The 125,857-nt window shown below is 41.1% G+C and overlaps 1 protein-coding gene and 1 long non-coding RNA gene across 3 annotated transcripts; one reads left to right on the top strand and one right to left on the bottom strand.

Annotated features, from left to right (window-relative positions):
* The first annotated feature begins 4,316 nt into the window (after positions 1 to 4,316).
* Positions 4,317 to 68,271, top strand: SPAG6 (sperm associated antigen 6). Of its 2 annotated transcripts, XM_077772456.1 has the most exons (11): positions 4,317 to 4,408; positions 21,541 to 21,712; positions 23,206 to 23,221; positions 25,655 to 25,838; positions 44,971 to 45,176; positions 46,130 to 46,303; positions 47,412 to 47,564; positions 50,611 to 50,802; positions 59,448 to 59,564; positions 62,907 to 63,052; positions 68,036 to 68,271. In XM_077772456.1, exons 1-11 carry the CDS (start codon positions 4,354 to 4,356, stop codon positions 68,103 to 68,105), a joined length of 1,485 nt encoding a protein of 494 aa, XP_077628582.1. In that variant the 5' UTR covers positions 4,317 to 4,353; the 3' UTR covers positions 68,106 to 68,271. The 2 variants fall into 2 exon arrangements, with proteins under 2 accessions (XP_077628582.1, XP_077628583.1); XM_077772457.1 differs by lacking the exon at positions 62,907 to 63,052.
* LOC144238610 (uncharacterized) lies at positions 45,937 to 89,005 on the bottom strand. The gene is made up of 3 exons (XR_013337166.1): positions 88,928 to 89,005; positions 47,367 to 47,470; positions 45,937 to 46,228 (listed from the first exon to the last, which is right to left on the bottom strand). It is a non-coding gene; the product is annotated as an uncharacterized LOC144238610 (long non-coding RNA).
* Between the last annotated feature and the right edge of the window lie 36,852 nt (positions 89,006 to 125,857).

The following is a 125,857-nucleotide window of genomic DNA, read 5'->3' as shown; positions in this document are numbered from 1 at the left end:
CCCTCCTGGGTTTCAGATCCAAACTGCCGCCTGACCCCAGCCCCAACCGACTCCCGGCGCCCCCTCCCTCGTTGGAAAGTGCGCGGAGGTGCTCGTTGGAGTCTGAAAGTGTGGACTAAAGGCAAAGCTGAGGACGTCCGGGGGTGCTGCCTTCTTCCCCTCGCCTCGGGCCCCAACACCCCCGTCCGCACTGAGCACAGCTGCCGGCCGGGGGCAGCGCCGTCGAGCCGCCGGGAACCCGGTGTCCAGCCTTGCGGAGCCGGCCAAGGACTTGGGGCCCGGAGTTGGCGGAGCCCGGGCGCAGGTGTGGCTGGACCCGCACCTGAGTCGTGCGCGGGGCCGCGTCCTCCCAGGTCTTGGACCGGATGCACACGTGCTGGGCCTCCGGGGTCGTTTCCTATGTGACATCTTCCCTTCCATTTTTGTCTCTCGTATTCTGTACTAATAAAAAGATGGGAAAGGAACAGTACCTCCCTTCCCTGAGACAAGTCCAACAGCGTCAAGGTTTTAAAGAGGTGGGGGGGGGGGGCCTGGGAAGTGTTGAGAGAGAGAGAGTGGTTGACATCTATGTCAGGTCGCTCAGAGATTTCTATCTGGTGATGCGGGGTTTGGGTACAGTTTTTAAGGAAAACTCCCTTTAAAAAGAGAATTCACACACACCACACTTTTATGCATGTCCCAGCGCCTGCGTCAGACGTCTACATCCATTTTTAGTATCAATTATATTGTGCTATATGCTGCTTTTGGAAGCGAAATTATTCGTGTGTGGAATCCCCCTAACCACGGTTTACTTTTGGGGGTGGAAAAGATGAGTTCAGTCTCTGCATCCACTGAATTACTGGAAAAGAAAGACATGTACAGGTGTATCCTTAGAACTTTGGGCAAGTTCGACCACTGTCATCGTAATATTTTACTGACCTTAACCCTGAAACGTAAACACTTTAAAGTTGCAAGTGTAAAGAATTGACTTTAAAAGGCTTGAAAAGCAAAGAATAGGAAATAAGACAAATACAGCACAAGCATAGAAATGTTAATAATCTTCCCCCTCCTGGACAGGAGTGACCGAGTCTCTTTTGCACTGCTGACAAACCTGATGGCCCAAATGTAAGGTCTGTTGAGACCTGTGTGTAAAATCCTGACGTTTTCCCCCAAAAGAGTGCCAGAGAAACATTTAAGAGTCGTATGTTTGCTTTCATCATTATAGATAATACTTTGAGTCCACTAATTTGGTTATGGGGTATGGAGTGCTTTTATTTTCAAGTATGCAAATATGGAGTTATTTCAGTAATTTTAGATTTGTTGTTGGGAAAATGATTATTGTATCCTATAACTTGAACGATTACATGCAATTGCCAAGTGAATGCCTACTTCAATTGGTAACAGTGTTTTAATTCTTTGAGGGAGGAGAGGAGGAGGGAGATTTCCTATCTAGATAAAACCCAGCTAATTTTTCTTAAAGAAGTCTTTTATTATTTAAGTGATGTAGCTATTCTCATTTCTTCACCTAGGCTACCCTAAGTCCCTTGTCATTGCTGCCAAAGTACTTATATGGCTTAGAGCAATTACTGCTCTTAAAACAGGGGCAGGCTGCAATGTATACTTGTTGAATGAATTAATACTTTGTTTATGTGTCTTTCTCCCCCTGGATTTCATGTGCTGGAAGACAGGCACATTCAGTTATTTGCAAATTGTCTGGCACACATTGATACTTAATATTTGTTTGGCTTGGTAGAGGAATACACACACATACACTTGATTCACCTCAACAATTTTTCAAATATGGATGTTAATATCTACTTAGCACATAAAAAGCCTTAACTTTTAAAATTCAGTTAGGAGCTGAAGGAAAAAAAATGTATGTATGCTAAAATTAGCAAAATTTCTCTTAGGCGTGTGTGGAATATCTTCCCATGATAATGGGATTTTTCTGGATTCCCAAAGCAGATTTTTAGAGAAGTAGAACAGGATTTTTAAACTGACTTTATAATGTTGTCTTTTAAAGTCTAATTTTCTTAAGTAAAAATATTAACTGCAAAAGTGATTTTAAAGTTACACATGACTAGCTTAGGCTTCCAAACAAATCTTTCATAGAAACATTTTTGCAATTTCTTCAGATAATATGTTTCATCCTCATTCAAATGTATAGTGTAACAGGTCAAGTACAGTGTATGTCTGCATTTAAAGTCAGCTGGTACTTTAAGAACAGTAATCTTAAATAGCACTTTTTTAAAAGCTGAACTATCCCTTTGAAGTTTTCTTTCTCGTTATTCAACTGTTACAGGTGTGTATGTGACCATGGGGTGTTCGATTAGCTTTGAAAAGCAGAAGGTATTTTATTTTGAAGTCAGTAAGTTGAAAAGTGGGTCAGAAAATATAGATTGGCTTTCTTGTCAGTAAAGGTTACCTGCTGCCATATTTTATATTTGAATTGCTGATAAGAATATTCATTTATATGCATATTATAATCATTCTGTTGCATTTCTCCATTTAATTTTAAAGACTTTGTTTTCAAAAAAAGCTAGAACAAAGAGGCAAAGATCTGCTTCTTTAATGTGTCCAGTTTCAGATATACAGTAGGAATCTTATGTTTTATCAGAAACAATAAAATTTAACCCACAGACATTGTTAATGACAGATACTCAGGACCTATAGTTAAAAATAATTTATGTACCATTGGAACTTAAGCTTTTAAACTTGGTAGCATTCCATAAGTAGACTTGTATAAGTAGCATGTTTATAAGGTTTAGACACTGTTTTCACTATTGAGTTCCTAGCTCAACACTTTTAGAGTAGAAATCATAGTAAAACAATTACTAAAAATGGCAGCTGTGGTAGCTTAGGAGTTTGAATTATTTAAGGACTGAAACCAAATATGGAACCTTTTAGTTTTAAGGGGATTTTTTTTCACAATGCAACAAGGAACTGAAAACAAAATTACAGTGAAGGTTTTATTTGCCATTTCAATTATTTGCTCAATCTGTTTTCCCCCACATCTCTAAATGGGACCATACAAAAACTTCAATTTTAAAAGACCTGTTTCCTGAGAGAAATTGGAGATCATAGTGAAACTTATGACTTTGGAGTTAGGTGAAGTCATTGTGAGTATCACTGGCTTCTGAACTTGCAGAGCAAACGACAAGCACCTGCTCTGGGCATAGCAGGGACCTGACTGCACACACTTACTCTTTGTTATTGCTGGTCTATTCCCTAGCCTTCTGGGGCTCCACAGAATACCAGGACTTCATCAGAGAGCTCAAGTCAAGGTGAGAGCTTAAAGATTATGATACAGGACTCACCCCAAATATGAGAACCAGCCTACGCCCTTCTATGGATGAGATATCAAGAAGTTTCCTGTCTTGGCACTACTCAGCAACAGCTGTGGCTATCTATTCCATTGACACCTGGTGAAATTGTAGTTGCTGATGGAGAAACATTTCAAATTGACACCTGTCATTGAAACATGTCCTGCACAGTTTTCAGGCAAGCTAGAAACCAGTGACAAGACTAAGTGCTTAATTTTTGTTAAAAGAAACCGGGTAAAATAATAATTAATAATAATAATAAAGTTCTACAAGCTAGAGAAGTCTGGTTAAGATAATTAGAATCAAGACTTCCCAGGGAAAGAGTCTCTCTCCCTTTCTTTTGGAAATGTCATGTAGCAAGAAAATGAAGCCTAAATCTGAAAGACAAAAAGAAATGTTTAAAAGTCACAGAAGTGAGGAAACAGCAAAGTTAGTCGTAATGAGGAGAAAGTCACGGAAGGCAGGACATTTACCATCCTGTTTTCCCCGTCTACTTTTCTCATTGATTCTCTAGGGGTTGCTTATCACATACTCTTAAAGCAGTATAATTAAGTTATGGACATGGTTGGTCTGGACTCTCCAGGAATCCTGAAGCCAGAAATGCCAGGTAGTATGAAAGCTGGATTAAAGAGGAAAACCATGTGGCTTTAAGGCTGCATTGACAGTGTATGTATCAGATTACACAAGGTCACATGTGAGAAGTCTCTTGACCGTCTAAGCCAAGGCGACTCCACTGATGCAGTTTTCTGGTCTCGCCGCGCTTGGACTCTCGCGGTTCCCTCGGGGTTCTCTCGGGGGCTCCCCGCAACCTTCCCCTTCCCGTCCCCACCCCCCCAGCCAGGACCGAGTAGGTGCCGCGGTCGGGAAGCTTTGCGGCTGTGGGTTCGGTGTGCACGGAACCTCGCGCTTCTGGCGGACGCCCGGGGCCCGCGGCACAGCGACGTCCACGGTGCACGGTCCCCGCGGCGGCGGGGNGCACCGTGTCTCCCCTCCCCCCCCTCCCCCCGCAGTGTTCGAGCAGTACCAGAAAGCCCGGACCCAGTTCGTGCAGATGGTGGCGGAGCTGGCGACCAGACCCCAAAACATCGAGACGCTGCAGAACGCGGGTGAGCCGGCGCCCTGACCGCGCGTCGCTGCGCGCCCCCGGCCTCGCCCCTGCACCTCGAGGTGCTCGTCGCCCCTGATGCTCAGCCGGCCCTCGCCCCCTTACTTCCTTCCCCTCACCCGGTCTCCCGGGCCCCTAGTCTGCCTGGGTCCCTGGCCCCCTGCCTCAACCTCATTCGGGCGCCCCCCGTCGTCCTGCTCCCCCGCCGGCTGAGCTTTTGGAGAAGAGCAGGGTGGGGGCGGGAGGGCGGCGCCCCTAAATTCCTCCAATCCACCGCGGACGCCGTCGGGTAGAAGCGTTCGTTCTGCTGAGCGGGCCTTTCTGGGTGTGAGGCCGAGAGGGCGAAGCCTCCAGATGGGTGCGAGAGGGGCCCGGCGTCCCCATTTCCATCTTTCTCACAGCCAGGCAAGTGTCAGGTTGAAAGTCAAGGCCGTACGAATTGCCTGGAAGTCATTTTACATGAGTGGGAATCCACCTTAATCAGACCCATTTTATGCGGGTGCCGTTGCCTGTCACCCTGCCTTTGATCACCTTCGACTTCCTCACACCAAAGGAATTCCAGAGCGGTGGACACACTATTTCTCGTCTTGGCGTCAGTGAAAGAGCAGAGATTTGCTTGAATAATTTCCAAGACATTCAAAGTAGGTAAAGTGTTAGCTTTGAGACGTCCTTATGGTGCTGTCATTCCGCCCCCTCAGTCCGAACTCAAGCAAACTCTAGAAAGAGGAAGAGAGGGAGAGGGGGGAAAGGGAGGCAGGGAAAGAGAGGTTTGCTTCTTATCAACTAACATAAACAGATGGAGAAGATAATGGTGGATTCAGGATGATTCTACCACCATCTGAACTCAAAGTCAGGTAGCACTTTATGACTATTGTGTTATCAGTGTTCAGTTTATAGGATGTGATCTTTAAAACTCATTCAAATTAACACGGAATTAAAAGAAATTTAAGAACATATTGACAAGGCAAGAATGTTTAAAAATAATGTTTACTGTGGCTTCTTTGAGCAGAATTACTATTGTACCCAGATGGCGATTTCTTCTGTCACTGAGAGGGATTTGGGTGTTCATTCCTTGTATGTTTTTATTGGGGGAGGGGTTGTATTCGGAATAGAGAAAGTATAGTTGGTAATCATGTTTTAAAACTCCTTTTGGGAGGATAATTGTGGATTTACATGCAGCTGTAGGAAATAATACAGAGATCCGCTGTCCCTCAAAACTGTGGTATGATATGACACCTGGGATGTCGACAGTGACAAAAATCCATCAGTTTTATTCAGGTTTTCCCAGTTTTGCTTGTACTTACATGTGTGTGTGTACGAGTGTAAGTTTAGTTCTATACAGTTTTATCCCGTGTGTAGCCATCATTACTATAGTCAGATACAAAAACACTTTCTCACTGCAAGGATCGCTTATGTTGCTCTGTTAGAAAGAACCACACCCACCTTATTCTTGTTCCTAACCCTGGACAGCCACTAATCTGTTCTCCTTTTGAAAATGTCAAAGTTGCTAATCTTTTGTTCTGCATTTGTTTCAAGTGGATTAATCTTCTTTCTTCTGCGTGTGCGTGTGTGTGTGTGTGTGTGTGTGCTTATGAGCAAGAGTATATACTTCTCAAAGTACCCAGAACAGTGTTGGACACAGTGTATCATATATAGAGACTAATATAAGTTTATAAGAGCATATTTTTAAATGCACTTAAGTTTTAGGTTTTTTCTCCCCTCAGTCCTACTCCATGGCTTTTGCGAATGGACACTTACTATTTACAAATATGTAATTTCTGAACTACATGTGTACTATGTTTTAGCTAAACTAAAACATTTTTTAAAAGGGAAAATGATTGGCATTGTTTTAAAAATTTGATACTGAAACACAGGGGTATAAATCACACTTAAGATACAGAATATCACATTTTAGAATGATAGTGGCAGGTTATCTCTTCCTGTAAGTGTACAGTGTAGAATATATTACGGAATTTAATCATTAGGCTAAATGATCACTGAAGTATAAGTGACTTAGATATGGCATCTTAAATAGCCACCTATTTCCACTTGTGGTCTGGCTTATGAAGGAATGGAATATAACAATGTTGTGAAGTTGTTTGCATTTGACCATTGTTGATGGAATGCTAAGATTTTTTTTTCTTGAGGAAAAACATTTTTAACATATTTTTGCTACCTAGATTCAATTTAAGCACTTCTTTAATAATTTTAAATTGAGGCAGCTAATGGATATTCCAATATACTTATTCTTTTAATTAAGATAATCTGTAAGCTTTGTTAATGAACACATAATAGTCTATAACCACTCAAATGGTTTGTTCTTTTAAAAGAATCACCATGGATTTTAAAATACTTTTGAATGAGCCACAATATATATATGCATCATTTATAAGCTTTTTTTTTTTTTTCAGTCAAGTGACTTCATTTTGGTAGAATAAAATATCAATGCATTTTATTCCTGACTTTGACAGACTCTTTACATACCTGGGAAGGTTTTGTTTTGTTTTGTCTTCTCACTTTTCTTCTCCAATGAACTGCTTAAATAAATATGTATCATGGATCCAAGATAAGGTGAAAAATATTTTCCATATAGGCATCATGATAAATCAGTATTAATTCACTAGTTAAAGAGTTTTGAATACATTCACTGTGGAAAGAACCTTAAAGGTAAAGCTTCTCAATGGAGTTTTATTTCATTTAAATCTCTGATCTTTTTCATTATACTTCTGATGTGCTGATAAGAAGATTTACTTTGTTAAATATGTCCCAAGTAATTACTAGAGCAAACAAAGTGCTACAAGATTTGGACAAAAATGAGTTTGATTTCGAAACAAAATTGTTGCTAGGAAGAATGGTATACAATGTGTCTCCAACCTAGAGTTATTTTTTTCTTACTGAGATTTTGCTCCTTCTAAAATACATACATGAAAACATGAAAAAGTTTAATGTTTGTCATAAAATCTCTTGATGCACCCTCCAACTCTGTACATTAGAACAAATACATCTTGCAGCTACTTATAAATGAATTTTGATACTTCCCCTCTTTGAGTACACAGTAACACGTGTAACACATTGTAAATACTAGAGATAATACACTGCTACTTCTACCAATGGTTGAATTTCAGCAAAACAGAGGTGATTGTTTAGTTATAAAATATAAGGAATATGTCTTGTAGCATATTGGAGTATCAGGCCACTCTTAGGTTGTTTAGAAAGTCTTTTATAATAAGCTACTATAAAACCTCCAAAGAAAATTCTTTTTAAACTGTTTAACTATATCAACTATTTCTGAGGCAGCTATTTATGTAAGAAAATTGGGGTAATTTTTAAAGTAATACTTTGTAATATTTAACATGTAACCTATTGCAAAACAACAAACATTCCTAATCCGGAGTTATGCACATTTTTCAGAAGAGCAGGAATGGAGAAGGCTGCTTAACACTTTAAATATGCATCTGCATGAAGCTAATTTGCAATTTTAGGCAATTTAATGGGTTTAGAATTCAAGGAAATAAGTCATATACATTGACACAAAATGATTTTAAATTTCATATGTCTGGGGCAGGGTGAAAATGTTCAGATTAATGATTTAGCACCTCAATTTGCCAAGAAGGATAAGCTGGTAGTAAGCATTTATAATGTGTTTAAAACAGCCTTGTTAGGTACGTCCTATGATTCTCTGTTCCCAAGGATATTGAAACTGAAAAGATAATGAGTAGAGCAACTTAAAAAAAAAAACAAAAAAAAAACCCCTTAACCAATCATGCTATTTAAATTTCATGAATATAAAAGGAGTCTTAGAAATGTGAATGCATAATAATTAAAGCACTGATCTTTTCTTCAAAGATAGGCATAGTGGGTTTTTTGTGTTTTGTTTGTTTGTTTGCTTAAGTGGAAAACATATCAGGGAATTATAAAAATTCTGAACTTGTATGCACTTAATATGTGTTAATAAGATGTGGTTTACCTATACCATGGAATACTACATGGCAATGAGAAAGAATGAAATCTGGCCATTTGTAGCAACAGGGATGGAACTTGAGGGTGTTATGCTGAGCGAAATAAGTCAGGCAGAGAAGGACAGCTACCATATGTTTTCACTCATAGGTGGATCAGGAGAAACTTAACAGAGGACCATGGGGGAGGAGAAGGGAAAAAATAGTTGGGGAGAGGGAAGGAGGCAAACCATGAGAGACTCTTGAATGCTGAGAACAAACTGAGGACTGATGGGTGTGGGGGGGAAAGGGGGTGATGGGCATGGAGGAGGGCACTTGTGGGGATGAGCACTGGGTGTTATAAGGAAACCAACTTGACAATAAACTATGAAAGAAAAAATATTAAAAAAATAATATGCATTAATAATACACAATAATATCCTAAAAACAAGATTATTCCAAATTTTGTTCTGTGTTCCAAACCCTTGTTCCTACATGGACATTTATCTGCTTTGTTATCTAACCATTGATACATAAGTGAAAAATAATATAACCATTGGTACATAAGTGAAAAATAATATAACCAGGGCTAGGATCTCATTGTATTCCTAGGGGAAACTGGATGATTAAAAAAAAAAAAAAAATCCAAGCTACGGATGATCCTATAAGAGTGGGGCTTAGAAGCAGCAAGTTTGTGTGGATTAAATTTTATGTGACAAATTAATGTTTTTGAAAAGTTATTTAAGTATTTCCGAACTCCTCTTTACATTTCAATGTTTTTTTTCTTGGCTTTTGATCCTCTGACTTTTATAGAACCTTTACCTATAGGTTCCTTGCCTAATTAATTTCTACTCATTCTTTATGGCTCTGCTTAGATGTTGATTCCTCAGGGAAACCTTCCTTGAGCTCTCACAGTAAGTTAAGTCTCTTGATTTATGCTTTCCTTGCTCCTAATATTTCTCTTTCGTGATACTCATCACAATTGCAATGATTTAGTTTCCTCTTTCTCCACAAACTCTAAATTCCATGTCTAGCATAATGTTTAGCATAGAACAGAGGTTCAACATATTTAAATAGAATGAAAGAAGGAATATTATTTTTCAAAGTGTTTTCATATCTCTTAAAAAGCTCATGTAACAGTTCAGGTAGGTAGGGTACAAATCTTCAGTGTAGATACTTAAGCCCCAAAATGCTCAGATAATTGCCCTTATCACAACGAAAGTCAGTCTTGGCCAAACTGAGACTAGAAGATGTTTCTTAAAAAGTTTTTACATTTATTTATTTTTGAGAGATGGAGCACAAGTGGGGGAGAGGCAGAGAGAGAATGAGACACAGAATCCAAAGCAGGCTCCAGGCTCCACACTGTTAGCACAGAGCCCGATGTGGGGCTTGAACTCACAAACTGAGATCATGACCTGAGCCAAAGTCAGACACTTAACCGACTGAGCCATCCAGGTGCCCCAGAACATGTTTCTTAACTGCTGCCTGACATTGTGCTCTTTTGGTTTAGGCCTTTAGATACCAATACTGTCTAGTAATTGTGTGTAATTGGCTTTGAGGTCTCCTTTGAAGACCATGATGGAGCTTGACTGGAGGCCTGATGCAGAGGACTAACTTTAATTGAGAAGTACCTGGAAGTTGGAGGGAGTGGGAGCCATAGTTCGAGCTCACACTGGACTCAGAACGCTAGAGGACCATTCGGCTTCCTCAGGCTTCTAAGGAAAGCCTTATCAAGCCAGCAGCTCTTTAAAAGCCCCCCAGGAAAAGTGTGTAATCCACTGGAAGTTGCAAACTGAGATAGTACTTCAGAGCTGTCAGCTGAGTGAGTCCCTGCTGGGATTGGGGAGGAGACTAGAGCAGGGCCCAGGTGGTCATCCGCCTCTGACTGCCTGCTCTCCTGGGCCTTTGACAACATGGGAGGTAGAGCACAATGAAGAGGGAGGCACTCGGTACTTGGTCAGTTCATCAATGCGAGCATATATTTAACACTTCCCTTTGTTTTTTATTTGATGGTGCTCGGTGTGGAGGACTTGGACTCCATGTTCACTGAGGTCAGAACTTTGGGATCTCTATTGAGATCTCTCTTTGGCTCTAGGAGAAACCCAGGGCCACACCTTGAGAAAAATTTGGTCTTACATTGTGGTGGGTGGGAGCGGCCCCTCTGAACATGTCAGACTTCCCTAATTTTAAAGTGAAATATTGGCTTTGCCATATACCCCATTTTCTATCATCAGGGTGTCTCAATTTTAAAGTTATTACTTATTCAAGTTCTAAGTCCAGGTGAAAACCAGCGATATTGGTGCTTGTATATATGCATACGTGTGTCTTCAAAGGAAATGATCTCTGTCCATTGTTCTGTATATTCTAAGTTCCTCTTTGTGTCATTAGAATCACCATTAGTTTATATACATAGACTAGCGTACATTAGTTTTCCCTAGAAATGGCTTTGTAGAATTATTCTAATAATATGCTTTTTTTTTGAGGGCTTATTTAAACATAGATACTTAGAGTTCCCACTGCCTCTTTTCATCTAAATCCCATTGAAGACATTGTCCATTTTGTTGTTAAATGTTTTTTTTAATGCAAAAATACACTCTTTTATTCAACCGATCTTTATTAACATTATGTATCAAGCTAGGCCTACGTATAAAATTTCAGGAAAAAACTTTGTTCCTGCTTCATTTTACAAAGTAGTTCCAGGAAACCCATGGTATATTTAGAGCTCAGTTGCAGCAGCTATTCTTAACCTATATTTCTGATTTCTGATAAGTAGTTCCCATCTCTCTGCATGGCTCTTAATTGTTATCTTTGTATCTACATCTTTTAGAGTAAACTATCTCAAAAAGTTTCCAAGTAAGTGGAGTATGAATAAAACACAACAGTTTATCTAAAGATAGGCTTCTGAGCTGATTACCTTCCAAAAGAGCCCTCTCTAAATATTACCCATGAAACCTCTTGGAACAGACAATTCTCTTATAACTATCCTATTTATGCTCTCCTGACCCCATTCATGCACATTGGAATTTTCTGCAGCCTGCTGAGTATCAAAGGTACAAACTGTAAGAGAGGAAACACGTTGACAAAAGAAGATAGGACTAAGTCAATGTTTGCAAGACTCCAGAAGACTTTCAAATTAAAATAGAATTATATCTATATGAAGTGATGTGGGCTGAGGGAACAGTTTAAATGACCCATATACTTAAAAACAAACTATGAACACGGGGCTCCTGGGTGGCTCAGTCGGTTGAGCATCTCACTCTTGATTTAGGCTCAGGTCACGATCTCACAGTTCGTAGGTTTGAGCCCCACCTCAGGCTCCACTCTAACAGTACAGAGTCTGCTCAGAATTCTCTCCCTCCCTCTCTCTCTGCCTCTCCCCTGCTGACCTGCACACACTTTCTCTCTCTAAATAAATAAATAAACTTAAAAAAAACTATGAACATATATTATCCATTTTTTATTTTTAAAAAATTTCTAAAAATCATTTTATTGGGCTACAATTTATACACCATACAATTCACCCATTTAAGTGTAAAATTCAGTGGTTTTTGGTACATTGTTAATTTCTTAAAAGTTTTTTATTTAAGTAATCTCTATACCTACTGTGGGGCTTAAACTTACAACCTTGAGATCAAGAGTCGTATGCTGCCAACCTGGCACCCCAGTACATTGTTAATTTTTAAAAATTGTGGTAAAACATAGCAAACTTTGCCATTTTAACCATACAATTCAGTGACATTAATTACATTCCTAATGTTATGTGACCATCACCACTATTATCTCCTTTTTCATGTAATTATAAACATGTAAGTTCCAATCATTTTATCTCAAGTATTAGGTAAATTGAACTTGCCATAACTTTTATCTCTGGGCACTTACGCAGTTCAGATCTCACATACAGACAATGGTGGCCGTGACCTACTTAAGAGTCAAAGAGTTGCCCTGGAAGAATGAATGAGATTTCAGTTTAATACAGTCATCAGGGAAGAGAGCTACAGTAATGTGAATGGTAGAATTAACAGATTATAGCCTTTGGTATGCATTCAAAGCCTGGCACATATAGGCCAATTTTCATTGCTAAATGGGCTGTGATTGATATTGGGGAGGAGAAACAGGAGAGCATAGACACTAGAGCTATAAAATAGTGTCTGACCCATAGAATTGTAATGAGGACTGATGGGTTAATAATTTTTAAATAAAAAAAAAATGTATTCATTTTGGAGAGGCAGAGAATGTGTGGGGGAGGGGTAGAGAGGAAGACACAGTATCTGAAGCCGACTCCAGACTCTGAGCTGTTAGCACAGAGCCCGACGTGGGGCTCAAACTCACAGTTGTTGAGATCATGATGTGAGGTGAAGTCGAACGCTTAACCAACTGAGCCACCCAGGTGCCCCGATGGGTTAATATTTGTAAATTTCTTAGGGGAGTCCCTGGCACATGGTCAAGGGTGCTTTGTTCCCTCTTGGAAGGGCTGTTAGTTGCCAGGGGGAGTCAGGGGCCTTGGACCTAGCTGCTTCTTACCCTTCCCCATTTAACAGTGACATACCAGATGTGGGAGCCCTTCCCTCACAAACACCTGAATTAACAGTGACTCGCTCAACAAAATTCAGAGGATACTAGAGTCAATGAGAATACATTTAAAATAAGAAAATAGAGTTTTCTTGAATTATTTATCATTACAATTGAATTCTGTGCAAAAAGACTATCCATGCATTTCACAATTCATTCTGACCCTTTAAATAAATTAGAGGACTCTCTGTGTGTTGTAAGGGATATAACATTTAAAATCATAATTGTTTTTATAGTTATAGCAACAAAGAAGTATTTCACAGAAAACAGGGCAAAGAGATATGATACTGAAATTTATTATTTCTTTATTTAACGTTTATTTTTTGANCCTGAGCCAAAGTTGGACGCTTAACCGGCTGAGCCACCCAGGCGCCTCTGAAATTTATGATTTCTTACTCAAATGAAGGAATAGTAGTTCGTGGAATGTAATCATAGAGACTGGGAGAAACCAAATCAAGGCCTGAAAATTCTTGATTCTAAAAAAAAATAAAGGGAGGAACACTTATTTTCAAGTAAAAAATGACCAGTGAAGGGAAATGAGAACATGTTATAAAGTTCATCAATGTCATGGAACTTGCTTCAGTAAAAATATAGTCATGTACATGTAATAACTTGCAGAAATAAAAACATGTAAAATTGCTAAAGTTGGTAAGTGTAATTGGAGCTGAGATAGGAGAGTAGGTAATGCTTAGTGTGGTAAGAATGTGGTAGAGCCAAGACTACGAGTGCTTCAGTAAGAGTCGGTTGTCCATTCAGAACTGTGCTAGGTGATTTGATAAATAGAAAAGAAGTATAAAACAAACCCTGCCCTAGAGATGTTCATTATTTTACTGAGAAGATAAGACATTTTTTCACACAAAACAAATGAGAGAACCACGGAACATGTCACATCAAGGAGGACGGCTGCGCTTTGCACAACTTTAGAAGTGCCATTTATATCATGATTTATGTGAATGGCATCCCCTGGACTTGTGCAGTACACAGAATGCCCAGCTATCCATGTTGGACCTTGGAATTATTCAGTCTTCATTCTCATTTATTTGCTTCCCTCAGAGTGAGTGGTGTACACAATAAGCTCCCGATGGCTTTCCACTTAGAATAACATCACACCATCTTAATTTGATCTATAGCCAAGTTTGACCTGGCTCCACCCAAGTTTTCCAGCTTTGTCTCTTGCTGCATCAGCCCTCCCAACTCTACGTCTCAGGCCAGTGTGAACTTATCATAGCCTCTTCAACAGTCTGCGACAATCATGCCTCCTTTGTCCAAGCCAGAAACCTGGAAGTATCACTGATTCCTGCCTCTTTGCCACGGTAATCAGTTTGTCTGGTTAATATCTCTTCAGAGCTTTCACTTTCCTCTTTCCCTTTGCCATTAGTATTCTTCAGGCTATCTTCACATCTGGCCTCGGCTCTTAGAATAGCTTCCTAAGTGGTCTTCCTGCCTCCCATCTTGTTCCTTTCATGTTTTCTCCCCAGTGTAATCAGCGATCCTTCTTTACAAAGTACAAAAACACTGACACTCACGTTCAGATTAAATCCAAAATACTTAAAATAGTTTATTGGGCTCTTAAGTACTTTTGTCTCTGTTAATCTCTTAGGCTTCTTTTCCCACCCCGTTCTTTGTTGCCCTCTTATATGATAGGCATACTGCATTCTCAGTTTTGTCAACATATCAAACTCTTGGTTCTTTTTAAAAAATGTGCGCTTATTTTTGAGAGAGAGAAAGAGCAAGTGAGCATGGGGGAGGGGTAGAGAGAGAGGGAGACAGAATCTGAAGCAGGCTCCAGGCTCTGAGCTGTCAGCACAGAGCCCAATGCAGGGCTTGAACCCACAGACCATGAGATCATGACCTGAGCCAAAGTCGGATGCCTAGTCAACTGAGCCACTCAGGTGTCCCAGCACTTTAGAATTTTTAACTCATTGTAATTCTCACAACAACTTTTTGAAGTAGTCCTAGAATTTGTCACCAGTTTACATATGAGGGAACTGCAGCAGAGATGTTAAGTAACCTTGTTGAGGGCTGAGAAGTGGCAGAACTCAAATTTGAACCCAAACAATCTCCCTCTAGATACATGCTTTTAACTACCCGGCTCGACATAGGCAGTCATGTATAGCAGGGCAAGAGAGTCCTATTTCTAAAGCACGTCATTTCTTCTCTATTCCTACTGGCCCCCAAACAGAAGGCCCCAGTCAGAGGCTAACACTGGCAGTCTAAGGTGAATGCTTTCCTGTATATTGATTAACTGTATGCAGAAATCACTTCTTCCAAAACCTAAATGAACCACGGTAGCAGTTTCATAGTAAATGAAGGTCATGTAGGAAGATGTTTTATTTAAAAAAAAAACATAACACTTTTTTTTAATGTTTTATTTATTTCTGAGAGAGAGAGAAAGAGAGAGAGAGAGAGACAGCGTGAGCAGGGGAAGGTCAGAGAGAAAAGGAGATACAGAATCAGAAGCAGGCTCCAGGCTCTGAGCTAGGCCCGACGCGGGGCACCAACCCATGAACCGTGAGATCGTGACCTGAGCTGAAGTCGGCCGCTTAACCAACTGAGCCACCCAGGCGCCCCAGAAGATGTTTTAGATTACTGTTGGAATTTAAAGTTTTAAAGCTTTGTAAAATTTAGGGGCGCCTGGGTGGCCCAGTCGGTTGAGCATCCAACTTCAGCTCAGGTCATGATCTCATCGCTCATGAGTTCAAGCCTTGCGTCGGGCTCTGTGCTGACAGCTCAGAGCCTGGAGCCTGCTTCAGATACTGTGTCTCCCCCTTTCTCTACCCCTCCCATGCTTATGCTCTGTCTCTCTCTGTTTCTCAATAATAAATAAATGTTAACAAAATTTTTTAAGCTTTGTAAAATTTATAATATTTAACATTTTATATAATAATTTTGAGTAACATTGAAAAGTAAAGAATATGTATGGTAGAAATCATTTCACTTTAAGTCTAAAAATACAAGGGCATCAAAGTATACTATCAAGAGAGTGAAGAGAATTCACAGAATGGTAGAAAATGCTTACAAAGCATATATCTGATAAGAGATTAATATTCGCAATCTATAAAGAACTACAACTTGGAGTACCTGGGTGGCTCAGCCGGTTATGCATCCAACTTCAGCTCAGGTCATGATCTCACAGTTAGTGAGGTCAAGCCCTACATCAGGCTCTGTGCTGACATCTGAGAGCCTGCAGCCTGCTTTAGATTCTGTGTCTCCCTCTCTCTCTCTCTTTGCCTCTCCCCTGCTTGTACTCTGTCTGTCTCTCAAAAATAAACATTAAAAAATTAAAAAAAAAGAACTACAACTTAATAATAATAAAAGAAATTGGGGCGCCTGGGTGGCTTAGTCGGTTAAACGTCCGACTTTCGCTTGGGTCATGATCTCGCGGTTCGTGGGTTCGAGCCCCGCGTCAGGCTCTGTGCTGACTACCAGCTCAGAGCCTGAAGCCTGTGTCAGTCTGTGACTCCCTCTCTTTCTGACCCTCCCCTGCTCACGCTCGCTCTCTCTCCTAGAAATGAATAAAAACATTTAAAAAATTTTAAAAAAATAATAAAAGAAATCCACTTAAAATGGGTAAAAGACTTACATAGATTACATTTCTCCAAAGAAGACCTACAAATGGACAATAAGCGCATGAAAAGATGCTGAACATCACTATCCATTTGGGAAATAACATGTCCAACCACAGCAAGTTACCATTTCATGTCCATTAGGATGGTTATTATAAACAACAATAGTAACAAATATCAAGTGTTGGTGAGAATGTGGAAAACTGGAACTCTTTGCTGGTAGGAATATAAAATGGTGCACGGAAAGTCACCATGGAAAACAGTTGGTAGTCCCTCAAAAAGTGAAACATAGAGTTGCCACTTGGTCCAGCAATTGTACATATATATGTATATATATATGTAGATGTACAGAAATATACACATATACTTATATGTGTATATGTACACACACACGTGCATATATACACACAAACATATGTAAAAGAATTGAGAGTGGAGTCAAATGGAAACCTGTACATCAATGTTCATGGGAGCATTGTTCACAAAAACCAAAAGGTGGAAGCAACCCAAGTGTCTGTCATCAGATGAACAGATAAACAAAATGAGGTATATACATCCAATGGACCATTACTCAGTCTTAAAAAGGAAAGAAATTCTGAAACATGGGACAACATGGAGAAACTTGAAAGCATTATGCTATGTGAAAAAAGCCAGACCAAAAAAGGACAAATATTGTAGGGTTCCACTTATATGAGCTACCTAAAATAGGCCAAATCAGAGACAGAAAATAGCATAGAGGTTACCAGGAACCTAGGGGTAGGGGGAAAGGGGAAGTTATATAGAGTGTTCGCTAGGGGATGATAAAATGTTCTGGAAATAATACTGATGATGGTTGCGCAGTTGTACTTAATCCACCCTTAATTGTACACCTAAGAATGGTTGAAATCAGTTTTTTATGTATATCTTCTCACAATAAAAAAATAAAAATTAAAAAAATTGCGAAGCAGAACAAAGAAGGTGAGAGGTAACTAGGGTGAGCAGAAATCTTCACTAGGGCTTAACAATGGACCCAAAGGCCCGTTTTACAGGTGCTTGTTTTTAAAGGAACAAAGCTGAGATGTGAAATATCTTTATAAGGCACAGCAGATACGTATATCAATTATATACATTTAATATGAGAATGGCATTCTTTTTGGTCTGACATTTCCTTCCTGGTTTACATCTGTAATTGGTGTGCAAAATCAAAGTAATTAGGCCTGTGTTGTGTTAAAAGGAATAAAAAAAAAAGAGTTGTGATTACTTTGAGGCTAGTTTACCATGTGCTCACCTAGATTAATACTTCCTTGAGAGGAGGAGTGTTCCTTGCTCATATGTATGATCCCAGTGCTTGCCGGCTGGTAAACCCTGGTCCATGTTTCGAACGATCAACAAAGTTGTTTTTGTTGTTTTCGCCTACCTGGAATTGCACCGTAGGGATTAGAAGCAATGTCTTCAGTGTGGCACTGGGAAGAAAAATAGAAAAGAAACTAAAAGCGATAAAGTTGAGAAGGGAAAGAGTGTAAAGATTTCTCCTATACGTTTTAGTGACACTTCACACCGTTTAATCAGTTTTTATAGAGGAGACAGAATTGTTTTATAGATATTCGGGTACAATACGTGAATTATTTTTAATATTAGATCATACCTGCTGGGTCCTCAGTACAGGCCTCAGCGAGGTCATTAGCTGTCACGAGAGACCTTGCTTATCAGATAATGTGGCAACTCTCCAAACTGCTGTAATTTATGGATTCTAAATTTTCATGCTTTCATTCACCAAGGATCAATCACCATGGATTCCTAAGGGAAAGGAAGGTAAGGAAAAATTTCTTTTCGTGTTATATCTGCTTCTTTTCTCCTTTCTCCCTCCCTTATTATCTTCCTTAGTTCCTCTTGCATGACTATTTGTGTTTTTAGGACAGACTTGTAATTAGAATAACAAAGTCTTCATGCTCAATCTGCGTAAGGGATAAAAACATGGCCCTGGGGACTGATGATTATGAAGCACTAAGAGCCAATTCAAGGACTAGAAGTTTGGGGCAATATTTTCTCTAATAAAAATGACCTTATTCAAACAAAGATATTCAAACTTTTATAGGTGTATAAATTTAAACATTTTCAAAAGTCCCATTGTGCTACTGTCTGAGCCAAGGAACAGAGGAAAAGAATGATAGAGCAGAGGCATCCGCATAGAAGCCTAACTTTGATATTAAATACAGGGATAGAAGGAAAGAAATGGCGTGTCATTTGTATTGATCTTATTTTTCCTGGGTCAGATGTGGCATAAGGATGGAGGAGAAAATACACAAAGCCAAAAATTCCTTTGAATATATGGACAGGTGACATACCTGTATGGGGATAAAATATTTTACTGCTACAACTACAAACTGAAAATTTCCAAAATTGGGAGACTTACTGTACAGTAGCTAAATACTGTAATTAATAATAAACACAACTAAGTTCAATATTATAGGCCCAGATAGGTGAATTCATTCTTTAATTTTTTAACATAAGAGTTCAAAGTTCTCTAGATTTAATTCAAAATATCTAGGATGAATAACCCAGTATAGATTAATTTTCCAATTATATTTCTTATTTATTTTTGATTTTCCAATTATATTTCAAAAGACAATAAGCCCCTGCCTTCACACACACACACACACACACACATATATATATATATCCAATGAGGAGGAAAAAAGGAAATACCAGAACCATCAGGAAAAAAATAACATGAAACATCATTGTGATTCTTTTAAAACTATTCTAAGCATACTTACACTTTATCTTTTTTGGTACTGTTAATGTATTTATTATGAAACTCAAATATATGTTCACAAATTTAGCTCTTGTTTTTATAGAGTATTGCCTTTCAGTGTATTTACTGAAAATCATGCATATTTGTTATTAAAAAGTCAAGTTATATTCAACAACTACAACCAGCCCAATTTAAAAATGGGCACATGACTTGAATAGACATTTTGACAAAGAACATGTACAAATGACACGTAAGTACAAAAAAAGATATTCGCCATCATCAGTGCTAGGGAAACGGAAATCAAAACCACAGTGAAGCAACACTTCATACCTATTAGGATGGCTCTTATTTAAAATCAAACAATAAGAAATAACCAGTATAGGTAAGGATGTGGAGAAATTTGAATCCTTGTGCTTTGCTGGTGGGAATGTACAGTGATGCAGCTTCTGTGGAGAACAGCCTGGGAGTCCCTAGTCAGTGGCGATGATTACACTAAACTGTGCCCTACGGAATGGTTAATGTGATCATTTTTATTGTACATATATTTTACCACAATTAAAAAACTAAAGAGGGGCGNCAGTAAAGGAACTACAAAGAAGAGATCAGCAAACTGTTTTAAATCCAACTTTCTAGAAAGAGCCCATGTTAACATTTGGTAGTCACTCTAATACTTCTCTTGCACTTTAAACTTTTCGTTGTGAGAGAGTTCAGAAATTATCTCTATAGAAAGTATAGATAGTAGTATTAGCAACACTTACGAGCATAGACACGTTGATTTGGTGACCATGAGCTATGACCCAGGCATGAGCAGACGTGCTGTGTGCCTGCAAGGCTAACCAGCCCGAGTAGGACTCAAACTTGCGACTGTGGGCTCGTCTAGGACGATCTCACCAAGCCACCCTAGCCGTAAAAACTATCACTAAATGAAACTGGAAAGGGTGAAAAGCCATGGATTACATTGTTACATGTATCAGTGATGAGTGTCGTCATTCTCTCCTTATGCTATTAGGTAACTATTTATCTTAATTTGGCCTAACCCTAGGTGTTGTTGGGAATGCTTTCCTTTTATTCTATCTCACGTGTTTCTGGATATAACATAAAAGAATCTTGATAATATTTGCTTTTCTAGATCACTGTGGTGGTATGTTTTTAAACAAAAGATGTAACACCCTCAAGTTAAATCGCCTGCTGCAAATTAAGTAAAGTTTACGAAGTCAGGGGGCATTTTATTCCAGTTTGAACTCTGTCATCACCTTCCTTGTAACCTTAGACAAACACAACATCATTAGAGCCCAAATAGCAGTTAACTATTTGGGGTATTTCACAGTAAGGCAAAGCTAATGTAAAGAGTTGGAATAGCCAATCAAATGACCAAAATGCAATTATGTTTTATGTGTCTTTCTCCACCTCCTCAACTTGCAGAGGACATTTATCCAGCAGTTATCAATGAAGAATGCCTGAATTTCTAAGCTTGCTCCACCATTCATTAGATGTGTGATGATTTCTTAGCCTTTCCCAGCCTCCATTTGCTCATCTGTAAAATAGACATACTAATAGGGCCGACTTCATAGTCTTTTTATGACAGTCCAATGAATAGAAAACAGTCCTGAAAACAATGTGTACATATGATAAGTGCTGTAATACAAAGGACTTCCTTTTTTTCAAAGAATTTGTCTCTTTGGAGTAATATCAGAAATCTGATTTTGCATCCTTTCATAGTATGAGGCCCCCACCAAATAGCCCTCCGAGCTCCCCTGGCTCTGAGATAGATCCTGATAAAATTTCTGAAATACACTCTTTAGTTGAAATCACAGAAAAGACCCAACAGTTGGAATCAGGGGAGATTAAAAAAAAAAAAAAAAGGAAAACTCCATAGAAATGACAGGGCCTGAACTGAGCCCTGAAAGATAGAATTTACAGTGGCTGGGGGGACACCTCCTGCCCTTCCCCCACCCCCCTCCATTCCCCGCCATGGGCTAGGTGGGCATCAGACTCCATGCTCCACAGTCTCTCCACATTTCTCACAACAGCACTACCATGTCACGTGGATACTATTCGCCAGATCAGGGATTCAAACTCTTCCCTTAACTCCGAAGCCCTTCTTGCTTTCATGCTGTGCTGCCCCTTTGGCAATTACAGGTTGTATTATTCTCTGTCTTGGCCAGTTAGAGGCCTCTGAATGTCCCATTCATTTTTTAGTGAAAAAATTTTTGCGTGTTTTTACAGATTCTTTCCCCCCATCATTTTCTTACCTGCACAAATGCTGAATCGTGTATTTGCTTTTTCATTTCAGTTTTGCTGACCTCTGTTCTTTCACAACTTAACTCAGGTGTGATGTCTTTGCTGAGGCCTCTTCTTCTGGACGTGGTCCCAACAATTCAACAGACGGCTGCGTTGGCTCTTGGGAGACTGGCTAATTATAATGATGACCTAGCAGAAGCAGTTGTGAAGGGCGACATTCTTCCACAGCTTNAAAAAAAAAAAAAAAAAAAGTTATACTTGTATTTTTTAGATTAAAAAAATCTACTAGTTTGGGTAGAGTGGCAAACTGTAGGCGTTAGAATTTTAGGATGTTCATACAGCCTTTATCTTTTTGAACTCCACATAAATAGTATCTTTAGGGTATTTTACTTTGGAAGTGAAAGGCAGCTTTTTACCCATTACTGTTAACATAAGAAAACAGATTACACAGTTTTTATTTTTTATTTTATTAAAAAAAGTTTTTTAAAATTTATTTGGAGATACAGAATCTGAATCAGGCTCCAGGCTCTGAGCTGTCAGCTCGAACCTATGAACGTGAGATCATGCCCTGAGCTGAAGTCAGAGGGTTAACCGACTAAGCCACCCAGGCGCCCCCGATTACACAGTTTTTAATGAATTATATATAAGGCAATATTTCTGCGTATGGGAGTCTTAAATTTGTAGGATCAGTCTTAGAGAGGTGCATGGATCCCTAGGCAAATAAAGCATTGTTTTCAGCAATCTGTACATGCAGGTCAAATCTGGTGAGTGGACACTGTAAGAGACAGCTTGGAAGCAAGAGGGGAGGGAAGCATACAAAAGGAAGGGGAATGTGTGTCATGGAAGGTTTGAGAAGGCATTTTATACAAGTGTGTAAGCATGACAGTCATTTCAGGGTCATCTACGAGTGCCACAATTTTTTTCTCTCCTATGTTCTGTACTCTGTTTCTGTACACTGCCACCTAATAATGGTTAAGGACCTTTCTATAGGTAGGGCCTTGGTCTATTTATTCCATTTTGTTGATTTAATATAACCTAAGGACATATACTTTTTTAAGTTTGTTTATTTTGAGAGAGAGAGAAAGAACATGGGGGGAGAGAGAGAGGGAGAGAGGGAGAGAGAGAGAGAGAGAGAGAGAGAAGAGAGAAGAGAGAATCCCAAGCAGGCTCCGTGCTGTCAGTGTAGAGCCCAATGCAGGGCTCGAACTCATGAATTGTGAGATCATGACCTGAGCCAAAATCCAGAGTCAGACACTTAATGGACTGAGCCACCCAGTTGCCCCAGGATATGTATTCCTTGACACATTTTTAAAATTAAATTCCTTTTTGTGTAACCAGAAGACAAACTATCCAATTTGAAGATGGGCAAAAGACTTTAACAGACATCTATCCAAAGAAGATATACACGTAGCCAACCAACGTGAAAGGATGCTCAATGGCTTGAGTCATTAGGAAATGCAAATCAGAACCACGGCAAGAGATCACTTTACCTATGAGGATGGCCATAATAAAAAACAAGAGAAAAGAACAAGCGTTAGTGAAGATTTGGAGAAATTGGAACCCTCGCACTTCCTGATAGGAGTATAAACCGGTGCAGCTGCTGTAGAGAACAGGCTGGCAGTCCAGTTAAACCTAATTACCACATGACCCAGCGATTCTACTCCTAGTTAGGGTTCCAAAAAAATTGAAAACAGGTGTTCAAACAAAACTTGTACAAAAATGTTTATAGCAGCATTGTTCACTAGAACAAAAGAATGGATAAACAAAATGTTGTACATCCACATAATGGAATATTATCAGTCATAAAAAGGGATGAGATACTGATACAGGCTACAACATGGATAAACTTTGAAAAACACCACTGTAAGAGACGGAAGCCAGACAAAAAAGGCTACATAGTGCATGACTCCATTTATAGGAAGTATCCAGAATATGCAAATCCATAGAGACAGAAGCAGATTAGCAGGTTGCCAGGGGGCTGGGGGGAGGGGGGAATGAGGAGTGGCTCCCTAACATGTATGAGCTTTCCTGTTGCGCTGAGGAAAACATTCTGGAACTAGACGGTGACGTTTGCACAACACTGTGACTGTGCTAAATGCCACTGAGTTGGACACTTTAAAATGGTTCAAATGGTAAATATTATGTGTATCTTACCACAGCAAAAAATAAATCCCAATTCTTCAAAGTTTTGCCTGATTTTCAGAGATTGGAGAGTCATTTCCTGCCTGTCTTATCTCTACAAGGAGCCTCAGAAATTTTATTTTTCTTGCAGGTGTTCCTTCTGTCATCAAACACTGTTAGTTAGACTTTGTTCTTCCTGGACTCTTAACTCCTTCTTGTGAGGGCAGGGTCTGTGGTTCGGACTCCCACAAAGAAGGTCCTCAGTAGAAGTTTTCTAGATGTGGATGAGTGTGCGCTGGTTGTAAAGAGACAAAAAAAGTGCCAGGGCAGAAGTGAGGAGAAAGTGAGAATGTGAAGCAGTATTCACTTCACTCAACAGCCCTTCAGCTCATTTCTCACAGGATTTAATCTCTTCTTTATGAGGTACAAAGTCCTCTGGTGTGGCTTTTTCTTTTCTTTCTTTTTTTCTCTCTCTTTTTTTTTAAGGCAATTCTTTTGGTGAGGAATGGGAGAGAAGAGAGAGGAATTTCGAGAAGCGGAAATTAGGAGAAAGGGGGAAATGAGATCAGAAGGTGTGAATTATAGGCACTGTAGTTAGCAGTGACTATCAATGCTCCCTGCAAATTGCGAATCTGAAAATTCCACCATATAAAACATCACATTAGCTTAAGCCGATGACAGGAAATGTATCACCCTTATTTTTCACAATTATAAGTAAGTAGCTACTTTGAAACTCTATTCTAAGCTTTGTGATCAGTTACTGACATAAAGTTGGACTTTATAACATATTTTAATATCTATATATGTTAATATTTAAGAAACTAAAGAAATATATAAAATCAAAACATCATTAAAAGCANCTCAGCACTCAAGAGGCTCTCATGGTTTGTCTCCCTCCCTCTCCCCCACTATTTTTCCCCTCCCCCCCAGTCCTCTGTTAAGTTTCTCTTGATCCACCTATACATGCAAACATATAACATAGCATATTATATCATCAACATAGGCCAATTTTTGAAATATAATATGTTAAAATATACTTGATATATTTTCTCTCCTATAATTTTTTGTTTTATCTTCATCTTTTAGCCTAAGTAAATAGCATGCTTTCAAAACAGGTGCTGTAGTCACCTAGTCACTTTCAGTAGTCACCGTAAGGAAATAGAAACTTGGAATCTAAAATAGGGGATTACCTGGGTTCTATTAATAAAAGAAAGAGACCGTCAATGTGTCGTTATGCTAACCATGAAACAACAGTGAGTGTTATAGCCAAATACTTCCCATACATTTCATTTTTTATGCTATGTGAAGAAAAACATGTCAGCCTTGTGTTTCAGTTTTACTTTATTATTTCTTAACCTGGTAAAATTTTATGCAGAAAGTCTTACAAATATGAAGCATAACTTAAAATTCACATAATACTAAGTCATTTGTATTTATCATTACATTCTTTTTTTTTCTCAGAGGAGATAAGTCACATATCCCCTTGTTTGGCTAGTTTATTTACCAGGGTAAGTTTTAAAAATGTATCATGCATGTTTCACCTTCATGTTTATCCGATGTTTGGTACGTGCATCTCGGAATGCGGTTGTTATTTCAGGATAACTTGGGACACCAGAAAGATTAGCAGAGGTCATGAAAGGCCTACCTTGCTTACAGACTGAGGGCAAGTAGAGGAAATGAATTTGTCAGTGGATGGTTTCGTTGCACATGCTAACAATCTCAGAGTTCCCCTGGGTCAAACAAGTACTTTTCAGTGTAATGCAGATACAGAAAATCCCGTGATTTTAGGCATTTGTAGGAAATACAACATTTACGTTTTCTTTTACATAATTTCCAAACGCACGCTTCAGAAGAAAACATTTGAAATGCAATTGACGACTGAATGCTGTTTCAGTTTAGCACTGAACAAAAAGCCATAGGGGGACGCCGAAACTTGACTTTGCAGGGTGTTTTCCATCTGTTGTCTTTAAGAGCTGGTGAGCTTTATTTAATGTCATTTCTCTGTTGGCTTTGGTCTGTTTTAACTTTTGGTTTGATGAGCGCTTCATTCACTTTGAGTTTTATCTGTTCCATCATTGTAGCGGTTTTACAAGAAAGCAGCGGCCTTTGTGTTACGAGCAGTGGGTAAGCACTCCCCTCAGCTGGCTCAGGCGATCGTGGATTGTGGAGCCCTGGATACACTGGTGATATGCCTGGAAGATTTTGACCCCGGAGTCAAGGAGGCCGCAGCGTGGGCACTGGGATACATTGCAAGACATAATGCAGGTAACGGAGCATATTTGCAAACAGGATAATTAACATTTCGATTTGTTACGGAAATCTGGTTTTGCGGTCTTCATGATGTTTCCATGCATTATGGGAGAGAAGTTTTGAACGATGGCCAAGCTGTTTGGATCATAAATTCCCCAAAAACCTACCCACTTCGGTCTTTACATTAGTCAGCAGAAATTTGAAGACAGAAAGCGGGAGTGGGGAATGAGGAGAGTGAGAGATAGATAGATTCTCAAAGACCTTGGTAAATCGGTTCAGTGAAAAAATTTTGGTTTGTCACTGTTCAGGGCATTTTGGATCTTGGATCTTATCTCTGTGAAGATAGGGGTGTTTCAAACCAGGCAGGAGAACAGTGTATGAATGATTAATGTTGAAAGGATATGGGCATGATAACTTTCTAGAATATATGTGTATTGAGCCCATATTGGGCAGGAAGGAGGGGAAAGAGAAGTACTTTCTCTTATAAACTGAGAGCTTAATGACATCATCAAGAAGGGGCCTGGTCCTCTTGTGTTAATTTTACGCTGACAGACCCGATGGGTAAAGATTCTATGGGGAGTAAAGTTGCCCCGCCACTTTATAGAAGATGCTAAATAATATGAACAAATAATACAACAAAAAAATACAGTCTTAAACATATATAAAAATGATCAGCTTCGCTAGTATTCAAAGAACTGCATATTAAAACATCAGTGAAAATGTCTTTTCTCAGTTATTATTTAGGGAGGGAAAAAGAGTAAATCAGAAATACAACTAAATGGTTAAGAGCACTGTGGCATTTGAGAGATCTGTGTTTGAGTCCAACTTCTACCATTTAGTTTCTGCATGACCTTGGACATGGCTTTTAAATTTTCTGAACCTTAACTTCCTCATCTGCAAAAGAAGGTACCTAAAAGTAGGCACTTCAGAGATCTGTTGTGAGCACAATGAGAAAATATATGCAAAGTCCTTGGGCTAGTACTTGGCACATGGTAATTATTCAATAAACATAAAATATTAATATTAATACTGAAGGTTGGAGAGGATATGATGTTTATGCCCATTGGTGGAAGCACCACAAACTGTATAAACCTGTGCAAAGCAGTTTGGCAAAATTCATGTAAGTCATGAAAGAGTTTGTGGTTACTCTAAAAAGCCTGCTTTGGGAATCCATCCTAAGGAAAGAATTCCACAGGATGAAAAAGTCATATTCCTGTTAATGTTATTGTAGTATTATTGGTAATATCAAAAAACCTCAAATATCTGGCAGGACTTTAGTAGTTAAATTATGGAAGTTTACTTAATGGAATTTCATTTGGCAAATTAAAAAGGTAATTATGAATCCTACATGGTATCAGGGAAACATGATTGTAATGTAAAAAAAATACAAAATTACATATTACAGTTATAATAATGTAAAAATAAGTTTTTATGTCGACATAAATTCCAGAGAAATACACGTTTGGGTTACTAGGGTGATAGAATTAAGGATATATTTTCTTTGTTTTCCAGATTTTTCAATGTGTATGTATGCATAAAATAATAGTTGCCACTTATTGAGTAATTACTGTGTGCTGTTCACTTCAGATATATTATCTCCTTCTGATTATAGTGACCCGTAGGGTAGGTATTACTTTCCCTGTTAAACAGAGGAAGAAAGAATGACTTAGAGAGGATACCTACCTGAAGTGTGTTAGTTGTGGAACCAGAATCTGAGTCTAACTCTGTCTGATTACAAAGCCCATATTAACCACCGCACATAACCGCATCACTAAATATTTCTTAAAAAAGTGCTGAGAGAAGAAATTCACAACAGAAACAGGAAGAGGCTCTCCCATGGTTATGTGTAGTTTGGTTCTTAAAATGGTCACACCATTCGAGACAAAAAGGAAAGAAAATTATACAAAAATAGATCGAGAAAGAAAACAAGCTATTGTCATGCTTAAAATGGTTCTAAAGTAATATATTAAAATTCTTTCCTTCACACATGGATTTTGGTTTTCCAAATAGATTCACCTTAGGACTATTCTTTCATGTAGGTTGATTTTTTTATTTTTTATTTTTATTTATTTTTAATTTTTAAAAATTTTTTAATTTTTAAAATTTTTAATTTTTTAAATTTCTTTTTTTTTCTTTTTTGATATTTTTTACAAACAGTTTATTGTCATGTTGGTTTCCATATAGCACCCAGTGCTCATCCCCACAAGTGCCCTCCTCCGTCCCCATCTCTTCCCACCCCCAGCAGTCCTCAGTTTGTTCTCAGCATTCAAGAGTCTCTCATGGTTTGCCTCTCTCCCCCTCCCCCACTATTTCCCCCCTTCTTCTCCCCCACGGTCCTCCATTAAGTTCTTCCTAATCCTCCTATACGTGCAAACATATGATATTTGTCCTTCTCTGCCTGACTTATTTCGCTCCTCATAACACTCTCAAGGTCCATCCATGTTGCTACACATGGCCAGATTTCTTTCTTTCTCATACTAAGGCAGTGTTTTAAATCAGAAGCTGGTTATCATGGGAAAAGTATATGAATATATTTAGTTTTAGGTTTTTGTTTTGTTATGTTGTGTTTTTTTTGGTTTTGGGGTTTGGGGGTTTTTTTGTTTTTTGTTTTGTTTTGTTTTGGTCAGAGCAACTTAGGGCAAACAGATTGTAACAAGGGTATTTGAAAAGGTGATACAACGGAGCTTTGAGGGACAGCCGGACAGATACACTGTCAGGAAGGTGCCTAGAGACAACCTTTTCATATCTCCCTTTTGTTGAGTCTGAGGCTAAATGATTATAGTTCATAAATAGGATCTGTCTTAGGGATTCCATTCCAATTTCTTGCTCTAATCTGGCTCCCACATGGAATTCCCACTATAATTTCAGTATTTCACAGTAGTTAGGGGCCTGGGACCCAGAAGCTCCCAGAAGAGATTATTGGGTAGATTTCTCAGAAGGAAGGGGAGTTGTTACCCAGTAGGCAATACAATAAGTCATGATTCACATCCTGAATCAGTGAAAATAGACGGTTTACCTCTAAATAACCTGATTTCTTTTTCAATGATTTCCTAAAAATAGAATATGTTAGATTGATTGGAGGACATTCATTCAGTGTTTTCATCTTAGAATTAGCAGTAAAATGTTTTATTAGACAGTTCAGGAAATATAAACCTTAAATGGTGATGCAAAATAAATAAAGGGTAACTTTAAGGGCAATAGAAGGAAAACACTTTGTGTCTAGGAAACAAAAATAAAGTAAGCACACAATTAGTCGAAGAGAGAAACCAGTAGGCATCATCTGACTTTTTCCTATGGAAAAATACAATTTCTGAAAGCAACTTCTATATGTAGATTTTAAAGCATTTTACAGATAGTTCAAAGGAGCTGGGGACAAACAACCTGAAATGGTGTGGGTTGTTTTTTTTTTTAATTCTGTATAAATCCTGTCATTAAATTTCTGTGGTTGAATCACCAGTTATTGAAAACACTTGATACATGTACCTCTCACTTTGAAGATAAATGAGTTATTTCTTTATATTCTTTCCTGCTTTCTAGTAAGAGCTGAGGTAACTTCTTCTCAGATTTGTTCTTTCTTCTTCCTCCTGCTAGATTCTCCCCGCCTGCAGCATTATCCCATTAGCATATTTACCTCATCAGTGTCCACCTCTCACTGTTCCCAAGGAGTGAGGCACAAAGCCTGTGTGGACGGGGGTGTGAGGGGTGAGGAAGGAGGAGCCACAGGCCTCTGCAGGCACAGGACTTCAACACGGAAGGGCCCAGAAGGGCACTTAGCCATGCTCCAGGCAGGCCCCCAGGCAGGCCCCGCTCCCCTGCCCTGCCCTGGCCGCCTCCCTCTGGCCTCCTTACTGCCCAGCAGCTCTGTGGTCGAGCGCTTCCGGGGGACCTTGTGCCAAGGGCGTGGCAGCAGGGAGGGCGGCACGTGGGACTGAGGTGACAGCAATAGCCAGGCTGCCAGTGTGAGGGGGGAGGAGCCATGCAAGCATTTTATAGGGATGATTTCCCTCACTTGGGCTCGAAAACAAGTTTTAAGTGTTTATTTTGGGAGCTTTAGATACATATGCTGTCTCCTGACAGCTGTTGCTGTCTCAGAGTAACCTCTCTTCTCAAGCCTGGCCAAGAGGAATACAACACATCGGATTCGGTGTTCTAAAGCACCTGACTTATTCATAGGGTTCCTAACGATATAGATGAGGAAACTGAAGTAGAGAGGTGAAGGACTTATCCTGGCCAGACCGCAACTGATGATGGGACTGCTTGGCAATTCCTCAAAACCTTTCAGAGATTCTTCCTTTTTATTGTGTGAGGAAGCGTATGAGAGCTCATCATTCTTCATTTTAAGCTCCTTGTTGTATCTGAAAGTCTTGCCAGATACCTCTGTTTTTAATCGTCGATGGCTGGTTTCCACATGTGTGACTCTTCTTTCTCCTATAGACTTGATTGATGTCTGTAGGGCTAAATCAGATGGGAGACTTCCATTCCAGCTCAGCGTGGCCCTTAGGGGAGGGGACTGCGGCAGCCACGATGAGCGGTGCTGTCAGGAACTGGCTGGTTTGGACACTGCAGAAACATTCGGCAGATTCTACCCTATTTGCTAAGCAGATAATGTGAAGAAGGAATCCAGACCAAGCTGGCCAGCCTGATTCTTTTCTATCTTGTAGAGAATGACCAAATGCTCAAGAGAGAAAAGAATTTTAAAAATTCACAACTTTGACAAATATTCTTCTCATGCCCCTCGTATCACCGTCTATAAATACTGACAGGCTCAATCCTGTGGAACAGGCTTAGGAAGCAGTGATTTACTTTTGGAACATCCACGTCAGTGACAAATCTCTGAGATAACAAGGGACTTTGTGCTATGAGGGCGGTGGGGCGAAGGGGACGAAAGCCTGGTAACTGAAAATTATTTTATGTTCATCTGTCCAGTTTCTTAAATTCCACATATGAATGAATCATGTGATATTTGTCTTTCTCTGACTGACTTATTAAGAAACACAACAGATGACCATAGATAAAGGAAGAAAAAAATAAGATAAAAACAGAGGGAGGCAAACCATAAGAGACTCTTAAATACAGAGAACACACTGAGGGCTGATGGCAGGGTATTGGGTGGGGGGATGGGCTTCTTGCATGATGGACATTAAGGAGGGCCCTTGTTGGGATGAGCGCTGGGGGTTACATTTAAGTGATGGATCACTAAATTCTCCTGAAACCATTATTACACTGTATAAAGTAACTTGGATTTAAATTTTTAGAAATTAGGGGCACCTGTGTGGCTCAGTGGGTTAAACATCCGACTTAGGCTCAGGTCATGATCTCACAGTTCGTGGGTTCAAGCCCCACGTCAGGCTCTGTGCTGACAGCTAGCTCAGAGCCTGGAGCCTGTTTCAGATTCTGTATCTCTTTCTCTTTCTGCCCCTCCCCTGCTCACGCTGTCTCTCTCTTAGAAATAAAAAAAATTTTTTAAATAAATTTTAAGAAATTATTTTAAAAGCCCTAAAGACAGCTGTCTTTGCTGATGCCTGTAGATAATAATGTTGATTTCTGTACTTTTTTTACAACGTATTTTGTCTTTGAGGCATTGAGGAACACATAAGCATGGAAGCAAGTGACATATATGGGATTATCTGTATTACTTGTTAAACTATTTTGATCTTAACACTGATTTCCCTTTTTTTTTTTAAATATATGTTTTATTTATTTCTGGGAGAGAGAGAGAGACAGCGTGAGCAGGGGAGGGTCAGAGAGAGAGGGAGACACAGAATCTGAAACAGGCTCCAGGCTCTGAGCTAGCTGTCAGCACAGAGCCCAACGTGGACCGTGAGATCATGACCCGAGCCAAAGTCAGATGCTTAACCTACTGAGCCACCCAGGCGCCCCTACACTGATTTCCACAAATAACTTTTCCATTTATTTAAGCGTCGGTAAAAAAAAGATAAAGCAAAAGTAATGTCTTGAGCAGGTTCTTTTGGTTTGGAGGCCAAATGTGTTAAAGTAACACTTCAGTTATAACTTTACTCAGTAGTTACCTAATTTGTTAGTCATTTTTAGGGTTAGTGTGTGTGCTAGTAAAGGAAAAAATAGGTTGTGAATTCTTCTGCACTTTTATTTATTGTAATGTTTAAAGTTATATACACTCTTGGTTGATAAAACCTGAGATTTTTTTTGTGCATTTTTTAAAAAGAATTCAGGGTATAGAACAATACCATATAATTCTGTAATCTCAGATTCCTAGGTCACTGAGACCTATAACTTCATATATATGAGGCTAGCAAACACTTCTTCATCACTAGCCTCATCAAAAAGTATCTGAGTCACTTATATGGAAGGTTAGCACATCTTCTTTACAAAGTAAAGTAAGTCAGCTAATATCTTACCTCTAGGAGTTTACAATCTAATATAGAAATATTGAAACAGATGATCATAAAGGTCATCCAGACAGCTGGGTACATGGACAGAAATGTACAATACTGCCTTAAGAGTACATATAATACAGTGGGTGATTCTAAGTTGGACCAAGTAAAAGAATTATGAGTTGTGCTTTATGTGCCGTTGCAGAAAGGGCAATGTTTATATTCTTCTTAAGAACATTGAATATCCAGATAACCACTGGACAGACTTTGGACATAGAAATAAAAAAAGGTGATATTGATAGTGCAGTTCCAGGAGAAAGGAAAGCCCTCTACCCACCAAAATACTTCCTTTACCTGATGCCACCTAATATCCTTTTGGTCTGAGGCTCTGTTTTCTACTGGTTGCAAATATCTGCACCAGAAATGTCATGAAAGTATGTGCTAAGCAGATAAAGAGAGGGGTATTTGTATCCTACCATTTTGAACAGTATATCATAACTTATATTTTGGGTTTGAAGAAAATTGTTTTTTGAACTTGATTTATTTTCCAATCACTAGTGTATAAAACCTTCTAACAATTTTTAGATACTGAGGGTAGAAACCTCTTATTTACATTTGAATTTCTAGAGGTACATTAGTCATAGTGTATTTGATATTTGAAAGTACTGCAATTAAGCATTTCACAAACATCTATAAGAGTTTACTTATTAAAAGCTTAGGACTTTGTTAGTATATAGTATATAGTATATAGTTAGTAATAAGAATTGTTAGTATAAGATGTACTTTGAGGGGCATCTGGGTGGCTCATCAGTTAAGCATCCAATCCTTGATCTCAGGGTGGTGAGTTCAAGCCCCACATTCAGCTCTGTATTAGATGTGAAACCTACTTAAAAAAATTGTACTTTGAAATAAGTCATGTTCATCATCTTACTTTACCATAACTTTTAAATCTGTTGTCTACAGGGAAAATAGTTACTGTAGAATTACCACATTGTCTGGCTGATTTTGCACAGTTAACTTTTTGGCCCACTTTGTTCTCATCTGTAGCTTTAGATAAATGAAACAGTTTACTCTAAAAATGTAGTATAAGTTAATTGCATCAAAGCATTTTGCTCAAGATAGGACCTCTGGCCTCAGAAAGGTTTTAACTGTAGTTGTTTAGCTATTTGTGTGATAATTCTATTACTGGTCATTTCTCTATAGCTCCTTTGATTTTATTTGATTTTATTTTTAAGTTTATTTGAGAGAGAGTGAGAAAGAGGGAGGGTGGGGGGGGAGAGAGAGAGAGAGAGAGTGTGTGTGTGTGTGTGTGTGTGTGAGAGAGAGAGAGGGAGAGAGAGAGAGAGAGAGTGGGGGCGAGGAGCAGAGAGAGAGGGAGAGAGAATTCCAAGTAGGCTCCATGCTGTCAGCACAGAGCCCAATGCAGGGCTCGAACTCCCAAACCAGGAGATCATGACCTGAGCCAAAGTCAGATGCTTAATTGACTGAGCCAGCCAGGTGCCCCATCCTTTGATTTTAAACTAACAGTTTTACCAATATGGTAGTGCACTAGTCACATGCTACTACTGCGTACTTGAATTGTGGTTAGGGCATCTGAGGAACTAAATTTTTATCTACTTCTAATTAATATAAATTTAAAAGTTGATAACCAGTTCTATTACTGGAAATAGTTTAGGCATGACTGAAACAACTTGGATATGTGAATCTACTTCTTCAGCTATAAACTTTTTGAAGTCTAAATACAGATCGAGTATTTTTATTGAAAATTTAGTAGTTGAACTGAGATGTATCATAAATGCAAAATACATACTAGGTTTCCAAGACTTGATATTAAAAAAAAGAACGTGAAATATCTCATTAAAATTTTAAAATACGTATCACATGTTCAAGTTATAATATTTTGTATATATTGGGTTAAATAATCCATTTCATTAAAATTAATGTCACCTATTTCTTTTTGCTTTTTAAATGTGGCTACTAGGAAATTTTATTTTATTTTTAAAAATGTTTATTTATTTTTGAGACAGAGAGAGACAGAGCTGGAGGCTGGGAGGGGCAGAGAGAGAGGGAGACACAGAATCTGAAGCAGGCCCCAGGCTCAGAACTGTCAGCACAGAGCCCGACGCGAGGCTCGAACCCACAAACTGTGAGATCATGACCTGAGCCGAAGTCGGATGCTTAACCGACTCAGCCACTCAGGCGCCCCTACTAGGAAATTGTAAATTATATACATGGCTCTCATTCCTATTGGACAGTGCTGGCTTAGAATTAGCGTACCTCTGCTTTGTGCTCGTTACAAGGCAATATAGCGGTAATGCTGCAGTCTTAAAAAGTAATATGTCATATTCATGTTTTTTAAATCAGTGTAACTAAACTGTAGTATGCAGTAAGTTAGGAATTTGGATCTAAAAGTACCAGTTGGGGATAAGTAAATGATGATTTAACTTTGAGCACCATATACTCGATGTAACGACCACAATGTACTTCACAAAATGAGTGGCCAGACTGCCAATCTCCCACATGGCGAGACATGGTAGTGGAGACATATACCTGTAAGCCACACAAGATTGCAGTGCATTCGAGGTCGGCATGTATTAGGTTGACCTGTATGAAATTGCCTATATTCGATTGGTTTTGACTTAACAAAAACAGCAGTTTCGTGTGGTTTAACCCCAAAATATCAAGAACCTGAAAAAAATGTCCACACTCCTCCCCTCAGTAATGGTGCCCCTGGGCCACTACCGTACGTAAATACGCACATGAATGCATATACCTACACATGCATGTTGTTTGTGTTGCCTGTGGAGTTCTGGATGTATGTGTGACCGGCGGCAGCCAGCCTCCTACATGCCCCTCAGAGGTCCCGTGTCCTGGTGTTCACACCCGTGTACAGTTCTCTCCCACATCATACTGGAATTGGTCTGTGTGGCCACTGGAGTATGGCGGAAGTGACGGTAGATTCCTTCTGAGAACAGGTGACCAGCTAGAAAAGATTGAGGCTTCTGTCGTGGGGGTCTCTCGCTTTCTGTGTCCCATCCCTTGTCCTGGGGAAAGCCAGCTGCTATGACACAGAGACACTCGGACAGCCTAGGGAAAGGCCCACGTGGGGAGGAGCTGAGGTCTCCAAAAACCGGCCAGAAGCTGGAGCTCCCCAACAGCCACACTCAGCAGAGTGAGCTTCGAAGTGGATCCTCCCCGAGCTGTGCCCTCAAATGACTGCGACCCCAGCTGACAGAGTGGCAGCAGCTTCCTGAGTAACTCGGAGCCCTGACCGCTCAGTGAGGCTGCTTCTGGACTCCTGACCCACAGAGCATGGACATAATAGATGATGATGTTTGAAGCTGTTGAGTTTGGGTCATTTGTTACGTAGCAGAATAGGGGTTAATGTTAGTGCACAGAGGGGCTCAGCACAGCGTACTGTATATAATGGCCCAAACCCAAACCAAAATCAAGCAAAACAAATGTCCTAAGGTGGGGGGATGGCTAAGTAAATTGTGGCATGTGTTTCCTCAGTGGGCTATTACGCAATTATTAAAAATGCTGGGCCGCATCGATCCTCAGGAATAAAAGTGGGCAGTGGGCGCCCACGGGCAGCTTCTAGAAGCCACTCAGGGAACCGCACCAAGAGCTGCAGACCAGGGACCACTTTTGCAAAAGCACCCAGGAAACCTTCTTAATCAGCCTGAGCTCCTTGAAGGCAGGCGCGCTTACCAAAAACGGGGCTGGAGCACAGAAAGGAGGCCAGTGAAGTCTGGAAAAGAAGATGCATGCGTTTCATGTCAATTGTCTTTCTGTGCAGCGGAACGCAAAATTGCAGGCAGGGTGAAACTCCAACCAGGGCTGCAATATTCGGTACCCATCTAGCAGTTGGGAAACAAATGAATCCATTTCTAGATACAAAAAGTATATTTTGTAAAAGATCGAAGTAATTTATTATCAGGCTCTTCATGGACAGAGCACTACAAACCCTCTCTGTGGTTTCTGCCTTCTTCCACTCAGCTTAGTCTTAGCTGTGAAGTAGTTATAAGTCAAACACTAAAAATTGCCAGAATGGGGGTTTTAGAAATCGCTTTAGATCTTATGTTACCTATTAACTTCCAAGGCCATTCCCAAGTCTTTCTTTTTTCTCACGTTCTCTTTCTCTTGTCTCCAGTCCTTTTCCTTACGGAATTTTGAAGCTGCTGGTTATACTTGAGCCCTGTAAGTGTGCCGTCTGTCCCAGCTGATTGTAATTTCTTACCCCGGCACCATTAACTCTAGATCAATGGCTTATTTGACTCACTTGACTTTTTAAAGGAGCCAGAATTATTTAACCTTCAAAGCATATGTATGTATGTTAACCCTTCATCTCTCAAACACTCAACTCATGTGTACAGCGTAGACCAGTGGCTCTGAAGATTGGAGAGAAGTGGCGTGGGAATAATGAGAGAAGGAAAAGTATCATTGGGGCGGTGGGGCAGATAAATAAAAATCACATATTAGACTCTTTCATAATAATATGCAAAATCCCTCTGCAATTGGAGATGTCTGTCTCTCAGCTCAGAATCATAGTTATCACAGGGCGCCTGGGTGGCTCAGTGGGTTAAGCGCCCACCTTCGGCTCAGGTCACGATCTCATGGTTCACAAGCTCAAGCCCTGCCTCGGGCTCCGTGCTGGCAGCTCAGAGCCTGGACCCTGCTTCAGATTCTGTGTCTCCCTCTCTCTCTGTCCCTTCCCTGCTCGCGCTCTGTCTTTCTCTGTCTTTCAAAAGTGAATAAACATTAAAAAATGTTTTCTTAGAATCATAGTTATCATGAGCCTTGTTACTTATGGACGGTTGTCATCTCTCCCGGATGCATTGATGAAAAATAAAGCCAGCCTCCGTGATGCTGCCTCCCCCAGCCCCAGTGATGCCCACCCCTTCCTGCTCACGTCCCTGTCTACTCTCCTCCCACATTTTGCCGGTGAGTGATAGCAGAAGTGATGGTTGGATCATGAGAAGCTCCAGTCTTTGTCTTGGCTTCTCTCTTTTGGACCATTTACTCCGGGAGAGGCCTCCTCATAAGCAGCCTATGGAAAGTCCCCAGAAATGGGGAGGAACTGATGAAGGCTTCTTCCACCCTTCCCATGAGTGTGCTTAGAAACAGGTCCGCTGGCCCCAGTCAAGCCCGGGACAACAGCCCTCACTGACATCTTGACTGCAGCCTGGGAGGGGCCCCAGCCTGAACCGCCCAGCTAGGCCGCTCCCAGATTCCTGACCTACAGAAACGATGACACAGTAAATGCTTCCTGCTTTAAGCGGCTAAGCTGGTGTGATTTGCTACATAGCAGTAGATAAGAACATAAGCAGTGGATTCGCTGCTTAGACCAAAAACAGGACACATTTCTTCTGCTTTGGAAGTGACATTCCTAAAATCACACTGGAGCATAGTCACAGTGGATAGCCCGCTTTGGCAATCATTACATCGTATTTGCTTTTACTATAATTTTACCAAATCATGAAAAACTTGGTCGAATGGGGTGACTGATTATTATAACAGAAGATTAACATGAGTGGTAGCCACATTTTAAATGCCTTTTTAACCTGCTGCATTTCAAAAAAGGTTCTGAAGTGATAGTGATATATTTTAGAGCCAGATGCAAAACCCATCCTGTCTTTAAATGGATAAACAGGGCCATCTAAGTGCAAAGAAATGACGGTTCATGACTTTCTTTTGTTTTTTAATGAAACAAAATATAACTTTTTGTAGGGCTTAGAAACAGGGAGTGAAAAGTGGTGTTTGAAAAGTAATTTAAAAAGCAACAAAGTTAAAAGAAATGAGAGTTCCTGAGGTGTTTGATTTGCCTAATTATTTCTGAATTAGTGTGTTGAATAAATACATGTATTTTTTCCTTCTGGAGTGTCTCTACATTTTGAGTCATTTATATGAGTTCGTATGGTAGAACACTTAATATTGCTCAAAGTCTTCCCTCCTACATCTCCATTAAGAGCAGAAAATTAGTTAAGTATCATATTATATATTTAGATTAATTCTTTTTTTGCAGGCCAATATTTAGGTTTTCATCAATTTCTTGGAAATGGCATCTAAAATTTTCATTTCATTTTATTTCATTTTGTTTCATTTCTAGTGGTTCTTTTATGACTCCAAGATATGAATTTAAGAAGCAAAGGGAGAAAGAACATTATCTTTTCATACCCAGAAAGCCCCCCACAGGTTGTTTTAGAAGGTGTAAAGTTGAGGGGCGCCTGGGCGGCTCAGTCGGTTAAACGTCCGACTTGGGCTCAGGTCATGATCTCACAGTTCGCGGGTTCGAGCCCCGTGTTGGGCTCTGTGCTGACAGCTAGCTCAGAGCCTGGAGCCTGTTTCAGATTCTGTGTCTCCCTCTCTCTCTGACCCTCCCCTGCTCACACTGTCTTTCTCTCTCTCAGAAACAAAACAAAACAAAACAAAACAAAACATTTGAAGGTGTAAAGTTGAAGCTCAGGGTTGTGAAATGATGCTTGTAGGCTGTGGCTGGCCCACGGATGCATGTGTTTTATTTGGCCTGCACCGTACTGTCTCACAGAGTGTTCTTTAAATTAAAAAAAAAGTTGCCAACACTTAAAAGCCAGGCGGTTTCACATTAACAATCAGATTTCTGGCTTCTCTTGGAAACTCCTAAGATCTGGAGGCCTCTCAGGAGGCCTGTTCTCTGCGTGGCGTCCCTGAGCGGAGGCTGAGGAACCACCGCTGCTTGCAGTCGGTGCAGACTCCCTCAGCTTTCCTCCTGCTTCCCCACACGGTGTTCCTCTTATCCCTCTGACTTCATTTACTTTAGTTACCTGCGTGGGCCCTGTGGCCATCGGAGTTTACCACTCCAGATCTAAACAGACCTCCAGCCACCACAATTGAGAGAAAAGGTTGAGGCCACTGTGAGCTCTTCTCCCCGATTTCCCTATTTGACCGGTTACAGCCACGCCTGTTACATACACTGACGGGCGTGCCCATCCTTCTCTGGCCGACATCAGATATTTCTTTTCTTTTCTTTTTTTTGTTTTAAATATTTTATTTATTTTTGAGAGAGAGATAGAGACAGCATGAGCAGGGGAGGATCAGAGAGAGAGGGATACACAGAATCTGAAATAGGCTCCCGGCTCTGAGCTAGCTGTCAGCACAGAGCCCGATGCGGGGCTCGAACCCACGAACCGTGAGATCGTGACCTGAGCCGAAGTCGGACGCTCAACCGACTGAGCCACCCAGGCACCCCTAACATCAGCCATTTCTAGTATTCCATGCAGCCAGCTCCAGATAGTACTAATTTTATGAATGCTGGCAGCCTTAAAAGCCCTCCCTTTATGCTGTGCCTTTTTGTTTTAAAATTAAAGTGTACTAAGCTTTTTTGATTAAAGATTAAAGATATTGATCCAGGGGCACCTGGGTGGCTCAGTCGGTGAAGCATCCAACTTCAGCTCAGGTCATGATCTCGCAGTTTATGAGTTCAAGCCCCACATTGGGCTCTGTGCTGGAGACTGGAGCCTGCTTCGGATGATGTGTCTCTTTCACTCTCTGCTGCTCCCCTGCTTATGCTCTCTCTTAGAAACAATAAATGAATAAATTTAAGAAAATAAAAGATTTTGATCCATTTGTAACACTTCACGCTTGTCAGTGAGAGAGGACTTCAAGTTCAGCCTTTATTTTGTTAGGAAAAAGAAAAACAAAACAAAACCCCAGAAAAAAAGCCAGATCCAAAGAACAGCCCCAAATAAAATTCTTAAGAAAAAGTAACTGTGTGAGAAGCAAGGCATTCTCACCCAAAATTTTCACGTTATTCATATTCAAAGAATTGTATGCACATAAGCCATATAGATGTTACTAGAAATGATCACAAGGGGTGCCTAGGCAGCTCAGTCGGTTAAGCGTCTGACTCTTGTTTCAGTTCTGGTCATGATCTCATGGGATCAAGCTTGGCTTAAGGCCCCACACTGCCGGTGTGGCTCACTCTTCACACTCTGCCTTTCTCAAGTTTTCCATGATCTTTTTTTTTTTTTTAAGTTTATCTTTTGAGAGAGAGAATATTTATAAGTTGAGGAGGGGCAGTGAGGGGGGTAGAGAGAGAAGAGAGAGAGAGATAGAATTCCAAGCAGGCTTCACTCTAGCAATGCAGAGCCTGACACAGGGCTCAATTCCACAAACTGTGAGATCATGATCTGAGCCAAAACCGAGAGTCAGATGCTTAACCAACTGAGCAACCCAGACACCCCTCTGCATTTTTCTTTGTATAACTACCTCTAATCTTGCTTGTTACCTAACATTAATGATTATGGCGAATGCTATTGCCTAATAGACAATTTCTCTTTTAAAAACTAATTTTTGAAGATTTAGTTAAAATTTAAAATGAGGCTACTCTCAGGCACCAAGATAAATTTCTTGGCTCACTGCTTTTCTCTGGTCAAAATTTAATGAGCACCTGAGTCTATCTGTATCGATCTTTGATTTTGTAAGTAGGATAATTAATTGAACCAAAACTCATTTTCAAATTAAAGTTAAAAATGAACTCCGTGACATTACTCCTATGGGAAGTAATTTTTAAATGTTCCAGAATTCACTGTGCTTTGGTTACAAAGGCTTTTTTTCAGAGCAGAAAAGCAGAGGACAAAAGAAACGGGGAGAAGGAAGTAATGAGGGACGTGCCTGGGACCCCGCCGTGTACATTTTCCCCAGCCACTCCACAGACTTGACTCTCAGCTCTATACTTGCAGTGGTCTGTTTGCGCCTTCACCCTGCGCTCACTCGGCTAGAACAGAACAGTGGTTTTACTCTATTCTGCTTCACCAAGATCCAGCCAAGTTCCTCTCACTCACTGAGCACTTAATGAACACCTGATGACTAGGGGAAGAGAAGAAAATATGTACATATACCGAGCAGGAGAGAGGACAGGATTATGCCAGGATGTTTTTGGCTCTGAGCTACAGAATATCAGTACAAATGGCTTAACCAATATGAACATTTTTTATTTTACGTGACACCCAAGTTCAGAGTCAGGGCAGTTCCAAGGTCGGTTATGCAGCTGAACAGTGTCATGGAGGACCCAGATGTTTTTCATTTTTATACTCAGCCATCCTCAGATTATTGGTGATTTCTTCCATTATAGTTGCAAGGTGGATGGAGGAGTCCCAGATGTCACTTGACCATGTCCAGCAAAGCGTCGGTGTTTCCTCCTTGTGTGTATCTATTTATGACAGAGAAAAAACTTTCACCGGTGCTTCTCGTTCACTTCTACTCATGCGCTGGCTGACAAAGGCTACTGGGTAGACACCAACAGTGACTGGCACAAAAGTGCCAGAGAGCAAAAGTAGGGAAAGAGAAAGATATGCCTTAGGAAAAAGACTAGTGACAGGCAAGATGAAACAGTCGGTACTATGTAGAATATAGTAGAGTGTGCATTCTCCAAGCCTACTGGATTTTTAAAAATATTTGTTTGAGACAGAGAGTGAACAGGGAAGGGACAGAGAGACAGAGGTAGAGAGAGTCCCAAGCCAGCTCTGTGCCGCCAGCGCAAAGCCTGAAGCGGGGCTCGAACTCACGAACTGACTGAGCCACCCAGGCGCCCTTCGGCCTACTGCATTCTTACCTGTATATACACTGCCTTATCCCTTGTATATGTATGAAGGTAGTAGAATGATATCATTCACAAATAACAATGTGTTTCTGATCCCAACTTTTACAGAAACTATACATTTGGAGATATGACATATCTGAAGTCTCAAGTATAAAATTGGTCGGCCCCATCCATGTGCTGGGAAGCTTATTACCTTCACAGGGAATCTTTCTCCAGTGCCATCCCTAGCCTTCCTCACATTTAACATCACTACTCTGCACAGAATAGAGAATAGCTTCAGGGGCACCTGGGTGGCTCAGTTGGTTAATCATCTGACTTTGGCTCAGGTCATGATCTCACAGTTGGTGAGTTTGAGCCCCGCGTCGGGCTCTCAGGTGTCAGCGCAGAGCCCACTTCAGATCCTCTGTCCCCCATCATCTCTCTCGTCCCCTCTCCAATTCATGCCCTCTCTCTCTCTTTCTCAGAAATAAAAAAAATAAACTTAAAAAAAAAAGGAAATGGCTTTGGATGGAATTGGGTAACAATTCAGAAGAACAGAGTTTTATTTTTAACATTGTGGAGTTTTATTTATCATTATTATTAACATTTATTATTAACATTATAGAGTTCAGGAAAAGGAGGATATGGCACTCAAGAAAAGGATAAATGAATGAGAATTACAAAGATAATTGATTTTTTTAAAAAAAGAACCTTAGTTTTTATTAATAGTTTACCACATATTCTTACTCTTAGAAAATATAAATAAAAGTGAACATACAGAGATGAACTAATCTTTATATTCTCTCAAAATAAAACGTGCAGCCCATTACAGATCTTCTTCAACTTATGACAAGGTTATGTCCTGGTAAATCCACTGTAAACTGAAAATGTTCTAGGTTGAAAATGCGTTTGAGGGGCGCCTGGGTGGCTCAGTCGGTAAAGCGTCCGACTTCAGCTCAGGTCATTATCTCACATTTCGTGGGTTTGAGCCCCTCGTCGGGCTCTGTGCTGACAGCCAGCTCAGAGCCTGGAGCCTGTTTCAGATTCTGTGTTTCCCTCTCTCTCTGCCCCTCCCCCACTCATGCTCTCTCTCTCTCTCTCTCTCTCTCTCTCAAAAATAAACTTAAAAAAAAACTCCATTAATACTTTAAAAAAAACCCAACGTGCTCAGAACACTTTCATTAGCTTACAGTTGGGCAAAATCATCAAACACAGAGACTCTAAATCATCAAACACAGAGGCTCTTTTATTACGAAGTGCCATCTCCTGTAATTAATTGAATACATCACTGAAAGTGAACAACAGAATGGTCGTGTGGGTGCAGATGGGCCTCGTGATGGGGCGGCTGCGGGGGAGCTGAGGTTCGTGGCCCCTGCCCAGCATCACAGGAGGGGCTTGCCCCTGTGCATGTACCGAGGACCTGGAAAAAGATCCAAACTCAGAATTCAAAGTACAGTTTCTGCTGAATGTATATTGCTTTTGCACCGTCATCAAGTTGAAAAACCTTAAGCCAAATTGTCCTAAGTCAGGACTGTGTATATATTCCAGGTGCTCTTAGATGTGTACACATACAGTTGATATTACCATACAGCACCTGGATAATTTGGACTGAATTGAATTAAGTAACATGTTACTAATTAGCAAAATATGAAAATTCTATACATAAATTACATATAGTATCACATTTTATGGTTTCTTTCAATTTCCCTTGGGTGCTACAGATAACAGTAAATCACCTATTTCACTGACTACCTTATTGGTCTTCAGGAAATTGTAGTAGAATCCCAGAGAAGATTCTGAGGAATCCTTTATATTGGGAGGTTGATATTCCAATCGGTTGCTGTGGTCTTTTTCTTTTTTTTTTTTTTTTTTAAACCATTTTCCTCTTATCTGCCTCTTGTTCTTGAGATTACATATTACCTTCCCATTGTATTTCATATTTCATGTTAGATTTTTTAAACTGAAACATATTTGCTAATCAGTGTAGTGTTAATTTGTAGAAGTGTGTCAAGCACACCAGAGTTGAATGAATCTGGCACATAATAACCTTCCATTGGTACTTGTTTAATGAAAGAATGAATGAATCATTCATATAATATTGGAACTTCTAGGATAATTATAATAATTGAAGGGAAACAAATATTGGACACTATAACCTGTATTTTCTAACATGATTTCTTTTTAGAAAATGTGATATTACCAATCTTCTGAAAAATTAAACACTGTGTTGTTTTTTTAATTAAAGACTTTAAGTGATATGCTAAATAGATATCTTAGCTTGGCTATTAAGACAAAAATTGCCGAGGCACTATAAATCGGGGAAAATGAGAACATAATTTGAAAGGAAGAGATTATAGAAATGGGCATATGTGATTCAGTAAGAGAGGCCACGAATACAATGAGAGGAGAATTCGTAACTACTTACGGTGTTTTATGTTTCTCAAAAGAAATTTTTTTTACATACATATTATATATTATATGAGTCTGCCTGCTTGTTTCCCACACTCTATACTTTAAAAGGGCTGTTTTTATAGCTGCTTTTCTTGGACACACAAGTAAATCAGCACGTATATTCAAAAGGTTTTATTCCTGACATGCAAAATGGTTAAGAGAAATGTATTCCTTTACGCAAACATTAACATTTCTCTATTAAAGTAGGTTGTACCGTTGTAAATCTCATTTTATACGTACAATGAAAATTCCTCTTTTAATTTTCAATAAGCTAAAAAAATCTTTTAAAAGTACTATAAGATGAAAGGAATTTAAAAATTGACATTATTGGCACAAGATTCATGTTAATGTTTACTCATGTAAATAGCACAAAATACTGCCTAATTAGTGTGGTTGGTAAATTTTTGGTACTTTAATTTTCTCTGTTATTGTAAACCATGCATAAAATGCTTGCCTATTGAGAAGTGCAGAATTGTCAGAGCTTAAACAGCTGACATCTGCTTACTCTCTTAAAAAAAAAAAAAAAAGAATAACAAGCCATTTCAGCCTAATCTACCTCAAATGTGTTCATGTAAATGGAGGTCCATCTATTGACCTGTATTCTTTTCAGCTCGGGATTGGTCCACATGGTTTATGAAACCGGGAAGGCTGATTTGAAATGCAGATGTCGACACAGTGAAGTACACCCTCCCCTTTTTTCTTTGCTGTATCTGTCAGGGTGAAAAATGGCTTGCACAAGGGTCAGTCACCCATCCTCACTTAATTACTTTTCTCGGACCCACAGAACTGTCACAAGCTGTGGTGGACGCGGGAGCAGTTCCTCTGTTAGTACTCTGTATCCAGGAGCCAGAAATTGCTTTGAAAAGGATTGCTGCTTCAGCCCTCAGTGATATTTCAAAGCATTCTCCAGAGTTAGCCCAGACCGTGGTGGACGCGGGGGCTATTGCTCACTTAGCCCAGATGATCCTGAACCCCGATTCCAAATTAAAGGTATTTAAAAAGAAAGTCAACAAGCAAACAAACAAATCAGGCTCTGATTACCTAAGAAAATGGAAGTGGGTGTAGCTTCATGTTATACGTGTAAAAATAACTAGAAAATTATCATTGAAACAGATATGGACTTGTCGTGTATTTGGTCTTTTAATATGTGGAACTTATGCTGTAAGGATTAGACGACAGACATATCTGGTTAAAATATGTGCAATGCCGAAGACTGCAAATCGCATCAGTATGAGCATTAATCCTTAAATAAGGAATTACAGAGTGCCTGAATCTCAGGGTGGGCCTGAGATGGTGGCCCTGAGAACCCACCCAAAGGTTCTCTAGCCCACCACTATTTTATTTAACTTTCTTAGGACAGTAGCCGNTGCGTTTTTTTTTTTTTTTTTTTTTAGTTTCCTTCACTGTATCAAGATTGATTTACGGTTTTTTTTAGCTTTCTAAAATCTGATTTTCAGTTAATAGTCACTAGCTATACTTTCAGATTCTAGTAGTTATATTCTATAAGATTTTAAAATCTTAGCTAACGTTAACTAAGTCATGGAAAGTTCTTTGAAACATTATCAGCATGGCGCCAAAAATAAGATGTTACTTCTGCTTGATGGTTTTTGTACTATACTACCGCCTCCGTCATAAATTAGCAATGTGAGTATTAATTAAGAAATATCCAAAGGTCATATTCTTCGATCATCTGCATAGATGAAGAGACTTAAATAGCCCACAGAAGAACGAAGACATTTAATCTGGAGATTAGGGGATTTAAGAAATGGAGTGTTTAGGGATAAGACTAGGAATTGATTGTCCCAAGACTCCTAAATCTGAGGTTATGTTAGAAATGTAGTTGTTTTTTTCCTTTCTGTCAAGGAGTTTGAATGTAAATTAGACCGGGACTCGGCAGCATGCCCTGTGTCACGTTTCGTTTTATTTTGGGTTTCGCTCAACAGCGTCAGATCCTTTCAGCGCTCAGTCAGATCGCGAAGCACTCCGTGGACCTGGCGGAGATGGTGGTCGAGGCAGAGATTTTCCCAGTTGTTCTCACCTGCCTGAAGGACAAAGACGACTACGTGAAGAAGAATGCTTCTACTTTAATTAGGGAGATTGCAAAACATACACCTGAGGTAAAAAGAAAAACAACTTCTTTAGGGTTTGAAGCTACAGGAATACGGAGCTGGTTTTTATGTAAAACCTGAGTGTGTTTACAGGCTGAAGGCGGTGCCACAGGACCTGGTTAGGTGAGGGATTCTGTCCTCGGCGCTCTGGACCCTTTGGACTGGGTGACTGTTGTGGGGGCCTGGCCTGCACACCGTACGATGGGTGTTTAGCAGCTGTCCCGGCCTCTTCTTACTAGATGCCGGTAGTACCCCGACCCCCATCATGGCAAAAAAGTCTCCAGAGATTGCCAGCTGTTTCCTAGGGGACAAAAAAGTGCCCCTAGGTGAGAGCCACCGGGCTCTAGCAATGGGGTTTGAATCTGAAATCTCAGTTTGTAGTGATTTCCTGCTTCCCATTTCTAAGTTGTGGGGGCCGCGGGCTTTTGTCCTATCTGTCATTCTAGGTNTGCACAGCCTCACATCAGCCCTCCACTAACTGCTTGAGTTCTCAGGTGCGGAAGGAGTAGAGACAAGAAAGTCTGGGTGGATTCCGAACCTGTATCTTTCCCTGTGTATGTTTTGACTGATCAATTTCATTTCACTGAACTTTAAAGCCCTCATTCTTTATGTCACCTAATGTCTTCATTTGGTTGAGATTTTTCAAGATTGAAGACTGGCAGTCAGCCAGTCATCATTGCTAGCAAAGAGGGGGATCATTAGGCTGGAAGATTTCAAGTCTGACATTGCCTTTTAGCATTCAGTGATTAATGTGCCCCATGCTCACGCATTGTGATTGGGAGTTTCAGTAGTCAGCTAGTTATGAACTAGCCCTAGGCTTAGTGTCTAGGTGAGGAATTTTGACATCCATTAAAATAAGGATGAAAGTTGTGCTATCGATGCATGAAAAATGGAAACCACAGGGCGGCTCCTCACAGCGAGTCGATCTGCACATTCGAAACTGCGGGATTCTTATATTTGTACGCTTCCTTAACGAATACAATAATCCCACCGAACGTTTCAAATTTCATGAGCTGTTTTTAGGTCCTACATAAAAAAATTTGGCCAGACCAAAGTCATATTTAAAGATCACCTCGCGCGTCACAGTCACGATGATCTGGCTCTCCTTCTCTCCTAGCTTTCCCAGCTGATAGTGAACGCGGGAGGAGTGGCGGCCGTGACCGACTGCATCGGGTCCTGCAAAGGAAACATAAGGCTGCCTGGCATCATGATGCTGGGCTATGTGGCGGCTCATTCCGAGAACCTGGCGATGGCAGTGATCATTTCCAAGGTCTGCGCTTGTTCCATTCCCTTAGTTGCCGCAGTGACGTGTTCTAACAGGGAACCAGACACACATACTCCCCCACACACTATAAAGTATAACTGACTGGAGTGAGAGAATTACCTGAAATGTTTTCAAGGCTTATGAGTCAGTTTCCCAAAGCAATGCTGGAAATAAGGTTTACCTTGCACAAGTTTAAAATTGTAGCCTGTGTTTAGTATCAACAAGCCATCGACGCCTCTGAGTATTAGTATTATGTGCGTTTAAATATTACGTGTAGTGGGGCGCCTGGGTGGCTCAGTCGGTTAAGCGTTTGACTCTTGGTTTTGGCTCAGGTCATGATCTCATGGTCTGTGAGTTCGAGCCCCTGAGCTGACAGTGCGGCGCCTGCCAGGGATTCTCTCTCTCTCTGCCCCTCCCCTGCTCTCTCTTTCTCTCTCAAAAATAAATAAGCTTAAAAAAAAATTAAGTGTATTTATATCTTGAAGGATCGACTACATATTTACAGACACATACAGCACACTTTGATTTACGTAGGAAACAACTGTTATAAATGACATATCTGGTGGTAGTCTTCATTATTCTCTGAGGTCTGTACATTGTCCTCTCCCCTGTCATTTGGGTAGGAGATGACAAGACTAGGTCTTCCCTTCTTTATCCACCTTCTCTTCGTCAGCTTTCATGAACTAATTTCTCTTCTCAGAGGTAGGCAAATCAGAGCACACATCAGACGTTTTTGTTTCCTTGCTCTAGGGACTTGGCCCTATCTCAACTTGGTCTTAACCCATCATGGAGTGAAGTCTCGGCACGTAGTAGGTGCTCAAAAAGTATTTCTTGAACGAATAAATATTGATCTCCCAAAGAATGCTGCAAAAGCCGTGCGCTCACAGTGTCTTTGGCAACTCCCTGGGGTGTGGGCTTCTTATCAGCATAGAAAACCTGCAGCTCTATGGTCAACAGAAGTGTGCATTTTTTTTCTTATCCCTTGCTAATCCTCTGAATAAAGAGGAACCTCAGATCTTTATTTTCTACCTATTCCTTGGTAATTCTTTGCTCCACTCCCTTTTTATCCTGCGCCTTTCCTTTTGTTCTTCTATTACCAAAGACTGTGGTAGCGACTAGAGGGGCAGTGCAGCTTTCCGCAGGGTCACCACGGGGACAGTATTGGGAGTTTTGATTTGCAGTTCTTTGCGCACAGGCAGAAAGCCCACACGTAGGAAGAAGGATGAAAGAAGCGATTACTTTTGCTCCCTGTGTTTCTTCCCCAAAAGGACCAGGAGGCCCTCCCCTCCTTTGGTCTAGGGCTGCTGCTGGCCTCTCCCACCCAGTTTGCCCTTCAGTCAGTGAAGCTGAGGTGGAGGCAGCAGCAGTTTGAGGCAGACCTCACAGGGCCGATTTGTTCTTCCTTCTTCCTACGCAGCACCACAAGGACCAGTAAGAACCTGCGTTCAAATAGCACTTTATAATTTTCAAAGCATGTTCGAAACAACTGAGGCCAGTAAGTCAGAATCTGGGGGGATGGGCAGAAGGTGTCTTCTCTCCCTCTTGCTTCTTCATTCTTGATGTATCCCAGAAGTAGGGGGTCTCTGGAAAGTTTCCTCCTTCTGCAGACCGATCTGACCTTTATCGTATTGGCGGACGCCCATGTTTCATTGTAAGAAAGAAGCCAGTGAAGAGACATGGCAGGTTTCTTCAGGAAATTGGTCTTACTTACAGCGAAATTTAAAGGCAGACGAGGGGCGCCTGGATGGCTCAGTTGTGTAGGCATCTGGTTCTTGGTTTCAGCTCAGATCGTGATTTGTGAGTTCAAGCCCTGCATCGGGCTCTGTGCTGATAGTGCAGAGCCTGCTTGGGATTCTCTGTCCTTTCCCTGCTCGTATGCTCATTCTCTCTCTCTCAAAATACATAAAGAAACTTAAAAAAATAAAGGCAGACAAAAAGAAAGTATACATGATCATTTGGCCTTTGCCTTGGTAGCCTGACCATGTGATGATATTGGCTTTTATGATACTGAATTTAAGGTGATAATCACTCTTTTTTTATTATTAAAATTTTTTCAAGTTTTATTTATTTATTTTGAGAGAGAGAGAGAGAGAGCACACATCAGCAGGAGAGGGGCAGAGAGAGGGAGACAGAATCCCAAGCAGGATCCACACTTGTCAGTGCAGGCCCCATGTGTGGCTCGAACCCATGAACTGTGAGATCATGACCTGAGCCAACATCAAGATTTCAGATACTTAGCCGACTGAACCACCCAGGCGCCCTGAGGTGGTAATTATTATAGTCTCAAATTCGTTAGGAAACTATGCCTATACAGAATTTGGAATTATAAATTGATTTGGGTTTATACACTATGGTGCATTTGAGACCCTTTAGTTAATTCTGTTTTGAGTACTAAGATAAAACTGAAGCCTGTGTGAAGTATAAGCACATGCTATCTGTGTAACAAAAATAATCATTTCTATTTTGCCATTTAATCATATTAAAATGGGAAAAACTACCATTTAAAAGTTGGCCAAAATAAATGAAAATCATTTAGTGATCAGGAAAGTTGTTAGTGAATGTATTTCATCGAAATGTTACTTAAATAGAATTCTGGTTGGCTCGTAGAATTTTGGTTATTTTGCTGTCAGATCTATTATACTTGGTGAAAGGCGATTTTTTTTAAAGCATTCTAAATTAACTTTTAAAACAAAGGCCAATAAAAGGTTTTAAAACCCTAAGCACTTTTTTGTCACAGCAGAATCTGGTTTTGCCTGTAATGTCCGAGTCTGGCACATCTGCTGTTTGGTTAAATGCCTCTCTAGCTGGGGGAGGAAACGCTAGCGGAGACATTCTTAGTTTAGCTGGATTGTTACAGATAATTAAGGTAAATTAGTTCTAGTCATTTTATCGACTTGAAAAATGACAGCCCCTGTGATGTGCTCATTTATCGAACCGTTGAGGAAAAAAAGGATCAAGGCCAAAATGCTGCCTTCTAATGTTTGAGAGCCACGGAAGACTCTTTAATCCCGCCCTGGATTCCTAACACTTGCTCTTTTGATGAATGCCGCAGGGCGTGCCCCAGTTGTCGCTCTGCCTGTCCGAGGAGCCGGAAGACCATATTAAGGCCGCCGCCGCCTGGGCCTTGGGACAGATTGGGAGACACACCCCCGAGCACGCGCGGGCCGTCGCTGTCACAAACACGCTGCCTGTTCTACTCTCGCTGTACATGTCCACGGAGAGCTCGGAGGACCTTCAGATAAAAGTAAGCGCTTCCTTTTTAACAGCCGGATGGACGTTCGTTAGATTTGGCTCATTCTTAAAAATAATGTCCTTTTAAACGTGTTTTAGCTATCATCGTGGATCATACTGATTTCATTAGTCGAGAAATACAAACTTACCAGAAGAACTGAGGTGGCTTTTCTCTGAAAATGAGTTACCCTTATCCCCAAACGTCAGCGATACATTTTAAAGAAAGGTCTTTATAGGTTGCAACATGGTTTGTAAAACGAATGACTGGGTTTTGCACTCTGCATTCATGTTGACTTCTCTTATGGAATAGGAATTGAATAATAGGATTCTGGAGGTGGAATTAGTTAGAACTTTGGTCCAGTCAACATTAAAAAATTGAATCTAAAAGAATTTAAGACTTGCTTTCCAAAGGTATCATACAGAAAGTATTCCAGAAGCCAAGATCTACCTCTTCTAACTCTAAGTCTGCTTGATCTTTTAATAATACTTTATATTTGTTCCTTAAAAGAAAACTGTCCGTAAGATTCACTAAGTTAAAAATTTTTATATCATGCGTTTAAAAATTACTTTAATTTTTTTTAGTTTTAGTTTTGAGAGAGAGACAGAGACAGAGTGTGAGTGGGGGAGGGGCAGAGTGAGGGGGAGACACAGAATCCGAGGCATGCTCCAGGCTCTGAGCTGTCAGCACAGAGCGTGAAGATCATGACCTTGGCCAAAGTCGGCCACTTAACCAACTGAGCCACCCAGGCGCCCTACCTCATGCATTTTTTTAAAAAAAGCAAGCTTTCTGAAATAAAAATATTACCAGCTACCAGAATGAGTCACAAAGCATGGATTTAATTAGGAGGGGTTGTTTAATAAGAATTTCAAAGAAAGAAAAAAATGTTTCCCAGCATAGTCCCCATACTTTTTTGAAAGCAGTTTTCAGAACTGACTTGGACTGAGGAAAATGCACAGGAAAGAAAATAATTCAAAAGAAACCAACGACAGTAAGTTAAATTACATTTAAATTTTAGTTACAACAATAAATTAACAAATAGGAAAGTATGTTTGCTGAAGCAACTTTAGATGGTATAACAAGGCAGGAGGTTTACTTGAACTAGACAGCTGAGGGATTCTGAAAGTTACAGAATCATTTATTGGATTTATAAATTCATAAAAGTGAATTTATGTGTATTTGGTTATGTTTACATGCTATTTCTCTACAGATTCACTGAGGGATGTTTACTTCTAAGACTAACCATTTTTTCAATTTTTTAAAGACTTTCTAGATCAAAGCAATGATTGAATAGATTCAGGGCTTCCCTCACATTTCTCCAGTGTTGAGCAGATGGTGCTTGGCGATGCTTGGTAGAGAGGAAGATTGACAATATGCTAAGGCCTCTCCCTGTTTAACAATTCTGTGATTCTTTGGCTTTCGGGTGAGAAGCCACAATTACATTTCCAGTTTTGAGTTGTCCAAGTACAGCTGATTTACACGTGTATCATTTTAACTTACGTATGTAGTTCTCTTTTTGCCTCACAGGTTTTGAACCCATCAACACACATGCCTTTTTTTCCACCCTCTTTTCTCTCAGTCTACCTCCACTTCCCCCACCTCCCTCCTCCTCTCTTCTCCTTCCCACCCTGGCCTGGTCCAAAGACCTATGGCCTCCCGCGCAGGGTCTCCACAGGGGTGAGCTGTGCCCAATATGTAATAGTAATCATGTTCAACTTCCGGGTTATCAAGACGTAAATTATTAGTCATATCTATCACTTTCAGATTCCCGCATTGAACAACTTTTATTTTCCTTTAAGTTTTAGAAATAAAGGAATATATCAGCTACAGCATGAATGATTAATTGTGGAATCAATGGTAATTATAGTTTAAGAAACCCTGATAAATAGTGTCATAGCACTGTATACTTTTTATATACTACTAAGTTTATTTAACTTGGTTTTTAATGAATTATTATGATGTTGTGTTGTATAAATATCACCAGAGTAAAATCAGTTTGAGAACTTCACCTTTGGAAATAAGACCGTTTTTGTTGTGTATAAGTTTAACAAAGTTAGTTTTATTAAAACATTCAGGTTTACTATAGAAGTTAAGGTTCCTTCTGCTTATGTTTGATACAATATTTATTTTCAGGAAATACAGTGGGTATTAAATTAAAAAGTGGGATCGTTATCAATCATTATCACGTCAGCAATCTTTCCAAGGCTTTTTAAGTTCATCCAAATATTTTCTTATTGTAGGGACTTGATTATTATTTTTTGCTTCCTCAAGGTTTCTTGGATTCTATCATTTGTTGTTTTAAAGGCCTTAGAACAAAAGTCCAAGGCTGTTTGATTTGACATTATCTCAGTAGGGAAAAACGTATCCAAGAGCTTTAGGAACCGTCTAATGGTATTCCTTATTTGTTACTCTGTGGCAGCTTTCAAATTAAAGGCCATGTTGAAGTTCATTTTGTCCCAAAGGCATGTCAGCTTCTGTAAGCATTCTCTAATTGGTTCTGATCCAGGAGAGCCAATGAGCAGTCCCTTGGAATTGCTTGCATGTTTTCACAGAGCCTTCTATCTGCTGGCACCTAAGTTCTTTCCAAAGCCTTATTAAAAGCTGAAAAAAAATCTAACTTTTATTTAACGAGCTCACCTACATATATTTTGAAAACAGTCACGCAATTGCCTTTTCGTTTGCTTTGATTTAGAGGCATCCTATTGAAATGGTCCATCTTAGTCTGGGATCTGAGTAGGTTCATTTGATTACCTTAGTTATGAAAGCATTTCGAAGATGACTTCATGATTGTGTTCTTGTCTCCCTTCATTTTCTAGCAGTTTTGTTGACATGTAGCTCATATGCCATATAAGTCACCCATTTAAAGTATATAATTCAGTGGTTTGGTACATTCACAGATGCAACTGTCACTACAATTTAATTTTAGAAACTTTTCATTCCCCCTTAGCAGTCACTCCATACCCTCCCAGCTGAGCTCCAGGCAGCCACTAATTTACTTTCTGTCTGTGGGGATTTGCTTCTTCTGGACACGTCATTTATTTGTTTTTTACTAAGAAAATTTTTTTAAACATTTGTTTTTGAGAGAGAGAGAAGGAGTGTGAGCGGGGGAGGGCAGAGAGAGAGGGAGACACAGGATCCGAAGCAGGCTCCAGGCTCTGAGCTGTCAGCACAGAGCCCGATGCGGGGCTCAAACCCACAAGCGGTTGAGATCATGACCTGAGCTGAAGTCGGACACTAACCAACCAAGCCACCCAGCTGCCCCTTCATTAAATGGAACCATACATCATATGCAGTCTTTGGTGCCTGGCTTCTTTTCACTTAGCGAAAGTTTCCAGGTTCATGCATATTGTAGCACATACCAATATTTCTTCCTTTTCATTGCCAGATACTATTCCATTGTATTACCATACTGTGTTGTTTACCCATTCACCAGTTGATGGACATTTGGGCTGTTTCTGCTCTTTTATTATTATGAATAATGCTGCTGTGAACATACTGTACAAGTCTGTGTGTGGATGTATGTTTTCACGTCTCTTGGGTGTAAACCTAGGAGTGGAATTGCTAGGTCATATAATAACTCTTTTTAACATTTTGAGGAACTGCCAAACTGTTTTCCAATGTGCCTGCACCATTTCATATTCCCAGCAGCAATGCATGAGTGTTCCAATTCTTCCACATTCTTGTCGACGCTTGTTATTGCCTTTGTTTTTTCACTATAGTTATCCTGGTAGGTGTGAATCGGTATCTCACTGTGGTTTTGATTTACATTTCCCTGATGGCTAATGATGCTGAAAAATCTTTTGATGTGCTTATTGGCCATTTGTATAGCTTCTTTGGAGACATGTCTAATCAGACCCTTTGTTCATTTTTAATTTGGGCTACTATCTTTTTATTATTTTGTAATAATAAAGGGTTGTAAGGGTTCTTTATATTACAAAAATACAAATTATTTTTTTAAATGTTTTATTTATTTCTGAGAGAGAGAGAGAGAGAGAGAGACAGCGTGAGCAGGGGAGGGTCAGAGAGAGAGGGAGACACAGAATCTGAAGCAGGCTCCAGGCTCTGAGCTAGCTGTCAGCACAGAGCCCGATGCGGGGGTTGAACCCACGAACTGTTAGATCATGACCTGAGCCGAAGTCAGATGCTCAACCGACTGAGCCACCCAGGCACCCCTTGAATACAAATTCTTATCCTTTATATGATTAACAAGTATTTCCTTCCATTCTATGGGTGGTCATCAGTTTATTGACAGTGTTTTAATGGAGTTCAATTTATTTACTTTTTCTTTGCTGCTTGCCCTCTTGGAGCCCTGTCTAAAAGGACTTTGCCCAACACGAGGTCATGAGGATTTACTCTTATATTCCCCCTTCCTTTTAATAACGATAACTCTTTGGGCTACAATGCTTTCAGAACAAAATTAATTTTTTGAGTAAAAAACATTATTCATTTAAGGCAGTTTTCATTAACGATCATCCATTAAGGAGGGTAACAATGAATAATTTTTGTTATTTCTTTTATTTTCTGTGGAAAATAATTGAAATGGTATCAAGTATTTTCATAGTATTGACAATTTCATTTTGTTAATTATGATTCTTACGTGTGTCGTTAAGAGATTAAAAAATAATGTTGCTAGTCACTTAGTGTGGGTTTTACAATAGCTTTTATTAATGTGGACAGTGTCAGCTTTTAGAAATGACAGAAAAATGAATGAATGTAGAACTGTATATGCTATGCTACTTTATGGGAAAACCAGGCTCAAATTCAAGTTGCCCTAAATAGACAGCTCATGACTCCTTCTCTGATAGCATCATATATTTTGTATATTTAAGGATAAACACTAGCTACTAAATGCTGTGACAATTAGAAAAATTCATAATCTGTTATTTCAAAGTAATAAATTACTTGATTTACTGAAAAAAAAGGGTTTGTTTACACCATATAAATTCTAAATAATTCACAGTATGAAGTTGTAAGGACTATTTTATTTTGCTCACTGCCATAAATAACCAAACAGAAGGCATATTTTATAAAGGCTAAGAAATTTTAAACCCAACATATGATCTTGTGTGTCGAAAGTACTAAAGAACACACACACACACACACACACACACACACACAGACACACAAATACTAGAACTAATAAGACTTCAAGATCACCAGATATAAAATCAATATATAAAAATATATCATAGTTTCATATGCTGGTAATGAACAATTCAAATATGAGGGATTCCTAGCTGGCTCAGTCGGTAGAGCATGTGACTGTTGATCTCAGGGTCATGAGTTCAAGGTCCATGATGGGCATAGAGATTATAAATAAACTTAAAAAAATATGAAATTAAGACCATAGTTTCATTTACAGTAGTATCAAAAAGAATAAAATACTTAGGAATAAATTTAACAAGAGAAGTATAGATTTCTACACTGAAAACTACCAAATACTGCTGAAAAAAGTTAAAGAAGTTCAGAATAAGTGGAGAGACATTCCATGCTCATGGACTGGAAGATTTAATATTGTTAAGATGGCAATACTGCCCAAATTGATCTGTATATTCAGTACAATTTCTATCATAATCCCAACTGGCTTCCCTCCTCCCCTGAGCTTAAGAAACTGATCCTAAAATTCATATGGAAATGCAAAAGACCAGACTAGCTGAAACAATCTTGTAAAAAGACTTATACTGCCCAATTTGAAAACTTACTACAAAGCTACAGCAATTAAGATTGTGTGGTACTTGCTTACAGAAAGACACATATATCAATGTAACTGAATTCTGAAAATCTGAAATAGACCCTTTTATGGTCAATTGATTTTTCACAAAGTTTCCAAGGCAATTTAATGTGAAAAGGATAGTCTTTTCAGCAAATGACGCTAAGACAATTAATATATCCTCAAACATAAAATATTAATTTGGATCCTTATACCATATATCAGAATTAACTACAAACGGATCATAGATCTCAAAATAAGAGGAGTACAAAACTCTTAGAAGAAACCTTGGATTAGGCATTCATTTCTTAGAAACGACACCTAAACACAGGTGATAAAGGAAAACATTCACAAGGTGGGTTTCATCAAAACTGAAAGCTTGTGTGCTTTAAAAGACGCCATTAAGAAAATTAAAAAAAAAAAAAAGCCACAGACTTGAAAAAAATAATTTGCAAATAATATATTCGAGAAAAGACCTGTATTCAAAATACATAAAGGGCTCCTACAACTCAAAAATAAGACAAATAACCCAATTAACAAAGGGCAAAAGATTTGAATAAACATTTCACCAACAAATGATCTATCAATATGTAAAAAAGTTCAACATCATTAGTCATTACAGAAGTGCAAATCAAACTGTAAAGAGCTACTACTTCACACCCACAAGAATGGCTACAATTAATAAGACAGATAATAACAAGTGTTGATCATTACTTGGAGAATCTCGAACCTTCTTAGATTACTGGTGGAAATGGAAAATGTTGCAGTCACACTGAAAACCAGTCTGGCAGTTTCTCAAAATAGTAAATATAAATTTACTATTGTCACCCAACAACTTGACTGCCAGGTATCTTCCCAAGAGAAATGAAAACACTTGTCTACACAAAGACTTGTATGTGAAGCTTGAGAGCAGCATTATTCATAATCACCAGAAGTGGAAACAACCCAAATGTCCATCAACTGGCGAACAGACAAATGAAATGTGACAAACCTGTATAATGGCATCCTATCTGACAATGAAAGAACAGAGCACGTATCAGTGCCATTGCATGGATGAACCCCGAAAACGTTATACTTCGTGAAAGAAGCCAGACTCCCAGGTTCACATACTGTATGATTCTACTTATATGAATTGTCCAGAAAAGTAAAATTTACAGACAGAAAGTAGGTTAGCAGTTGCCCAGGGATGGTGGAGGCGTGACTACAAACGGAACGAAGTTCCTTGCTGGGATGATGAAGATGTTCTAAAATTAGGTTGTTAGGATAGTTGCATAACTCTGGAAATTTACTAAAAATCCACTGAATTGTATACTTAAAATGAGTGGATTTATGGTGTATAAATTATATCTCAATAAGGTTGTTAAAAAATCTTGAGCCCAGAAATTGACAAGCAAATAAAAAATTAATTAATATACTTTCATGTGGGGAATGTACATTCCCATCTAGAAGTATGTAGTCATAAATCAAGTATATTTCTTGACAAAGGATAGTAAAGTTCAGTGAATTTCTAGGATCATTAGGCTCTTTTTTAGAATTTTCATTTAATAACTTGATAGTGCATGTGATCTGTGTTATACAATTAGTAGACCTTATCACCGGTAGCAGGTAGGTTAAATTCGTTGGCCTGCTGAAGTCACCACGATCCTCAGATGGCACATAAAGCCGTATGAGGTGTGTCGGGGATTGAGAGTTTAATTCCAGCTTAGGTTATGCTTACTTGTGGGAGAAAGTTGGGCTGCGTTTCTTACCTTCCTTGTTGTATTTCATCTAGTTTACGAAACAATGTTTGAGGACAAATGTGTCAAGAGATAAGAGGTGATGCAGGAATGCTCAGCCCCGGGCTCTGGGAAAACACAAAATTAACAGAGCCTTTACTGATAGCACACTGTGATCAAAGTTTTTCCTGAATCCATTTGCTGATTGTACAATTCATGATGTGAGAGTCAAAATGCTCCTTGACATTTCAAAAGCACCGCTAAACACTCCGTAGTAGGATCCCAGAAGACGGGGTTGGCTCAGGCCTGAGAGAGAAGGGGTGACCGGAGGAATGAAGCACAAAACCACATACGAGTAGGTGTGGAATTCCAGGGGAAAACAGCTGTAGGCAAACCAGACTGGGAAGCCTTCCAAAGTGAAGGGGGCAGGAAACAGAATCACAACCAGCCGTGGCCCCAGAGCTGGCCTCAGGGATGTGCCGCAGTCACATCAGGACCCTTCTTCAGCCACGCTTGGTGTCACTGTGAAACACAAAGTGCTGGGGAGAGGCGGAGGGACCTGTTCTGCCTGTGGCTAATACACTCCCTGCTGCTCAGGGTGCCTTTCCTGCACAGCCAGGTGCTTCTTCCCTGTGCATGGGGCACTTTCATGTCTGCAAATATTCACTGAGTGATGCACATGGCATCTTTCTGCCTACATCCCGATAAGTCATGAGACCTTTTAGACAACACAGAAGGTTTGACAATGACTTTCTACAATAAACTGAATGTTTTCCATATGTTGCTGGGAAGGAACAAGACATGCTGGTTATCTCATAGTTTAACATATACAGATGTTTACACTGACCAAATATAATACATACTCACTTAGAGTGGACAGCTCTATGCTTTTTAATTTTACTTTGCTCATAGGCTATTTTAAGAGATCAATAATATACCATACATTCTAAAATGTAGGTACATTTTAAATGTACATTTATTATTATACAGTATTAAAATGTACATTATTAATATACATTATTAAATGTACATTGAAATACACCGTACATTCTAAAATGGGCAGGTGAAACCAATGCCAGATAGGAGTTCTTCTGACAACTCTCTTAAATAGTGAAGCACCTGCAGGTTTGACCTGGAAATTCATCTTGTTTTCAAATTCTAGAAACGTGAGCCATGAATTTTGGTCAGGCTTTGATCATTACTTTGGTCTGTGTTTTGCTTTGCATTTCAAATAGAGTAAAAAAGCCATAAAGAATATCCTACAAAAATGCACCTATTTACCAGCCCTCGAGCCATTTCTGTACGACGCACCTCCCAACATACTGAAGCACGTGGTTGGACAATTCAGTAAGGTAAGAAATGCTCTTTTCTGGATGGAGGGAAGAACATTTAAATGACTTGCTAATTTTTTTTCCCCTTGTTGGGTCAACGTCTTCTTCTGAAAGACGGGGGCAGGGCTTTACTCCTTAGTTCTCACTGATTGTAGCGACAGGGAAGGGAACACAGGTTAATAAAATTCATGTAAGTTAATAAAATTCACACGTATGTAATTCATACTTCTTTCTTCACATTTTCCTCACAGCCCCTGTACTGTCTCTGTTAGCGTTCTTGGGGCGAAAACAGTATGTCAACATATAAAAACCTCACAATACAGGTAGTTTATATTGAAAAGTAACTTAGTAATTATCTGGGTGTCTATTACCCTCACTCATCTGGGAACACTGCAAAGATCTTATAAAGAAAAATAAAAAGGTCTCCGAGCCATTTATGACAAAGTCGGTGCACTTTACCGGACGTGCTTTCCGAGAGTCATTTAGAGTTTATTGACTTATTTTATGAACAGTTTTAACAAATATAGCCATCATCTTTCTTAGATCATTGCAGATTAAAAGCAGCAAGGTAGAAAGATTGGGCTGCTGGATGTGGGCTTAGCCAGCAGGACTGACTGACTGACTGCAAGCAAAGGCTGAGAGAGAGCGACAATATTCCCACAGCCACTGATGGCCAGGACGCTAACCCTAGGCTGTAAAGAACTGGCTAAATGGTGCTCAGATTTGATTTAAGAAAATGGGGTCTTTGGAAGTAGCATCCCATAGTGGTTATGAGCTCAGGCTCTGGAGTTAGGGTGCTTGGATTTCCCATTTACCAGCTGTAATATCTTTAGCAAAGCCTTGACCTCTCTAAGCCTTGGTATGATTACCCATAAAACAGGGGTAATAGGAGTTCCTATTTTATAAGGTCATTGTGAAGATTAAATGAGATGTTATATATGTAAAGAGTTTAGCTTAATCTCAGGCACATATTAAGCACTCAACCCCCTCCCCCCACTGAAAAACCCAAAATGTTTTTAAGAAATAAAACACAGAAGTGCTTAAGGTCGATGTTAACAAATTAATAAACATAGATGGGGGTCAAATGTACTTGAATAGTTAGGAAGCTATGTAATGGAGGTACTACTCTGTGTATACTCTATTTCTCCAAACAATGATGAACGAAAACTATTTTTGGTTGCAACCTTTTAAAAAATGTTTTATTTTTGAGAGACAGAGAGAGAAAGCGAGAGCATGGGCCGGGGAGGGACAGACACAGAATCTGAAGCAGGCTCCAGGCTCTGAGTTGTCAGCACAGAGTTTGACACGGGGCTCGAACCCACACCAGTGAGATCATGACCTGAGCTGAAGGTGGACACCCAACCGACTGAGCCACCCAGGGGTCCCTATATTGTTACAACTTTTAAACTAGGCCCTGCACCTGCTTAGGTCTAGTTTCAGGCACTCATCTGAAAGAGAAAACTGTTTTCTAACAGCCTTCAGTTGTCCATCCTCCATGGTCTCCAGGAGCTCGACGGAGCCTCAAGGACCGGAGTCACTGGACAGCCAGCTTCCTTTTGGCGAGGCTGCCTTGGGATATGGTTCTGTGTGTCACCTATGTTCTGTTTCCCCTTCTAGAAAAATAAGCAACCTTTTTTTTCCTGGGTACCAGTTAAGAAGCTGAGCGGTGAATTTGATCAACTGAAAGGGGGAGGGAGTTGGCTGGCGAGTGGCTCCTCTACCGAGTCCTCAGCTCTTAAAAATGAACAGCTGACATTATTTCTGGAAGTTTTATTTTATGGTCTAATCTTTCAGGTGACTGAGTGAGGTATTCTAGTTTTATTGAATTGGCTAAGGAAATGAAGACTGACCCGAACTGAGTTCAAAATTAAGTCACTAAACCAGTGGGATTTGCGGAAGTTAAAGTAAAGACAAGTACCACACAGCGTTCGCTCTTACAGATGTGCCTTTGGGAGTATGCTTCAGGCAGAATTTTGTGTTTTATACTTTGAGTTTATTTATTTTTGAGAGAGAGGGAGAGAGAGAGAGAGAGAGAGGGAGAGAGAGAGAGAGAGAGAGAGAGAACCCCAAGCAGGCCCTGTGCTGTGGGTGCAGAGCCCCCATGGGACTTGAACTCACAAACCGTGAGATCTTGACCTGAACTGAAATCAAGAGTCAGACGTGTAACTGACTGAGCCACCCAGGGTCCCCTGTGATTTCTCAATCTAAGGGTACCAGAGCACTAGAAAGAGATGAGAAAGCAAGACAGAAGGTAAAAAGACATTGGTTTAATGAGGGTGGGGACAGAGAAAGGAGGGAATGAAAACTTTCTGAGCCAAACAAAATATTTAAAACGGATATATCTGTAGGCTGTTTCATTTTTTAGAAATACAGAGTACTGTCATCTCTTACTGTCCTGTCGGTGTGTAGCAAGATCCTTTTGTAATTTTAAAATGCCTACATGTACCCAACACTCTGTTAAACACTGAGGAACAGACAAAAAAGAATACGACCAAGTTCTTCTTCAAGGAACTTTATCATCTAGCTGGGGGGACCAGACNGTTTTTTTTTTTTTGTTTTAATTTAAGAAGGAATTAGTGAATGCAGGCTGAGGTATTCTGAGAGGCCTTCGATGGAGGAAGTAGAGGGGAACAAAGCTGGTCTTTGAAGAAAGAGTAAGAGAAGAGCGGGAAAAGAAGGGTGTTTCTGAAGCCGGCAGTTGAAATATGACGTGGCAGGTGCACGGCACGGCGAGTGCTTTAACGGAATGCTAGACAGAGAAGAGACGATCTCATCCCGGGATAAAGGGGAGGAGGCTCCTAGAGAAACTTTCTGACACCTGAGCTGAATCTTAAACGATGAATGAGAGCCAAGCCAACTCACGGAGATGTGTGGAGGGTGGAAGGGCATTCTGGAAAGAGGAAACAGCACAGGTAAAGGCAAGAAATGGCCCAGCGTGCACCCGTGGAGCTTAGTGAAACAAAATTTAGGATGCAGGTTGGTAGGGAAGGAAGCTGTAGAGGTGTTTAGGACCTGAGTCACAGACGGCCCTCAAGGCCTCATTAAGAAACTTGCCTTTAATTCTGTGGGTAGTGGAGGGACTCGAATGGGTGTGAGCAAAGCAGGGACACTGCTTTACTTTTACGTACATGAGGGGATCCCAGCACCTTGCCTTTATTCCATCTCCTCAACGTAAAACGCTAATACATTTCTAAAAAGACTACATTTTACTTCGAATTGTCAGCAACTTTAGGTTCATTATGTTACAGATATATTGCACATAAATTCTCTCCCACATTTCCTCAGATATATTAGTTCTTTTCACTAGTAATAATCCCACTTGGAAAAGGAAAGCTGACCGTCTTATGTGCTTGACTTCTCAAGGTACTGCCGCATGACAGCAAAGCTCGACGGCTTTTTGTAACCAGCGGTGGGCTGAAAAAGGTTCAGGAGATAAAGGCAGAACCCGGCTCTCTCCTTCAAGAATACATCAACAGTATTAACAACTGTTACCCAGAGGAGATAGTAAGGTGGGAAAAATGGACAATGTTATAATGTAGTTTTTCTGTTTTTAAATCTAGATTTTATGTCCACCGTGTCAACTCGTGGTCTTTGAAATACTACATAAGACCAGTGTATACCCTTACTTGTCTCTTGATCTCTCCCCTCCCTCAATTTAATAATGGTCTGATTGAGACACACACATCTCCAAATCAAAGTGGAATGTCATTTGAGACACCTCGGTACTAACACATGCTTTACTAAACAGTACCCAAATGCAGAGTCCAAGTTAAATTAACAGTTTTCAATGTGAAACTGATTTAGAAAGGGCCTATAGCTTCTGATTTTCATAGTTCCCTGCGTATTATTTTTCTGCCTTAAGCTCACATTTATATTAATAGGAGTATTACAAATAGAAAAGAGATGTCAAGTGGCAAAAAGAAAGTTACTATCTGTATTTGAAAAACAATCACGTTTGTGGTATGCAGGTGCCTTATAGTAATGTAGCAGTTAGTTCTCTTCAAGATTAATTTTTTAATAAGGTTGCTTCGTAGAGCATTACACCTAAGCCTCGGGCCTTGTAAGTCTAAAGAACTATACCACTGATACCAAAGTAAATACAAGCAAAGTTACCAAGAAAAGATAGAATGATTTAAACAAGTGAGTTTTGAAAAAATGCCCATAAAACATTCAAGAATTAAAGGCCATATTTATCTGTATTTGTCAAATCCTACATTCACTTCTTATTTTCTCTACTTAACCTTAAAGAATATAAATTGCAATGTTTAAACCTTATGTTATTAAAAAAACCCCAAAAAACCTTATGTTATAATTTATATAAGTTATATAAATATACCTCTTCCTATTTAATATTAGTGGTTTTAATATATGTGGTAACACTCATTGTAGAAGCACAAAATAATTTTCTGTAAGAGTAAAATTTGTCTTCTTTTCATATATATTCTTCCAGTAAACACTTTCCAGAGGTATAAGTCATGCACTTTTGTGAGGTTTATGAGAACTGCTTGACCAAAAGAGTTCCAATAAGTTAGCTTTAAAAATATTAATATATAAAAAATAATATCAAAGGAGTAGCATATCATAAGTATATATCTATGTATATAACATACAAATAAAATAACATACAAAAAGCTTACATAACATATAAAATATGTGTGAAACCATTAAATGAAGGAAATATGAAAATCTTTAATCAGGAAAAGAAAACAAAATTAATTTGCATATCTTCTTCGCTTCAGGAAGAATGCTATTTTATGTAAATTTTGGATAAAGAAGATGTGGTGTGTGTGTGTGTGTGTATATATATATATATAGGAATATTAGTCATCAAAAAGAATGAGCTCTTGACATTTGCAATGATGTGGATGGAGCTAGAATGCATTATGCTAAGCGAAATAAGTGAATCAGAGAAAGACAAATACCATATGACTTCACTCATATATGGAATTTAAGAAACAAAACAGATAAACATATGGGAAGGTGGGGGGAGAGAAGAGAGGGAAACAAACCACAAGAGACTCTTAACAACAGAAAAAACTGAGGGTTGATGGGGAGAGGTGGGTGGGACATGGGCTAGATGGGTGATGGGTACTAAGGAGGGCACTTGTGATGAGCACTGGGTGCTGTGCTGAATTCTACTCCTGAGACCAATATTGCATGGCACGCTAACTAACTGAAATTTAAATAAAAAATAGAATAACTTTCAATGTACTTTTCTAACAAACAAAATTATAGAAAAATGAAGGAAAAAAAACCCCCAAAGGGCCCAAAATGGAATAACCTATTAGAATTAACCAACAGTAAGGTACTTTCTTGAATAGTAGTCTTCTTTCTATTCCTTTCCAGAATTACTTTACAGAGCTCTAGGGGAAAATGAAACTGTCAAAAACATTACATTAGAATGTAATCTGGTGCTTTGTCAAAAAGCACTGTGAAATTTTAACCTCCCATTCTATTTAACATACAATACTGTTGGAAAATTTTAATCTCACATTTAACCTTACAATATTAACCTCAAATCTATGATCTGGGATTTATTTATTTACTTATTTATTTATCTATTTATTTCTGAGAAAGAGAGACAGCGTGAGCAGGAGAGGGTCAGAGAGAGAGGGAGACACAGAATCCAAAGCAGGCTCCAGGCTCTGAGCTGGCAGTCAGCACAGAGCCTGACATGGGGCTCGAACCCATGAACCGGGAGATCATGACCTGAGCCGAAGTCAGACACACGACCGACTGAGCCACCCACTCGCCCCTGGGATTTCATTTTAAAAATTGGCTAACTATTAGGGCACCTGGGTGGCTCTAGGTTAAGCATCCAACTCTTGGTTTTGGCTCTGGATGTGATCTTGTGATTGTGGGATCTAGCCCTGCAACAGGCTCTGTCCATACTGAGCGTGGAGCTCACTTGGGATTCTCTCACGATCCCTCTCTCTCTGCCCCTCCCCAGTCTGCACTTTATCTCTCAAAATAAATAAACATTTAAGAAGTTGACTCATTATCATGAAGAATTCTAATTAGCTTTTTCATGTTTGTCATATTTTTTAAAGCATCAGGTTCTATAGAACTACAAAGGTGTTTTGTAGATATCTTATAAACATTATCTATGAAAATGGACAAATGTAAGCTTGGGATGGTTTTATTTTTGTGATCATATAATTCTCAGGAATCATTGAGTGACTATTTTAGGACTGTTATTCTTTACAAGACAGATTATCAATGGATACATTCTTTCAGCTGTTATTAGCCTAAATATTTATTTCATATTGCCATATTTAAAAATCTCTAATAAAGATGGCTGGTGTGATGAGAAGGAGCTCAGAACTAGATGTTGGAAGGCCTGGGTTCTAATCCTGGCCCATTCCACAGCGGGAAGGGATTTTTGGAACTCTACCGTCTTCTGGATCTTTGCCTAGACTAGACTATGTGATAATCAATATAAAAAATTATTAATGAGCCATTTCACTTTTTATACTAAGTTTTTGAAATCTGGTAGGTATTTTATCACTTATAGTACATTTCAATTCAGATGCTAAATTTTATTAGAAATACTTTTCTGTATTTAGATAACATAAAGTTCATAGTTGAAAAAGTAGATTCATAAGTTGTTCTAAAGACACCTAAAAGTTTCACCTAAAATAATGGACTGGAGTATCAGCTTTTACAATTAAATATAAAAATTCAATTCCTCAGTCTTGACACCCATTATTTTTAAAAAGTTTATTTATTTATTTTGAGATAGAGTAAGAGAAAGAGCATGGGTACACGTGAACAAGGTGGGGAGGGACAGAGAGACAGGGAGAGAGAGAGAATCCCAAGCAGGCTCCATGCTCAGTGCAGAGTGAATGTAGGGCTCGATCTCACGAACCATGAGATCTTGCATCATGAGATCATGACCTGAGCCAAAGACCAGAGTCAGACACTTAACCACCTGAGCCCTCCAGCTCCCTACAGTAGCCGTATTTCTAACGCTCAATAGCCACGTGAGGTGAGTGGCTACCATAGGAAACAGCACCAGTTTTTAAGGTTTGGTTTTTCTAAATCTACTTCTTACCATTTATATAAAAAGCACCTATCTTGTGTCTGACCATTTATGGGGCCTCGGAAGGTGAGGCCTGTTTTAAAATTTGTGACTAACTCAGAGAAAGAGCTGCAACTTCCTCAGTGTAAGAGTACCTCAAAGAGACCCCCCTGTTGAAGGACAGTTTTCTCAAGGGTCGGATGCCTTTAGAGGAGAAATATTTTTTAGGGTAACTGTTTATGTATGCATGTATCTGTGTAGCTATGACTGCCCCTAGGTACACTATCAAGAAAATACTGTTCTTTATTGTCTACCTTAACTTGAGAACTTGTAGAAGAAATTTAGAGTTTTCAAGTCACACATGTGAAGATAGGTAAAGAACAAGGACAAAGCGAATCTTGAACATAAGATTTTATCTGGAGAGAAGACCTTAGGAGGTTTAATTATTTTGAGGGTTTTGGAAAATTTCAAATTACACTTACTTAGATTTTTTATCTGTTTATTATATTCTAGAATGCCTGCCAAATGTTATTTGACATACTTCTAGTTGTATGGAAATTCTTTGCACAGATACGTGGCATGCCATAATGCATTAATCAATATATTTAATACCTTCATAGTATATATTTTACAAAATCTTCAATTTGTAAATATAGATTTTAGTACTATAGATGCCCCAAATTAATGAAAATGACTAATTTCCTAAGTTTGTATGATAGGATATCTGTAAGCCATTTAATAAATAGTTCTTTAATGTGACTTATTTTTTTAACTTTTTAAAATGTTTTATTATTTATTTTTAAGAGAGAGAGAGGCAGAGCATGAGTGGGGGAGGGACAGAGAGAGAGGGAGACACAGAATCCGAAGCAGCTCCAGGCTCTGAGCTGTCAGCACAGAGCCCAATGCAGGGCTTAAACTCACAAATTGCAAGATCATGACCTGAGCTGAAGTCGCATGCCTAACTGACTGAGCCACCCAGATGCCCCTTAATGTGACTTATCATCCCAGAAATTTTTGTTTTTATGGGTGGCCAGATCTGATGAAAACATACAGTGAGAATAATCTGTAAGGCAATCAGAATGCAGACATTGATTAGTAATGATAGACTGTATTGTCTAACTTATGAAAACTATTAGCTATGGTCACTAAAGCAATATAAATCATTTAACATAATAAAAACAGTCTCTATAATAAGATACTATCCAAATATCTTGCTTTGAAAATACTTCTGTGCATTAATTAATAACCCTCAAAGTTTTTGCTATTTATCTAGCACGGACTTCTGAGTTGGTGTTTTCTTCCTTGATAGCCCCAAAACTTATGCACAGAGCATTACTGGAGCTTAATTATTCAGGGTATCGTTGAAGTTGCACTGATAGAATTAATTTAGATAAATGCCTTATATTGAATCTTTTGTGCCTACTGTGATGAATCATTTCACAAGTATTTAATAGAAAAATTTCTTTTCCAGGTATTATTCCCCTGGATATTCAGAAACACTTCTGCAGAGAGTGGACAGCTATCAACCACTTACTAACTAAGCCAAGTTCTAATTCACAGCAGAGTATTTTGAATGATAGTTGTTAAAGTTCTTTCCAAATACTTGAACGAAGTACATTCTAGACTTATTCAGTGTGAAATAGCTTTGGATAATATTTTCTAAATTTCTGTAAAAAGATTAGCGGCCTGAATAAATGAGGAACTGTTGTTCGTTTGCATAGGATTTGTTCTAGGGGTGAATTGTAAAAAGACATTCAAAGGGGTTAAGGCTTTTGTTATTGTTCTATTAACCATCCCCGGCTCACAAACACACACCCCCCCAACTAGACGTAGACGAACAATGATGTTGAAAACTCTTAGTTATTTTGGCCAGTTCCTCCTAGACACAGGCAAGGAAAACTGACCTTGCAAATTCCCCAGGAGGACGCTGAAGGGAAATGTCACAAGAGGAAACTGACGACAGAAGTATAAGGCACTTGAGACTCTGATGCTCTTTACATAAATGCATTAACCCAACATTTGGAATCTATGGATGACCCATCAGGCTTTCCTAATAACTGAGGAAGCTCTCCTCCTCTTGATGCCAAATTTTCTAAGCTCTTTTCTCACCTCACCAAAAATGGCTCCTTACCTTTCATGGAGCTGGAGAGGGAGGAAGTCACTGTTAAGCATTATTCCACCGCAGACATGCTTCCCATTTCATTGAAAGGCTCCTGAGTCCAGCCCTGCTCGCGAATAAACAAGCAAGCAGGCAAGTAAAGTGGGTCCTTTGTGTACCCTGTCCTGGCTTCACTTCCCCAAGTTCTAAAATCACATTTCCAGGGATTTAAAAAATAATGTACAAAGAAGACCACCAGGCTTAGACTTTGCATGCATCTTCACTTAGGGTGCTGAAAGGGGGTGAGAGGGAGTTTCAATTAAATTTTAAATAAAAACAAGAGAATTGTCGTCTGCATGTTTCCTGGAGTGTTAATTCTGAACTTGGGGAATACATAAGTAGGTTTAAGAGTCTTGGTTAGTTGGCGTGTGTGTGTGTGTGTGTGTGTGTGTGTGTGTGTGTGTGTGTGAGAGAGAGAGAGTTAGTCTGTCTGTCTGTTGATCTAAAAGGGGTGTCCTTACAGTGATCTTCCCTGGAGGCCTGGAGAGGAGGTGGGTTATAACCAGAGAGCCCTTAGGCCACAGTGTTCCCAACCTGGCCAACCTTCAAGTTTCCTTCTTGGATTCTTTTTCTCCTCCCCTCCCCCCGCCCCCAAAGAACCTACCCATTTAATTTTGGTATTTTCCAGATTCATCTGTCATCATTTCCTAACAGGGTATAACTTTGTTGCATTTTTAAAAATTGTTTTTCTTTTTGAAAGAGCACAAGCAGGGGAGGGGCAGAGAGAAGGGGATAGAGGATCTGACGTAGGCTCTGCACTGACAGCAGAGAGACCGACGTGGGGCTCGAACTCACAAACTGCGAGATCATAACCTGAGCTGAAGTCGGACGCTGAGCCGACCGAGCCCCCCAGGTGCCCCTGTTGCATCTTTATAAACACCATCATACCCAAGATGGTCCCATTTCTTTTTACCTTATATCAGGCTAGGATTGCTTGCAATTTGACTTGTTAATACTTTCCAGGGCCTAACCAGCTTCTCCTGTGAACCGGTCAGCAGCCTGAGAAAATAAAGGTAGTTTTCATCTTTCTTCATTAATACCATTTTTCTTTGATGGCCACGTCGGTAATGACAAAAACCAGCGTGTCTGGGATGAACCTCCCGCTCCTCCGCCCAAGCTGTTATGGGAACACTGAATTTCTGATCATGTATTTCTTGCCACTGTATATTGAGGTAGCTTTTCACTTCATACAGTATTTCATACATATCAAAGAAATAAAACTTTTAATAGTGTTTGGATACATGCTATAATTTTATCATATGCAATTTGGAAAATACATGCTGTGAAATGTTTCTTACTATAAAACACTGAAGGCATAATTAAGCTTGCTTTATTTTTAGAAAAGTCTATTATGAGACTTTTTTTTTTTTGAGAGAGAGAGAGAGAGCACATGTGGGAGCTGGGGAGGGGCAGACAGAGAGCGAAAGAGAATCTCCAGGACCCTCCATGCCCAGCACATAGGCCAACACAGGGCTGTATCACATGACTGTGGGATCATGACCTGAGACAATTTCAAGAGTCAGAAGCTTAANGGATTCTCCTTGATACTTTAACCCCTGGTTTGAATTTGGTAAATTCCTATTCTCTGGGCAGAACAACCCTGTCTCACTGCTCTCTCTCCCTGTTCCAGTTTATTTAAAATTCAACTATCATTAGGATATTTCACTTAGCTTATATTTAATACTTCAGTTCAGGAATGGAATGCTTGAACCTTATTATGGGTTGAAATTTATTATTCGTACAGTTTAGCTGTTGTGAAAAGAGATGCATTTTCAGTGGTGCTGAAGAGAGATGTGGGAAGTCTGGGTTCTAGCCATAGCTGTTAAACAGGAAGGGCACATAGTACTTGTTCAGCTTGCTCACAGGACGCTTATGAATTAACCTGCAGTGAGGCATGTAACAACTGTGTAAACTCTTCATTCTGTGCAAACTGACATGTGACTTAAGGGGCCCCTGACAGTCCATGACAGAGGACACATTTGGGCTGGCGGTTGGGCACGCCATGTCCCATACTTTTTGGTAAGTGGAGTTGATGCCAGATGATTTATGATCGAAAAAAATGACACTGCCTGCCCTCGTAGAGTTTACTGGTATAAACACATTTGCCCAGATGCAGGGAGTAAACTAGGCGTGAGACACAGGCATGTTTCGTGTAAATGCAAATGACAGCCTCATCTTTACAGGAGGTTAGCCTGTTTCTGTTTTTTTTTTTTTCAAGTTTTTATTTTAATTCCAGTTGGTTTTGACCCTTCTTTCTAACCCTTTCCTCTGAAACTACCCCCTGAAAGAAAGGGTTAAAGATTTGCTCATTTCTAATCTCGATTTGAGGTCCTACACACTATAAACCCTGACCGTAAATTCCTTGGTGAGGTCCTCTCCATTCCAAGATGTCAAGGTCAGAAACTGACCTTGAAAGAATGAAGGATTCATCTGTTTTCAAATCGCCAACACTTTGGTTAAGTTAGGTGCAAGTGAATGTTGAGCCTTGTGTATACTGTGGCTTATTTTACCACAAAATTCACTGTCTAGAAAATATTGATTTGTGGCTATTCTGTTTCAGAGATTAAAAGGATTAAATGACAGTACTATAACTACTGCACTTACCAGCTGGTTAAGGGACTTAGGACTTTTAAAATCCAATTTGTCTACGCAATTATTTTTCTAGTAATATGAATAGTTTTAAAGAAGACTTCATAGGGTATAAAATTAGACAATATTCAGTGATATTGCTTTAAAGAATGGTAAGTTTCATTGTATTTTAGTAAGTGGTGTTTTAAAAAATTAAGCCATATAGGAAAGGAAAAAGAAAAAAGCAAAAATATCACTCCAAATATCACAACCCAGAAAATGAGTGCCATTAACAAGTGGGCACAATTCCACATACCTCTCTGACCCTTTGTACAGATTAAAAAAAAAAAAACTTAGAAAAGTGTATTCATGCTATTCATGTTTTTTTTTAAACAAAAAAACAAAAGCTGTAATAGCTTGTTTCACAGAAGATGGAATTTTTCAATTTTTTCTTATTTCAGTGGGTGTAGGGAAAATGTCTCCTCAGTCCTAAATTAAGGATCAATATAAAGTATTTATAAATGGGCTTCTTTTATTAATGATTTTATTAATGATTAATTGACTAGTATTTGCTACAGAGATTTTATCCTTTATATATTTTGGTTTTCTTAGGAGACTTTTTTTTCAGAAGTGATTCTATGAAACATACCAGGAAGTTTAATGTATGTTTTGTTCCTTTCTCTTCACACCTGAAGCTATGATTTTGTGACTGGTGTAGAGATTTTAAACTGAATGCTTATCGGTTTTTACAACACTGGGTCAAGAATTTTACACTAAAAATACATCAGTTTGCAAGGTGGGTTGGTGTGGATACTTACACAGTAAGCAACGCCTGTAATTTCCCCCCATATATAGAATTTGTGATAACGCACTCCTGCTAAACTTTATACTAACATATAGAATGTATACTGATGATAAGTATTTACTCAAAGTAGTTTTGGGCATAAACAAGTCCAATCCTTCGAGAACTGCTGTAATAACCTATATTAAGTTCTCTGCCATCTGTAGCACGTACAGTTTAGAACATACAGATGTAGGGGCGCCTGGGTGGCTCAGTCAGATAAGCTTCCGAATTCGGCTCAGGTCATGATCTCGCAGTTCGTGGGTTCGAGCCCTGCATCGGGCTCTGTGCTGACTGCCAGCTCAGAGCCTGGAGCCTGCTTCAGATTCTGTGTCTCCCTCTCTCTCTGACCCTCCCCTGCTCATGCTCTCTCTCCCTCTCAGAAATAAATAAAAAACATTAAAAAAAATAAAAAATAAAAAACATTTAAAAAAAACATCAAAATAAAACATACAGATGTAATTAAAATTCCAAGAGAGTGTCATCCTCCCACGTTTTCCATCACTAACTCAGGTAGGTCCCTTCTCTTGGACGAAATGCGCCCTGCTCTGTGACAGCCACAGTGGCACGCACCCACATCAGGACCTCACAACCGCTACACCCCAACTCAGTGGCCGTCAGCGCGTTCCCAATAGCACCCATTTTACAGGGTCCTGAGCACGAAACAGGGTGAATGGGCACAGGGCCTGGCATGCGGTAAGCGGTGACACCAGCAACTATATGGTGTAATTACAAAAAGGTGCACAGTCCTCAAGATACTTTACTTTCATCGAGCGGAAATTGTTGTAATATTCTCATTTTTAGACCAAGACCCTTTACTGCCATCTGCTGGAAAATTCTCTTAATAAATATGCAAATCCGTTTCTTTCTTTTTTTTTAATTTTTTTTTAAATGTTTTCTTTATTTCTAGGAGAGAGAGAGACAGCGTGAGCAGGGGAGGGTCAGAGAGAGAGGGAGTCACAGACCGAAACAGGCTCCAGGCTCTGAGCTGGCTGTCAGCACAGAGCCCGACGCGGGGCTCGAACCCACGAACCGTGAGATCATGACCTAAGCGAAAGTCGGACGCTTAACCGACTAAGCCACCCAGGTGCCCCGCAAATCCGTTTCTATGATGTGAACCCTGTCCCCTTAGGTGTGCCAGTGCCTTTGTGTAGTACACAACCTGAACAACTGTGCACATCAGTGCTTAGAGAATCATATTTGCTAATGTTCCTTTCACTTTTGTAAATGGGGTTTGGAAGACCAGCTGAGATAAACAATGCTATTGTATGAAGCAATTCATTTTTTTAAAAAAATCAAGGAGTCAAAGTTAATCTCTATAAATGTAAATCTACTTTGTTACAAAGCCTGGAAACATTTGGGCTTACTACTTCTCTCACTTTCCACACAGAACAGTACGTTCTACAGTAAAACCCACAATTTAAGTTAGCAGAGATACTGATTAAGCCACTATTCTGGCATTTACAAAAACCGAAAGAACAAATACGGGACATGCATATACAAAATAAAGGTATGTTTTGGAATAATCCATACAGCATTTTAATCTTTTTTTTTAATGTTTTTTTAAAATTTATTTCTAGGAGAGAGAGAGAGAGAGAGAGACAGCGTGAGCAGGGGAGGGTCAGAGAGAGAGGGAGTCACAGACTGAAACAGGCTCCAGGCTCTGAGCTGGCAGTCAGCACAGAGCCCGACGCGGGGCCCAAACCCACGAACCACGAGATCATGACCTAAGTGAAAGTCGGACGCTTAACCGACTAAGCCACCCAGGCGCCCCAGCATTTTAATCTTGATTTTAAAAGCTGGGTCCGGAATATCATGTCATCCCTGCAATGTGGCAGACCTCAGGAAAGCAGCCCTGCAGGGGCTCTGCTTGCCTTGTTCATCCCGGAACCTGGGCTGGGATACGATGGGTGACTCCTAACCAAATAGCCTTTATTGAAGGGATCATTGTAGGACCTTTTTGTTCACCAAAGGCAAAAACGTGGCTCATCCTTATACCGGGCAGTACAATCACGAAGAAGACTGAGTATAGCTGGCTGGGGCGGGGGGGGAGAAGGTTGCTGATAATGAGAACACTCTCCCAGAATACGGGATTCATCTCCCCGGCAAGGTGCCAGGTGTGAGCAGGGCTCCTGGAAGTTTGGAAAAGCAACATCTTATCCTAAGTGAAGTGGAAGTGTTGCACCTGCGAAGGTAGNGGCGGAGTGCGTGCCTACACAGGGCTGGAAAAGCCAGAAGCCCACTCTGGTCTAAGAGAAGCCCAGAGGACGCGCCTTTTACCCAAGTGGTAAGAAATGTGTTGTTAAGAGGGTAACGACCAGCGAGATCGCAGTGGTGATGCTCTTCCATACGCCAGGGTGGACTGGTGGAGACCGTTATAAAACTGAGCTCCTGAACAGGGATGATGGGACCCCAGAATAACCGAGGCCAGGTGAACACCTAACTGTCAGAAGCAAGATGTGTGCAGTTAGTGCGAGGAGCTGCGAAAGTGGAATGGGGGCCAGGGATCCAATCCATAGACAGCCATGGGCACAGATAACAGGACTCAGTGCTTCCAGAGGCAGTCAACCAAAGTATCAATTTGTAAAATAAAGATAGTTTTTTGTTTTTTTTTTTTTTAAAAATGATGGTCAGTAGGCTAAGGGCAGCTTGGTCACAGTCACTTCCCCAGTTTCTCAGATCGGGAACCAACCATCAGAAGGACAGGCTGGTCACCATGAGGACGGAGCCTGAAATGCCTCACTAAGTGTACTCAGTAGCTGTTTCCCCTGCGTTTCAAAACCCTGCCCCATCCCTTTCACTGGGTGATGGAGCCCTGCGGCAGGCCGAGGCCCCGGGGCAAGGAGCCTGGCCAGGCCACTCAGCGGGCCCTGAGGTAGTAGAGGGACCTGCGGAGGAAAGTGTGCACGGTCACTGGGAATCCCAGAAGACGCACAGCGTGGGCTCCCGGGACTTTGGAGCAAGGACATACCCTCTGTGGTAAAGAACTTTACACCATTTGAAAAGAAGTTCTTCTAGACGAATGGCCTTGATCGAGACAGACCAAATGACCAAGGGACATTTGCATGCAGAGGTAATCATGAGCTGGGTTCTGCCAGACCCGGGAGGTCAGAAACTGGGTGAGCCCAGCAGCGACAGCCCATCATAAAGTGGGAGTGCAAGATGCTCACATGCACGAGCAGGAGGGTCAGAGGTCACATGTAAGTGGTGGTCCAGATCTCCGTGTCATCCACCACTATTGCTCCGGCATTCATAGGCAGCTCCCACCCGTGGCTGCACGGGGGTGTCTGCTATGGCCAGCTGACAGGAGACGAAAGAGACTTACCTTCGTTCATGGGTGAGCTGGCCCAGCATGAGCACGCGAGCCAGAAAGAGGCGCTATTGCACTGCAACCCTACTTGGGGTGACCCTGAGTGCCGTGAGGGGAAATTTCTGGCGATGCACTTGGCGGTCTGCTTTACTGGGGACAAGAACAGCTCAAGGTAAGAATACGCATGGGCTCATGGACAGCGGTAGATGGGGTGGCAATTCAGTCAGAGGCTTGGCAGGAGAAATATTAGGATATCACGGATAACGTGTGGACACAAGTGTAAAGAATTTTGTGTCCCATGGTCACGCATAGCAAAGTGCCACTATCAGAAAGACATTAAACAACATTCATGACTCAGCCATGGACATGAGCCGGTCTCTCTCATCAGCTGCTGTAGGGCTGGCAGAACGGATACTGAAGTAGAGTAGCCGTGGTGGTGGGGATGGTGGCTACGAATACGGTTTCGGCTCACCAGGGTCAGTTCAGCCACTGCCACTGCCAAATGTCCAACCTGGCAATCACAGAAACCAGTGCTGACTCCCCAACACAGCACCGTCCCTCAAGGTGACCAACCAACCGTTTGGAGATCAACTGACTACAATGGACCTCTTCCACCCTGGAGGAAGCAGGAATTCATCTTGATTAGGGTTGTTCTAAGTCTGGCTTTTCCTTTCCTATCCACAGGACCCAGTCAACATCACCAACTGAGCATTAAGAATGTTTGATCTACTGACACAAGATCCCATACAATACTGCCTTGGGCCAAAGAGTACACTAGTCCAGTCCCATCCTGCATCACTCTTAAGCCACTGGCATGACACAATGGTGGAATGGCCTCTTAAAGACACAGCCGAGGCTCCAGCTTGGAGATGTTACATCTTGAGGTTGAGATGCCACCCTAAATCAGTAACCATTTTATGGTTCCCAATAGGTAGACTGGGTCCACGAACTATGAGGGTAAAGTAGGTGGCATTCCCAGGGGTACACTTGGAAAGTCTGTGTTTTCTGTCCCCAAATTTTAGACTCTGTGGGTCAAGAGGTCTTGTTCACCAAAGCGTAATACTTCATCAGTGGGCCCAGAGTCCCACTGTACTTTATGATATAGCTACTACTCAAATCACTTCAGTCTCCTTACACCAAGAAACTGGCAGGAAAAGAGTCACTGTACTAGCAGAGACCATTGGTCTCGATCATCAGGAGGAGCGGAGCTCTGTTACAGAACGCAGGGAGGGAAGAGTGTTTGGCACGCAGGTGCTCCCGCGGAGTCCCCTGAGGCTCCCATGCCCAGTTTTTTTTTTTTTTTAATGTTTTATTTATTTTTGAGATAGAGATAGAGACAGCCTGAGCAGGGGAGGGTCAGAGAGAGAGGGAGACACAGAATCTGAAACAGGCTCCAGGCTCTGAGCTATTCCTCAGCACAGAGCCCGACGCGGGGCTTGAACCCACAAACCGTGAGACCATGACTGAGCCGAAGTCGGACGCTTAACCGACTGAGCCACTCAGGTGTCCCTCCCATGCCCAGTTTTAACAATAAACAGACCAAGAATAGAAGCCATGATCTAAGATGGGCACAGTGACCAGGTCCTAAGCCACTTGGAGATGAGGGTCTAGGTCACCCTACCAGGCAATATGCCTGGACCAGCATGGGCTCTGGCTGAGGCAAATTGAGAATGGGCGGTGGAGAAGGAGATAAAGTATCAATTAGTGAAGGCTTGAGACCCGCTGCAGCGGTAGCAATTGTACTTTCCCCACAATCCTTTTTATAAGCTTCCCCAGCAATAAAGGCCAACCGGAAGCCTGGACGTGGGCCATAATCCTGGGTATTAGGTGGGTGGACTTGCTCTAAGAAGCAGTTGGTGGCACATGAAAAGATGCTCAACATCAGCTCATCGTTAGGGAAATACAAATCAAAACCACAACAAGCTGTCACCTGACGTCTGTCAGAATGACTAGAAACAAAAAGACCAAAAAATCACAAATGTTGGTGAGGCTGTGGAGAAAAAGTAACCTTTGTGCACTGTGGGTGGGAATGTAAACTGGTGCAGCCACTGTGGAAAAGTGTACAGAGTGTATCAAAACAGTAAAAATAGAATTACCATATGACCCAGTAATTGCACTAGGTATTTACTCAAAGAAAATGAAAACGCTAATTTGAAAAGATATATGCATCCCATGCTATCTCATTATTTACAACAGCCAAGACATGGGATCAGCCCGTGTCCATCAATGTAGGAATGGATAAAGATGTGTGTGTGTGTGTGTGTGTGTGTGTGTGTGTGTGTGTACAGAGGAATATTACTTGGTCATGAAAAAGTGTGTCGTGGGGCACTTGACTGGCTCAGTTGGTTAAGCGTCCAACTTTGGCTCAGGTCATAATCTCACGGTTCATGAGTTCAAGTCCCACATCCGGCTCTCTGCTGTCAGTGGAGAGCATGCCTGGGATTCTCTTTCCCTCCCTCTCTCTCTGCCTCTTCCCCCTTCTCTCTCTTCTATAAATAAACCTAAAAATTATTTTAATCTTAAAAAAAGAATGAAGTCTTGCCAATTACAACAACATGGATGGACCCAGAGAGTATTATGCTTTTTTTTTTTTTTTAAAGTGGTCTCTATGCCCAGTATAGAGCCCAACGCAGAGTTTGAACTCACGACCCTGAGATCAAGACCTGAGCTGAATTAAGACTTGGATGCTTAACTGACTGAACCACCCAGGTGCCCCTGTAGAGTATTATGCTAAATGAAGTCAGAGGAAGACAAATACCATACAATTTCACTTATGTTGGAATCTAAGAAAACAAAACAAATGAACAAAGCCACATACAAAAAGCAGAAACAGACCTATAAATACAGAGAGCAAATTGACAGTTGCCAAAAGGGATAAGGGCGAGGGGATGGGCAAAATGGATGAAGGGGAGTGGGAGATACAGGCGTCAAGTCATGGAATGAAGAAGTCACAGAGATGAAAGACCGAGCATACGGAATGTAGCCAATGGCATTGCAATAGTGTGGCATGGTGACCAACAGTAACTACACTTATGAGCACCGCATAATATATACTGGGGGCGGATCACTATGTTGTACACCTGAAACTCATGTAATGCTGTGTGTCGACTACAATAAAAAAAGAAAAGAGAAGCAGTTGGATCTGAACAGCACAAGGGATGAAGTAGAGTGGGCTCTAGAACTCCACCATATATCTCTCCTCTTCAAGGCCAAAGGCCCCCCTTTCCAGCTGCAGCCGTTTCCTAGTCAGACCTTTCATATCCCTACCACAAACAGGACTGAGTTAAATCCTCAACCCACAACCAGAATGAGCCTTAATAATTTGCTAAATCTTAAAATTAACACCTTACGTTGCCCCCCCCCCAAATTTAAGAACACTTAGGCAGCCAGTTTAAATTGGAACCACACCAAGCCAGAACATCAAATTTTCTCAGATCTACACCCAAACCAAGGTTTCAGACACTTTGCACATACAACGATGGTGAGGTTAGCCTCTCTCCGGCCTTAGCAGCTCTTGCTAATCAGAAGCTTCTACTCAGATGGGGAAGAAAACATCAGTCCTATTTCCAAAAGTAATTCCACACCCATCCGACACCATACCCTCCAAATCACATCATACGAATACGTGACATGTGGCTGTGCTTAACTGTAAAGTCATCTCGTGCTCATCGGATTCAGCCCAATGAAGGCTCTGAACATGAGCAGTGAAATCTTAACCTCATTTACGGTGCAATTGCCTCATCGCCCAGGCGAAATCTTTAGGTTTCTCGTCCACTGTCGGGGTTGGCCGCTGGGAGAATTACGGCGTCACCGAAGGAAATGGTGGGGTGTGAGGACAGGTGGGTGGAGGGTTGGGGTGACGGCTCTAAAAATAATCCCCTTTCTTCAGCTACAGGCAAGGCGGCTGCTGGGCAGAGGTATGCAAGGGGCGGTGCCGGTGCCGAGTAACGGGAGGTTTTAAAAATAAAACGGGAGGTTTTTTTTAATAAAAATAAAAAAATAAAAAGCTTATTTTATTTTATTAAATAAAAATAAAAAATAAATAAGTAAGCTTATTTATTTTGAGAGAGAGCAAGAGCTGGGGAGGGGGCAGAGAGAGAGGATGGGAGAGCCCGATACGGGGCTCAGTCTCTTGAATCTGAGACCTGGACCTGAGCTGAAGTCAAGAGTCATATGCTTAACTGACTGAGCCACCCAGGCGCCCTGAAATATTCATTTTAAAAGCTGAATGCCTCCTCTCTTCTCTGCTTGCTTCAACCACTCGTTTTGAGTCTCCCTCCCTCAGCTTCTTTTCTTTCCGAGGTGCTAACTGCCAACGAGAGGGCCATGGAGTCTTTTGATTCCAGGATATTTCTCTGAAGTATCAGCCATGTTCATGGAGCCCAAGGAAGGAACGCAAATGTTGACTCAATCCCCGTCCCCTCTCTCCATTTCCCCAAGTGGCTCATCATGAAAATGTTGGAAGTCGAATCCTGTCTCCGGCCCAAGCCACCTACTTAGAGTTTACCGGTGGCAACCGGGAAGGAAGGGCTCAATTAGGAAAGGGAAGAGAATTGTGAATTTAAGAAGCTACACCAAATCTAACGAGGGAGGAGGGAAGGAAGAGGGGAGGAATTTGGACCATTTATTTGCAGCATGTCTTACTGACAGTTAAATACAGTGGTTTGTTCTGTTTTCTGCCACTCGAGGGTTATTTAATTAAATTCATGACCTAGGATGCTAACCAGCCCCACATCTAAAATAATTGCTTCTCTGTTGGTGAGATGTAAAGCCGGGATTGATTTTCCCCTGGCCGATAGCTCTCCTTTCTGAGTCATGAATGTCATCTCCACTCTCCTCCCCACGTAATTTGATCTCTGTATTTGATCCCTATTTAGTAGTACACTTCGCTAAACAGATGTCTGAGTAATTAAAATCCCACATGGGCACACTCGCCTGTGAGTTACATCTATTTAATAGTCAGCTCAGAAACTTTTCACCCTCGGCCTTTCCCTGTCTTGTTGGAGTCCTATGTCCCTGGTCTTTACCAGGCTTCAAATATTAGAGTCCAAACTGGCTACGTCTGTTTCCTGCATTCACAGAGCCTGTCTTCATTTTCCAACAGAATTTCCCTCTCAGATCCCTGATCTCTTTCTCCTTCAACTCACCTGGGTTTCCTGTACAATTTTCCACCAGCATTCAAATTCTCATTAGATGACTCAGCCTACATTTCATTCATGCCAGCACCAGCAATAAAAAAAAAAATCAGAACAATGTTGTTGGAACCATGGATTAAGAGTGCCTTTTATTTTTTCCCCCTGAGGCATAGCCAAATATTTCAGTCTGAACAATCCCCCATTTTTAAATTTTAACTATTTGAGATCAAATACTGAAAACCTGTTTGGTTGCTACAGGTCACTGGAAGATTTTGATGGCTAAAAATTACAGAAGAATGTGTGTTTGGAGTAGGAAAGAGAAGTAAGAAGGACTTATTACATGGAGTTTACTCATTTTTGAGAGACGATTTAGATGCAAATTGATTTATGAAAATGTAACGACAATGTTCTTATGATAAATCTTATGATACTGATATAACATTAGATTAAATTTGAGGTTAATGTGGTAATTTACAGAAGGTAAAAGAATTTCCCTTGTAGGTGATGGTGCATATTGCCTTTAAGAACATTGTGAAATGAGTCTATATTTATCTTCTTTGATACTTATCAATTCAGACTTGAACGCAAGCAGATAAATTTTTTTTAATGTTTACTTTTTTAAGAGAGAGACAGAGACAGAGAGCACAGGAGGGACAGAGAGAGACGAAGACACAGAATCGGAAGCAGGATCCAGGCTCTGAGCTGTTAGCACAGAGCCCGACACGGGTCTCAAACTCATGAACCGTGAGATCATGACCTGAGCTGAAGTCAGATGCTTAACCGACTGAGCCACCCAGGTGCTCAAGCAGTTAAGTAAGTAGGTGAGAGTCATATAGCAAAATAATTATTTATTTTTCTGCTTTTAAATAGACTTCCAGTGCATTTAACTGGATCATTAAAGTTTCTCAGAACATGCATGCTTCTTACGAAGTTCCTTAGTATTCACAACATTGCAAAAAAAAAAAAAAAAGTAATCCAAAGGCCAGCAACAAGTTCAGAAGTTAACTAAACTATTTTGTTTATATGTAAGGGAATTCTAAAAGTATTTGTCTAAGTTTCGTCATCATGATTGTATTTAAAAACTAGATGAAAATCCTATCGTGCAAAGGACGCTGTTTTGGTCGTTTCCACAACTCCTAGCCTTGTTATCTGAACTGGCAAAGGCTGGGTCCCTAACAGAGACATAAATTAACAACAGGATTCTTGGACCAACAGTGACATGGAGTAGGAGCTAGTATTTTAGGAGGGTAGACGAATTCCATGTGATGGATAGGATTTCTTTCCCTGTTTCTCATCTAGCATCGTTATAAACCTGATGGCTCCTGAGCTAGCTTGGTTCAGGATAACCCCCCCTTGCCTGTCCCAGCTGCCTTCCCATCCGTGCAGCTCGTGCTTCATCTAGAAGTTCAGGCCACTTCCTTCTCTGATCCAAGCCTTCTAAGGCTTGTTTTCCCTGCAGTCATTTCTTATCACATGTCCATCCAAGCTCTGCTGTCAGCTTTTTTAAGGTCATTAAAAAAAAAAAAAAAAGTACTAATTCCAATAATCCATTTCTGGCTTCCCACTGCCTTAGGGTAAACAGGGGAGAATTTTTCCCGACCTCACAAAGTTGTGAGGGTCAAATGAGCTCCTGTGGATGAAAGGGCTTTATACTTGGTTACACCGGCCACGGAGGCTGGGCTCCAGCTTCAGCTGCCCGGCTCAAATACTATTTCCTAGCTGTGAGAACTGTAGCGAGCTACTTAACTTTCCTGTCCTCCGGCTTCCTAATGTGGACACTGGACATCATAAAAGTACCTAAAGCCTGGGGTTGTTTGGTGATGGTGACGGGGGACAATTCCTGCATCTTACGAGGTCAGAACATGCTCGGAACAGCCCCCGTTGTAGCCCCAGTAAGTGTTAGCACAAATGCAGGCATCAGCCTATTCCCCACAGCTTCGCCTCGCTCCAGCCCTGGGCCTTCAGGGACCTGTCCTCATGTAGGCACTGCGGAAAGCCAGGCTATGTCCCTTGGGCGTGGTCTGACACAGCTAAGGATGGGGCAGCGTGTAAGATGCCTGGCTGAGCACACGTGTACCTGGCAGATACTTTTTAACTTTTGCCCCTTCCTTAAATCCTGTTCACTCGCCTTGGCTTCTCCTCCTCCGACGTTATTTTGAATGATTTGTTTATCTTGCTATTTCAGTTTGCTGCCTATTTGTACTTAAAGCCACAAAGACAAACTCTTCCTAATCTAGAAAATGGGGACAGTAAGAGTATCTACGAGAGGAGGCAGGGATGCTTTTGAAAAAGAAACAGGAGTGAAAAGCATCTGTAATCCAACTATCATCACATGAAATGATGTGGAAACAAACAAAGCGTACAAACAACAAAAACCTAGCATTCTGAAAAATGGGATGATTCTTCCAAAGTGCTTCTATCGGAACCTGTAATACAAAACACATAACTCCTAATACAATGATGCTGCTGCCGCCTAAAAAGCGTTGGGATTTTCTTCTCCGAAAGGCTTTTAAGTGCAAATACTAACTCTGCCACTTTATGATATTTATGACAAACACCTTCCTACTTCTCAACTTATTTAATACCGTTTATAATTTTTGAGATATAGATGTTCTAAATGCTTAAGCAAATATATCTATATGATGTCTTCCATCGTTTTGTGGTTAGCTTTTTCCATCAAAAAATCACTTAAATATCCACTTAGATTTTTAGTTCATTTACGGCTTCATTTCACGTTTGTCTCTTTAATCCATCTAGGATGTATTTCAGTAAAGTATGAAGTGAGCATCTAATCGATTTTTTTTTCTCCCAAAGGACTGGCCAGGTTTGCTCGTACCAGTTATTGAATAATCTACATTCTCCACATCTCTGATGTGTCATTTATTGGTATGTTGAATTTCCTCTCATGGCTGTCTTTTCTGAAATATTAATCTATTTGTCAATCTCTTCTCAGTAGTTCAAAATCACTGTAATTATTGTGGTTCTGTAATATGTATTAACAGCTGGTACAGTGAATCTCCTGTTATTACTCTTCCTTTTCAAAAGTAGTCTGGCTACTCCTAGTTTTTCCTCTGCAAGGAAATTATTTTTTTTCAACTTCAGAAGAACTCCTACTGGAATTTAGGTTAAAGTCACAAAGGAATAGATACATTTATCTAGAGGCATAATAGATTTCTCAATCGACTCAAATCTTTTGATTTTTGTTTTTTTCTTTTTTGGTATAGATCCCTCCTAATTCTTGCTAATACTATTTATATGTAAATAGGATCTTTAAAAAATGTACATATATCCCAACAGGTTATTGCTGGATCACTGGAAAAGTTACTGATTTGTAACCATTATTTTTTTTAAATGCTTAATGTTTATTTTTGAGAGACAGAGCATGAGTAGGAGAGGGGCTGAGAGAGAGGGAGACATAGAATCTGAAGCAGGCAGGCTCTAGGCTCTGAGCTGTCAACACACAGCCTGATGCAGGGCTCGAACCCACGAACCCCAAGATCATGACCTGAGCCAAAGTCTGATGCTTAACCCACTGAGCCACCCAGGTACTCCTGTAATAGTTATTTTTAATAAGAACTTTTCAATCAAGTCTCAAGTTTTCTAGGCAAAAGTTTATCTGCAAATAAAAGTAAATTCTCTTCTGCTTTTCAATATTATACCTATTATTTCTGTTTTGTGTCTTATTACAGAATTATTTTAGCATAGTTTTAAAGAGCAGTATTAATAGCAGGCATCTTTATCATGAGAGGCATTTTCATTAAAATCAGGTATAAAGATGCCTGCTATTAATACTGTTCTTTAAAATTATGCTAAAATAATTCTACTACCGAATTCTAGTATTCTAGAATTATTCTAAAATAATTCTAGTACCAAAATTTTAAAATACACATAAAAGTAGACTGAATAGTAAAATGAACTCTCATGTGCCCATTGCCTAGCTTCAACAATTATCAACATTTTTGCGCACACTTTTAGTGCAACTTGATGAATCTAGTCGGTCTAGCCCTGGATGCTAATTTGGAGAGATCTACCCAAAAATGGGTCCAGCAATTCCACTGCTAGGCATTAATCCTACATCAGCACCAACAGGCGTAGATATTCAAAACTGCTCACTGTAACTGTGTGAATTGTGGAAAACTAGAATATAGACAAAATGTGTCCCAATAGGTGAATGGAAAATTATGGCATATTCACATAATAGTGCACAGCTTTATGACAAATTTTGGTAGACCTATGTGCTGATGTGGGAAAATATCCAAGGTACTTTATACGGTGAAAATAGCAAGTGCAGAACAATATGTAGAGTATGATTGCGTGTGTGTGTTTTCCCAAAGGGTATGGTCAGATGCTTTTATGTGCCCGGAGAGTTTCTGGAAGGATATGCAAGAAACTATTAAAAGAGGTCACCTCTGGGAGCGAGAACAAAGAGTGGTAAGTGGGAGGTTGAGGAATTAACGTTACATTTCCCCCATTCCTTACAATCTGGATGTCTTACCATTAGCTTTATTATTTTTATAAAACTTTATTAAAGGATATGATGTTGGCTATTTGGTTAAGTATTTACTGAGAAGTTTTTAAAAATTTTGTTGTTGTTTTAATCAGGAGTGTTAGGATTTATCATCTATTAAGATGATAGGTTTTTTTTTTCATATGTGACCTAAATGAATGATATTATTTCTATTATTTTCCTTTTATTAAAATTCCTGGCATTGCTAGAATAAAATCTACCTGATCATGTTAAAAATTATGTAACTTCATTGAATTTGTTTAGCTTTTTTTTTCCTAAGATTTTATTTATTTAAAGTAATCTCTGCACCCAAGCCTGGGGCTCGAGCTAAATATCCCGAGATCAAGAGTTTCAAGCTCCACCAATGGAATGAGCCAGGTAGGTGCCCCTAATTTGCTCATATGTTCAAGGGGAATTTGGTATTGTATTTCTTATGAGTTTGTATTTTCTTGTTTTTTTGGTAATATTTTGATAGGCTTTATAATAATATTTGCTTCATAAAATGGGTTAAAGTTGTATATCTGTATGCATTTAGGAAGTCCTTCGAAATTTGCAAGGATTTGCCTACAGGGCTGTGCCTTTTTTGATTTCTTCTCTGATTCTGAGCTACTTATTTTCTTCTATTTCATGATTCAGTTTGGGTGATTTATGTTTTTCCAGACAAAAATGTATTAGCACATAACTAACTATACACAGCATTCTCATATAATTAAAAAAAAAAAAAACTTTTCCATAGCTATTATCTTTCTCCTTTTTAAAATTTATATTTTCTTTCTTTATAAAATAGGTTTGCCAGATCTTCCTATTTTTTCTAAGAAATTACTTTCAGAATCAATCAATAATTGTGGTTTTTGTTGTTTTCTAATTCAGTGATTTCTCCTTCAATCCTTCCTTAATTCTCCTTTTCTCAAAGTTTAATTTTTTATAAGTATTACTAAGTGCACTTATTTTTATTCTTTCGTGTTGGGTTTCCCCCTGCTAAGCAGTGTTACTAAGGTTGGTATGGTTTCAAACGACTTTTGGGTATTTCTGAAAATTAAATCTACTCTCAGTGGAGGAAGTTTTCTATCACTGATGTGATGCTGTCATTTAAAAAAAATGTGACTCAGTCTCTTGCGGCAAAGTTCTAAAGTTTTTTTTTAAATGCCTGACTAATGGAAATGCAACTGCAGCATGCTTGTGGCCTATCCTGAAGGGCCCAACACTTATTTGTACATATAAAACTTGTACATTTGCTAGAAGGTTATCTACCCTCATATATTTTAAAAGAATCAAGTGATAGGACTTAAAGAGCAGCTGTCACATTTGCTTAATGGGATGCCCTCTCACACAGCAATCTGTAACCAAAGATATTTTTAAATATTTTTCTTTTGTGAAAATGTGTTTAAATACCTTCTGTGTCGGCCTGGTTTCCTAGTTGCTTGTAATTGAAATTAATCTCAAGTAAAAATGTACATTTTTCAAATGCAAAGGTTAAAAATTGTTCACACGATAATGACAAAGTTTTCTCTGCAAAAATCAATTCACTATGATGATGTCGATGAAGGCAGAACATTTTTTAAACATAATTCTTAACGCTCTGAAGGCCAGATGAGAAGCAATAAAACGAAGTAATCAAAAATAAAGTGCCTAGGGGCGCCTGGGTGGCTCAGTCGGTTAAGCGTCCGACTTCGGCTCAGATCATGATCTCACGGTTCATGGGTTCGAGCCCCGTGTCGGGCTCTGTGCTGACAGCTAGCTCAGAGCCTGCAGCCTGCTTCGGATTCTGTGTCTCCCTTTCTCTCCGACTTTCCCTGCTCATGCTGTCTCTTTCTCACAAATAAATAAAAACATTAAAAAAAAAAGTGCCTAGAGAAAGGTAGATTTCCAAGTGTGACCTTGGCCAACATACATAGATCATAAGATCCACATGTTGTAGATTATGTAACAGTACTTAAGTAGCCAGGAAAGGAAGCATTTTGTGGTCCAGAGAGTAGAAATGTCCTTTTAAAAGGATGACCCTGGCCAGTCCCATCTCAAATAACTGTTGACCAAGTTACAGATGGCTGGTAAGGCAGGTTGGAGGGAATAAGAAAGGTCTGACAAAGTCGCAATAAACAGGCAAAAGCAAGTGGCTGTTATCATTAAAAATGCAAACGTACTGAAGCTTTCAATATTTAAAATAATGCAAAGAACAATTGTTTTGCAAAGCATTCCAGAAAAAGTTGCTTTAAAGGGCTTGTACATAAATTTTAGGAAAGACAGAACGTGGCTTTATGAATAAACCAAAAACATATAACTAGACACCCCCCCATGAACAACTTTATGATCATGATGGAAAAACATGTTTCCAATATATTTATATATATATATATTTCTTTTGAACCTACTTGCATTTCGAGTTTTTTAAGCTTCCAAGTGTTTAAATCATGTAAGTGACTGTACTCTAGGAATTTATTCTTGAGACATTAGGAACTACTAAATGGAAAAGCAACTTTTATCTCTACTAACTTCAAGAAAGAGGCATGTATACATAAATTTCGGTATTCAGTATTGGTCTTAACTGGTTGCCTTTTAAAACAGTTTAGGGTTAACAGCACAGTAAGGCAGAGCCAAAAATAACCTTCATTTTGTTTGTTACTGTGGCTGTGAAATTTTCAGTGAAGCGCAGACCTAAAGCCCAAATGCTGCTGAAGGATTACCTAGAAAGCAGAGCCTGAGGCCAAGTTTAAGTGCTAAGATTTTATTAGGAGGTACAATCCCAGAGCATTAAGGGTTAGGGGAAATGCAAAGAAAGCAAATAGGCAGTACATCACTGGGCTGAAAACACCTTCACAAGAAAGTATAGCTGACTGCTCAGTCCCAAAGTTGAACTTGCAGACAAACCCTACAAACCATCTTATCTGGAGATCTTCTATGGAGAAACAAGAGGAGAAGTTTGCATGCTGCCTATTTCTTGCTTTCTGTCCTTTTTGGTGCAAGTCTGTCTCCTGGGGCTCTAACGACCCCACTCTTCTGGGTATGCCACATGCCCTCTCCCGCTCTTGCCTGGGAAGCGTGAACAGGCTGAACCTCAAGGTTTTCCACCCGAGTCCAGGACTGATGGATGGGAGGAGCCAGAGCCCCCGACCATCAGCGCTGAAGCCTGACTCTCAACCAGAGGGAGGCCGTCCCAGGAAGCCACAGAAGCAGAAAGAAGCCAGGCGTCTGCACTGGAGCAAGAGACTAAGCAGGGGGGAGGAGGGGCGGTCTGGGAGGATGGGACGGAGCAAATCTGAGGAGTTGCTTCAACTGGGTCTGGTATCCTTCTACGATCAGAGCTATTCCTAAGTGGTGGTGTTCACTGACTCTTAGGGGAGGGGAAGGAGCCCCTCAATTCAGAAAGAGCCCACATTTAGGTCTCGGATTTTGCAAGCCAACGTGTCCCTTATTCTTCCACTACCCCCTAGACACCACTTTAACTCTTTTCTCCCCCTTTCTTGAGGAGTGATTTGAATATAAGGCAATTCACCCATTTGGAGACGATGGTGCGATGCACGAGGTCAACTACGGGTCTTACGGCCACCATTCCTATGAGGATACGGGATTGTTCCATCACCCCCCCAAAGCTCCCATCTGCTCCTTTGTTCGATCTCTGGCAACTGCTTTCCGTCACCACTGCTCTGCCTGTTCTAGAAGGTCATAGAAATAGAATCATACAGACTACGGCCTTTCGTGTTTACCTCCCCCCGCCCCCCCCAAGCACAAGGTTTTCCAGCTCCATCCATGTGGCTGCACGTATTCACAGTACGTCCCCCTTTAATCCCATTTCGGAGAGCTTACTGTGTCTGCTCAACGTCGGGCATGTTTACCTGCGTTATCTCACCTGGAATCCTCACAACCAGCCTGCTGCACTGCGGAGGGACCCAAGGCTCAGGGGGCCCCCGCGGCGGAGTTTNCGCCGCGGGCCTCCGCTGCCAGCGGTGGCCGCCGCGTCCCTGCCCCCGGAAAGGAACCGGTGAGGACGGTAGTTTGCGGTCGTTTTCTTCTCCTCCTCCGCGGCCGCGTCGCTGCGAGAGTGTCTGGAGACTTCATCTTAGGGACGCAGTGGAAACAAAGATGATGGCGTTTTGCCCTGTGGCCTGGAGCGGCCCGCCCGCCGCTATTGTCTGGCTGCCTGACGGGAGCAGCAGCTCTATTTTTCTTACTCCGAACGTGGTTATTCGGGGGCAGCAGAGGGACTCACAAGGAGGCTTTGTCTGCAGTAAAAGAGCTGTTGCGAAACGGCCTCCCCTGAATGGCCGCCCGGCCGCCTTCCGCGGGGACCGCGCGGGGGACCGCTGGCAATTTTTTTCCCATATCAATTAAAGAAAGGAAAAATCTGCATTTTCCTCCCCACAGTTTTCATTTCCAGTTGGAGCCCGAGTGTCGGCCGCAGCAAAGAGCTGCCATCCGCCGTAACTTACTTGATCTCCTTTCATATTTTATTCTTTAGCTACACTCATTTATTCTTATTATTTTATGCAATCGAATGCTTTTTGAATCCTTAAACATCCTCTGCTCTTTCAGAAATAATTGAATTCGAAAGCTGTGGAGGTGGGCGATGCTCTCGCAGACGGGGAGTTTGTTTTGTTGTTTTGTTGATTCCACCCGGGTGCCTCCGACCAGAAAGAGCCCAGGGTGAGGGCGTGGAGGGAGGGCAGGGGAAGGAGGGGCAGGGCTGTGGGTGGTTAAATTTTTTGGGGTATCCCATAATTGTGTGATTTTGACGAACGTCCAGTGAAAATGCCAGGTGGGAGAAGATGAGAGGCAACTGGACCCAAGAAAGGGGCTTCCAGTCAGCAACGTGCAACGACAAAAGAGGGGAAGTAGAATATTTTTTGATAGCACCAAAAAATTTATATTTACAACTTCTGCTTATCTCCCATATTCCCCTTTTCGTTCTCTTCAGAAAATTTATAACCACCTGATAATGTCGTTTCATGTATTTATTGGGTTCTCGCCCCACCTGACACAAACGCAGGAGAGCTGTGAGTTGCTGTGTACTGTTGTTCCCTGGAGCCTAATACAGTACCTGGCAAAGTACTGGAGGCTTTGTAAATATTTACTGAAATCAGTGATTGAGAAACAGACGCGACACAGTATTTAAAGACATAGTGAAAGAAACACAAAACCAGAAGCCACATGACACGAGGAAGATGGATCTTTTCTCTTTTCGATGTGGAACAGTAATTGGTAACAATGGCCAAACGACAGTCACACCACCGTTCCATTTTCCGAAGAATAAGAAGATAAATGAGATTGCACTTCCAGGATGCTTTCCCTTCATTCTAGGGATTGGTTGCGTGAGGTGAGCCTACCAAAAATCTGTGAGGAAAATGGAAGTTCTTTCTTACTATTCCTATGTAACCCTCGGCACATGCTCACCCGTCTGATGAGGAAGACACGGGGCTTTGGGACATTCACAACACGAGATCTAGGTCAACATTCCATAAATATTTTTCTGTTCTGGAGTCTCTGTGTCATGTACAACACACATCTGGGGAGTGTGTTTCACATGAAAAATCCTTTTTTTTATACCTGAACATCCTTTTTATACTTGAACATCCTCTCAAAAATGGCCCCACAGACTGCAGATTCATAAATGATGGATTATTTTGGAAGGAAATGAAAATGGGGTGCTTGCGAGTGAAGAGTCAGAATAGGCTGTTCTTTTAAGGAAATATACTGTCTCAGCCTCCTTTCTTTGAAATTTTGGTGAGGAAAGGACCACACCTTGGCTAGGAAGTTTATAACACCCGTCAGAGTATAGCCGAGAGGTTGGAAAGTTCTTTGTAAAAAATAATTTTAAGATCTTATATATCGGTGCCTCAGTCATCAAGTAATCATGGCATCCTGGTATGCAAGACAGGAGGTATACTGGGAGATCATTCATACTTTCATTCAATAAGTCTATTTATTGAATATTATGTATCAGGCATTGTTCCAGATGTTCCAGATACAGCAGTGGGGGGAAAAACAGACAAAATTCTCTCTCCTATTGTATATTATTCCACTTCCAAGCCCATTTACATATTTTACTACATCTTTTAAAAATCATGTCCTTTTATTTATTTTTTAAATGTTTATTTAGTTTTGAGAGAGAGAGACACAGAGTGTGAGCCGGGGGGGTCAGAGAGAGAGGGAGACACAGAATCCGAAGCAGGCTCCAGGCTCTGAGCTGTCAGTACAGAGCCTGACGTGAGGCTCGAACCCACGAACTGTGAGATCATGACCTGAGCTGAAGTCGGCTGCTTAACCTACGGAGCCACCCAGGCGCCCCAAAAATCAAATCCTTTTAAAAACCTAACTTTTGGCCCCCAAAAAAATCCATGTCATCCATTTCTCAAATTTTCTTTTTATGGCTATAAGTTTTTTAAAGTTTAAAAATGACTTTCCTGGATTCCTCCAATTGTTTATTATATGAGTGAAGATAATTACTGTCCAATCAGCTTTCACCCTTCTGTGAGAATGTTCCCTTCACCTAGCCTTCACCTGACCATAGCAGTCTTAGGGTAGCATATAATAAAACATGATATGGAGAATAGCAATATTAAAATTTTAAAAACACAGCTGTTCCTTTCCCAGGTTTTATTTTTTAAGGAGTAAACTGAATGTTGATACAGAGACTCAGAATGTAAGTGCACAACAAAGTTCTAGTGCATAACAGAGTGCCAAGAGGAATTTCAAGCCTATATTACCAGAGTTGTACTAACTCTGCTCTTTTTCACCAGTGTTCTCTAAACGTTCTTCCTTTCATTCACACCAAAATGGTCGCTGGCCCAAATGTTTCCTGAAGACTATGGCTTAACCACTAACTGTGGCCTTCCCCATTTCACATTTAACTGTACTGTAGTTCAAATATGCTTAAATATTCTTCTGAACTGTCCTGTTGTCCTACTCATTCTCTTCAGCCTAAACTGAAGAAGCAGACCTCCTCTCAGTCCTCCCCATTTTCCTCATCTTCCTCCACTGGTTGCTCAAACCTAGGGGTTAGAACAGTATTCCCTAACATGCTAGTGACTCTCAGCCCTGGTTAGCATGGTAGAATCATCTGGGAGACTTTAAAAAATACTGGCCTCTAGGGCCTGCCCCTGACCAATGAATTAGAATCAGTGGAGGGAGAGTTCCAACACTTGCATTTTCATAAAGCTCTCGGGAAGTGTGAATGAAAGCCAGTCTGAGAGGGGCGCCTGGGTGGCTTAGTCGGTTAAGCGTCCGACTTTCCGACTTTCGCTTAGGTCATGATCTCGCGGTTTGTGGGTTCGAGCCCCGCGTCGGGCTCTGTGCTGACTGCCAGCTCGGAGCCTGGAGCCTGTTTCAGTCTGTGACTCCCTCTCTCTCTGTCCCTCCCCTGCTCACGCTGTCTCTCTCTCCTAGAAATAAATAAAACATTAAAAAAAAAATTTAAAAAAAGAAAGCCAGTCTGAGAAATAGTGCAGTGGGCAGCTCAAGTATCTAAGGCAGTGATTCTCAAACTGCAACACTTCCGAATCACCTGCAAGGGCTTGTTAAAACACAGATTGCTAGGTCCTACACCCTGAGTTTCTGATCCAGTAGGTTAGGGGGAAGGCTCAAGAATTAGCACTTCTAACAAGTTCACAGGTGATGCTATTGCTGCTGACACAGCCCCCAAAATGAGGGCGCCGTGAAAAAAGAAGAAAAATCAGAAAGACTGAATTTATTTCAAACAAAGCTACAAAGTTAACTGTCATGGTACAAATCAGAAACTGTGGGGGCTTCTTTACCTTTATTTTGTGGTTTATATGATTTTTGATTTAGAATTGTATTTGGGAAGAGAGATGGGACTCTCCTAATTTTTTTGTTGCTAGGGGTGGCTTCTAAAAGTCTTAAGCCTTACAGTTAAGTCCTCCACAAATCAATATATCTCTTCCTGTAAACCTCAGCTCTCACCTTCCCATGAGAATGTTTCCTTCACCAGGTTTTGCCTGACAAGTCATAGTGGCCCACAATAGAATATTATATGAAGAACAGCAAAGTAAAACACACACACACACACACACACTCACAAGGGCACATCTCTCATTTCTCATGACAAAAAGTTGTAAGGCAAAAAGTGTTGATCTTGTCTTCCAGGTGATGGGTAGGTGAATACATCTTGCATGTTTAATCCTATGACAGAGAATGTGGCACTTGGAGGGTGTACAAATATCATTTGCAGAGGGCCTGTCAGAGTTATGGGAATGAAAAGTACTTTTGCTTTCAAATAACTTTCCCATCTGTTTTGGCAGTTTATCTTTTCTCTACCAGCCCATGAAATATTTTACATGGAGAAAATCAGGTGCAGGGAGATTTCAAACTTGCCCTGAACCATACAGCTCATTAGGTATGAAGTGAGTGCACTCGGCTCCCAAACTCTGCATTCTTTTCTCTAGAACATGCTGTAAATCAAATGCCAGACAGTGGATCCCAAGGGAAGAAGGGAGGAATTTGGGTTTTTTTTTTTAACCCTGCAGAAGTGAAACCTAAAACAACAACAACAACAAAAACAAGAAAACACCCTACAGTTGTCCAGCTGATGGAGGTAACAGGATTATCATGCAGTTAGAATTCAGTGTAATTTATGATACTTGAGGGAAGAATAATAGGAAAAGGGAGCAAGACAACAACATGAATGGACGACGAGGACATTATGCTAAGTGAAATAGGTCATGCAGAGAAAAATACTGTATGCTCTCACTTAGATGTGGAATCTAAAAACAAAACCAAACCCAAAAAACCCAAGTTCATAATAGAGAACAAGGTGATAGTTGCTAGAGGTTGGGGGTGGGAGGCAAGCGGATGAAGGGGGTCGAAAGGTACAAACTTCCAGCTGTGAAATAAGTAAGTCCTGGGATGTAATGTACAGCATGGCAACGATAGTTAATAATACTGTATTGGATATTTGAAACTTGCTAGAGTAAATATTAGACATTTTTATCACACACACATGCACACACACACACACAAATCTGTAACTGTGTGTAGTGATGGATGTTACTACACTTATTACGGTGATCATTTTATTTCACAATATATAGCAATATCAAATCATTATGTTCTATGCTTGAAACTAATATAATGTATGTCAGTTATACCTCAGTTAAAAAACGAGAATAAAGGGGGGGTTCTGGGTGGCTCAGTCAGTTAAGCATCCGACTCCTGATTTTGGCTCAGGTCATGATTTCATGGTCTGTGGGTTTGAGTCCGGTATTGGGCACTATGCTGACAGCATGGAGCCTGCTTGGGATTCTCTGTCTCCTTCCCTCTCTACCCCTTCTCCCCTCTCACATGTGCATATGCTTTCTTTCTCATAAACAAACAAACATTTTTTAAAAAGAAGAAAAGAGAGTATGAGTAAGAGAAGTAGAAGAGACTTAAGGCAAAATATTTGTATAGCTAGCAAATAGTCCTAGAGTCTGAAAGAAATCTGATGGACCTTAAGAAAACAGGGCAGAAGACTCATCATTCCTGTTAACTATTGCTGTGCTACAAGGCAGCCCCCAAGTTTAGTGGCCGAAACAAAGACCATTTTATTTGCTTATCGTTCTTTGGGTTGAGAATTCAGTGAGGGAGGCTCTTCTCTGCTCCATGTGGTCTTGACTGGGCTACCTAAGTGGTGCTGGAGATCCCAGGTGTCCTCACCCGCATGTCCGGTTGTCCTCCACATGCCTCTGTCTGTCTCTCTCCGTGTGCTCTCACATAATCCAGTAGTCTCGCTCCAGCATTTTTACATGGTGGCTATCTTCCAAGGGGGTGAAAGGGACGACACAGCATTACTTTCACTCTATCATCAGTCAAAGCAAGTCAGAGGGCCAGCATGGATTCAAGAGACAGGGAAATAGATTCCACTCTTGATGGGAGAAGGGTACAGGCACATCGCAAAAAGGATGTGGTTATGTTGAGTGAAAGAAGCCTGACACAAAAGAGTACATTATGCATGATTCTTTGTATGTGAAATTCTAGAAAAGGCAAACTAATCCAGAGTGACAGAAAGCATGTCGTTGGTTGCCTGGGGCTGGAGGGTGGTGACTGGCAACACAAGGGCACGAGGGAACTGTTTTGGGTGAGGGAAATGTCCCGTACCTTGATTGTGGTGGTGTACACACTGGTGTAAACATTTGTCAAGATGTGTGCATTTTACTATAATTATTAGGTAAATTATTTCTTTTAAAGGGCAGGAAATAGGAAGTAGAAGAGACTGTAGTGATTATCTTCAGAAACAACCTACTGTACCTGACAACTTAGATCTGAAAGAACCTTTGAAGACCATGTGGTCCATGGCCCAGCAAGGCCCAGAAAGAGGAACTTGCTGAAGGATACTCTGCTAGTTGGTGACAAAACCAGGATTGGAACCCAGACTTCTGACCAGAGTCTTCCCATCACTTGTCCCACAGCCTCTTAGAAGTTTGGGGAAAAGGATGCCATGGGCCTCTGTTTCCCTGACATTCACTTACACGTGAGTATGTCTGGAAATGAGAGCTGAACATGAGAGCTATCAGCATCCCTTAGCACTCTAGAAGGTTCTAGGGCCAGTAGTCAGCCTCAAAAGTCAAGAGCAAGAGTTCTGTGCTCTGTTTCTAGCTCTGAGAGACTATGGACAAGTTCCTATTGACTATTCCATAAGTCACTGTCTAAAATAAAGGCAGATGAAGCAATATTTATAAATAGAACAACACTGTGGGGGAAAAAATAAAGGAGCTTTGTCACAGCATCTGTTGTCTGCATAGTATGTTTGGGTTATCTAAGGGGGTATTGGTGGGAAAGGACAAGGAGAGCTATGGAACTAATAAAACATTATTTACTTAGTTTTTTTCTAAATTAACAAACCCACCTTTCAGGCTGAGGTAAAAATTATTGCTCGCTTCCAGAAAGTACTCCATTGAGTAAGATAGACTTGAAGTAATAATATATAGTATTGCAACCTATAGTAATATGCAAATGTCAAAACATACTTAGAAAATTTGAAAAAGTGAATACAGCCCATTCTCTATCTTTAGTAGACTCTCTTTACCCAGAAAAAAAAATGACTTTGAACCTTGTCCAAAGTGTCCCAGACATTTATCAGATGTGTTCATCCGATAACACCCTGTATTATTAAGTAATACCCTGCCGATCTCAGGCATTTACCCAGAGAACTATGGACTTCCACTGTGGATGGAATTTAGACTTCTCGCTGACATAAAGTCATTTTTGAAATTAGATACCAAAACACTAAAAAAATGAAGGATACAGCAACAAAGATTTTTCAAGAGAACATCACTCTGATAGATTTCAGCTTGGGTTTTTCTTCATTTTAGTTTTGGATTGTTATTTCCCCATTTTTCTAATACCTATACCTTTTTTTTTTTAGGTGTTTCATTTTTCTGTTTTTTATTTTATTTTCATTCCAGTGTCGTTCACATACAATGTTGCATTCGCTTCAGGTGTACAATATAGTGATTCAACAGCTCCGTATATGCTCAGTGCTCATCATGATGAGCGTATTCTTCATCCTCACCTATTTCACCCATCCCCTCACCCACCTCCCCTCTGGTAACCATCTATTCTCTATAGTTAAGAATCTGGGTTTTTTGGTTTGTTTCCCTTATTTCCTCCTCTCTTCACTGCTTTGTGTCTTATATTCCACATATGATTGAAATGATATGGTATTATCTTTCTCTGACTAACTTATTTCACCTAGCATTATATTCCTCAGCTCCATCCATGTTGTTGCAAATGGCAAGATTTTTTTCTCTTTTATAGAATAAAAGAATGGCCGAATAACATTCCATTCTAGGTACACACAACATCTTTGTTCTGCATTCATCTATTGATGCGTATTTGGGCAGCTTCCATAATTTGGCTATTGTAGATAATGCTGCAATAAACAGAAGAATTCATAAATCCCTTTAAATTGGTGTTTTTGTATTTTGGGGGGGGGAATACCCAATAGTGCTATTACTGGTATTTCTATTTTTAATTTTTTGAGGAACCTCCATACTGTCTTCCACAGTGGCTGCCCCAGTTTGCATTCCCACCAGCAGTGCATGAAGTTTTCTTTTCCTCTACATCCTTGCCAACACTTGCTATTTCTTGAGATTTTGACTTTAGCCATTCTGACAGGTGTGAGGTGATATCTCGTTGTGGTTTTGATTTGCAGTTCTCTGATGATGAGTGACGTTGAGCATCTTTTCATGTGTCTGTCGACCGTCTGGATGTCTTCTGCCCATTTAAAAATTTTTTTCCTCTCCAGGTCTTTCTCCCCCAAACATCTTCTCATTTTGGCAGAATCAAACTCTGCTCTTCTATTAATGGGGCTGGTGAAGGTGGGAGCAGGAGGAGATGAGAGAGAGGAGAGGAGAGGAGAGGAGAACAGTGTGCTAAGGGGGCTGAGTTGATGACAAGAATAAGCTTCACGCACCTGACCCTCTTCCCAAAGGCTGCCTCAGAACATGTGTGTCAAATACGCCCATCACTGAATGTGCAAAGGCCCCAGCAACAGGCCAGGCTAGCTGGGCACTGCCCAGAGTTTGCTGTGAGTGCTCAGATCCCCTGACCTCTCATCCCCTCTTAGTCCCTCGCTGCTGCTCTTGGAATCTTCTCCACACACTGCTCCTGCTCCCCATGGGCAAGATCAACTCTGTAAAAGCCACAATCTTCTCCAGAGACTGAGGAGGCCGTAACTAGCAGTTGATTTTCCTGAAGTAGAAATAGGGAGAGTGAGTTAAAGATATTTTATCCAGTTCAGGAACATTGCCATCAATGTTCCTACCTTAGCCGGGTAGATCTTTGAGCTCTATTTATTCTCGTATACATCTTTCTACCTTCACCTGTGCTGATCTGTTAGATTAGAAACTGCTTCCTCTTCCTCTTTTCCTGTTTTTACCTGGAAAACTCCTACCCATCTTGCAACACCTCGTTCAAAAGTCACCTCCTCAAGAAGCCTTCCTCGGTGATCTACCTGTTACCTCTTTGAGACTTCTTGAGCAGCTATTTCATACTTTTTAAAAAACACAACACACTGATTCAGATTCTGTTTGCATGCATTTCCTTCATTCTTTCCTGAATTCCTAAGGATCTTTGTTTCCATAACAACCAGGGATGCGGACACATGGTAGGTATTCAGTAATACCTGAACTGATAAAATGGATGAAAGCCAAAGAAAACACTTAAAAATCGTACATATAGATCAAGCTTCCAACTACCAATTTACAGAAAATAGAGTGCAGAAAAAGATGTTAAATGCCACCCCCAGATGTAATCAGCAAAACTCAGAAAGAGGAAACACTTTAGGACAAACAGCCCAGTTTCTTGAAAAATAAACTGCCACAGGAGGGGCGGGGGAAGAGATGAAGGAGGACCAATAATTTATAAGAGACGTAACAGATCTATTAGTCAATTGCAAAGCATGGACTTTATTTGGATCTTGACATTTTATAAAATTATGAAAAGTATGAGGCTTTGGAAATTTGATCACTGACTGGATATTCAATGACTTCAAGGGCTGATTATTAATTGTTTTATTTAAAAAAATTTTTTTTAATGTTTATTTATTTTTGAGAGACTGAGACAGAGCATGAGCAGGGGAGGGGCAGAGAAATAGAGAGACACCGAATCTGAAGCAGGCTTCAGACTCTGGGCTGTCAGCACAGAGCCCGATGCGGGGTTGGAACCCATGAACCGTGAGATCATGACCTGAGCCAAAGTCGGATGCTCAACCAACTGAGCCACCCAGGTGCCCCGATTATTAATTGTTTTAGATGTGACAATGATACTGTGTTTCTTTGAAAAGAGAGGAAACATTATACTTTAGAGATAAGCACTGAAATGTTTATAGGTGAGATTATATAATGTCTGGAATTTGATTCAAAATGCTACAGGAGGGAGGAAGCGGATGAGAGTATGAGCAGGGCAGGGTTCGCCACGAGGTGTGTGGTTGCTGAGGCTGAACACTGGGCACAGAGTCACCATATACATAATTTTATGTGCGCTTGAATTTTATTGCATTGTTTAAAAATAAAAGAGAATTCTTTAAAACCTTGAATGTTTGGGGCGCCTGGGTGGCTTAGTCGGTTAAGCGTCTGACTTTCGCTTAGGTCATGATCTCGTGGTTCGTGGGTTCGAGCCCCGCGTCGGGCTCTGTGCTGACTGCCAGCTCAGAGCCTGGAGCCTGTTTCATTCTGTGACTCCCTCTCTCTCTGACCCTCCCCTGTTCACGCTGTCTCTCTCTCTCTCTCTCTCTCTCTCTCTCCTAGAAATACATAAAACATTAAAAAAAAATAAAACCTTGAATGTTTCACATTCACATTTTATGGTACAATAACTATGTTAATAACAGAATTAAAATGATGATTCCTCACCTGTGTAGAAAAGTTGTAAAATTTAATGCGTGCATATGTCTGGTCTAATTATTTATTTGTGGCAGAATATTGTCCAAAGAAACATCTTTATTTAAATAAAAATAGGGGCACCTGGGTGGCTCAGTTGGTTAAGTGTCCAGCTTTGGCTCAGGTCATGATCTCCTGGTTTGTGAGTTTGGGCCCCACATCGAGCTCTGTGCTGACAGCTTAGAGCTTGGAGCCTGCTTTTGGTTCTCTCTCTCTCTCTCTCTCTCTCAAAAATAAATAAACATTAACATTTTTTAAATAAATAAATAAAAATAAGTAAAACCCATTCAGAAACAGTCTTTTACATTTAGAAATTCCCTTTCTTAGCCAATTGTTAGAAACACATGATTTTTCAAAGTGAGTCTATAGTAGTAACTAGTTGAATCTATCAAGTAATAAGCCTAAGCATTTTAATATTATTGCCAGACGCAGATAGCTTTTAGGTACAAAACAAATTTGGGAAAATGTTTTCCAAGCACAGTCACCAGTAGCGTTAGCAAGGAGATTCTGAAGTTTGTTCATTTCCACAAAGTCCAAAGTTCTACGAGTTAAACAGTGAGTTTCCAGGGGTGCTTATCGGTGTGGTTAAACAAGGTGTGGTGAAGCCCATGCAAGTAGGACTTTTGGAAAAAAAACAACAACAAAAAAACCCATAAGCTTAATCAGTCTGCACAACATGGGTTACTTAGAAAGAATATTTTATTATCTGTATCTGCAACTTAACATTGCCTTGGGTATTTTTTATGATAAATATCTTCTAACTTAAAGATTATGTATCAAAACTTGTGTTTTCTTTTGTCAGACTTGCCCAGTGTAATCTCAGGATGAGGGGTTATTATCCTGCACCCCCACCCCACCCAACTCAGAACTCTCACCCTGTGATTTATGGACACTGAATCAGTTGGTCCTCAGAACTGATGGTTGACATTAAGTGTGTGCGTTTGATCGATATAGCAATGTTATATGTGAAAGCTTAAGTATTTCTCAGTTTAATTAAAACTCTGTTTTAAATGTATCTCGAGATTTTTTTTTTTTTTTTACCGTATGCATGAGTGTTGATATATAACTGGGAAGTTGGGGTGAAGGGTAAGAACCAATATTTGTTGAAAGTCTACTATGTTGGTGAACATGCTTTTCAGATGTTTCATTTAATCCTCCCAATTTACGGTCAAGAAGAGTTTTACTATTTCCATTTTGTAGATGAGGAAAATAAGACTCAGAGAAGATAAAATCTTGTCCAAGGTCACTGAGCTTATAAGCAGTAGAGCAGGGAGATGAGTATTGGCTACTCATGTGACCTGTTTAATTATTTTCTCCTCAAGATTGTGAGCCCTTCAAGAACAGTCTTTCATTAGTCTTTGGGGCCTTCATGGCTTCTCAATCCAAGTGGATGTTTAATAAATATTTGTTAGATAATCTCAGCAAGTCATTCAAGTGTCAGAGTCATAGAGTCATAACCTCCTCAGGCCAGGAGCCAAAAGTTCTTGGCCTACATTTTCCAAGCTTAACTTTGGAACTGATTGTGTATGATTATCCAATAACCACTAAAGAAAAATGTTTGCATAGGGCCCCTGGGTGGCTCAGTCAGTTAAGCGTCCAGCTTCGGCTCAGGTTATGATCTCATGGTTTGTGGGTTTGAGCCCCGAGTCGGGGTCTGTGCTGACAGCCAGCTCAGAGCCTGGAGCCTATTTCAGATTCTGTGTCTCCCTGTCTCTCTGACCCTCCCTGCTCACGCTGTCTCTCTCTCTCAGAAATAAATAAAACAATAAAAAAAATTTAAAAAAGAAAAAGAAAAATGTTTGTGAACACAGCTGAAGGCTCAAAACTACACAAAGAAGGGGCACCTGGGTGGCTTAGCTGGTTAAGTGTCCTACTCTTGATTTTGGCTCAGGTCGTGATCTCACAGTTTGTGAGGTCAAGCCCCGAGTCTGGCTCCACATTGACAGCATGGAGCCTGCTTGGGATTCTCTCTCTCCCTCCCTCCCTCTCTCTGCCTCTCTCTCTCTCTTTCAAAATAAATAAATAAATTTTAAAAACAACCATGCAAAGAAAAAGCGGGAAAGGGAATGATGCCAAAGACCAAGGTCAAGCTTGAGAAAAATGATTTACATTTGGGAAATGACAAACCAACCAGAAAGATTGATGCCATTTGGGCTTCACCGTGCAGTCTTGCTTCAGAACAAGTGGAGACAATAACAACCCCTGGAAGAAAAGTCCTAAAATGCTGAGAGTAAGTCAGAACACCTGAGGTTCCGGAAGACAGAATTTTCCGAGAAAAATACAACCAGACCACTCCTTGGACTCCCTTCCCCAGCGCACAGCTGTCTGCCTGACTTCCTGTGGCCATCAAGGCGTATTTCCCTGATGTGGATTCATGGCATCAGAGCTGCCTCATCAGAAATGAGGCACCTGATTCAAACTGCCTTATGATTTGACAACTATGTTAGTTAATCTCATGTGTCAACTTGGCTGGGCCAGGTATTTGGTTAAACATTATTTTGGGTGTGTCTGTGAGGGTGTCCATAGTTGAGATTAGCATTTGAATCTGTCCAATGAGGGGGTGCCTGGGTGGCTCAGTCAGTTAAGTGTCTGATTTCGGCTCAGGTCATGATCTCATGGTTCATGGGTTTGAGCCCCACGTCAGGCTCTGTGCTGACAACTAGCTCAGAGCCTGGAGCCTGCTTCAGATTCTGTGTCTCCCTCTCTCTCTGACCCTCCCCTGCTCACGCTGTCTCTCTTTCAGAAATAAATTAAAAAAAAAAAAAAGAATCTGTCCACTGGGTAAAGCAAATGGCCTTTCCCAGCATGAGCAGGCCTCATGCAGGCCCACATGGAACAAAAAGGCAGGTGAAGAAAGAATTCCCTCTCTGATGGACTCTCTTTGAGCTGGGATGTTGGTCTTCCCCTGCCTTCAGATTTGGAATCAGTCCGGAACTACATGATTGGGTCTCCTGCGTGCCCAGCTTGCGGGCTGTGGGTCATAGGACTTTTCATCTGACATAATTGTGTGAGCCAATTAGTTACGGTGAATCTCCCCTCCCCACCCCATCTCTCCATTTCTCTCTCTCTCTCTGTATATATCCTGTTGGTGAGATGTTAAATAATAGCTAATAACATTATCCACTATTTACTGTATGCCCAATGTCGGCCAGGGGCAGTACTAAATATTTCACACGACTTATCTGCTTTCATCCTCAGAGAACCAAATGAAGACATGAAGGAACAGAGAGCCGCGATGTTGCAGCTAGAAGTTTCAAAAATTAGTCTGCTGTGTCCTCATCGGTTGTTACACCAGGGAAGGATGGCCAGTAAGTAGTGTCAGGAAGGTAGTTTTGTGTTTAATGAGTTGCTGGGGCCAAAGTTGCTCAGCAGTCAGAGTTGCCGAGGAGCAGGACCCTAGAAAGATGTAGAGAAAACCATGAAGGTACACCCCGGGATGGAGGCCTGGCCCAAGACCCCCAAAGAAGTCTTTAGGAGACACTCAGTATTGAGCATTCCAAGTAGAAAGCCCCAAAAAGTAAATTCACTCTAAGGCGAGAGTCTGAATTTTCAGAGAAAGGAAGCTCACTTCTAGGGAGGTGGAAAGTGAGTAGGTGAAACCATTGGAAATTTTGCCTCACTGTTTCTAGCACGTGCTCCTCTATATCTAGACTTGTAGCACCTCCCCGTTTCAGTTCCTCCCTGGCCCAATCTGCTGTGCCCAGCGCGGCCGGCCGCCAGAGACCCCCTTCCAAGGCATCAACGTTACCTCCTGCCAAGTGTGTGAGGCTATGTCCTGGGCCCCTGACGAGATTCTAACATGGGAGCAACAGCTAAGCAAGTACTTGTCAACTGCTCCAGGGATCAGAGTGGGGGACGTCAAGGGGGCATCCTGAGTGAGAACTAGGGCCCTTTACATAATCTTCTCTTTTTCCTGTTGCCTAAGGAGCTCAGCCAGGAATATGTCCGGCCAGTCCCTCTCGCTTCTACTGCAGACTGACAGACCTGGCCCAGGGCGAGGGCAGGCCACGCTTTTCCCAATATCATCGTTCACAAAATCCTTTATGTTTTCTTTTATTAAAACATTCAGTGGGAGAATGACTAAAATGAGAGAGGTATATGGCACCGAAGGTCAGTGAGGTTGTGGAGCCACTGGAATGATCAGACTCTGCCGGTAGGAGTATAAAGTAGTGTGACCGCTTTGGAAAATTGGGAACATCTGCTAGAGCTAAACACATAGGAGTCCTACACCCCAAGGCTCAGCAGTTCGACTCCTGGCGTATCGCCGACAGAACGGGCTAGACATGTACTAGAAACCTCAGAGCTGCACTAATCGATTAGCCTCAAACTGGAGGGAATCAAAACGTCTACCGACAGTGGAAGGGATAAGAAAGTTCTATAAGGGGACATTCTACAGCAAGAGCAGGACACTGCAGCTGTGTGCGTGTCACATGTTGGGCAAAAGAAGCCAGGCACGAGAGAGTCCATACTGCACGACTCCGTTTCTATAAAAGTAGATGTTTATATTAAAATGCAAGAATATTGGGGCGCTTAATTCGGTTGAGTGGCTCATTCGGTTGAGCGTCTGACTCTTGGTTTTGGCTCAGGTCCCGATCTCATGCTTTGTGAGTACAGACCCCACATTGGGCTCCACGCTGACAGCGCAGAGCCTCCTTGGGATTCTCCCTTTCTCTCTCTCTGCCCCTCCTCTGCTCATGCTCTCTCTCTCTTAAATAAATAAACTTGAAAGCATAAAGAACATTTTCTAAAGGTGAACTAGTCTATGGTGTTAGAAATCAGATTGTAAGGGTGCCTGGGTGGCTCAGTCAGTTAAGCGTCTGACTCTTGGTTTTGGCTCAGGTCATGATCTCACAGTTTCATGAGTTTGAGTCCTGTGTCAGGCTCCGTGCTGACAGTGCAAAGCTTGCTTGGGATTCTGCCTACCCCTCTCTCTGCTCCTCTCCCACTTGTGCTATCTCTGTTTCTCTCAAATAGACTTTACAAAATAATTAATTTAATCAAAGAAATCAGGATCATAGTTATGTGGGGGCAATACCAGGCATGGTGGACCTCATGGTGCTGGTCACTTTCTGCTTCTTGAGAAAGCGGTTTCTTACATGGGTTTGGACACTTGGTGAAAATTCATCAAGTCATGCACTTATGATTAGTCTACTTTTCTGTGTGTATGTTACACATGAATATAACTTACCCAAAAAAATGGGCAACGAGTGACACTTCTTTATTACGGAAACATCTTTACAATCACGAATTAACTCTGACATTGCTTCTTTGCTAGGGGAAGTGAAATAAATTCTGAAATCTTGGAGCATTTATAATCTACACCTATCGTGATGCTTTTCTGTGTTATTAGAAACGATTAGTCTCAAAAATCTCCTGTAGAACAGTAGTTTTCAGTTTAGAAAGGAATGCATTTGGTAGCATTTTTGTAAGATGCCTTTAGTGAGAAGCATGTGAGTTTCATCAGCCTGAAACTGCCTTTATAGTTTTACTTCCTTAGAATGAAACTTATTACTACCCTGCTAAGGAACAGTAAACAGGTCCATTTCTGATGAAAAATAACTGAAAATTTCTAATCTCTCAGTTTGCTAATAAAACATGGGAAATCGAAAAATTCCTAGCATTGGAGTGGAATGATAACAGGCTACTTCTTTAAACCACAAGTAAACGGATACCCAAACGGTCCCCTGACACTGTAGGCCTTGGGAAGCAATCACGCATTTTGACATTCCTGCCAATACAAGGTGCATCACAGGTGCATCCAAGGGAGCTGTGGCTTTAAAGCAATAGGCTCAGCAATGCTTCAAAATCAGACTCTGACCATATACCGTTGCACGATTAAAATCAATATGCTAAGCGTGAAGTGAAAATGCCCAAATGCTGTAGTAACTTAAACATGGAGAGAGAGCACTGAAATCCAACCCGTTTCAATGCCCTTCCTTTCCTACCAGGTTGAACTGTAAATCCATTTTCAGAAATTGTTTTCTCTCTTCCGTGACTTCCATTCCCCTCCTTGGATATTTTGTGTACTAGAGAAATCAACCTCAAATTCCAGATTACAAGTCGACTTTTCACAAGGGGTTTCCTTTTAGCTCCGTGCTTCCAGAAGTGCCCTTGGCATGTTCCTTCTGTAGGGCCTCAGAAAATAGTACCCATAGGGACCGTAACCACCACCACAACTGTAATAACAGCTAACATTTACATGATGTTTTTCATGTATTAGGAACTTGTTTTAGTCAATTCGGGCTGTTCTAGACCAGGTGCCTTAAACAGCTAACATTTTTCACAGTTATGGAGTCTGTGAAGTCAAGACCCAGGTGCTGGCGGATCTGGTGTCTGGTGAAGTCCCTTCCTGGCATGCAGATAGCTGACTTCTCCTTGTGCTCTCATGACAAAGAGCAGAGAGACCACAAACTCTCTTACTCATGACTTAATCATCACCCCAAAGCGCCACCTCCAAACACTATCGTTTTGGAGGTTAGGATTTCAACACAGGAACTTTGAGGGGACACAAACATTCATCCGTAACACAACTGTTGTAGGTATTTTCTCTGGATTAAACTATTTAATCCTGCCAACAACTCGGTCAGGTAACTATTAAACTATCATCCTCATTGTCCCATTTCATAGGGGAGACTTCTGAGGCACAGACTGGTGAGAAGATTTGTCTGAGGTCCCGTAGCTAGTAGGGGAGGGAGTCAGGATCCTGGCTCTGGGCAGTGATTCTCAATCTCAACTTTGGATTCACCTGGAGAGCTTTTAAAACTCTGATGCCTGGGTTTCACACGCACTTTGCCCCAACCCCAGTTCTAGATTCCAGTTTATTTTTTTTTTTTAAATATTTTTATTTATTTCTAGGAGAGAGAGAGAGAGACAGTGTGAGCAGGGGAGGGTCAGAGAGAGAGGCACAGACTCTGAAACAGGCTCCAGGCTCTGAGCTGGCAGTCAGCACAGAGGCTCGAACCCATGAACCACGAGATCATGACCTAAGCGAAAGTAGGACGCTTAACCGACTAAGCCACCCAGGCACCCCTTCTAGATTCCAGTTTAATGGGTCGGAAATTTTTTTGAATGTTCCTTGAGCAATTCTAACAAGCTGCCAGGGTTGGGAGGCTCTGGTCTGGGGCCTGGAGTCTTAACATCATACTGTGCAGTCCATGAGAAGTTCTTATCACTTTCTCCACAGGCCCCAGTTGTACAGTTAAAGGAACAGTCAATGGAAGAACAGTCTTGTGAACAGAATAACGACAACACGTGGGCATCCGGCTAGCCCCAGGGTTTTAGGCAAATGCATCGGGACTTAGTTTTTCCCTTTGCAAAGCAAAGGGTTTGAGTTGGATGACTTCCTGGTCCCTTCCAGTGCCATGAGTCTATGAAATCAATATATTAAACCCTTGATTATCCATGAGTGGATGATCCACAGAAACTGTTTAATCCGAGGACTAGCTTCCTTCAATCAACCTTCTTATCAAGTGGTGTGTGCCTGGGGAAAGCACATCAATTTTATTTTTGGCCCACGCAGAACATAATGGGGAAGGAGAGAATCATGTGTGTCTGCATATGTGTACGCGTGAAAACCATTCAAAAGATAAATTAAATGATTTGGATGGATTATCTGCTGTTTTGGATTATGCACATCACTGCCCCCTCCAATGGCGGTGCCTGTAGCCTGCTTGCTGACCGCTGAAGGATTCCTGTTGCCAAGGAAGCTATGGCCGCACGCCAAGTAACCACCTGATTAATTATCCTTTACTTTGCGTTGCCCCAGCTCTCCATACTCTCCCCTCCCCAGAGGGGTGTCCCGTTTCAGCAGCGTGGAAGAGAACAAGTGCCCTAAATGAACAGTCCCTACGTCCCAAGGCAGACAATATACTAGAGCGACTTTTCATACCCCCTCAGGTCCTTTGCTCACGCCCCACCTGTTGCCTTTACCGAAGACAGTAATTGAACCAAGGAGGGTTTGTCGCGGTCACACCGGCTTTCCACAAGGAGGCTTTGGCAGAAACGCTTCTGCTCCTTCAATTATCCGATGCGCGTGGAGGTGGCCCAAAACCGCATGTCCGAGGCTCCAAGATAAAAACAACCTAACATGGCTAAGAGGCTAAACTTTATTCCCAATGGCTTTACGCCGACTGGGCCCAGAGGAGTCATTATCTTCAGTATGTTAGTTTGGAGTGTCATGTAGAGTTCTGACAGCGCTTCCTAAAGCCAGTTTTAGTGGGGGGAGGGGACAGTGGGGGATGGGCATGGAGGAGGGCACGTGTTGGGATGAGCACTGGGTGTTATATGGAAACCAACGTAACAATAAATTGTATTAAAAAAATAAAATAAAACCAGGTAAAAAAATTTTAAATGTTTTTATTTTATTATTGAGACAGAAACAGAGCATGAGCAGGAGAGGGGCAGAGAGAGAGGGAGACACAGAATCCGAAGCAGGCTCCAGGCTCTGAGCTGTCAGCACACAGCCCGAGGCGGGGCTTGAACTCCCGAACTGTGAGATCATGACCTGAGCCACCCAGGAGCCCCTGAATAAAACCAGTATTAAATGACTGGCTTTCATAAAGCATGAAAGGGACACGGGGCTTATGACCGCAGGGAGCACACAGGGGTGGTGGGGGCTGTAGGCCCCGCCCCCCGCCCCGCCCCACCTGAACCAGCGACAGCAAGGGGAAAGAACCCACTCAGATTTCTCCACAAACATTCCTCCATGGCCTGGGCTAAGGTCAGGGCTGAGGGCTACTTTGTGGACTCCAAAAGCTTTCCCTGCCCACGACTCAGTCGTGCTGTCACAAAGAGTCCCCCCTCCGCGCTCATCCTGAGAGGCCCTACCTGGAGTTTTATAGCGTGTGCCATCAGGGGCCAGCTCTGCCCTGGTCTATTGGGGCTTTCGGTGCTGGGGCTCCGGGGCTGGCCTCTGGGGTGGTCAGCTTAGCGGTGGGAAGCAGCTCCAGGAAGATGGTGGATCTACTCACTGCCAGAAACTTTCTCAGCCCATAGCTCTCCATGGAATAGGCAGACCTCAGGCGTCTGTGGCATCCGAGGCCTGGCTTTGGCTCAGCGGTGGTAATTATTTCATGGGGACCCAGTCCAATGTGCCATACATTTCAAACAGATCTTTTAAGAGAAGGGTCCCATCCTGGAGACAGCTGGAGGGGGAGAAATTTCCTCTTAGGACTTGAGCTTTGAAGTGGATTCGGCCTATCTTGGCGCTGAGCTTTTCACGAATACAGTTGTAAATTGATTTGGGAGTTTATCCTAATGGGCTGGGAAACTCTGCTTTCCTGTGTGGGGTGGCTCGATGCAGCCACCACTTTAAAACCTAGGGTTTTAAAACCAATGGCTTCTATGTTAATCATATCTCAAGGTCTAAAAATGGTTAAAATAGTGAAAAATAGTAATAAAATAGCAATAGTTAATAATAAATAAATAAAACCATTGGAGTGTCCCAGAGGGCCACCCTCCATGTCCGGAGGTCAATAAATAGAAGATGTTTCTATTAATAGAAAAGGCAAGTTCTTAGATGCTTGGACACTGGTTTAGGCATAGATTTGTGCCAAAACCACATAAACAGCCTCCTCTGGTATCTAAGCCATATGGATACTCGATTTCACTATCTGTATATGCCTGCAGATATAATTTAATAGCTTGTCTTAATACCTTGCTTCCAAAGAATAGTTTAGCCTTAAAAAAAAAAAAAGCACATTGCTCTTTAAACAATAATATAGCTTTAAAAAGAACGTTAGCCTAGTCTAAAATGGTTTTGCTGGTCACTGCATTCCACAGATATACTGGGGTGTAAGGTACCAAGCTGAAGTTCTCTTTATCTGCTCACTAAATTACTTTACGACTTTACCTACCATTCTAAGAATACTTGTGGGAAAATATGGAGACCTGTTAAGTTTTCCTAGTAATCAAAGGAATGTAAACTGAAATTAGAAGATAGTGATTCTCCACCCATCAAGTAAACAGGCACATTAGCAAAGAAATTAATATTGCCACATATTGCTGGTATGACATCTAGGAACCTATCCTGACACAGAATTACTTAAAAGAATTTTTAAATGCTTATTTATTTTTGAGAGAGAGAGACAGAGCACAAGCAAGAGAGGGTCTGAAAGAGGGGGAAACACAAAATCCAAAGCAGGCTCTAGGCTCTGAGCTGTCAACACAGAGCCCTACACAGGGCTCGAACCCATGAACCATGAGATCATGACCTGAGCCGAAGTTGGACGCCTCACCGACTGAGCCACCCAGGCACCCCCAGAATTACTTTTAACTGGGAGGAAAAGCTTTATGTACAAAGTTACTCAGCACTACTCCAATTTATGATAATAAAAAATGTTGAAAAAAATCTAAACATCTAATTGCAAGGGAATGGTTGAATGGCCATCTTGCATTTTAAAATGGCTCTAATGGAAAACATTGAGAATGTTTAGGAGATATAGCTAAGTGAGGAAGCAGGCTATTACCCAGGGTATGGACAACCAACTACTCCTATAGGCTTTTTTGTTTTGTTTCATTTTAAACAAAATAATCTGTGTATACAATGTGTTCCTGGAGATAATCTCTACTCCCCTCCTTAGACAAAAGCCTGAAATTTAAGGCAATTCCCAGCTAGCCACAGCCTCCCTTCCACCGGCAGTGTTTTACTCTTGTCAGATCAGCCCGCTGGCCAATGCATCCTGCCTCCAGGTCTTTGCACGTTCTGCTCTTTTGCCCAGAAAATGCTTCTCTGTTCCCCATGCCAGTGCACCCCCAAGTCCTCCTCGACAAGTGTTTTCTGCACAACATAGCTAATCGAGGAAGGCCTTGCATTCTGCTATGACTTTTCGTGTGCTTTCATTTTCTTTTCATATTCATCTGGGGCAGAAGATGAAATCTCCCAGGAAGCATATGGTTATTTAGCACGTTTACTAAGCATACCCTCAAATGTATTTCATGAGCAAACCAAAGAGTTATGGGGACACAGAGCCTTTGTCGCAGGTCTGGTCCCAGGGAATCTTGCAATCAGTGCTTCATGATCGGCCAAAAGTGGAGGAAAGTTGTATATGAAAAATCTGAACTCCTCCTGCATGACAAGCTGATGTTTGTGGCTTAGGTGTGAGGTCGTGGGCCTTGGTAGTAGCAGCGCCAGGGGTCTGGGGAGAGGAAAAACCTGGAAACGACGCAGCTGCTTCAGGATGCTGACCTGGGGATGCGGCCGTGTTCTCCCCAAGTTCTGCCCTGGGCTTGGTGGTCTGTGTTTACCCCCAAGCAGGACCCTGGCTCACCCTGGACCCACAGTTGGTGGGAAGCAAAGTATGGCTTCTTTCAGGCAGTCAAGATAACATAACGAAAATAAAAACGCTGTTGGAGTCTTCCATGATTAGAAACCTACCGGTCAGGAGGTGGGGCACGATGCACGTTAGCGACTGCAGGATGCCCCTCAATATTATTTCTCATGATATGAAATCAATTTACATTAAATACATTTTAAAATAATCAGCCCGCCCATATTAGTTGATATTACTAACGAGAGCCGAAATCAAATCGTAATGTGGGTTCCCGAGCACAGTCAGCCGAGGTTTATTATTTCTGAAAATGCTTTGTGTAATCACGGTGCTTTATCATTGAAAATGTCAGGTTTTGTGACACAAATATATTAGATCCATAATTAAAATGATGTTGTCTGTTAATGCTACCTTGGCATTTTCCCTACGCAGACACTTAAGAAAAATCTTTCAAGGTTGAGTGAGCTCCTTTTATAGGAGAGATTCTTCCCTACATATGTTTTATGTATTGATATGATCAATTCAGAGAACAATAAACTATAAGAATGAGTGTTAATGAGGCTAAGAGAACAGACTGGAGATACTCATCGCCTTGCCCGAATGGGGAACACAGTACCCCCAGGCTACCCCTCTCTCCTGCGGGTTTAAAGTGGTATGGATTCTGAAGTCTCTCATTAGGCAATGTGGTCAGAGTCATCACAGGAAAAATATAAAGATATAATAAAAGTTCTTTAAAAGTTGGTGACAATAGTTTATTCTGTGCCTTGCTGTGTGGTTTAGGCAGGGATGAGGAGTCCACTCCCCACCTGGTACCCAGGTGCAGGAAGAGACTTCTACTCATTCGCCATAACTGGCCAGTCACAGGGGTCTGCTGACAAGAAAGACGGAGGCTGGAGTGGACCTACGGGGGCAGGACAATGGAAAAGGGCCGGAATATTCCTCCAGGCATCTCTTCCCTTTACCTGCTAGTGGTCAAAACGCTAGAAAGGGTTTCAGGGTATGGTTGTCTTGAAAAGCAACAGTGCATTGCCTTCCTGAAACTAGGCAGAGCTGCCTGGGTGCCTCTAGCCTAAAAGAAGCCAGACTTTTGGGTTTCGGGGAAACCAGGCATTGGCCCTTAGAGGCTCCTAACATCCTTACAGTCTTGCATAAGCTGTTTTGCCCTCTTCTGTTTAATGTTCATGAAAATGTGTTATTGGTAAAATGGAATTGACTAGGGCAGAGGCATCCAGCCTTTTACCACCAAGAAATCCATTACCTCGCATGATGGAAAAAAGACAGAATCATTTATTGCTTTTCCATGGTTTAGTTCATGGCTTTATTTATTTATTTATTTATTTATTTATTTATGAGAAGAGTGAGCAAGGGAGGGGCAGAAAGAGAGGGGGAGGCGGGGCTCCAACTCACGAACTGTGAGATCATGACCTGAGTCAGACATTTAACCAACTGAGCCACTCAGGCGCCCCATATGGGTCATGGCATTTCAATCGGACATGGGGACCCTTACAGCAGACCCCCGCATATGACTTCTTGTTAGATTTTCTGAAATATGTTAAAGAGTCTAGGGACACCTGGCTAGCTCAGCCCATAGAGCGTGTGACTCCTGCTATTGGGGTTGTGAACTTGAGCCCCATGTTGGATGTCAAGTTTATTTAAAATGGTCTAAAGACTCCTTCACTGTCATGAAGGCTCTCGACAAGCCAAGGCTGGCTGCGTTGAACAGAACGGAATCTGGGGAAGAAGAGAGGCTGGAGCAGCAGATGTCCACGCTCTGGGGGCTGAGGACTCTACACATTTCCGGTGATAGTGGCGGAGCAGAGAGGGAGGGGCTCTCACGGTGCTGAGCTGCTGGGCGGGTCTCTGTGTCCAGGAGTTTCCAGCAGGTGGGAGGGGAAACAAGCCAGGTGCTCCGGGGGACACAAAGGTTACCTACAACAACAGCACTAAGTTACATCTTGTTTCAAATCAAAATGATCAAGAGAAGCGCCCAAGAACAGAATATAATGACGTGTGCCCTTCAGACCACAGGTGACAGACATGTGTTTAAAGAAGGCAAGGACTCTTTCAACAGGGGAAAGCCACACTATTGAACGGGTGCTTTGTGCCAGACATCGCATCGTGGTCAGTACTTTACGGGGCTGGGTTTTCTTACAATATCTTAGTGTGGCTCACGCAGACTGTTCCCTTACCTTGTCCCCACGGACTCATAGCCAAATGCCGGTATGAAGGGGACTGTAGGGAATAACAGCAACAGTGACAGCTACAGAAACATCGGTGGGAACGGGCAACTGTTTCCTGAAGGCCTGACCAAGATCAGGGACCAGGAGTAGCCTTTTTACGTGAATCATCAGTCAGTTCAGTCCTGAGGACACCCCGATTGCAGAGGTACCGTTGTGATCATTCCCATCTTATAGCTGGAAAGACGGAGACTCAGTGACTTGCCCTAGGCCACAAAGCTGGAGAGAAGAGTATCTGAGACCCGAATCCCAAGCGTGTCTGACTTCAGAGCTCTTGCTTATAATAATTAGACTGGGTAAATAGGAAAGGAAAAAACAAAGCGCTGCTTTCACTAAAATTTCCACGGAACACAGAGAGCACAAAAGGCAGTCCCAGCGGCCGTGGAGGTGGGGGCTGAGCCCTACTTATACTTAACAGGTAGCGTCAGCCCCATGGGGACGGAGGCGGGCTCTGTTTCTTCCACGCCCGGACGTACGTGACAGCCTGCTGTGAGCTGGGGCAGGAGAGAAAGAACGACAGGCATGGGAACCACGTAGCAGCTTCCACACTCTCCAACCACCCCTTCCTCCTCTTGGAAGTGTCTGGGAGGAATCTGGGAATCTGAGGAGGGGGCCGGGGCTCCTGTGGAGAGAGTAACACCGTATCCTGAGAAATATGAGATGGTGACTGTGGATGGGACACTGTTTTTACTCCTTAACTGGGGGGCCTTAACTGGAATAGGACTTCCATTTACAGTACATGAATAGTCTGTGTGTGGATGGATGGGTCTCGAATCTTCTATATAAGTGTTTTTCTGAGTTGGAGTTTAAGCTTCTTTTAGGAAAAGACATTACCTGTTTCTTCGTGTAGGATTTTGCAACATGTGGCATGAATTTCAACGGCTGTTTTTTAGGATGATGGCAAATATTGCTAAGAGATAGGGCGCTTCTTCATGAAGTTCTTTGATTCCAGAGGACCCTCTTCTTCACAAATCCTGGGCAGGTTTTTCTTAGAAATGAGGAAGGTCTTCCTCGGCTGTTTTTACATCTCTGGGTTAGGTTTGTTCCCCAGTGTGTTGGTTCCTTTGTCTAATACTGCCACATCTTAGATTTCGTAGGTTTGAGCCTCATCTAGACCATTATCTGTCATTTGATGGCTTGGCCATCAAGTAGATTGCTTTACGATCTGATCTGATTGTTAATAGACTACCAGAGACCGCAAGACAAATGGTTCTTAATGGCGCCATTGTGTCATAGCTCTAGGACTTACCATGGCTCCCCATTGCCCGTTGAGTTCACTGAGACTTTAGCCTATGCTTTTATTCCCCTCCCTCATGCTGGCTCCTTGCTGTGTGTGCTGCATTTCATGCCTCAGCCCCCGTCTGCCCAGAGGCCTCGACCCGGTGGGGAGTTCACGAGGAGAAATGTGCTTCACTTCTCATAGCAACCAAATGAAGACACACTCAATCAATTTGTAATTAACATACCATTCGGTGGCCTGATGGGCATCACACATTCTGAAAACCAAAGACAGGATTTGGAATTACTGTTTCCAAGGGTGAAAAGGAAAAAAAAAAAAAAAAAGCTTTAAATGAGGACTATTTACATTTGCCAGCACTTCTACCTGTAATAATAATAACAAAAAAACAGAACAGAAGCAGCCTCGTGAAGAACAGCCTGTTCAAAACCACTGAGCTGTATTAAAATACACACCAGCACAGACGTTCTGTCACTTTAAAAATGTTTTGCATCCCTGATGCCAAGCAGGATGCTGGGGGCCTCTTGCAGCGGCACCAATTGCTGGGAAAACATAACAAAAAACAAAAAAACGCCCTCCTTGCTGACTCAGCCAAAGTAAACATTCCATGACTCCCATAATAAAGACAGCCTCTTAAGGGAGTAGATGAAATTCCAGGTAGCTGGCATGTCAGGTTGTACTGTGTGGGCAATTTTCGGAGACACTTCATAGCCGTGTGCAGAATCAAGTGTTGAATTCAGTTGGCTGGACGGAGGTTAAAGGAGGAAGACAGCCCTGGGAGTCAGTGTACGAGGCGCTATCAGGGAATGTGTTGGACGATTAAACCCAAGGGCTCGGGTGCCGTGGACTAGGTGCTTACTGACAATGCCCAGACACTTCTAGTTAAATGAATCGCTGGAAATGTGAGAGGACTGTGTCCAGGGGACATGCTAAAAAAAAAAAAACAAAAACAAAAAAAAAAAAAAAAAACCCAACTCAGGCTGGTTTGTAGAATTTTTTGTTTATTTTTTAAACATTTCTTTTTAATGTTTATTTATTTTTGAGAGAGAAAGAGACGTGCGAGCAGGGGAGGAGCAGAGAGAGAAAGAGACAGAAGATCCAAAGCGGGCTCTGTGCGGACAGCAGAGAGCCCGATGCGGGGCTTGAACTCGCAAACCATGAGATCATGACCTGAGCCAAAGTCTGACACTTAACCGACTGAACCACCCAGGTTCCCCATCCTTTGATTTTAAACTAACAGTTTTACCAATATGGTAGTGCACTAGTCACATGCTACTACTGCGTACTTGAATTGTGGTTAGGGCATCTGAGGAACTAAATTTTTATCTACTTCTAATTAATATAAATTTAAAAGTTGATAACCAGTTCTATTACTGGAAATAGTTTAGGCATGACTGAAACAACTTGGATATGTGAATCTAGTTTTTCAGCTGTAAACTTTTTGAAGTCTAAATACATAGGAACAGACACTGGCAACGAATCCTGACCTTATTATTATTTTTTACCTTTTTTGTGTGGGTTAGAATGTATGCAAAAATAGAGAGTCCCTACCCACTGTGTTATTTTTACATGAATCTCAGCTATCACATAATTTCCCCCACAAATATTTCAGTATGAATCGCTGAAAGATAAGAACTCTGTTTTTAACAAATGATTCTCACATGAATAATGAATAAAATCTAGGAATAAAGAAGGTTTCAGAATATAAATTCTGACTTTCTCCCAACCAAATTCTGACTTTCTCCTATTTAAACTAAATCTATTCCCTTTTCCTAATATCTCTACTTCAGACACTATTTGTATTTTAGCTTCAATTTTAACTGCACTATGTAGCAGGCAAAATTCTAAGTACTTTACATAAATTATGTCATTTAACCCTCACAACAGCTTTGAGTGGTCAATACCAATATTATCCCATTTTACAGATGAGGAAAATGAGGCACAGTGAGGTTAGTCATTTGGCCAACATCAAACTCTTAGAATGTATAAACGAGCAAATGCATCGTTGTTCCTTCCCAGTCAGGGCTAATCTTACCATTGAAATGACTGGGTAGTAAGATTACAATTTGCAGCTAATCAAGCTTTGCTGTACTTTGAATTACTGTACCTACTCTTTTTTTCTTAAAAAATTTTTTTTAATGTTTTATTCATTTTTGAGACAGAGAGAGACAGAGCATGAGTAGGGGAGGGGCAGAGAGCAAGGGAGACACAGAATCTGAAGCAGGCTCCAGGCTGTGAGCAGTCAGCACAGAGCCCGACGCAGGGCTTGGACTCAAGAACTGTGAGATCATGACCTGAGCCGAAGTTGGACGCTTAACTAACTGAGCCAACCAGGTGCCTCATTTTTATACCTACTTTTAAGACTGGACATTAAACCTTACTGAGTAGACCCAGATCACTGTGAAACATACTAGGTGACTGAAGACTTATTCTCTGGACAGCCACCTATCTTATTTTCCATAAGTGTATTTTCATAAGTGTATTTTCAACTGTTCTATATATTCTATGAAATCCTAAACACTCTGCTTCAATGGAAACTACTTGAGAGGCAGTGCCATGAGGTACCCACCATGCTGGAAGATGTCATCCAACCACTTACTGGCCTGCAGGACGGAGGGCAAGTAGCTCCTCTCCTTACTGGCCACATCAAAACCTTGCAACGTTGTATTACAATGATCTCCTTATTGGTCTGTTTCCTTAGAGGCTCCTTGAGGCCAGGAGCCAATGGGCCATATGTTGGTTTGGCAGTTGGTTCTTTTTCTGTGTCTGAGCACTAACCCTGGTGGATAGTAAATATTCAGTAAGTTTTTCCAGATACTATAATTCCCCGAGTGCCTTTCTTTCTTTTCTTTTTCCTTTTATTTATTTATTTTTTAAAGAGAGAGGGTGCTCAAGTGGGGGAGAGGGGCAGAGGGAAGGAGAGAGAAAAATCTTAAGAAAGCTCTGGGCTCAGCACAAGCCCGACGCAAGACTCGATTCCATGACCCTAAGATCATGAGCTGAGCCAAAATCAAGAGTCAGACGCTCCACCAACTAAACCATCCAGGCACCTGTAATTCTCTGAGTTCTTTCTAGTTTTCTTTCAAATCAGGCAAGTAACAATGTGTCCGGCAGTGATGAAAATTCATAATAAATAAAAGCAGCCCCACAAATCAGAGAAAATACAGATTTTTAAATCCAGTGTAAGGATGTTGCCTGATTTTCCAGTAGGTCTGCCCATATTGACATTATTCAATGTTCAGTTTTCCTGTGCCTTTATAGATAGAATCTTGGTAGTTTATTGTGGGAAAAATTAAGGGTGTATTATGTGAAGTTTAACATTTGATATTTTAATATTTGAGATTCTGAAGCTGAAGTGTCATTGCTAATAGTTATTTTAGGCTTGTAAGAGGTAGGCAAATGAGAACAAGAGCTGAAAAGGCACAGTTAAGGTCAATATTAATCGAATGTGTGTGTATTTCCAAGTTATCCTCAAATATCTTCCTCACATTTAATAATACAGTAAGCAGATCATCCAAATTCTCTGAGACTGCTCTGGATTTAAATATTTGCCATATTGTTCCCACATGTCTTTTCCAGATCAGATGCCAGGTTTTGGTTTAGAAAATATAATTACTGTACACAATGAGCTGTTAACAGTATTAGACTTGTGCCTTGGCTTTTTACTTGTCCTTCTTAGAAGCTTCTGCTTCTTTCTAAATATGAGTAGCTCATATGATGGGTGCTGGAATTATACTGAAAATGAATCTTGAAGAACACAACTGTGTAGTCAGTGTGGCTCAAGGTGTTTCCTGAGAAACGGAAATAATCCTCGGCAAGCACTGTGTGAAAAAAGTCAGAATTCTGGTCATCGGCTCCACCCTTTTCGCTTAATATAAAAAATAGGAAGCAATTTAACTCAACATATATGTCACTCATCAGCTCTTTTCTGCATTTTTGTCAAGAAAGATTCTATAAGTGGTATTTTTTAAATTTTTTTAATGTTTGTTTATTTTTGAGGGAGAGAGAGAGACAGAGCGAGAGTAGGGGAGGGACAGAGAGAGAGGGAGACACAGAATCCAAAGCAGGCTCCAAGCTCTGAGCTGTCAGCACAGAGCCCTAGGCGGGGCTCGAACTCAAGAACTGCAAGATCATGACCTGTGCTGAGGTCAGATGCTTAACCGACCAAGTCACCCAGGTGCCTGTATAAGTGGTATTTTTAATACTGAAAGGGGTGTGTGTGGGTGCAACTCATGGTTAAGGGATCTGAAATTCCAGTTCAGCTAACTGGCTTTTTTGCTACCATTAAGAAATTGCTTAATTGGGTGTGGCTCACTTTAACCTGCCCCAAATGGGATAATATATGAGGATTCCCCACAGGGAAAGATGTTGAATCATCACCACTGTAAATGCTTAGGAAATAGAGACACCTGTCTAAGCGGTGACTCAGCATTCAGCAAATATTTATTTGATAAATATTTACGCTTCTGCCTAAAAAATAGTCATGAATGTGATTCCAGGTTCTCGGGCCCTTCACTTCCTCACTCCATGCCCCTTGATTCACTCTGGAGTTCTTTTTTTTTTTTTTTTAATGTTTATTTATTTGAAGAGAGAGAGAGAGAGAGGGAGTTGGGGAGGGGCAGAGAAAGACAGGGGAGAGAGAGAATCCCAAGAAGGCTCCATGCTGTCAGTGCAGAGCCTGACGCAGGGCCTGATCTCATGACCTGTGAGAACATGATTTGAGCCAAGATCAAAAGTCAGACACTTAGCCAACTGAGCCAGCCAGGCACCCCATGGAGTTCTTTCTTCACTCAAGGGAAAAAATCCAGGCAACTAAAACTACACATACTGAGTGTACAAAAGAGTTTTGGATGGGGCGCCTAGATGGCTCAGCTGGTTAAGTATCTGACTTTGGCTCAGCTCATGATCTCACAGTTAGTGAGCTCAAGACCCACATTGGGCTCTGTGCTGACAGCTCAGAGCCTGGAGCCTGCTTCGGATTCTGGGTCTCCCTCTCTCTCTCTGCACCTTTCCTGCTTGCACTGTGTCTCTCTATCTCTCTCAAAAATAAATAAACATTTAGAAAAATTAAGGAAAAAAGTTTTGGAACTGCAGAAGTCACAGTGAAGGCCTCCTGAGCAAGCAGGAGGGGAAGCTTGTCTGCTGCCTGCTCGCAGGCCTGTAGGATGAATTAATGCCAAAAAGCCTGAGAAGAAAATGCAACTCTCTCCCTGGATCTCTGCACCCCTGCGGTGCTCTCCTGAGCGAGCCCCATGCAGCTTTCCCACAAGGCACAACCTCCCACAGGCCTCTGGCCCCGGACCTCCTGTCGGCTGGAGGAGGAGCAGGAAGGGATGTTGGCCAAAGGTAACTTTCTGCTAAATTAAATGCAACCCCTTGTCAGAAACATTTACAGCTGTGCTCTGTCTCACAGTGGCCTTATAGCCTGCTAGTTCTGGAGCCTTCGGAGCGGCAGCGTTTACACTTGCATTTAAATAATAAGCTTGTAATGCTAGAGCAAGTCATTGACACGGGGCCGGTCTAGTTTTCCAGTCTGTAGAGTTCGCCCTTCAGGTCTCTTTGAGAAACATTTGGAGAACTGATGGAAAAGTCAACTGAACCACAGGCCAGAAAGCGCGGCCTTTATCAGAGAGGGAAAAAGCCATTACAGTTTTCAGGAGAAGCGAAGAGGCAGGTTTCCATTTTACGTCAGAAACGACACCTGAAACTTTGTTTTTACTGATGTAAAATTACAGTTCCTGGTATAATAGGTAAGGACCATTCCTTGGCATTGAAACCTTCCCGTGCCAAAATCCCATTTGCATTCAACACTCAAGCGTGGGGGCGCCTGGGTGGCTCAGTTGGTTAAGCGTCCAACTTCGGCTCAGGTCATGATCTCACGGTTAGTGGGTTTGAGCCCCGCGTCGGGCTCTGTGCTGACAGCTCAGCGCCCGGAGCCTGTTTCAGAATCTGTGTCTCCCTCTCTCTCTGCCCCTCCCTAACTCATGATCTGTGTGTGCCTCTGTCTGTCTCTCTCAGAAATAATAAAACATTAAGAAAAAGAGAGAGAGATAACAACCTAGTCTAACGATAGTCGGCTCCAAAGTGGTTAAGTGAGTTATCACTGAGAGCTAAGTGTATTGAGATTATTATGTCGCAGGTACTGTGCTAAGGATGTTACACGGATTATCTGATAGAACCTTCATAATAAGTATGAAAAGTGTGGTATGGTATCCAATTCAGAGATATGACCTTGCCTGAGGTCAAGCAGCTATCAAAAGGAAAAGCCTGGTAGGATGCAAGTTCCCCCTCACCCCAACGACCAAGCTCCCATAGGCCATGCCACACATTCAAAGTTACCAGTTATTCTCTCCCTCAACACCCACCCCAGTCAGGTCATTTGAGTCAGTGAGAATGATTTCTTTGTTCACAGGTATTAGAACTTCATATTTTGGTTAGCAGTGTGCCAAGAAGAATAAACAAAGGAATTGGCAGGGGTGAAATGTATTTCTTATACTCCATTTCCACAATTCTTAAAACTCCTTGAGAAATTTTATAATTAAACATATAAAAAATTTTTAAATGTTTATTTATTTTGAGAGAGAGAGAGAGAGACAGAGTATGAGCTGGGGAGGGGCAGAGAGAGAAGGAGACACAGAATCCGAAGCAGGCTCCGGGCTCTGAGCCGTCAGCACAGGGCCTGACGCAGGGCTCGAACTCATGAACCACAAAATCATGACCTGGGGTAAAGTCTGATGCTTAACTGACTGAGCCACACAGGTACCTCTATAGCAGTGAAATATTTTCAGCTAAATAAGGGAACTAACTGTAATTCTGTACATCCTTTATTTTAGGAGTGGAATATATATATGTTCAATCTGATTGTATAGTGACTTTTCGCAGAGTGAATGCTATTTTCCCATTGAAAACTGGAAGTCTATTTTCCACAGGAAATTATCCTGGCCTAAAAGGATTGAGATCATAGGAATGATCATAGAGGACACCCTAGAATACCTGGTAGCAGTCTTTCCTGTTTCGAGTCAGGTATCACCTCTCCACCCCATTTTCCTAGTTATATCTTCCTTCTTCTTAGGCCATAGCGATTTCACCCAGGAGATTGGTTGGCTTCTCAAATTCGTGTTTTTCTTTGGATTGAACATTTATGGTACCTTCCAGAACTGGGGATGGCATGTGACAGTGACACCCATTAGCATGCCTTCTGCTCACCCCTTCTTTTGGGTAGATTGTCCTCCAGTCGTACAGACACAGGGATGGCCTCTTACAACCCTTGCGTGTATATATATATATTACTGGGCCTCCCACCTACCCTCCCACCTGGAGAACCTTGTAAGCATCTGTAGACTGGACATCTCCATTTGTATGTCCTCTGGACACCTCACACTCTTGTATCTGAGACCAAATAAGATCTCTTCCTCCCCAAACCTGCTCTTTCTCCAGAATTCCCTCTTGGTCAATGGCTCCTCCATCCAGTCCCCCGAATGGAAACCTGGGATCTTCCTTCACTCTCTTCTCTCCCTTATTCTTCACATCCAGTTGGCAACCAGGCTTTGCCTCCTCTTCTCGTAGAACCGGATCCCTCTCTCCATCCGCAGCCCATTCTCAGCTCAGCTCTCCTTATTCCTCAGCTGGAGCAGGGCCAGTTTTTCCTCAACACCCACATCAGGCATCTTCTCTGGGAGATTTCTCTTGCCCATCTGCACCCCCTCAGTCTGGGCTAGGTGCCCCAAGTGTTCACACAACGTCTCCCGCATCTCTGTCACGACGCTTGTCCTGGGAACCCTAACTGTATATTTAATTTTGTGTCTTGCCCACTGCACCATCAGCATCCTGACGGTGAGGACTGTATCTTATTTATGAGCAATAGCCAACTCCCAACGAGGGCTGGCACTTGCTTACTGCCCGCTATTGTCTGTTGAATAAATGGAGACGTTACGGTTGATCCAGTCTTTGGTGTTCCCAGGGGGAGCTTGTCAGGATCTACGTGCTATTACGTAGTTTATCCGCCTGGGGCTTGGATAGGCTGGCCAATAGTTACATTTCCTTTTCGTCTGTAACTCTCTTGTGATCATGAGCAAGAACGCAGCAACATCAATCATTTAGCACAATGTTAGATCCTAGGCCAGAAGTAAGTGCTTCTTAAAATAGACAGGACAAACAGGGCACAAATTTAGGGGTTCAGTTTTTAGGTTCCACGCAGTAACGCCTCTGTTTTCTACATTCCTGAAAACCCAGCATGTAATACATTACCTGGCTACAGTAGCTGGTCAAAACTTAGTAACAACCAAAACGGTGATATTTATCATTTACTGAATGCTCCTTATGTGGTTCCCATTCTGAGTGTTATGTATGTCTCATTTATTTTTTTAATGTTTATTTGTTTTGAGACAGAGAGAGAGAGGGTCAGTGAGAGAGGGAGAGAGAGAATCCCAAGCAGGCTCTGCAATGTCAGCGCAGAGCCCTCCTCAGGGCTTGATCTCAAGGAGATCATGACCTGAACTGAAATCTAGTTGGATGCTCAACCAAGTGAGTCACCCAGGTGCCCCTGTATATCTCATTTAATCTTCCCAACAATTTTATAAGGTTGGTATTATCCGCATTTTGCAGTTGAGGGCACGGAGTTAAGTGACATGCCTCAGGTTACCTGCAGGCCTGTGATGGCACCAGGCATGGACCTGGCTGTCTAACTTCACAGACCACATTCGTTAGTTCCTCACTGCTTCAACCACTGCACGCATGACTCTGAGTCAGACTTTATTCAGATGAGTCCTCAGCCAATGAATGACAGCTGCTGAAATATGATTTATAAGCATGTAGGAAAACCACAGAGTTCTGTTTCTGACATCCTTTCCAATAGTCACAACTTACCTAAACCCAGGCAAATAATTTAAAATAACACACATGCTAAGTTCATTAACCATTTTGTCTTTTCTCAACTGTAATTAAATGTAGACTTCATTATAAAGGCATTACTCCTCTGAAAATTAATATTCTCCACATTAGAGTTATCTTCCTGGATGATATCTGTTCATAGTATGTGGTTTGAGTAGGAATTGAGATGTTTTTTCAATGGGCAGAAAATAAATTTAGGGACACAGATTTTTAAATCTTCTATTGTGATCCAAGAATGAAAATCATCTGCTTGTTGCTACCCACACTTTTTGAACAGTCTTCTGCCCTCACTGACTTGGCTTTTACTTGTAGACTAGGAAAGATAATGTGACTTGTGATGGCACGAAATGGTCTGGCCTGAAAAGCTATGTTAGCCAAAAACTGCTTCTGAGAGGCAGGTCCTGGAATTACTGCCAAGAGTGTCCCCAGACATGACCAGCTGCAATGAAATGTGGCCAGGAGGTCTCCACCCCACTGGACAAGTTTGTGGGTTTCTCAAAACTAGTTGTGCATGAATGGTGACAGGCAAAGGGGAGAAATGTGACTTTACATTTTACATTTTCTCTCTGATGTCCACTCCTCTGTGTTACCAGCCATAAACATGTGATCCACTGAACCTGCAGCAGAAAACACCATAGAAACAAGAGGGAATTAGATTCTATTGATTGAATGCTTTCCTCACTGATTTAAAATATATATGTCTGCATCAAGTTCTAGGTTATAGCATGCATGTTCACACTGATGTAAGACCCTTGCTTCCTTTTTCCTGTTTGCTAACATCATTTAAAAAGATACGTTTGGCGGTTATATTATGTGTCAAATTCTCAAGGACTTAAGAAAATGTAGAACCATTTTTTATTTTACAATTAGGAGAATCAGTGATCTATGACAAAGTTGCTGAGAAACAATTCCCCCAAGAGCTAGGCATGAATGAATGCCTTAATTATTGCTTCAATATTAAGAATTTAAAAACAAAGTGTTTTGAAAATTGCTAAGCCACCCCGTAAGCTTCCCAGACTGATTCATTCCCCAAATTGTCTGACTTCTTAAGAAGCATGCCTGGACTCTACTCTCCATAGAGAAGAAAATATTCTAGAACAGAGGAAAAATAGTAGCTTAAGTTGTGTCCAAAAGATTATTGACTAAATAACAGCATTAAAAATAACACTAGGCTGATAGCTCTTTAACACCCTCTGGAACTGAAAATTTTAAAATGTTAAGGCAGAGCCAAAAGGCTGTGGGAAAATTTTTAGCAAATTATGCATCTATACAAATCCATTTGCAATATCTGTGTGACAAGATTTCCAAAATAAGATTTGTTCTCTATGCAAAGGTAGGTTGTATTCAGTGTATACAATTGTTGAAACTCATAAAACTATAATGTGAGGTCTCTGATTTCACTATAGATAAATTATCTCTCGATTTAAACAAATCTTCAAACTTTCAAGGTAATCAAAAACAAGTCCGAGAAACTGTCACTGCCTAAGGAGACATGAGAACTAAATGTAATGTGGTATCTTGAATGGGATCTGAGAACAGAAAGAGGAAAATTGTTAAAATGAAGCAAATCCAAATGAAGCATGGCATTTAGTTAATCATAGATATCAGTATTGGTTCGTTAGTTCTGACAAATGTACCACATTAACGTGAGACAGTAATAGAAGAAACTGGGGGCTGAGTGTAGGAAAACTCTGCCACTTTTCTGCAAACCTAAAACTATTCTAAAATTTAAAAAGCTTATTTTAAAAAATAGAAACAAGCAGGATAAGGGGGTCAGGGAATGGATAATATGGCAGTTACCCAAGACACTATTGGAAGGTCCAGAAAATGAAAAAGAAAATATCAGTATACATTATCGATTTCAAGCAGTTAGTGTAAATAAGCAAAAAAAAAAAAAAAAAAAAAAAGCAAGTGTTTTATTTAATGGAAATTAGCATCTTATAGATTACCCTTCTATCAGACTGACTTTCCCGTGATAAAACTGAAGATTACCATCATGACACACATTGGTTTTTAAACTGGGCTAACGTTAGAAAGAGTTGTACCCATAGAAATGGTACAACTTTTAATTTTGAGGTTGCATATTCCTCATTGTAAATGATCTAGTGCCACTGTTAAACTCCACCATCCATAGTTAACACACGTCCTTTACATGGATAAACAGGATCATTTCGTGCCTGCCAAAACGTTTCCTTAGGTGTGTGTGTAGAGAGAGAGATACGTGTGAAGAAAACTCGCCTACAACGCCAGCTACATCTCTTTGTTAAAATCGCCTTTATGCTATCATCCACAACCATCCCATTTAAATCCTGTCGGTCCCCTTTTTAATAAACAGGGGAGTCTTCCCCATCATGTACTGGTGTCAGTGCTGACCAGCCCTCGGAGCGGCTCGGACGGGCCGAGCGCATCCGTGAAGCGCTGTCTGGTGGCGCCACGTCTGGGCCTGGGTGCCAGGGCCGGGGACCCCCAGCACCGAGCAGGATCGCTCTTGGGAGGCGCGCGGCTCCATCGGGAACGCGCCTCGCGGCTCCAAATCCCTCTTCCTTCGGTTAANGCCGGGGGCGCGACCCCAGGCCCCGACAGCTCCTCCCGCGGGTCCAGGGCTTCGCCGACGCCCTCGCACCCTGTAGGGACCCTCGGAGGGACAAAATTAGAGGTCCGACGTGCGCCTTTTTGCAGAACCTCCCCGAAGCGAGGGCCGCATTTAATCCCTCGCCCCTGCCCGTCAGGGAGGCGGCATAGAAGACCTCGACCCCGGGTCCTAATTATTGGAACACT

The sequence above is a fragment of the Crocuta crocuta genome, unplaced genomic scaffold (assembly GCF_008692635.1).
Source record: "Crocuta crocuta isolate KB4526 unplaced genomic scaffold, BGI_CrCroc_1.0 scaffold96, whole genome shotgun sequence".
NCBI lineage: Eukaryota > Metazoa > Chordata > Mammalia > Carnivora > Hyaenidae > Crocuta > Crocuta crocuta.
This window is presented reverse-complemented; position numbering and strand designations above follow the sequence as displayed.